This window comes from Apium graveolens, chromosome 2 (genome assembly GCF_009905375.1).
Source record: "Apium graveolens cultivar Ventura chromosome 2, ASM990537v1, whole genome shotgun sequence".
In the NCBI taxonomy this organism is placed as follows: domain Eukaryota; kingdom Viridiplantae; phylum Streptophyta; class Magnoliopsida; order Apiales; family Apiaceae; genus Apium; species Apium graveolens.
The window spans coordinates 239,461,053-239,605,231 of record NC_133648.1 but is presented as its reverse complement, the minus strand read 5'-3'; the positions used below and the strand labels follow the sequence as shown (position 1 = coordinate 239,605,231).

Sequence of the window (144,179 nt, the reverse complement as noted above, 5' to 3'; positions counted from 1 at the left end):
TGGGGAGATTATTGTGCAAGACATGCCTGTACTTTAACAAGACTAAGTCAAATTGACAACCCTAAGTAAGTTGTATTGTAATCTTAGTTTGTATTTCGTATTGTAACATTTAAAGTCTGTAAAAATGATCAAGAGCAGACTGAAGTCTTTTTCTGTAAACAATATCAAGCCTAAGAATTATATCTGGAAGAAGATCAAGAAGATCATGCCTCAGAAAAATTATGAAGAAGCTTGGAGTTGAATAAATCTGATTTGAGAAAAATGTTCTAAGTCAAGGTCTCTACAAGTCACAGATTTGGTGTTATAAAGAAGTCATTCGAGAACTCCAGAATGACTTATAGAGAACTAGAGAACTCAGAGATATCGACAAACCAAGTTGAAGACATAAAGATTGGAGATATCGACAAGTCATTTCTTCACTAGAGAACTCTTATCGACAAGTCAAATATCATTAGAAAACTCTGAGTTATCGACAAGTCAAATATCATTAGAGAACTCTGAATTATCGATAAGTCAATTATCACTAGAGAACTCTGAGATATCGACAAGTCAAATATCACTAGAGAACTCTGAGTTATCGACAAGTCAGTTAGTCAATAAAGAACTCAGAGATGTCTATAAGCCAAAGTGAAGACATGAAGTAGAGAGATCTCGACAAGCTTAATTCTCTTATAGAGAACTCAGAGACCTCTACAAGTCAAATCAACTTTAGAGTAATGAGAGATCTTGATAAGCCAATATACTTATCGAGATGTCAAGTTCTCTATATACCAAACTGGAGATCTCGAGGTAAAACTCAAAGTACAAAGTGCAGACCAGTTCAATATCCAAGATTAACAATCAACAAACAATCCAACTAGTTGGATTGACAAGTCTATAAAAAGTAGCTTGAAGAGTATGCAAGATCAAGGGTGAAGATTAACTGACAAAGAAAGATCAAAGTTAACACAATATGCAAAGATATGCTAAGCCAGAAATGGGAGATATACTTTTCCTAAAATGGAATTATTAGTGAAAGTTTACTAAAGTGAATAACATCTCTTATTACACACTGTGTAAACCAGTGGTTAACTATCATATAAAGTTAACACTGGTCCTTTGTTAGATGTAACAATTAGATCAGAAAATTCTAGTATTCTCTCAAAAAAGAAGCTAAGCTCTTTATCAACAAGAGCCTGGAAATTTCGTAGCAAAACCTTCTTAATTTTAATATAAAATTAATTGAGTTTTGAAAGATCTGTGTTCTTTACTGTTATTGTTCAAGTTCAGTCTTAACATATTTTACTACAAGATTTGATTTACCTTGTTCACAACCATAAACACTTCAAGAAAAGCAGAAAAACATAAAAACACATTCTATTCTTCCTAAAATAATTCTGCTTACAAGATAATCGTTAATTGATATGGAATATAATTCTGCTTCCTAAAATATATCAATCAGATATCTTTTCTTCCAAGTATTCTATTCTTCATAGAATTCCTTCTTCATGCATATCTCTTCTTATGTTTGTCTCGATCTTTTTTCCTGTAATCAGCTGCGGTCCTTATCTGAACGTCCTGCAGTACTTAAGTTCTGACATCCATCTTTTGATGATTATCTCCTGATAATATAAGTACTGATATCCTTAAGTCTTGACTTCCAGTAAGTACTGATTTATCCTGTTTAAGTAAGATCTGAAAACTAAACATAAATCATATTAGCCATGACATTATCAAATATATCTAACAATCTCCCACAACTTGTAAATTAGCATAATATACAAGTTTAACGGATATTTGATGATGTCAAAAACATTAAGTACAAATGCATGAGAATTAGACTAGATAACTACAACTTACAGTCCTTAAAGCTTTACCAATCTTTAACTTCTGATAACAACTTCAATCTGTACAAATATCAGAATTTAAGCAGTTGTAGATCTTGACTTGGCTTCATCTTCTGATCTTTCTGATGTCAGGAATTGTTCTGAGATAGTTCTTCAACAAACATCTCTCAGCATATCTAAGTTCATCAATCATCCTCCTTTTTGCATCTTTAAGATCTGCAGTATCTTCACCAATTTGAAAGATTGCAGCCCTGAGATCATTAATCTTAGCTTTTCTTATATCCTGATCCAGTCTGATCAGATAAGCTTTATCAGACTCAAGATTGAATTCCACAGCCCTATAACCCAGAAAGGTAGTTATAATCTTAGCATTGTTGGGCTTCATTTCAACTATATCACCCTTGTGACCTCTGTACTTTGGAACATATGTGCTGCCAGATTTAACAGAATAAAGTCTTTTCTGTCTCTGAATCTGATCCTTCAAATAGTTTGCAGCACTTCCTGTCAATCTGTCATTCACTTGAAGTAAGAATAGTACATGCTCCAATTCTTCAAAATACTTCAATGGAATGGCATTTTGCCTTATATGATAAACCCTACCATCTGTCATGAAGTACAACAAGATGTGTTCTTTCAAGTAGGTATGGTAAACCATTTGTACAGATTCTAGTTGATTCAATCTCTCAGGAGTTGCTCCAATACCTGGTTCACTCAAGGAAGTTGGATCATTGGTAGTGTTCTGTATTCTTCTTTCATCAGCACTTCCCAATCCAGTTTTATCTCTTGCTTCCTTTCCAGTAACTACTCTTGCTTCAAAACCACTTGCAGCAGTCTTCAAAGGTTGAGTCTGTTTTGCTTTAGTGAATCCTGGTAGGAGTTTCTTTGATTTATCTTCTGATATCAAGTTTATTTGAGCTATGTCAGAGGTTACTTGTTTCTTCAAAATATCAGAACTTACTGTCTCTTGACTCTGAACAACTTGAGCTATGTCAGAGGTTGTCTTAAGAACTTTTCTTGAAGTCAGAGCAAGATCAGCATCTTCATCAATAATTTCTTCATTCTCAGGAGGCACATAAACCTTGATAGGTTCACCAACTTTTTCTTTACCCTTGGATCTTGGATCTATCTGCGGTTGTGATTTAGCCAATGTTGCTTCAGTATTTGTCCTTTCTTTTATCACAATACCTTTGAGTTTTAGAAGTGTCTTCTTACCAGAAGCTTCAGATTTAGACTTGACTTTTTCTGATTTAAGTCTGGCTTCTTCTTCCACTAAAGTCTCCAAGTCCATTCCTGGATTTTCCTGAAGAAATAACTGTCTTGACATTTCTTCATCAAGATCTAAAAGTTCATCAGAACTTATCCTTTTACCAGTAGCAGAACTAATCCTTTTTCCAGTATCAGAACTTGTCCTGTGACTTGTGATTTCAGCTTTTCTTGATGAGAAACCTCTACCTTGACTATGACCTCTACCCATTCCAGTGTTTCCTTGGTCATCCCTTTCATCATCCTTCCCCTTCAGTGTCTTATCAGTCTTGCATTTGGACTTAATTACTTTCTCCCCCTTTTTGGCATCAGCAGGTAAAAGAAGAGAGACAAGCAATTCCACTGAGGCTTGGATTTCATCAAGTTGAGATTGCTGAGAAGCTTGATTTTTCAGAATATCATCAATCTGAGCTTGTTGTTTCTCTTGAGTCTTCTCAATATAAGCAACTCGATCAAAGGTAGGTTGGAAGAATTTTTTCTTATCAATTTTCTGAATTTGTTCCTGTTTGATGAATTCTTCCTGAATCTTGTGTAGCTCTGCATGAGTAGTTGAATGGAGACCTTGTAGAAGTTTAGTACTCAATGCAGTGACTCTAAGCTATGTTTTGAAATCATCAGTATTTAACATCTCATCAGCTTTTGTCAAGTGCTCAGCCAGATTCTTTGCAGATGGAACACAAGTAATTGAGTTCCATTCCTTAGTCCACTCCTGACCAGCAGGAGTTTCACTCCAAGGCACTGGTGTTTCTCTGGTAATAAACTTCTTAACAATTTCAGATTTAAGAACAGTTTGTTGAGGAACATGTCCAGAAGGACCTGCTTCATCAGAATCTACTTGTAGAGCAGCATCACCAGTATCTCCAGCATTTGCAACATCAGAACTTATAGAATCAGCATCTTCTAACAAAACAACAGTATACGAAGCAATTGAGGCTTCAGCATCATCTTCTAAGTGCTGATCTGGATCCAAGTTCTGATCAACAGCCATATCCTGATGCTCACCTATATTCTGATCATCAGCATCTAGATGCAGAGAAGGTGTAGTAGATAATTCTGGAGTTTGAGCAGCATCAGTAACAGGTGTTGTTGATGGATTAGTTGATGTTGGAGCTTCTAAGTAAAGTACTTCAGGCACAACTAAGTTCTGGATATCAATATCAGCACTTTTGCCTGAATTAACAGGAGATACAGTCTTAGGAGACACAGATGGTGTGTTGGCCTTATCAGTGGCAGCTTCCTTAGTTGGAGTTGATGGAGAAACAGTGGCTTTAGCAGATTCTGGTTCTTGTGAGATCAGAGATTCCTGATCTCCTTCTTTAGTTGCTGCTTCCTCATCATCTGAAACTGGCCTTTTTGCCCTTTATTTCTTGTATCTCTTTGAAGATATGGATTCCTTGGGAGTTTCATCAATAGTCATTTGTCTAAGCCTTTTGAGAAGCCTAGATCCCCCAATTGCAGAATCCTTCTAAGAAGGAACTTTCTCAGTTTCTTTGACAACAGGTTCTGATGTAGAAACCTGTTCCTCACTGTCAGATTCATCTCTCAAAACAATCCTCCTCTTCTGAGGTGTTTGAGGAACAGTCTTTATCCTCTTAGGCTTGGAAGATGAAGGCTTCACAGTAGGTGCTGAGGATGAGGGTTGAGCTTTCTGTGAAGTAGAGAGATATGATTTGAGATATGTTCTGAGGGATGGATGAGTAGTATGAGTGGTATGTTCTGTTGGTTGCTGTGGTGTTTGAGATGTGGTGGTAGGTTGGATATCAGGATAAACAGATCTATAGGTGTGAGGATCAGCATCTACCAAGATATGTTTTACAGACTGAGGAATCTGTAAAGGTCTAACCACTGTTTTCTTAAGATCAGCATTTACCAAATCATTAAAGGCTCGTTTTGCAATTTTGAAAGGTGCAGTTAAGTCAGTGGTAGGTTGGGGTTCATCAGCACAACAAAAATTATATATAAGCTGACAAAATCTAGAAAAGTAAACAACATTCTTATCTTCTGTCATCCTATCCCCAATAAAACCTATCACAGAATTTGCAAAATCGAAATGAGTTTGGTTAATGAGTGCATACTCGATGTGCTGACTCATTATAGGGATTGCATCAAAGTTGGAACACTTATTTCCAAAACCTTTAGTGATGCAGTCGAAGAAGAAACTCCATTCCTTTCTGATATGAGCCCGTTTCAACTGCCCAAGCTTTGCCAAACTCTGCTCATACCCCAAACTAGCCATTAATTCTTTAAGAGCTGATTCCTCCGGGGTTGAAAAAGTACATCCTTCTGGTAAATGTAGAGCCTTTCGAATTGTACCCAGAGTTACCAAATGTGTAGAATCATCCACTTTGAAAACAATACTGGGAGTACCATGTGTACCACCATTATCAAAGTGCCCAGTCCGCCAAAACGTCAGAACTTGTTGGCCAGAAAAGACTGAAGGTTGGGTCAAGGCATACCCGATTTCACTGTGTGCAAGAAGATCTTGCACAAAATGCAACTCAGATGGAGCTTCAGCATGATCGAGAATTGCAGCATAGTTGTTTGGAACAAATTTAGCTCCATCAATGATCAAATCCTTAGGTGCCATGAGAAAAATTGAGATTTAAGAGTGCCTGTTAGGTGTTTGATAAAATATCTGTATGAAAAACCAACGTCAGGAGATGAAAGAGAGTAAAAGCAAAGAGAGAGATAAAGTTGAAAAAGTAAATAAAAGATTGTATAATCTTCTCTCTCTCTTACTTATACTTGGTAAAAAAAATATAACCGTTGGACACCTGTCAGACATGCAGCAATAATGAATATTTAATGGGCACGGGAAAACAGTAATCATTACTTACCCACTTGCAGTTTTTCAAGGAAAAACCGTTCCACTTACCTAGTAATTCCATTAATCAAGGTAAATCAGTTTTAATTCAAAATTGAAACTGTTTCCACTTATTCAATTATTTGTCACTGCAACACCAATATTCTGAAAAAAATTCGAGTGAGAATGACCAAAATAAATCAAGGGAACAAGTATTGATAACATAAAATCAGAACTTAATTTAAATTTAAATTGTAATGGTCATCAGAATATGAATATTTATCAGGATTTATCAATGCATTTCAGAACATCTCAGAGACAAGAACTTGCAAAAAAAGAAATTTCATTAATATATTAAGAGAATACATTCATGAAATTTAAATTACATTAGAACTTTTACAAGATTGTCCTAAGCTTCTAAACCTAACATCAACAGCCTTAGTCCTAGCTCAAAAAGCAGGGCAAGGCTGACGATGAAGAAAAACAGGAAGAAGAAAATAAATCATTTCTTCTTCCTACTCTCGATAAACAGAACAGCGAGTCGTATGATTCGCTCTTGCTGGCGGAGAGCTTCCCGCCTTTCCTCCTCCAATCGCTCCAGATGGCGATAGTAGTCCATGTAGAAGAATAGGAGGTGGGTGAGTACCTCCTGGGGAACTGAGTCCCATATCTCATCAGGAATGGCAGTGACGTGCCATTCCTGCTGCCAGGCTTCACAGCTCAGCTCCATGTTGAATGTTTCATAGTTCAAAAACATATTGTAATTGACCATAGTGTTTTTGATATAAAGAAAATGAAGGTGAGTTTGTGATAAAAGAGTTGATGTGAAGGCTGATGTGGAGTGGTTGTTTATATAGGCAAAATAATGCCAGGAGACGCAAGGGAATTTAATGCTGACAGGTAGAATTAATTTTACCTCGTCTCCCTAGACTTGGAAAAAAGAAAAAACAGTCATTGGAAAGGTAAAACATGGTTTAATGCGCACAAGAAGCAAGTAAAAATGACTGTGCATGTACGAGTACCACTATCCCTAAATATAGTGACTGTTAATCTTCCACTTCAACATATTCTGGTTTAAACTGAGACTCTGTTTAAATTTTATCCACAAATAAGTCAAGTAAAGAATCAGATTTTAATATCAGAACTTAGACTTATATCAGGACTAAACAGTTATCAGAACATAAATTCTTAACTCGAAAAATGAATGCCTATCTTAGTAAGTCTTCACACAAATTCTGATATAGATTCTTCAGAACTTAATCATTAGAACGTGCAATCAGAACTTGTCCTCAGAATTTGTGCAATGTGACAAAATAACTGTTCATCTAAAACAACATAGATCACCACAGTAATTTTCATCATTCATATGGAGTGTTTAGTATGTGCATTAAGCTAAATATCAGACAAAGAGTAAAGTCTGATTCACTTCAGTACATCTTGGAAATAAGGCATAACTAAAACTTTACTAAAAACCTGTCATTATTCTGAAACCTACTATTGAATGAGTTCATGCTAGAGTCCACCTCAACTATTTTGTGCTATTTTTGTGCATCTTTTTAAATTCCATTTTACAGTGGCTTCTCAGTGTAAGTGAGTCACGACTGCTTATCAGAATTTATGCTATTATCAAAGTATTTCTCCAGTAATCATAGAGTGTGAAAAGTCACCAAGAAAATATTTTGCTTTTCTGATGCATATTTACTTAATACCAGCAATGCACTTGGGTCGTCCCTTTCACATTTTTACTCTAGATCTCAAAGGAGTACCTGATTTTAATCCTTGATTCTTTTTCTTTTTCTTTTGATAAGTGAGGTTTATCAGCACTTAGTACATTCAACAGATTTATTAGCATCAGAACTTAACAGATGAGAAGCAATATTCTAGTTTGTGACTTAGTAATAAGATAGACAAAGTAAACTCAACTAGGCTCAATATCAGAAATTGCTTGTGTCAATGGATTTCCACATAAATAGTTACTTCTAACATGGGATCATTAGTATATTGAAGATTACTAGGTCAGCATCTAGCACAGGTATCCTCATAGGATTGAATAGTTACATAAAAAGACATATCACTATTAGAGTTTAGAAAGTTACATCAGACAACAGTCAGTACTTAAGAAAATTTTCAATTAAGCACAGAATACACAAAGAGAGTAATTTCTGTAAATACTGATCATAAATTCTGATGCATCAGAACAAAACGAAGCATATTTAGAGAAAGAACCTGAAACCATTCCAAGTTCATTTACCAATCTTGTAAAAGTAGCTTCACACAGTGGTTTTGTGAAGATATCTGCTAGTTGTTGATCTGTTGGAACAAAGTGCAATTCCACTGTACCTTCATCCACATGTTCCCTTATGAAGTGGTACCTAATGCTGATGTGCTTTATCATTGAGTGTTGAACTGGATTACCTGTCATAGCAATAGCAATTTGATTATCACAGTAAATAGGGATTTTGAAATATGTTAACCCATAATCCAGTAACTGATTCTTCATCCAAAGAATCTGTGCACAACAGCTTCCTGCAGCAATGTACTCTGCTTCTGCAGTTGATGTGGAAATTGACTTTTGTTTCTTGCTAAACCAAGAAACCAATCTGCCTCCAAGAAATTGGCAGCTTCCACTTGTGCTTTTCCTGTCAATTTTGCAACCTGCAAAATCTGCATCTGAGTAACCTATTAGTTTAAAATCTGATTCTCTGGGATACCACAATCCTAGATCAGCTGTTCCCTTAAGATACTTGAATATTCTTTTCACAGGTGTTAAGTGAGGTACTCTTGGATCTGCTTCAAATCTTGCACAAAGACAGGTAGCATACATGATATCAGGTCTACTAGCAGTTAGATAGAGTAGAGAGTCAATCATACCTCTGTAATCAGTAATATCTACTGATTTACCAGTATCCTTGTCCAGTTTTGTTGCAGTGGCCATGGGAGTGGATGCACTTGAACAATCTTGCATTCCAAATTTCTTCAGCAAGTTTCTGGTGTACTTAATTTGACAAATAAAAGTGTCTTCTTCATTCTGCTTGACTTGAAGGCCCAGAAAATAGCTAAGTTCCCCCATCATACTCATCTGATACCTTGACTGCATCAGTTTGGCAAACTTCTTGCAAAGTCTGTCATTTGTAGACCCAAAAATGATATCATCAACATAAATCTGGACCAGAAGTAAGTCCTTTCCATGGTTGAGGTAGAACAGTGTTTTGTCTATAGTTCCTCTGTTAAATCCACTTTCCAGAAGAAACTGAGCTAAAGTCTCATACCATGATCTAGGAGCTTGCTTAAGTCCATAAAGTGCTTTATCAAGCCTGAAAGGAATATGTCCTAAGTCCAATCATGTATTAGGATTTAGGAATAACTTTTTATGTAATCTGTTTTGATTTCATTGATATTAATAAAAGACTTGTTTTGTTTTTATTACGCGCTCTATCTATTTAAGTGTTTAAATAAGATATACCATAATTTAGAGTAAAGCTTTTTATGGATTATGATGAGATCATAATAGTGAGACCTAAAAGATGATAACTCTAAACTTAAATAGTTCCTGATCATAGGATTACTAACTGGTAATTAATAATCCGCAAAGATCGGTACATACTATGCTTACTTCATTATGAAGGATGTCTGTTCTCATAGACATTTGTGTGGTGACACTATAGCTAGTATATAGGTGCTTATTATAGAATAAGTTCACTGAACATGACTCGCACAGCTGAACAACTGATGGAGTTCACTCACGTGTCAGCAGTTGTTCACATAGTGATAGTTGTACAAGTATCTTTAGATTTGAGGTCATCATAGTCATCTTGTGTACACTGAACTATGCTTTGGTTTAGTTCTTAGTCTCCAGGGACAATTATTAGGGCTCTACTGGGTATAGGAATTTATACACGAAGATAGTGTATGATTAATAAAGGATCTACCCCTTCCAGTGAAGGAAGCGAATGTTCAAGGCTGATCTACTTATGCTAGTTCAGGAATCTCTGGCCAGAGTGAATGAAATTAGAAAGGAGTTTCTAATTTACATAGAACTGAGCATAGTAAATGGTAAGCAAGTGATTAAATTAGATAGGCTTGACACGAGATCCATGCCTTGTATTTAATCGGGACATTGTAGGGTAGAAGGAGTTTATTGTACGGTAACTATTCACTGAATAGGTTCTAGGTATTCTAAGCAGTGAATTCATATTATCCGGATAGTCGCGATATGCTGAAAAGTATCACTCACGATGTAGAATAAATGTGATTAATTAATTAATCATATTTAATAAATTAGAGAATTTATATAAATAATGATAAAATAGTTTTATTATTATTTATTTCTACTACCGGCTTAATATTGAACCTACAGGGTCACACCATAAAAAGAGAATGATTTAATGGTGGAGGAATTAATTAATAATGGCTAATAATTATTTATTTGTGAAATAAATAATTAATTGGCAAATTTAATAATTGATTAAATGAGATTTAATTGATTATAAATTAATTAAGAAAAGTTCTTAATATTATTAATTAAGGATTTAATTTTTTGGAAATTAAATCAAGAGAGAGAATTATTTCTAAAGTGTTTAGAAAAAGGATTAATAATTAAAAGGTGTTTTAATTATTAATGAGAATAATAAATGGGATAATAATAATAATATTTATGGGAAAATTTCAGCTGAAAATTTTGCCTATAAATATACTATTATAAACCCTATTTTTATTCTAACCCCAAAATTTTATAAAACCTAATTTTCTCCACCTCCTCCTCCTCCTTAACGTCGTTTTCTTGGTGGATACCGGTGGAGTGCTTCACGTTTGAGGAGCAGCTGCTAAGGATCTCCGATCGTTGCTTTTGGATCGTATATTAAAGGTTAGTAATCGATCCCTATGTTTTAATCACGATTTATATGCTTTTATTTGGATTTTATATGTGTAAAAGTGTTTTTACCATGCCTCCGCTGTGATTAAAATCCAACAATGGTATCAGAGCTTAGGTTGTATGCATATAGATCTGTGGTAAAAATTTCAGGATTTTATGTGCTTGTATGAATTAATTATGATTTTTACAAGTTATATCAAGGATTAATTATGACTGATGAGAAATCGTTTCTCAGAATAATTTTGAATGTTGATCTGGGTTCTACAAGTGTTGTAGATCGTCTGGGTATTTTTCTTATAATTTTATGATGTATAGATTATTTATTATGAATTTTTGAAGTTCTTACAATTAAATTCATAATTTAATAAGTATAAATATATGTATATATAGTATATATATATATATATGTTTGTATTGTCTGTGTGCTGTGTTGAATGCATGGAGAAAGAAGACAGAGCACAGTACGGCAGCACAACAATCGAGGAGAGAAAAAACGGTGACTGACTGAAAAAGGAGGGAGGACCGCGCGTCGACCACGCGCGCGTGGGGCTCACGCGCTGGCGTGCCACGTGCGGCGCGTGGTAGACACGCGCTGATGACGTCAGCATAGGTGTTAGGGTGCGTGGGGCACGTGAAGCGCGTGGTTGGTTGTCAGACACGCGCTGTCAGACGCGTGTGCGCGTGGCCGCGCGTGAGGGAACTTGTTTCGGCGCGTGCGGGCGCGTGGCAGCTCAGAATTGGGCGATTTTGGTGCCGTTGGATTCGTCTTTTCGAGATGCTTCTAATGGTATATTATATGATATTTTATGAAATTGTTTCGAACTGTTTATAGCTAATAGAAGTGTTTTAAAGCTGTTTTTGATCGTTTGAATTGATTTTAAATGCTTCATGTGATACATAGAGATGTATAATGCTTAGACTAATGTGCTAGATTATATAACATGCCTACCTAGATGTTTATTCATGTTTATATATGTGATATATGCTTAGTTTATCATGCGATGATAGATTTAGGTGAACTTAAATGAACATAAGGCGTTTGTTAGACAACCTAGTATAGTGAAATTGTTTCATAACCTTAATAATAATATTATGAATACAATCATGAGATTCTTGTGTTTATGAAACACGTAATTGAATATGAATTTTCAATATGAGAGAAAGGATGATTCTGTCAACAACAGATTTCTATCTGTAAGAAAGGGTTATTAAGTGACGCCTCTTGACAATGCTCCACCCGATCTGGGAATCATCTGATTATTGATTATTGATTTGAAATATTTAATTTAAAAGGAAGAATCTCTTTATAATATGATTATGATTGTAACGTAATATAATCCCTCTAAAATTAAATAATATCAAGTAGAAATTGGCCAATGACACAACGGGCTTGTGTCAGTCATAGCCTTCCAACATGATAGAAAAGTAGTTCTTATTTTTGAATCATTGTCGTTTCGTGCTACAGCCGAGGGCTTTGATTTCGAAATAAGAAATACTTGTCTATTACATAGAGATGTGTACATTGAATAAGAATCTAAAGGTCCTTACGTACCACAGCCGTGGGCCTTTGGGGACTGATTCAATTGTACGGAATGTTGGGTTAGACTTGACTTAGAATATTGAGTTTGTCGTGCCACAGCCGTGACTCAATTATTCAAGAGGCTAAAGTTTGATTAGGGAATAACATTAGATGTAATTGACAAGAGTTATCTGCCTATTGAACATTACATGGTTGTTCGTGCTACAGCCGGGGTTGTGTAATGGAATGTAGGATCCCTATTCCCACTAGCATTATGAATGCTTAATTTTTCACGTAGGGGGTTGAATAAATTAGATAAACTAGTGGGAGCCACTTATGAATAAAGACCCGATTCATATAGTATTTTAAAATGAAATCGAATATTTGCTGAGTGTTGTTATATGTTTATCATTTACAGATTTACTATATTATGTCTTCTGCACTATCACTCAGGAGCATACTAGATGCTCACAAGTTGACTGATCCTAATTTAGCTGTATGCTTTCACTGTAACAAGTTAGGGCACTGGAAGAGAAACTGCAAGGTTTACCTTGCAGAATTGAAGAAGAGGAAGGGTAGTAAGACTACCGCTTCTGATTCAGGCATGTTCATGATCGAAGTTAATATGTCACTAGGTCAAATTTCTACTTGGGTATTAGATACCGCCTGTGGTTCTCATATTTGCAATTCGTTGCGAGGACTAAAGGGAAGTAGGAATCTTGAAAAAGATGAGGTGATTCTACGTATGGGCAATGGAGCAAGGGTTGCGGCCATAGCTGTAGGATCATTTAGTTTATATATGCCTACGGGCAAGACTATTATTTTGAATAATTGTTATTACGTTCCCTCTATTGTGAGGAATATTGTTTCTATCCCTATGTTGGGTTTGGATGGTTTTCATTTATTATTAAGAATAATGAATGTTCTATCCTTAGAGATAATGTTCTTTATGGATGTGGAATACTAAATAATGGTCTGTATGTATGTGACGTAGAGCATGATTTACTTCAGATTGAACAAACTAATAAAAGAAAATGAGATGATGAAAATCTGACCTATTTATGGCACTGTAGGCTAGGTCATATTAGTGAAAATAGACTTCGGACATTGCATAAGGAAGGGTTAGTAGACCCCTTTGATTTTGAATCATATCCTACGTGCGAGTCTTGTCTATTGGGTAAAATGACCAAATCTCCATTTAGTGGACATGGAGAGAGGGCTGCAGATTTGCTAGGATTGGTACACACAGATGTATGTGGACCAATGTCTACGCAAGCCATGGGAGGATTTTCGTACTTCATTACTTTCATAGATGATAGATCTAGATTCGGATATGTGTACTTGATGAAACACAAGTCTGAAGCCTTTGAAAAGTTCAAGGAATATAAACATGAAGTGGAGAAACAAACCAAACACAGTATTATAACTCTTCGATCAGATTGAGGTGGTGAATACTTGAATGGAGAGTTTCTAGATTATCTCAAAGAAAATGGTATAGTCTCCCAGTGGACTCCTCCATATACTCCACAGTTGAATGGGGTATCTGAAAGGAGAAATCGAACTCTGTTAGACATGGTTCGGTCCATGATAAGCTATGCAAATCTTCCAGTATTCCTATGGGGTTACGCATTGGAAACCTCAGCATATTTACTGAATAAGGTACCTTCCAAATCTGTTCCTCAAACTCCATATGAGATATGGAAAGAAAGGAAACCGAGTCTTAAACACGTTAAGATTTGGGGATGTCCAGCTTATGTCAAGAAAGTTGACCCAAATAAGCTGGAATCTCGATTCGTAAAATGTAGTTTTGTGGGATATCCTAAAGAGACTTTAGGGTATTACTTTTACACCGATCATCGGGTGTTTGTCTCCAGACATGTTACCTTCTTGGAAAAGCAGTTTATCCTTGAAGGAAACAGTGGGAGCAAAATTGAACTTGATGAAGTTTAAGAAGCACAAACTACTACGGTTCAAGTGGAAACACCTGTTCAGACTGAACAACCTTCTGTGGAACAGCCCATTCGTAGGTCAGAGAGAGTGTCTCGCCAACCTGAGAGGTATTATGGCCTTGTCATTGAGAATGACAATGAGTTGTCAATCATTGATGTAGATGACCCTAAGACCTATAATGAGGCTATGAGTAGTGTTGACTCAGAGAAATGGCATAGTGCCATGAAATCCGAAATGGAATCTATGTATACCAACCAAGTATGGACTCTGGTTGAAGCGCCTAAAGGTGTTAAGCCTATTGGGTGCAAGTGGGTATATAAGAGAAAGATTGGAGCAGATGGCCAGGTGGAGACCTATAAGGCTAGGCTAGTGGCAAAAGGATTTAATCAAAGACAAGGGATTGACTTTGATGAAACCTATTCGCCTGTAGCCCTGTTAAAATCTATTCGGATTTTGCTTGCGATTGCTGCTTACTACGACTATGAAATCTGGCAAATGGACGTGAAAACAGCCTTCCTCAATGGGGAACTTGAGGAGGAAGTGTATATGTCACAGCCGGAAGGGTTTCTTTCCAAGGGAAATGAACACCTAGTGTGTAAGCTGCTGTGAACCATATATGGTTTAAGGCAAGCTTCTCGTAGATGGAACACCCGTTTTGATGAGATAATCAAAGAGTTTGATTTTATCAAAAACATGGATGAACCATGTGTCTACAAGAAGGTTAGTGGGAGCGCGGTAACATTTCTTGTATTGTATGTGGATGACATACTTCTTATAGGAAATGATATACCGATGCTGCAATCAGTCAAAGTATGGCTATCAAAGAACTTCACCATGAAGGACTTGGGAGAAGCATCCTACATTCTCGGTATGAAGATCTATAGAGATAGATCTAGAAGAATGATAGGTCTTACCGAGGGTACATACATCCAGAAAGTGCTTAAGAGGTTTAGCATGGAAAACTCCAAAAGAGGTCTCATACCGATGAGTCATGGAGTGTCCCTTTCCGAAAAAATGTCTCCTAAGACACCTGAGGAAAGAGAGCGTATGAGTAAGATTCCTTATGCTTCAGAAATAGGATCTATCATGTACGCGATGTTGTGTATGAGGCCTAATGTTGCTTATTCAATTAGTGTGACGAGCAGATATCAGTCCAATCCAGGTGAAGACCACTGGAAAGCAGTGAAAAACATCCTTAAGTACTTGCGAAGGACTCAGGACATTTTTCTTGTTTTTGGCGGTGAATCTGAGTTGAAAATAGAGGGTTATACTGACTCTAGTTTTCAATCAGAGAGTGATAGCAAATCCATGTCAGGGTACGTGTTTACTCTAAACGGTGGTGCGATAAGTTGGAAAAGTTCCAAACAGTCGACAACGGCTGCAAGTGAGGCTGCAAAAGAAGCTGTTTGGATGAGGAAATTTGTTTCTGAGTTGGGAGTTGTTCCTAGCGTCGAAGAGCCTATTGTGTTGTATTGTGATAACAACGCAGCAATAGCACAAGCCAAGGAACCTAGGTCTCATAAAAATTCCAAACATGTCCTGCGGCGCTTTCATCTGATTAGGGAGATTGTTGAAAGAGGGGATGTCAACATCTAGAGAGTTGACACACATAACAACGTAGCAGACCCACTCACAAAGCCATTTTCTCAGAGTCACTTTGATCGTCATAAAGACAAGATGGGTATTAGATACCAAAGTGATTGGCTTTAGTACAAGTGGGAGATTGAAAGGAATATGTCCTAAGTCCAATCATGTATTAGGATTTAGGAATAACTTTTTATGTAATCTGTTTTGATTTCATTGATATTAATAAAAGACTTGTTTTGTTTTTATTACGGGCTCTATCTATTTAAGTGTTTAAATAAGATATACCATAATTTAGAGTAAAGCTTTTTATGGATTATGATGAGATCATAATAGTGAGACCTAAAAGATGATAACTCTAAACTTAAATAGTTCCTGATCATAGGATTACTAACTGGTAATTAATAATCCGTAAAGATCGGTACATACTATGCTTGCTTCATTATGAAGGATGTCTGTTCTCATAGACATTTGTGTGGTGACACTATAGCAAATATGTAGGTGCTTATTATAGAATAAGTTCACTGAACATGACTCGCACAGCTGAACAACTGATGGAGTTCACTCACGTGTCAGCAGTTGTTCATATAGTGATAGTTGTACAAGTATCTTTAGACTTGAGGTCATCATAGTCATCTTGTGTACACTGAACTATGCTTTGGTTTAGTTCTTAGTCTCCAGGGACAATTATTAGGGCTCTACTGGGTATAGGAATTTATACACGAAGATAGTGTATGATCAATAAAGGATCTACCCCTTCCAGTGAAGGAAGCGAATGTTCAAGGCTGATCCACTTATGCTAGTTCAGGAATCTCTGGCCAGAGTGAATGAAATTAGAAAGGAGTTTCTAATTTACATAGAACTGAGCATAGTAAATGGTAAGCAAGTGATTAAATTAGATAGGCTTGACACGAGATCCATGCCTTGTATTTAATCGGGACATTGTAGGGTGGAAGGAGTTTATTGTACGGTAGCTATTCACTGAATAGGTTCTAGGTATTCTAAGCAGTGAATTCATATTATCCGGATAGTCGCGATATGCTGAGAAGTATCCCTCACGATGTAGAATAAATGTGATTAATTAATTAATCATATTTAATAAATTAGAGAATTTATATAAATAATGATAAAATAGTTTTATTATTATTTATTTCTACTACCGGCTTAATATTGAACCTACAGGGTCACACCATAAAAAGAGAATGATTTAATGGTGGAGGAATTAATTAATAATGGCTTATAATTATTTATTTGTGAAATAAATAATTAATTGGCAAATTTAATAATTGATTAAATAAGATTTAATTGATTATAAATTAATTAAGAAAAGTTCTTAATATTATTAATTAAGGATTTAATTTTTTGGAAATTAAATCAAGAGAGAGAATTATTTCTAAAGTGTTTAGAAAAAGGATTAATAATTAAAAGGTGTTTTAATTATTAATGAGAATAATAAATGGGATAATAATAATAATATTTATGGGAAAATTTCAGCTGAAAATTTTGCCTATAAATATACTATTATAAACCCTATTTTTATTCTAACCCCAAAATTTTATAAAACCTAATTCTCTCCACCTCCTCCTCCTCCTTAACGTCGTTTTCTTGGTGGATACCGGTGGAGTGCTTCACGTTTGAGGAGCAGCTGCTAAGGATCTCCGATCGTTGCTTTTGGATCGCATATTAAAGGTTAGTAATCGATCCCTATATTTTAATCACGATTTATATGCTTTTATTTGGATTTTATATGTGTAAAAGTGTTTTTACCATGCCTCCGCTGCGATTAAAATCCAACAAAGCCTGTAGACATAATCTGGATATTTGGAATCTACAAAGCCTGGAGGTTGTTCAACATATACTTCTTCCTCCAATTCTCCATTGAGAAAAGCACTTTTCACATCCATTTGAATGACAGTAAACTTTTTGTGAGCAGCATAAGCCAAAAATATCCTTATGGCTTCCAATCTAGCAACTGGTGCAAATATTTCATCATAATCAATTCCCTCCTGTTGAGAATATCCTTTTGCAACCAGCCTTGCCTTATTCCTTGTAATTATGCCATCACTATCAGTTTTGTTTCTGAATACCCATTTCGTACCAACAACAGATCTGTTCTTTGGTCTTGGCACTAGGGTCCAGACTTTGTTTCTTTCAAATTCATTTAACTCTTCCTGCATTGCTTGCACCCAATCAGCATCTTGAAGAGCTTCTTCCATTTTCTTTGGCTCAGTCTGAGAAAGAAAAGAATTGTAAAGACATTCGTTTGAAGTACCTGTTCTAGTTCTGACACCGGCATCAGGATTTCCAATTATCAAATCAGGTGTATGTGATTTAGTCCACTTCCTTGCAGATGGAATGTTTTCTCTAGAACTGGATGCTCTCCCATGATCCATGTTGTCTTCAATTTCATTTTCTGATGCTCCCCCTGAAACTATGCTCTCTGAGTTGGATTCTTCAGAATTTAGATTTTCAGAACTATCAGAACTTGACGAATCAGAACTTGAAGAGCCAGATGTATGTTCTGATACTTCTTGAGATGTGGTAATATCTTGAGTATGCTCCCCCTGCATAGGTGCATCTTCCTTTGGCGTAGTCACCACAGTTTCAATAACATCAGAGTTTAATCCATCAGAGTTTGCAGTATCAGGACTTATATTGTCAGGATTTTTAGTATCAGAATTTGAGTCTTCGTTTTCAAATCTCAGCTGATCATGATCAATAAAATCTTCAAGTCCAGTAATCTTCTTATCATCAAAAGAGACATTGATAGATTCCATGACCACTCTTGTTCTCAAGTTATAGACTCTGAAGACTTTTGTGGAAAGTGAATATCCAACAAAGATTCCTTCATCAGCTTTTAGATCAAATTTGGATAGCTGTTCAGGATGAGTCTTAAGAACAAAACACTTTCATCCAAATACATGAAAATACTTCAGATTTGGCTTCTTTTTCTTCACCATCTCATATGGTGTCTTTCCTTTCTTGTTAATGAGTGTTGCATTTTGAGTAAAACAAGCAGTTTGCACAGCTTCAGCCCATAAATAGGTTGGAAGCTTTGCTTCTTCAAGCATTGTACGTGCAGCTTCAATGAGAGTTCTATTCTTCCTTTCAACAACTCCATTTTGCTGTGGAGTTCCAGGAGCAGAGTATTCCTGCTTAATTCCATGGTTTTTGCAGAACTCTTCCATTATCAAATTCTTGAACTCAGTGCCATTATCATTCCTTATGGTTTTCACAGAGTCTTTGACCAATTTATCCAGTTGTTTGACATGATCAATCAAGATAGATGCAGTTTCACTTTGTGTGTGCAAGAAATACACCCATGTGTATCTGGTGAACTCATCCACTATGACCAACGCATATTTCTTCTTTGTAATAGACATGACATTCATTGGACCAAATAGATCAACATGTAGTAGGTGATAAGGCTCAAGAATTGATGATTCAGTCTTGCTCTTGAATGAGGATTTTCTTTGTTCAACCTTCTGACAAGAATCACAAAGGCCATCAGGAGCAAATACTGACTTTGGCAGTCCTCTCACAAGATCTTTCTTGACTAATTCATTTATATTGTTGAAATTTAAATGAGAGAGTTTCTTGTGCCAATTCCAGCTTTCTTCATTTGATGCTCTACTCATCAGACAGATTGTAGAACCATCAGTACTTGTTGAAAGCTTAGCTTCATAAATATTACCACGCCTGTATCCTTTCAGAACAACTTTGCCTTTAGATTTACTCACAACTTCACAGTGTTCTTCAAAGAAATCAACATGATAACCTCTGTCACAGATTTGACTTATACTCAACAGATTGTGTTTAAGTCCTGAGACCAGAGCTACTTCTTTAATTATGACATTCCCAAGATTGATATTGCCATATCCCAATGTTTTTCCAATGTTGTCATCTCCATATGAAACACTTGGGCCAGTTTTCTCCACAAAGTCTGATAGCAGGGCTTTAATTCCAGTCATATGTCCTGAACATCCACTGTCCAGAACCAGGATGTTTTTCCTGTTGCCCTACAATCACAAAGACCACTAATGATTAGTTTTAAGGACCCAGACTTGCTTGGATCCTTTGGCCTTATCAAGTTTGTTAACATTTGCAGCGGATTTAGCATCAGAGTTTGTGTTAACAATTTTCTTACTTACACTATCAAACTTTGAATCAGAATTTACACTAGAAGGAACAATGGAAACTTTCTTTAAAAAAAGGTTTTATTTGATAATAATCATAGTACAAACTATGATATTCCTTACAAGTATAAATGGAATGCCATAAACTGCCACAATGAAAACAAGGATTCTGTGGCTTATATCTAACAGACTGACTCTTAACTCCTGACTTTGAAGGTAAGGAGTTTATGTTCTTATTTTTCCTGCAAAAAGAGGCCAGATGGTTAGAACTTCCACAGTTATGACACGTTTTCCTAGGAGCTTTAGGAACAGGCTTATAATCATTGCTTTTATTCACACCTTCCTTTCCATTCCTATTTTTCCTAGGTGATTTTACCTTGTTTGCATTCTTAACATCTTTCAGCTTATGCTTAAGCTGCTTCTTAGTCATTAAACCTGTGTTTACTTCAGTTGTCTTTTCCTGTTTAAGTTTGTCAGAAGTTAATCCCTCTTTAACTTCTGATTTCTCATTATCAGACTTTACAGTTACAAACTTAACAGGTTTTAACTTTGGCTTTTGCTTAACAACAGGCTTAATTTCTACAGTTCCTTTATCATTCTTATCCTCTCCATAACCTAAGCCCTCTTTCCAATTTTCACTACTTAGCAAATTTTGAGTTGTTCTGCCAGAGTTAGTCCAAGTCCTGATAATCTCTCTTTCCTTTTCTAACTCAGTTTTTAGAGATTCATTCATTTTTATTACTTCATCCCTAACATAAAAAGCATCATCTCTATCCTTCTGAGTTTGATGGAACATAACTAGCTCTTTTTCTAATAAATCATTTTTTTTCTTAAAAGCAAGATTTTCAGAGGTTAATCTTTCACATGTTAAAGTTTGATCTCTATAACTAACAAACATGGTTTTAAGATATCTTCTCAACTCATTAATATCATCAGTATGAAAAGCATAAGTAGTCTGAGGTACCTTTGATTCAGCAGTTTCAGAACTGCTTTCAACACTTGCTTTATCAGCATTTGCCATCAAAGTATAATTCTCCTCACTTTCAGAGTATGAGGTGTCTGTCCAGCTTTTCTTCTTTGTGACAAGAGCCTTGCCTTTGTCACTCTTCACTTTCTTGCAATCAGGAGATATGTGGTCTTTCTCACCACAGTTATAGCATTTGACATTGGTATAATCTCCTCTGTCAGACTTTCCTCCTCTGCCCTCAGATCTTCTGAAATTCTTCTTATCAGAATTTGTGCCTTTCCTGGAAAACTTCTTTCCCTTCCTAAACTTCCTGTATGCAATCTTTGTGATCCCTTTCACCATAAGAGCACACAGCTTCATCATCTCCTCATCAGCATCAGTCTCACGCAAGCTTTCAGAATCTGAGTCATCATCACTTTCAGAACATGATGACTCAGTATCAGACTTTGTGAAAAGAGCTTTACCCTTGTCTTTCCTTGAGGTAGCTGCCTTGGGGGATTCTTCTTCAGCCTTAAGAGCAACTGTCCTTGACTTTCCTCCTTTCCTCTTGCTTCTTTGTTCCATCTCAAGTTCGTGAGTCTTGAGCATTCCATAAATTTCATCAAGAGTTGTTTCATCAAGATTGTAGTTGTCTCTTATTGTTGTTGCCTTCAAATCCCAGCATTCAGGAAGAGCTAACAGGAATTTAAGGTTTGAATCTTCAAGATCATACTCCTTATTAACCAGTGACAAATCATTCAAGAGTTTGACAAATCTATCATATAAATCAGTCAATGACTCATTAGCCTTTGAGTCAAAGTGTTCATACTCTTGAGTGAGTATTGTCTTCCTGTTCTTTTTAATTGTATCAGTTCCCTGACACCTCGTTTCCAGAGCATCCCATATCTCATTTGCAGTCTTGCAGTTAATTACCCTGTTTGACATTACATTATCAATGACACTATGCAGTAAGTGTCGTACCTTAGCATCCTTAGCAATTGATGCGATATCTTCAGCAGTATAATCACTCTTCTCCTTTGGTACAGTCTTTGCTGCTTCACCTGCAACTGCAACAGCGAGCTTGGTTGGTTTGTGAGGTCCTTCCTTAATTCTATCAAGATATTCTGGATCTGTGGCTTCCAGAAATATGGTCATCCTCACCTTCCATATGGCATGTTCAGATAGTCTCAGTATGGGAACTCTGATAGTCTCATGCCGACTTTGAATTTGTGTCTTTGGAGGTTCTTCAGTTTTGGTAGGCTTAGTTGGAGTTTCTGCGTCAGACATGATTGTGTTTGGATCTTAAACTATTTGTGCGTTAACAGATAGGCTCTGATACCACTTGTTAGGTCACACACACACTGTAGAGGGGGTGAATACAGTATAAAGTACAATCAAATCGAACTTTAATAACTCAAGTAATAGAAAACAAACTTTATTGAAACAATAAACTCTGTTACAGTATGGAATTGTTACCTCTCAGTGATGAACAAATATCACGAGAGCTGCTAGGGTTACAATGAATAATCTTCTCGTATATGATAACACTTATAATGTAAACCCTATGTCTATGTTTATATACTACACAGTTACAAGATAATCGTTAATTGATATGGAATATAATTCTGCTTCCTAAAATATATCAATCAGATATCTTTTCTTCCAAGTATTCTATTCTTCATAAAATTCCTTCTTCATACATATCTCTTCTTATGTTTGTCTCGATCTTCTTTCCTATAATCAGCTGTTGTCCTTATCTGAACGTCCTTCAGTACTTAAGTTCTGATATCCATCTTCTGATGATTATCTCCTGATAATATAAGTACTGATATCCTTAAGTCCTGACTTCCAGTAAGTACTGATTTATCCTGTTTAAGTAAGATCTGAAAACTAAACATAAATCATATTAGCCATGACATTATCAAATATATCTAACAATCTCATTAGAAAAGAAGCGGAAGCAAAAACAGTCTTTACCTGATGCTTGTAACTATTTAAACTCTGTAAATCTCCTAATGTATAAAAGTTGTAATTGTGTCAATTTTTATGTATTAATTTTATTTTCCATTAAAACTTGGGGTTAGTCTTGTTAACAGACATGAATTTGTGTTAAACAATCTTCTCACAAATTTGGGGAGATTGTTGTGCAAGACATGCCTGTACTTTAACAAGACTAAGTCAAATTGACAACCCTAAGTAAGTTGTATTGTAATCTTAGTTTGTATTTCGTATTGTAACATTTAAAGTCTGTAAAAATGATCAAGAGCGGACTGGAGTCTTTTTCTGTAAACAATATCAAGCCTAAGAATTATATCTGGAAGAAGATCAAGAAGATCATGCCTCAGAAAAATTATGAAGAAGCTTGGAGTTGAATAAATCTGATTTGAGAAAAATGTTCTAAGTCAAGGTCTCTACAAGTCACAGATTTGGTGTTATAAAGAAGTCATTCGAGAACTCCAGAATGACTTATAGAGAACTAGAGAACTCAGAGATATCGACAAGTCAAGTTGAAGACATAAAGATTGGAGATATCGACAAGTCATTTCTTCACTAGAGAACTCTTATCGACAAGTCAAATATCATTAGAAAACTCTGAGTTATCGACAAGTCAAATATCATTAGAGAACTCTGAAATATCGATAAGTCAATTATCACTAGAGAACTCTGAGATATCGACAAGTCAAATATTACTAGAGAACTCTGAGTTATCGACAAGTCAGTTAGTCAATAAAGAACTCAGAGATGTCTATAAGCCAAAGTGAAGACATGAAGTAGAGAGATCTCGACAAGCTTAATTCTCTTATAGAGAACTCAGAGACCTCTACAAGTCAAATCAACTTTAGAGTAATGAGAGATCTTGATAAGCCAATATACTTATCGAGATGTCAAGTTCTCTATATACCAAACTGGAGATCTCGAGGTAAAACTCAAAGTACAAAGTGCAGACCAGTTCAATATCCAAGATTAACAATCAACAAACAATCCAACTAGTTGGATTGACAAGTCTACAAAAAGCAGTTTGAAGAGTATGCAAGATCAAGGGTGAAGATTAACTGACAAAGAAAGATCAAAGTTAACACAATATGCAAAGATATGCTAAGCCAGAAATGGGAGATATATTTTTCCTAAAATGGAATTATTAGTGAAAGTTTACTAAAGTGAATAACATCTCTTATTACACACTGTGTAAACCAGTGGTTAACTATCATATAAAGTTAACACTGGTCCTTTGTTAGATGTAACAATTAGATCAGAAAATTCTAGTATTCTCTCAAAAAAGAAGCTAAGCTCTTTATCAACAAGAGCCTGGAAATTTCGTAGCAAAACCTTCTTAATTTTAATATAAAATTAATTGAGTTTTGAAAGATATGTGTTCTTTACTGTTATTGTTCAAGTTCAGTCTTAACATATTTTACTACAAGATTTGATTTACCTTGTTCACAACCATAAACACTTCAAGAAAAGCAGAAAAACATAAAAACACATTCACCCCCCCCCCCCCCTCTATGTGTAATTCATTACCTAACATTGAATCCTTGAAACCCTAAGTCAGAGAGATAATCTTATTACTCTTGAGTTACTTCCATGTTTTATTGTTAGAATTGTTCTTATAGTTACTTGATGAGCTGTTTCGCTAATATTATTTTGTGTTGATCTAACATTGGTAGTTGAGTAAGAAGATGGCCCGAATTAGGCGCACTGTTCGTAAGAGTGTCTATAACGGTCCCTTCTGTACCGTTAGGTTTCAGGTGTCAGATCAGGTAACTGTTGAATGTAAGAAATCGTTGAATATTTTTGGCAATGAAATCTTTGAGTTCAGATATAATGGGGTTATCTGGAAATTTCAAGTTGGAATTGTAATTCTAATATTTTCAAAAGGGTTGTAATAATATTTATAATTCTTGTTGTTAGTTATAATCTTGTCTTATACTTTATTATTTATCGGTCCTTATAGGTTTTCGGGGTGTTAATTATCATTATTGCATAGTTTAATTATTGTAAATGTGTCGTTGGTCCTCAGTCTTAACGGACTATGAGTGTGAGGGCGTCACAATAACGATTGCAATGGATTTGAAATGATATTATTTTAGTTGTTTGAGCGATTTAAGAAATTTGAAATATGAAAAAAAATGCTTAGTTCTCTGCTATAACAAGTTACGCCGAAGAAAGGAGGTTTAGTTGTTATGCCCCGTTTTGACATAGCTAAATGTTTCGTCATATCTAATATTATCTTTTTATATTATTTTTTTATTAATTCATATTAATAGAAATTACTTAATTGCCAAGACACATCTTTTTCTGAAAGGAGTGAAGAATCAATATTAGTTAATTAGTATGATTTTTTTTTTGAATGATATCTTTTAAATCATGAAAATACCACAATACCAAGATTAAATCAAATTCAATTAATAATTATTCACATTAACAAAATTTATCCTTAAAATCTCTTGAATTTAAGCATTTTACAAAAAAAAAATTGATACATCAATATAAATTGATAAACTTTCCAAATCTTGCACCTTTATTTTCATATACCCTAATCCCAAAAACAATCATATTCGCACAAAAATCGCCATAATATGTCGAACAACAAATCCAAAAGTATTTGAAATCTCTTTTCTTAATAGAACATCTTTATTTGTAAACTAAAAAAAATGTCAAAATAACATTAATTCCGAAGTAAAGATTGATTTATTTCAAAAGCCAAACAACCCCTAGTCTTTCATCAAAACGACGTCAGATACTTCCTGCCTGGCTTTTGTGTGCTAATCAGCAGTGCTTTCAAGCTTGAGGATAAATTTATTGTACCTACAACTACAAGCGCAATAAACTTGAGAAGCCGTTAATCCTGTTATTTGCTGACGTAAGAAGACCACCTCCTCTTATTCTCACTTCTATATTATTTAATTGTTCTGCAAAGGTTTCACTTCTTGTATTTGTAGCTAATTGAATCCGTCGATTATATATTAGGATTTGATCTTTAACAACACCAATTTACATATTATAATTTATGTGTTTAGTTTTCTAATTATACATTTTTTTTTATTTTTTGATGATTGGATCGACAATTGTGTATCTTGTTATTAGGTAATTGGTTCCTTTTGTTCCAGTACAAAGACGAGTCTTTTTTTAGTAATGGATATTCTGATTGTTTGTGCATTATTTTAATTGTTATCATTTTTAGCTTGAAATGTTATATAGTATCACAGTTCCCTTTTGATTTTCTCGCGTGTATTCTTGTTTCGAGTTGTAGCATCCTGATCTAATGCTGTTATTGAAAGACTAAAAGTAGACCATTTAAAGCTTGTACATTTAGTTGATATTAAAGTGTGATTCTTGCTGATAAAGGACTGATGTGTAATGAAATGTTAATTTATGGACAAAGTTTAAGGCATAATACATGAACTAAGCGTAAAAATATGAAAGAGTACAAATTAAGTGTATAATGATGTTTCTGAAGAATATGAATAGGCTTTAGGAATCAATTGGCCAGGTTGAGATTACTTTACATTGGTATGAATGCAATGAAGGAAGGAATGAAAATTATGTTTACTCGCAAAATAGTATAATTAGAATTCATCATCTTTTACATTCGTTGGTTCCCACCGAGTGACGTGTTAGCTGAATGAGGACTTGTACATTAAACACCTGTCTTTGTAATGGTTAGGGTTTTGAATAATATGATACTCTATGCTGGTCCTGTTTGGTTAGAAGCTTATTGTTGTGCAAACATGGGTGTGATAGTTGATTGTTAGTACATGGTTGAAAAATTAATAAATATATTCACTTTTTGGTACTCTGTTTAAATTTGTGTGCAGGGGGAACCTATCTGAGACAGTTTGTTTCCTGTTCTTGCGGTGGACAATCAGTCAGTAGATTTTTGCGCAGTGATATGGTAGCTCGACTGCTATTATTTTTTTGTTGTCTGTTTAGAAGAGAGTCTGCCTCCTTAACAAGTTAGTAGTGTTCTTTTGCTTATTTATTACAGGACCCCAATAATTTTATGGGCGAGAATTGTGAAAGCAGACTTTACGTTGGGAATCTTGATTTTAGGATAACAGAGTAAGGGCAATATGTGTTTGAGTCACATTCCTTCATGATTTTTCCGATTTTTAATTGGTTTTCCTTGATACCGTTTCATGAATATATTCTCATATCTTCAGGGCTGCGCTAATTAAAATGTTTTCACCATATGGAACTATTATATGTGAGGACTTCCTATGGCATAAGCGGGGTCCAAAACGCGGAGAGCCTCGTGGCTATGCTTTTGTCCAGTATCGCACGGTAGAGGTAAGTTTCTCATTCTCCTCTCATTTTTTGTAAGCAGTGCCTGAAGTTCAATTTTAAAGTGAGCATGCAGGAAGCTAAATTAGCTAAGGAAAAGGTGCATGGAAAGTTGGTGTATGGCCGTCCTTTGGTTGTTCGTCTTGCTAGTGAGAAATACTTGGTAGAAGGTGCAGAAAGTTCAGACAAAGCCATCGACACAAAGAAACCAGGCGTTGCTGGAAACTCTTCAGCACAAATGATCCGAAGTGCTAAAATTGCTGCAATCAAGAACAAATTAAAAGACATGGGAGAAAAGAGCCACGAGTCGAAGAGGCTAAAAAAAGATGAAGCTGGTCCTGTGAACAAGACTTGATTCTTCAGCTAATAATGAGTTGAGAATACAAAAAGAAAATGCTTGTGTACCTTTAACTTGGAAGTTAAGTACTTACTCTTATGTATTACGGAAAATCGACGAAAGAATTTGCTGTAAGCTTTTTCTCAAAGATTAATAACATTTGATATATTGTGGCACAACACCAATTTTAGTACCAAGTTTTTTTTATACAACTGCAGTTGATTGCTTGAATACTAAACATGAGGACAACCAATGAGGACAACCAATGTTTCTATCCTTTTTGTCTGTGTTCCTTTTTTCAAATCAAATTCATTCATCATATCAAATCCGGGCAGCACTGTTAATTCTCTTGTAACAAAAAAAACTAAAAGAAAAGTACAGATTTTTCCATTGTAAAAATTTCTGGCCTGCAGAAAAATTATTGGAAAGCTCCAAAACATTGCACATTTTTTAATTGATAATTTGATATTATTCAGCAAATAAACGAAGAAACATACTCCCTCCGTCCCTCCCATTTGTTTACACTTTCCTTTTTTGGATGTCCCATCCAATTGTTTACATTTCAAAACTTTCCAAAAATAGTAAGGTTTTTATAATTTTTAAAATAACTACATCCACTACTTCTTTCCACTATACTCACTTTATATATATAATATTAATCGATCCCACTACTTTACTCACTTTTTTAACTTTCCTCCATTATTTTATCATTTTTCTTAAACTCCGCGCCCCTCCCAAATGTAAACATTCGGGAGGGACGGAGGGAGTACATTTTTTGCAATAGTGATACAATGTGCCGTAAAATACTTATGTTAGACGAAATTTGAATTTTTTCATTTGTTAATTGTTACTAATACGTACGAAGTTTGACTTTTTTCGTTTGTTAATTGTTACTAAAAATAGAGCGACTAATTTTGTGCATTTAGTACTAATCGTATAATTAAGCTACTTCCTGGTTCCTAATTTAACCTGAACCCAACGCATCACTCGTGAGTGCCTACAAAATTGCAATTTCGGTGCCGGAGCGCTGGTAATGGCGACCAATCATTTGTATTTACAGCAAGTAATTACAGCTTCGCAGCAACCTCAAACAACTAGAATTTCCAATTTGTCAAACAGAGCATTTTTTCAAACCCATTCTAAAAATGCTTTTATTTTGCGACCTCACACATACCCTTTAAACATCAATTCAAATCGGTGTTTTAAAGTAAGATCTCAATTGAGATTGCCTCTCATTTCTTCGACTGATCAATGGGGCAACTGGACTTCTCTCTTTGCTATCGGCGCTTTCGGTATCTGGTAACTTACTCAACAACTCTTTAAGCTCACTTCAAGTACCTATGTACTTTATCGGATAGGCGGATTTTATTCATTTATAAGGCTAAAAATAGACTGCCCGTATTATGTTTGGACCGAAAAATTTATTTATTTGACGAGGTTATTTATTTATTGAGGTTTGCTGAATGTTTGTGTATTTTATAAGTATGATAGGTTTTTTGTGTATGTTAATTTTGTTAATTGATGAAGGTCGGAGAAGACCAAGATTGGAAGCTCATTAAGTGGTGCATTGGTGAGCACATTAGTTGGACTTGCTGCTAGTAACTTGGGGATTGTTTCTTGTGAAGCGCCTGCTTATAACGTTGTTTTGGAGTATCTACTCCCTTTAGCTGTTCCATTGCTGTTATATAGAGCAGATTTACGTCGAGTTATACAGTCCACGGGGACACTGCTTTTGGCGTTCTTGATCGGGTCAGGTAACTCTTGTGAAATTCCCCAGGGTTTCTATTATGAAATTATGAACAATATAGTGTTAAGAGACTAGCTTGTTTGTTAACGTGCGGTTGAGACTAAAGAGATCTGCCAAATACAGTGATACATTTTCTCTTTCGTGGAAACTCAGATATTCTGATTCATGAATATGTGTTAAAAGTTTATTACACTATCTTGTTGATCAGGAACAACAAGTTAGCTAATTTGTATTGTGTAGTAGTAACACTTCAGTATGTAATGAGTATTATATATTGATGATCATTCTCATAGTATAAAGTTTTTTTCTGGGTTTGTGTCCCCGCAATTTTAGTGATGTGCTAATGTGTCTTCTTTCTGTTCTTATATTACAGTTGCAACAACTGTTGGGACTATTTTAGCTTTTCTAATAGTGCCAATGCGAGGGCTTGGTCAGGATGGTTGGAAGATAGCAGCTGCATTGATGGGTAGACACATTGGGGGAGGTAATGTGTGAAAAACTATCTCTTTTAGGTTTCTTATAAAATGTTGCAAATATGTACTGTATTTTGCTTTACTTGTATATTAATCCTTTGTTTGTGCCAAGCCTTGCACTGAATTGTGTTAAAATGTCTGATTTTTTTGTAGCTGTAAATTATGTTGCGATTGCTGAAGCCCTCGGGGTCTCTCGGTCAGTTTTAGCTGCTGGACTAGCTGCTGATAATGTTATCTGTGCAGTATACTTTACAACATTGTTTGCTCTAGCTACTAATATTCCTCCTGAGGCGGCATCATCAACTGGTGTGTGGTAATCTATTTTAATCCAATTAGGCTTCTATTAAACCAACATTTGTCTCATAGCAAAACCTTCAAATCAAACTACTCCATAAAGAGGAGGCTTGTGAAGAATGCTTTTAAAACAGTTTGCAGCTCTAACTAATTGTAGAACTGTTTGATAGATGTTGGAAATGGTAACGAATCAAAATCCAACAACCAGCTTCCTGTACTCAAGAGTGCTACAGCTCTTGCAGTATCCTTCGCCATCTGCAAAACTGCCAATTTTCTCACTAATTATTTCAGAATTCAAGGAGGTAGTCTGCCAGCCATTACAGCAATTGTCGTGATTCTAGCAACTGCATTACCAAAGCAGTTTGCCCAGCTTGCACCTTCTGGGGAGGCTATGGCAATGATTCTTATGCAGGTGAAGTTTCTGTTTTGTTTCTTCTACATTTCTATACAACTCTAGCTTGATAAAATTATGAGTGGCATGTCTTGTTTTCCTTACAAATGATAGAACTTTTAAAAGAAAGTGGTTTCAGTTGGGAATTTCAATTAAACAAGAACATTATATGTCGGATGTCTAATGAATGTCTAGAGCAGCTTATAACTGCAATACCTGTAATGCTAATTAGTATTTATAAACATGTATAGATAACTGTACATCTATGGATCACAACCTCCACACTTTGAATTTCTATGCCAAATAAACACTTGGTTTTGGCCAAGTGCTGCAAAGCTAAATCTTTACGGTCTACATATCTATCTTCATGTTTTCAAGTCCAGTAGGCGGTAATGCCACGCGGAGCTAGTAGAGCCATTTTTTAATTTGCTTCGACCGAGATCTCATTCTTTTTTAACAAATGTACAACACTTCTGCACTTTGTTGTAATTGTTTTCAAGAAAAACCTAAACAAGTTACCTATATCATATATTTCTTACTCTATGCTTGCTCTTTTTTACTTGGTTATGTTGGTGTATTTTTTTGTTGGAGAAACTCTTCATTCTGGATCGATGCATTCATCATCAGGGTTTATAAGTTGAGCCCACTGTCTCTCTGTTGTTCTATATCAGGTATTCTTTGCTGTGGTGGGCACAAGTGGGAGCATATGGAATGTCATTAATACTGCTCCCAGTATCTTCCTATTTGCTCTTATCCAAGTATCAGTCCATTTAGCTGTGATCCTCGGGGTTGGAAAATTTCTTCGGTTAGACTTGAAGCTACTTCTTTTAGCATCCAATGCTAATGTAGGAGGCCCTACAACAGCTTGTGGAATGGCGACAGCCAAAGGGTGGAACACTTTGGTCGTGCCAAGTATTCTTGCTGGGATTTTTGGCATTGCAATTGCAACATTCCTTGGCATTGGTTTAGGAGTTGCAGTGCTTAAATACATGTAAAATAGGATTCTGTATTGTTTGAAATCTAATTTGTTTTGTAAAATGTTGCTAGGTGTGGCGGTGGGGGTGTTTTTTTTTAAATAGTTAGGGCTTATATGCCTTATAAATAAGTATATGTTCCGGAACATTAGATGAGACGACAAGAGATAACCTCTTATCAGTTGAGTTCTCCCATCGAGCTCGGCGGGTAGGTAATATGGCTGCATGTAACATTGTAATCTAGAAGTATTTCTTTGTACTTTGTAGTATGTATGAGTTGCCTTAAGCATTTTGGCTGATGTCTGACCTCCGAGGCTATTTATATAGTATATACCATCACTCAGTTTTACGTTTTATGCAGAAAAAAGAGTCAAAAACATGATCAAGTGATATAAAAAATAGTCTGTATACTAAAGAATGATTTGCAGGTATATGGTGGCGAGGAAAATCCTTCTAGCACTTGGAGCGACTCTGGATCTGGCATCAATAAATAGCTGATCCTGTCTGATCAGAGCACCGGTTCCGGCATTCTTTTTTTCTTTTTGACAAACGGAAGGAAAAGACTGACCTATTTGGTGTAATCAAAGGTGGAATGAGAATAAAACATAAATTTAGGCAAGTAGATGCAGAACACACATATGAGATATACAATAAACACATAAGCGTTCTTTGGAGCGAAGTTTCTGCTAATTGATTGGTGTATCTGTCCTGTCTAGATCGGGGCTTTCTTTCATAACCTTGCCTCCCAACTGCTGTTGCTGCCTGACGGGGGAAGGGGGGATATGACTTGGAAGCTGCCTTTTCTTGTCAGCCCAATGAAGATGGCATGAATAGTTGGAGTTGGTGCTTCTCCGTTCAAGTGCTTTATGGGTTGTCTAAGTCCTTACGATTTATGTTTATCCCCTTACGATTTATGTTTATCCCCGGCAATTTTCGCGAAGGACTCTCTTTAACAGAATATATTATTTCTTGCTACTCGAAGCTTTGCCTTCATCTCTTGCCAAGTAGCTATTGGTGGTTGTCCCAATTTTCTTATATCACCTTCAAAACCGTTCCACCGCAACTCAATGCCTATATTGCATTTGCGGGTAAAAGAGTAATTGAACAAACATTGAATAAAACAGTGCCTGAGGGTTCATAGGCGGCTGAATATTTATTCCAGAAGAGCTTATTCGATCTAATTGTACCACGTAATCTTTTAAAAAGCCAAATGAGTGAGTTATTTTAGCTCCACGCTTTCTTTCATTTGAGATGGGATTGCACATGTTTATGGATTGAACGATATTCAAATTGGTGAAATGGTTGAATTTGCTAGCATGAGCTTCTTCGGATCAAAGCCCGTATTCTTCCACTATCGTATTCTCTTTCGAACTACAATTAGGTATTCAAGATAGAAGAACATGCATTAAAAGCCAATAAAAAGCTTATGGGGGCTTTTCACCTGAACTGAGACCCCGAGATGCCGATTGAGACTCGGAGATGCCCATTTCACTGCCCGAAAATAAAGAAAAAGGCGAACATTCTCTGGCGCAAATGATGTTACTAAAAGAGGGCATAGCTTCTTTTCTCCTCATAAGGACATGAGGAACTACAACAGGCAAGATCAACACAAGCTCCTAGCTCATTAAAACAGCAGGAAATCCTAAGGATGACTGATATGAAAAATGATGTAGATGGAGAAGGCAGCAATTGATTGTTTGAAGCGGAGACCATGAAATTCTTTCATAGGTGGTATAAACGGGTCGTCGTTGGTTTCTCGATAAAAACTCTCTGACTAAAGGGACAAGGCTTGCGCTAGGCGCTCACGTTTTTTGGCTTCCCTAAAATCGACGGTTTTTAAGTTGGTAAAGACCCGCCCCTTGTTTTAGTCAGAATGAGTCTTCGGATCTTTCTTATCAGTGAACCGGAACATAGTGCATAGGTACTCTTCGATGCAGCGGGGACGAGACGACGTGACATACTACGATGACGTATAAAAGTGCTGCCCTTCGGCTCGAAACACCTTTCCTAGCGACCATCTTTTCATCCACCACATGTTGCATCTTGTTGGGCAATCTACCGACCACCCTAATTGTGTTTAGGATTCCAGTCGACCGAGTGCCCAAAGCTATTGCTCTTCTATTTTTCTATCTCCCATTTATTTATTTTCATCAGTTTTCACTGACTTTATCATATGATATCGCTACGCTCCAATTTATGTCGTACACGAAGTGGGGGGAGAATGAACTCCTTCTTTTATATGTCCGAATGTTGAGCCGATATACCTTGTAAATGGAATACAGCTTAAAGTGTCGTTATTTTCCCCTTCCATCCTACTCCTTCTCCTTTAGGATCGTCGTTGGTAAATAAAGTAGGGATCATCAAAACACCGAACCATCCAATGTAAAGACGGTTTTCCTTTTCGGGCGACTGTAGGACATTTTGATATTGAAAATCATATTTTTGAGTCAGAAACTTACTTAAAAAAATTTCAAAATAAATTAATTTCAACGGCTTGACCTTCGAGGAAGAGGCCTGCGGGACCCCTCCTTCTAGGGCTCCTAGATATTAAAATCTTCATAACCAATCTTCTCACTTATGCTCAACGTCTTCTGGAACCCTTCTTGGCGAAGTAAACAATTCCATCTTCCAACAATAGCTGCTAGTTCTCGACTCCAACAAAATAAAGTATTCAATTTCGTTGAAATTACAAATGATAATAACGAAAGTTTATTTTATTGAACTCTCATCCAAAGGCCGACCTTTGTGGGGATACTATATACTCAAGTGACCATGTGTAGGCCGACCTTTGTGGGATCACTATATACTCAAGTGACCATGTTACGTGTAATTGACCCAATTTTTTTTTTTTATCATTTTCACCAAATTTTCAACTTTTTTTTTATATTTAAATGCTAAAAATTAGTAATTTAATCATTTAATCTACAATTAATTACCATATCACTATAAGCAAAACTAAATCTGGCTCAAATTATGAAAAATTTACTAGAATTATAGTGGCACTTGACCTTTTTTAATGGGAACATTTTATAAAATATAAATATTTATATCTTAAAATTTTTATAAAAAATTATTAATTTTTGAATATATGGGGGCACGTGCTGCTCCTAAATGAATTTGCAGTTATATAAGGTTAACCGAAAATTCCGCCGTTAACAGGATAAATAACTTAACTCAAGTAAAAGAAGTTATAGGATAAAAAATATATTTTTTGTGACAGTGTGTGTTTGTGTTACTTGCGGACTATATATATTTTTTACTGCGTTGAGACATCTCTTCATAAATAATCTTTCATTCTTAAAACTAGGGACCTATACCCGCGATACGTACGATCCTTAACTTATGTAGCATGATTTCTTTTTCATTATTATGTCTAAATATATATTTTCAGAAAATATATTATATTGGTGTATATTAATAATTGTATTTGAATCAATCACGCAAATTTTTGATATATTTTTTTGTTAATGCTAAGGCCTTACTTCCGAAATTTTTATTGGGAAAAGAAGTAAGTGATAAGTAGGTAATTATATTCATCCCAAAACTGGGATCAAAGTTTTCAAGCGAAAGTATGTAAAATTTACATCTATAACCACTTACTTTCGTTCATTTAAAAAATTCGGGAGCACAATTAGGATTGAAAGTGCAACTATTTTACTTACGTTACAATTATTTTCCACCCTTTTTAAAACTCAGGGAGTAAGGGGTAAGATTATTATCGTGATCAATGTTGCTGGCAAAAAGCAAAATACACAATCGACTTGGTAAAAAAAATTCTACATCAAAATTTTATACAATGAAATCCTAAAATGATTCAGGGACACCGGGATTTCTTAGTTTCTACAAAAATAATATAAATTACTGCAATTTTATTTCCTACTCGCTCTTTTTCACAATATTCATGTCGTAGAAGTAAAATCTTCCACTTGTATTTTGAAATAATTTTGGTTGCTTATACTTTATACTAATGCCTTATTATTCTTGATTTGTAGTAAAATATAACTTCGTTTATATTCAATCATAATGTTATATTTTTTATTTGTAATTTGTAATAAAAATTACAATAGTACGTAGCGACGGGTTTAAGATATGTATTAGTATTGTATACTCTGCATGTGGAATAGAGGATTAAAAGTCAATTGTATATATTGTTAATGAAGTAGTGATTTGGATGCAAAACTTCTGGTAAAATATTCCGATTTGATCTTTTCGTGAATAAAAAGTAAGGATTGTAGATCATATATTTATGTCCTATCTTGTAATGTATTTATGATATTTGACTAATCTATTTAAGGTGGGAAAGATATTGAACAAAGATTGGGAGGATGTTGACAACGGTGGAAGGAAGAAACTTTCAGGTTTAATAACAGCGAATATCAGATCAAAAATATTCGGAAGCCTTGTATGACCAAAAAATATTTAATTTATATTATTGCTAAATTGTAATTTAGTTGGATTATGCTTGTTAATAAGACTTATATTTTTTTTGTACAATACATGAGATACCAAAATCTATTTTTTCTGAGTTTGGCCAGCAGTAGTCTCCGACAACAACTCTTCGATGTGGCGATAGTATGTGGCAATGTACTTACAATAGTACTGATAACACAATAAATGGGTTAAGCAGTTTTATGAGGTACCACGAAATTACTTTATATGAACTGGTGCAATTCGATTATTGTAGTGACGGAATGTTCGATGTCAAAATATTCAAAGCAACAACAACGGAGTGTGACCAACCAAAACAAAATGTGACTGATTACTTGAAGATTGAAAAAGAAAAAGAATGGGATGCTGCTGAGTTTGTTTTGGATACCTCGACTATTGAATTTGAAAGGAGTATGGGTTTATGGGGCTTCTAACGCATACAGGAATTTTAGTGATTATTATGCAATGAAAATTTATGGATTTGACATAATTTCAATAAAATTTGATCTGGTATATAGTTCTAATTTTGTGAAAATTGTTAAATTAATTTATCGCACATTTACTTATTATTGACAAATATAATTTTTATAATGTATTTTCAGAGGTTACGAACCGAAATGGAAGGTATTTACCGCAACTGGAGGAATCTAAGCTCTGTTTCGCTTCTGCTTGCGCGTACAAAATTTGAAATAGATCTCAAATGGGAGGGAGATAAATGTTTCTTTGGTAAAGGGTGGTTAGAATTTTTTAAAGCAACAAAAATTGAGAGCGGAGATACATTGGTACTATTTGGATGTCATGCACTGGAAGCAGGCACAGTGTGTTCGGTTATCCTCAAGGGACGTGATGACTTGGATTTGCACCAATCTGGTAATTGACTCTAAATAAATTTATTTTATGGACTTGTTAGTAATTAGAATTCTATGTTTACTTTATAATAGTTAACTAATAAAATTTGGACGATATCGTTGTAAAGTTGAGGTTGCAGTGTCAATAAATATATGAACCATAATGCCTTGTTGCATTTTTATCTATCTTATAAACCAATTATATCACTGTAAAAGTAGCATATATAGAAATGACATTCTAATATCAATTTATAAATATATTGATATGGTAAATTTAGTTTAATATTAGACAAAATAAGGCCGAGCTCTGCTACTGTGCATATATTGGGAGCTTTTGATTTTCCAAAGTTATGAGTAATTTCAATAATTAGAGTTCTATAATTTTTTCTTAATTTTGATATTTGCAGATAATAAAGCAGCTTTTAAGCGGTCATTTTTTAAGATTGTATCATTGACCTTACTCGAAAAAGGGCATCTGGTATAAACTCTTCCTTTCAATTAATACATTGAATTAAATACAATTTATTAATTCGATTTCTGAAAAAAGTAGTAAACAATTTCCTCCTACATTAAGGTTGTTCCGAAAATGAGTAAAGATGGTTATGGAGAAAAGTTACTTTTAGTTAACAAAATCGAAGTGTATGGGAAGCAGTGGAGCATATACTATAATTACATGGAAGGTTATGTGAGCCATCTAAGTGAAATGCTGCAGTGCTTCAAAGTAGTTGAAGACGAAACAATAATTATGACAGTTGATGAGGGCAGTGTGCTTCACTGTCGGATATACCAAAATGATGGAAAGGAGATTGATTATAGTAGTCGGATTACTAGCGATGCAGGAAAGAAATATGGAAAATGGATATGGGCTTTATGGCCTGCATCATCAGGTAGATGAAGTATAGAATTACAGTTTTTATTTATATTTCTCAGTTGGGTCTTGGAACATAATCTCATGTGAGCAATGTAATAGTAATATCAAGAAGCTCAGAAACAACATAAACAAATAAGGAAATTGATAAGGACATCATCGATATAAGTGATGATGATACTAAGTCTGGAGGTAAATAAAAGATCGTATTTTATTAATTTACTATAAAAATTTTGTAAAAGAATGTTAGTGTTAACACAGTTATATATTTGTTTAAATGTCAGAAAATGATGGTGGACCTGAAACTGAAGTGCCAAATCCAATGGTTGATGCAAAAATGGCGGTGAAATCAGGTTTTAATATCTAATAAAATTTTATTCCGATTTAGTTTAATGGCTTATAATGTTAAACTGATTTGGACTATACTAAGTAATGGCAAATTGCTTATATATATATATCAATTGGATTACATGATCATTTAAGTTCAAGAAGAACAGAGAACGCTAGTACGTGATCATGAGTATACTGATATAATCGATATGGGTACTTAATTTAATGATAATAATTGTAAATCTAGGAATCTTATACTGGTCAGTTTTTATTAGTATAATATAATTATTGATTTATATTTACTATGATTATTATTTTGAATGGTAGAGAACAAAAGTCATATGGAGCATGGAAATCATGATCTGATGGAGGAGGATGTAGTTGAAGATTATGAACTGGATGTGATACAGTTTTCTACAAAACTGAAACCATCAAATACTGATAAATCTACACATGGAGTGGTATTGTTCATTGTATGTATTTTAAAATGGTAATTTTGATTGTATTCATTTTAGTATTGATATATTTTACTTGCTAAATGCAGCGTATTTCAAAAGATATTAAACCTAGAGGACGTGATTCCATATGATCGGACTGGTATGATGCAATAGTTCTATAATATTCGTTCCATGCTTAATTCCAGTTGTAGATTGATGATCTCGTTTAAGAGGGATGTGAAATCGAGAATGCGCTGTTCTTCCTCCAGGTAGCAATGTGGCGGCAATTTCGGATGATGCTACATGTAGTACTCTTTTATTCTCCGAACGCAAACGACAACATATAGTTTGCCAAAGAAAAGTTTTGCCACAACCCCCTGAGCCATAAACAAAGAACAGACCCCCCTTTTCAGTCTCGATATTATTAAGAACAAAATGATAAACTTGCTTCTGCTCCACGTTCAGTTTATCATAGTTAATATCATGTTGCTCTTTCATCTCAACTTTATTATTAGATGTTTCCTCAATAATGAGTCAATTGGTACGTACATCTAAATAAATCGGGCGGGAATGACATTGTTGTGTAATCCTTCAAAGATCTGTCTACATCATTCAATAGCTTCTCTATTTCTGCATATATTTTAAATTAAAATTAGAATTCTAGTTCGTTACTTATAACTAAATTGATAGATAGTTATATACATTCTGCAACTAAATACATTAAAAAATGTATTATTTGTAATTTCTGACATATCAATTTGCTCCAATTTGAAGTATTACAACACTACCTCGGATATAATATAATGTAAGTTTTTGAAATCTAAGAATATAGCGTTTGAGTTATTACGTACCTGCAAGAGCATAATTTCTTTTATCTGATTCAGAGAGACGTATGTTGTTGTCTTGCATGACCCGTCTTCGATTATGTTCAATATCATCTGACATACATCTCCAATGATCATTCCATAAAGAAAGTGGAACAGTTACAGAACAATAGGCCAGTATATTGACAAACATTTCACGTAATTGGTTGGGAAAAGATGATTCAGAATTCTCTACCATTGCCTCATGCCATTGGCGGTCATCCTGGAGCAATCCAAGAGCTGCACATGTTTCTTTAAAACTGTCATAAACATGACCATTGACACTTCGAATATCTTCAAATGTCAAACAGCCTTTCCTGCGCATTAGCAACATTCGAAGATATAGCAAGTCCCCTGCAGTTGCGTGCACCTCTGATAGTCTCCCTACAACATCACCTCTTTGTCTTTCTTTCCATTTGCATTCTCTAGAAAGCCAAGTAAACTGGCTTGGGAACTCCGAATATGTAAATTCTCGGGCACGGGGTATTTCTTTGTTTGCTACAAACCAAGCCTCCAACTTAGTACGCTTTGTAGTAGCATGATCACAAACTTTATGCAAAGATTCTCCAGTCTTTAAACTAACATATTTTTGATCTGAAAGGTGGACTGGCAAACGGTCAATAGAAGGCCATCGTGAATGGATGTCAAAGCCAAAAAATTTCCAAGATGCTTCAGAAGCGCATACATATTATCTGCTAAGATAATGTTGCACCTTATCAAGAGATTTACCTAATGTACGTGTACCAGCTGAAGTAGTTGCCTTATTTTTCTTAAGCATCATTTTTGTATGATCATGTCCTTTTAAACAGTACTTAAATAAGTACTTCAAAGACCTGGGGTTGTTGCATATCTTTAAATTTATATGGCACTGGAACATAACTAATAAATCTCTATTAAATGGCATGACATACTGATTGTCTAGATCTGTTCCTTTCACATTAACACGTGTAGCAGTCCTGCGTCGCCGATAAACTAGAAATCCACAGTCGTCGAAACATGTATTCGAATTGTACCTAATTAAATTAATTACTTATCACATGAATTAATAATAATTCAAATACCAAGAAAATAAGTGAAAAAATAAAAAAAATTAAGTGTGAAATTTATCTACTCTGCAAATAAATGATCTACATCTTGGGAAAATGGCGCATACACTTCCCTTTTACCATACACGGAGAATTTGTATAATCTTGTCTACACGGTCCATGTATCATATAGTTCTTAACAACTGCATATCCCACAGGATCTTTATTTTTGTCAGGAATCTCAGCGGACACCAACGCATCAATCTGGTCTGTATTCTTTGGTCTGTCATCTGGATGCAACTATATCAGCATGTGGCAATGTGGTAAACCCCTATTCTAAAACTCAATGACATGCACTACTGAAAATTAATAAATCGGAAAATTATTAGGATACACATGGTAAAGGTTGCAGTTTTGGAATAACAATGATGTGACCAAATGTTAACGAAAATATGATTTGTAATGAAGTTGAGGTACGTAAATTTTACTCACTTCCTATACACCTGCCAAAATAAATTTTCTTCTTGATCATTTCAATTAGTTGTTCAAACTTTAGCTTAAATACCCTGGTAACAATATCAGGGGCATCGCAAATGTCGACTTCGGGCAAGTGCTTCATCATTTCTTTAATTTCAGACGACTTGGAGTTACATGTCATTGTTAAAAATAGTGTCGGATGTCCAATAACACGACAAAGTGCTAAAGAATCCTTAAAGTATTGGGACACGTACCGAGGAGATCCGGTAAATGATGCAGAAAGGATTATACATTTCCCAACATGATCTGGATCGTTGTCTCCTCTACGGAGTGCATCACGAATAGAGGAATAAAGGTCAGATCTAATTGTTGTTTGGTTTCTGCTAATCCAATCTAGCATGTATTGTTCAACAGCAGTAAAAGCATCAACAATATACCGCTGCCACAACCTTCTGCCAAGATGAGGAGTAAGTCCTTCCAAATAAATGTTTAATACATTACATATGGAGATAAATAATCAATAACATAACCTTTAATCAATATATGAATTTTCCACGGGCATAATTTACACGAATATGAATTTTGAACTGACATTGTACACGGCGAAAAATGAAAATAACTATACCTTCCAAAGGACGTATTATTAGCTTGTAGTTATAATATTCCTTCGTTGAAACATATTCTCTATTCTTTCGCTCATGATCATCACTCTCATTCTCTGTAAAACCTTATTTCTTGCCTTAGTCTTCTTCAATGGAATTTTGGTATGAAAACCATCATCTCCCCACGGAAAAAGTACCGGATACTGAAGTTGCATAAAAAATAAATCGGTCTCCCACACTCGTTGTAATTTGTGATCTCGTGTGTGTACAATTATTTCTCTAAAACCCAATGTGTCCGGATTTGTGTTCATTATCAGTCCACCTACTTCATCTGAAGGTCCGATAATATTTGGTCTTTCATTGGCTGCCTCAGAAGAAATAAGAACTAAATTATATTCATCCAAGGTGTCATCTTTATAACGCTCACGCACTGTCAAAAACTGGTGAACTACTTTGTTATGTTCATGAAACATCTGCATTAACGCTTCCACAATTTTCTGGTCCAAATGATACCTGGCTTCCCCAAATACATTCATCCTATTAGAGAGCTTGTTCTTCGTGTCATAATGTACAAATGACAGTATTTTGGATTATCACCATCCTCTCGAAGTAAGCTTCTAATAAAATGCAAATTTTGACCACGAACTTTAAAGCAGTATGGTGCTCTGCCTCTATTTATGATATGGTCAACTCTTCCTCCACTGGAGCACATTGCAAACACAACATTGTACACTCTAATTATGAGTCTGAAGTGTCTTGAAAAATGGAGAAGAGAGGTGAGTGGTTCTGAAGGCTGTCTCTCTTGAGGTAGCTCAACTTGTCCATTTTTACAACACATAGAGAAGGTTGGTTGTGCATTTTTGTTTGACTTATTGTTACGTTCCCTATTCCACATAACCGTTCCACAATGAGTGCATATGCAATCAGGAGATCCTATATTAAGATAGCCTTCCCAAGAATCAGTAGCCGACTCAGCAACACCCTCCAGATTATCATATGCGCAAATGATATGAGAACATTTATAATAATATATTATGTATCCAGATTAACAAATGAAAACTTATAGTTCAGCAAAATTCATAAAACAATATTCTTTATCTGCACTGACTTACCGATGTCAAAATATATTTCTTCATACTGGAAGTGGTCACCAGCTTTGTTAAAGTTGTGATACAAATTACGTGCCCCAGAAGATGAACCGGCTTCACATTGCTCTGTAGTATAATGTTTTTGGTGAACGTTATTTGTATCACTTTTATCATTAACTCCAAATGTATCCATCTTTTTATCTGTTAATTACACATGAAACATGCATTTAAATGATAAATATACCCTAATTTTATCTTATTGCAAGAGTAATGTAGAACAGTAATATTAACCTGATTTGATGATACTCTCCTGGACAATTGAAGATATAACGTTGGATTTTCTACCTCTTCTACCTGGGCCTATAGAGTGTGAAGTATATAGACATAAATATTAGTTTAAGAATCACAGTGAATTGCTAGATTAAAGTGCAATTTAAACCTGAAAATATACTTTTTTTTCCCGGGAACAACAGGTGATTCAATTCTTATAGATTAATTTACATGGGACTGATTGTGTGAATCAGTTGAGAGATCATTTGTTATAGGTCTCTTTCCTGTTATTAAAAATTCATTCAAAGTCAAATATATACAAACTTGTAACTACATGAAAATGAAGTGCTACCATTAAAAATGATTCTGGAAATATACCTTTATTCGTTGAAATATAAGAACTTTGGGTTGTTGTCGCATTGTTGTCATATGGCGCTGAAATATCACGAATTTCTGATGGAAAATGGAGAATTAACATTCAATGTATTAACTCTAAAATGCATAATTTATAATAATTGAATAACCAATTACCATATGGATGTTCAAATAACTGGCCATGAGAATACACGTAGTTTCGGGAATGTGTTTGTGCTTGACTTCTGGTACTCTCTATATGTCCAGGTTCAGGTGGAATTATATTAACAATATAAGAAGGATAATTTTATAACTTCCAAGTTTAAAAGTCCGTATTAAGATTACTCTTGGACATATTATTTCTACAGTGGTAACTGTCATTCACATACACAAAATTGGAAACTGGAGTTCGCCTGTACACTCAACGAAATATTGCATTTCAATAAAATCATTGAAAAAGTAATTAAATCTAATTAAATTAAAACTACATAGTACCTAGTGTCATCAATTTGAAATGACTATGTAATAACTTACAGTTCGAGCTATAGGGCACTGGAATACCGTGTGTATCCATGTTTTGGTTAACAATGTGTGTACTCGGTCCACGACCTCGACGCTTTGTTTTTGGTGATTGGTCAACACATGTAGTGACACCACTGACAGGTGTTTCAAGCACAGGTTTAGCAATCATAGGGGTAGGAGTCGAAGACATCGACACACGTCCTCCTATAACATAGTAAAATTAAGAAATGACATTCAGCATCCATGTTATTTTTGTGAGGTGTAGACAAAGTTACAAGATCAATAAGATTTTATAAAATAAATATGTATGTGCTATAAAAAATAGGATTGAGGTAATATGTGCAATAATAAAATAACATATTCCATTTTAAACATATACTATTAGGATTAGGTAATTAGAAGGCCCACACACGTCCTCCCATAACATAGTAAAATGAAGAAATGACATTCAGCATCCATGTTATTTTTGTGAGTTGCAGACAAAGTTACAGGATCAATAAGATTTTTATAAAATAAATATGTATGTGATATAAAAAACAGGATTGAGGAAATATGTGCAATAATAAAATAACATGTTCCATTTTAAACATATACTATTAGGATTAGGTAACTAAAAGGCACACACCTGGTCTATTATAATGGATTCCAGTTTGGAACGACAATCCTAGGTTATTATTGTTAGAACATTGCATTGCCTGGTCAATATTCCATAATGGAGTTCTTGCTGAAAGTAATTCAAATATGCAATGAAGTAGATTCTAATGCAGTCCTTACATAGCTATATTAAACACAATTATACATAATCACAATTCAGACCACCAAACAAATAAAATCATACTGAGTAGGTTGTAGAAGTAATTAAAATTAAAAATGTATATTGTAAATTTTTAATTTTAATTACTATATTAAACACAATTATACATAATCACAATTCACACCACCAAACAAATAAAATCATACTGAGTAGGTTGTAGAAGTAATTAAAATTTAAAATTTATAATAATTCTCAACTAACCCCGACCGATATGTCGATATATGAATTTGCGGGAGTAGAGTGCCCCGTGGAAGGGATAATCAAGTTGCCAACAACCATAGGTCAGGAACCAAGGTAAGCAACACAGATGTTGGACTTTGTGGTGGTGAAGGCTAGTTCAACTTACAACGCTATAATGGGAAGAACAAGAATACATACCTTTAAGGTAGTCCCTTCTTCCTACCATTCGGTAATGAAGTTTCCCACTCGGAATGGGATTGGAGAAGAAAGAGGAGATCAAAAAATGTCTAGAAGTTATTATGTGGCCTCAAATCCATATATCGGCATATCAGTCGGGGTTAGTTGAGAATTATTATAAATTTTTAATTTTAATTACTTCTACAACCTACTCAGTATGATTTTATTTGTTTGATGGTGTGAATTGTGATTTTATTTGTTTGGTGGTGTGAATTGCGATTATGTATAATTGTGATTAATATAGCTATGTAAGCCCACTAACAAAGTGACTTAGCCCAATTCAGTATCGAACCCAGCCCAACAAATGTAATAATAATAATAATACAGTCCCTGATAAATAAATTTGAATTAAAATTAATTCTCAAATAAATAAAATCCTCGCCCAGGTCGCCTCGCGTACGCGAGACGCCGAGACATTCGCTCAAATCGCCCTTCGACCCGGTCCGGTCCGGTGCGGTGCGGTGCGGGGCGGTGACGGCGCACGCGTGTGTGTGTGCGCGCGTGAAGCACACAACAACACAATGGACCATCACACACCTTAGTAGTTGTATACTACTCATGTGTGTGATACCATATAAAGCACACAACCCCCTTTATTTATTTCAATGTGGGACAAAACAGTCTCAAAAATTCCAAGCTTTTTCAAGCTACTTTCAACTCTCATTTCATATGGATTTCATTAAGAAAATTCTTAAAACCATACATGAAAATTTATATTCAAATATCATTGAACAATTTCCAATCATTAGATTTTAGGATTAACATTAAGAACATAATTAAATTAAGCTATAAAATCCTAATTTTCTAACAATCCCCCACAAATCCATACAGAAATGCGATTAATTTTCCATCATGAATTGTTTTTCAGAGTCGGTACCCTTCCGAGTTTGAACCCTCCTAAATCCTCTACTTCAATGGCTATCGGATTCAGATGAAATGTTTCACCTTGAATCTTAATCCGTTTTGTATAACCATATTCCATAGACGACGACAAGTCAAAGGCTATGGCGCCAATCTACGGCTTTGAGACATTAATGGTCATGTCTCGATCCTGTTCGTCGAATGCTTCAAGGATTAACCCTATCCTATAATTGCGACCATACAATTATATTCACTTAGCTGGGCATCTCCAGAGATATACTGCCTCTATCTCGTCAAATGACTTGACCCCATTCAGAGTTTTAACACTCTTGCTTTTTTAGCAGTGTCAGTACCTTCTAGGTTTACAGGGGAAAGACTCAAATACTATAGTATCATCTATGTAGCAAAGGTACTACCAATTCATCCTTACAGCTTGTTATTACCCATTGAATACACTTCGAAGGATCTCCTCTCAAGTGTATTGGGTTCCCACTATTGATGAATTATGATGGGTTGACAGTCCCATCCCCAACCTTGACTTCAGGACCACTGCAGGTTCCAGTCCTTTAGTAAGAGGATCAGCTATATTATTCTGAGTTCCTATGAACTCTATAGCTATGATCCTATCAGTCACTAAACCCCTTATAGACTTGAGTCTAATTTGGATGTGTCTCTTAGTTTTAGCATTATACTTGCTACTGCTAATCTTGTCGATAGTTGTTCGACTATCACAGTGAATAACAATAGCAGGAAGCGGTCTGCTTACTACAGGTATCGCAGACATAAGTCCGTGTAACCATTCAGCCTCCGTCCCTGTGACATCAAGTGCACACAACTCAGCCTCAAATGTAGACCAAGTCACTATAGTCTGTCTGCTTGACTTCCAGGATATTGCTCCACCTGCCAAGGTGAACATATATCCAGTCACTCCATTGGAACCAGACTTCTTAGCTATCCAACTTGCATCACTGTACCCTTCAAGCACACCAGGAAATCTCTATAGTGTAAACTAAGGTATATTGTGCCTTTTAGATATCTAAGTACTCTATCAAGAGCATCCCAATGAGTTCTGTTTGGACAGCTTGTATATCTAGCCAACTTAGACACATAATATGAAATATCTGGTCTAGTATAGTTAGCTAGATACTGCAAACTCCCAATAATCTGAGAATACCTTAACTGAGACACAGGCATTCCTGAAGTATTCTTGACAAGGGCAACTTTCAAATCATAGGGTGTACTAGCGATTCTATACTGTGAATAACCATATTTCTCAAGTATAGATTTCTATATATAACGAGATTGAGTCAAGGTTATTCCTTCAGTGGACTGAATCAGCTTGATTCCAAGAATCACACTTGCCTCACCCATATCCTTCATTTCAAAATGGCTTTTCAAGAATTCTTTAGTCTCGTTAATAATCTCAATATTGGTTCCAAACAGTAAAATGTAATCCACATATAGGCACAAAATAACACACTCATTACCTTTAACTTTAGTGTAGACACACTTATCACTTTCATTAATCTTATAACTGAAAGATAATACAGTTTCATCAAACTTTTTATGCCAATCTCTGGGAGCTTGTTTCAAGCCATAGATGGACTTGATCAATTTACATACTTTCCTTTCATTTCCAGATGCAACAAATCCCTCAGACTGATCCATATAAATCTCTTCTTCAAGTTCACCATGAAGAAAAGCCGTCTTTACATCCATCTGATGGATGATAAGACCATGGACTGAAGCCAATGTGAAAGGCATATGTCATAGCCTACTCGTTTATTCGAGTATTTAACTCAACTCAAATAAGAATGTAATAAGTAAATAGTGGATCAAGCATCAGAGAGATCTCACAAAGTAACATCTGTCAAAGAATAAAGAAACATTGTTCATCTGCAGTCTTGAAGATTCACTGGAAGAAGTTCAAGAAGTTGATCATGCCTCAGTGATATAAATCAAGATCGTGGAATTAATCAAGTGACAGAGATCTCGTCAAGGTATCATTTATTACAAGGATTCAATCAGAACAACAAAGTCAAGACATGAAGAAACGTCACAAAAGTTAGTCACTCATGAACCAGACAGTACATCGAGTGTCAGCATTGAAGTGACGGAATTGATTCATAAGTCTCGAAGATTGTCTGAAGAATGGATGCTGCTCAGAGATAGTATTAATTCTCTATTAATTTAATTAAGTCATATAATTTAATTAAGAAAATAAATTCTATCTGCAAGGATTAATTTATTGATTAATTGAATTAAAGTGATTAATTAATTTAGAATTAATATTAAGGATTTTCAGAATATTAATTGATTAAAATCTGTGATAATTCTAAAAAGACAACTGATTGAACTAGCATGACAATCGGTATGACAATTGATAGTCATACCGAATGTCTTGCTAATTCAGTTAATTGAATTGATAGAATTTTCAATTAGAATAAAATCAATTAAGTATTCAGAAAAACAATTTCATTTGAACTAATATGACAATCGGTATGACAATCAATAGTCATACCGAAAGTCTTGCTAGTTCATTTTAATTGTCTTCCTAGCTCTAATAAGATTGTCTCACCGAAAGTCATTCAAGCTTAAAAAGATTGTCACTGCAGTTCAACAACTTCGACTGTTTTGATAAATAGAAGCAGAAGACATCATCTCAAAAAAAACAGCAAAAACAGAGCAGCCAAAAACACAGAACAAGAAAAAGCAGAGAACAAAGACAAAATATTTCATCTTCCATCTGCTTATTCAAGATCAAATATTCTAGCTTGTTAATGTTAAATCCAAACCACTAGAATTACTTATCTTGTTCTTGTATATCAATCTAGCGGATTAAAATCCCTAGAACTTAATCTCAAATCGCTTTTAGCATTTGATCTTTTAATTACAAAAATAGAAAAAGTTCATGTCGAATTTATTCTAATTTTGTAATAATTGATTTGAGATTAAACCCTTGTAATCGATACCGTAGTTGTAACACCTTTCAAGTTTAATAAAAGTTTTATTTAACTTGAATTTTGTTTCACAATTTTATTCCGCATTTTATTCGACGAAACGGTATTGTTTGCATTCAACCCCCCTTCTACAAACAAATTGGGACCTAACAATTGGTATCAGAGCCTTCTGATTAACGTACAAATCTAGATCCTAGACTTTTGTGTTTCTTTCACTTCTTGAATTTTTATTCACTCAAAAATTCATAATGACTACACAAAAAGTTGGAACCGTTAAAATTCCACTTTTCGATAAAGAAAATTATGTGATGTGGAAGAAGAAGATGCTACTGTTTTTACAGGTTGCTAATCCCAAATATTTGCAAGTGTTGAAGAAGGGTCCAAAAATACCTATGGTTATTGAACCAGAGGTAATAGAGAATGATGTGGTGATCACCCAAGCGAGAACTTATGTGAAGGATCCTGAGGACTTCTCTCCTGCTGAAATAGAAGAATCTTCCCTGGATGCTAGCCTTCAATTAATCTTAGTAGATTCCCTTAATCCCCTAATGAATAGACATGTGATGAATTGTAAAGATTCCAAACATATCTGGGAAACTATTGAGATTATTAATGAAGGCACAGAGGAAGTTAGGGAGAACAAACTAGAAATCCTAACCTCTGAGTATGAATACTTTAAATCCAATCCAGGAGAAGGAATCACTGAAGTGTTTGAGAGGTACAATGCATTGATCAATAACCTGAATATTAATGGTAAATACTATTCCATCAGGGAGGTCAACAAAAAGTTCCTTTTGACACTGCCAACTCATCTCGAACATAGAATCACTGCCATAAGAGAAGCAAGAGATCTGAGTGAGATTTCTTTGGAAAGGCTCTATGGTGTGTTAAAGACTTATGAGTTGGAGCAGATTCAGCAGAAGGAGGTTTACGGGAAAGGAAGGGTGGTCAGCACGTCTACTGCTCTGGTAGCTGATGAACAACAACAACAACAACCACTATATCAACAACAATCTCAACAGTCAGACAGAATGGTACAGTCTTCCAAGGTTGAAGACAATGTTATAGTAGCAGAATTTGATTCTCCTACTACCAATCAATCAGGAGATGATTATTATTCCTTGGAAGAACTGGAGCAATTGGAGGATGAGTCAATGGCCCTGATTGTCAAGAGATTCTCAAATATCAGATTCAAAAGGAATCCCAAGTTCAAGTACAAGTCCAACTACAACAGATTCCAGAAAGGTGGATCTTCATCCTCTAACACCAGCAGTGGTGGGTATAAAACAGGGATGGTTGATCGAAGCACCATCCGATGCTTCAACTGTAATGAGTTGGGACACTTTGCCACAGAATGCAGAAAGCCAAAACAGGCAAGGAAGAACTCTTATGATTCTAATCAGAAGAGTAAATCTGAAAGGGTGTACCTGGCAAAGGGAAGAAGTTGGGATGATACTGACAGTGAAGATGAAGAAGTTGGGAATCTTGCTCTCATGGCTAGTGATGCAAGCACCTCATCGTCAAGAAAAGAGGTAAAACTTTCTGATGCTGAAATGGTTTATCATCTAAGAGGTAACTTAGATTGTGCTCGTCGTGATAATGAATTGTTAAATCAACAAATCAAAGACCTTGAGAAAGAGGTCAATGAATTAAGACTTGTGCACATTAGTCAAGATAAACTTAAAGACCAAGTATCTTTTCTAGAGAATAGAGTTGACTGTTATAGACAACTCGAAACTATTCTCAAAGACAAGATCACTGGTCTTGAGGCTAAGGTTAAAGCTTACTTTAATTCTTGTTCGAAGTCCAAAGAGTTTTACAATAAGCAAGCTGTTAATCAAACACATGGAATAGGTTATGATTACAATGCTGCTATTGGAAAATTAGGCATAAACTCCCCTCCTCATGTATGTGCTAAAGGCAGGGAAGTACCACATGTGCTTAAGGGTGTTGATGAACCCCTCTATAAGGAATCAATTGCTGAACCATTTGATGAGACCTCTTTTATTATTCAAGAAGAAATTCGTGCTGAAGATAATGCTAATGGGAAAACTGTCTCCAAGTCAAGTGTGTCAAAAGTTCCAGTCAAGGTTGTGAAAGCAACTGAGACTAACTCAGACACACATGAGTTGGATAGCACAAATGCCATGTCTACCATGCATAAGTTGCCTATTGTTAATCCTTCTCATAAAGCATGTGGTGTTCCTGATTGTATGTCTTGTGCTTTTAATCTGTTGTTTGCTTATTTTAATGGTAAGCATGCTTCTAATGATAAGACTACTCCTCGTCAGCATGTGAATAATAGAAAGCATGATAGGTCTAAGACTGTTAGTCCTCCTAAAGTTAGAAAGGAGACATTTGTGCCTAAGCCTAAACATAAATCTGATAAGGCTGTTTTAAAGGTCAAATGTTCAGTCATTGAGAATGTTGAGAATAGTGAAATTAAGAATGTTGTTTTGCCTGATAAAGGCCAATTTTACAAGTATGCCGGACCCAGCCAAGCTTGGGTTCCGAAGAAGTTCTAATCCATTTGTATTGCAGGGCATTAAACAGGTACAACCGGTAGTGTGGATTCTTGACAGTGGATCGTCAAGACATATGACCGGAGATAGAGCCCTGCTATCAAATGTGGTTGAGAAAGCTGGCCCAGTGGTTACCTTTGGAGATAACAGCAAAGGTTTAACGGAGGGATATGGCTGTTTGCAAGCTGGAAATGTTATCATTGAAAATGTATATCTTGTGCAAGGACTTGAACACAATCTGCTTAGCATTAGTCAGTTCTGTGACAACGGCTACAATGTTTTATTCGACAAGCTGAAGTGTCAGATTCTGCACAAGAAAAGTGAAAAACCCTCTTTAATGGGAATACGGAAAGGAAATCTGTTCGTAGCTGACATGAACTCTGGAAGCAATCTTGAAGTTAATTGTTTCTATGCAAAAGCATCGTCAAATGAGAGTTGGCTATGGCACAAGAGACTTTCCCATCTCAATTTCAAAACAATGAATTCTCTTGTCAAAAGAGAACTGGTAAGAGGTCTGCCTCAGCTGGAATTCTCTCCAGAAGGACTATGTGAGGCTTGCCAGAAAGGAAAGTCAAAGAAAGCAAGTCACAAAGGCACTGACACATCTTCCATAACTGGTGTTCTGCAATTATTGCACATGGATTTATTTGGACCAGTTAATATCCTTTCTATGTCAAAGAAGTGTTACTGTCTTGTGATAGTTGATGACTATTCCAAGTATACGTGGGTTTTATTTCTTCACTCAAAGGATGAAACACCACAAGTTGTGATTGATCATATCAAGATGATTGAGTTAGATTCTAACGTCCCTGTTAGAGCAATAAGGTCAGATAATGGAACAGAATTCAAGAATGCACTTCTAACTGGATTCTGTACAGACAAAGGGATTACCAGACAATTTTCAGCTCCTAGAACCCCTCAGCAAAATGGAGTGGTAGAAAGGAAGAATCGTACATTGATTGAAGCTTCAAGAACGATGTTAAATGAATCAGGTCTTCCAATGTACTTTTGGGCTGAAGCTGTCAATACTGCATGTTATACTCAGAATCGAACTCTAATCAACAAAGACTTCATGAAAACTCCTTATGAGATTTTGAATGAACCGAAACCTTCTATCAAATACTTTCATGTATTTGGTGCCAGATGCTTCGTGCTCAAGGATGGAGATGATCGTCGTGGTAAGTTCGAGGCAAAGGCATATGAGGGTATTTTTGTTGGATATGGAAGAAGATCATATAGAGTGTATATCATTGATCAACACAAAGTAACTGAAAGTGTCAATGTTACTTTTGATGACACTAAACTCCCTAGTATCCAAACTGAAGATCCTTCTGAGAAACTGAAGTTTGATGATATGTCAGATTCAGAGTCAGAACATGGTCAAGAACCTGAGGTTGTTGCTGTTGAAGAACCTGTTAATCCTGATAATACTCAAGGTAATAGTGATGGAAACTCTGGAAACAATGGAGATACCACTGCTACTGACGGAGAATCTTCAAGTCAACATGGCAACAACTCAGGGGGAGATGCTGAAGGATCATCTAGTAGGACACAACATCACAATGAATTTCAAGGCGAATCATCAAGATCAAATCTTCCAAGACAGACAGTCTGGAATAAAGCTCACCCTTTTGAGTTGATTATTGGTGATCCAGATGTTGGAGTCAGAACTAGACGTGCTACTCAAAATGAGTGTCTGTTCTCAGGATTTCTTTCTGAGATAGAACCTAAGAAAATTGAAGAAGCACTAACTGATCCAGATTGGGTGATTGCTATGCAAGATGAACTCAATCAGTTTGAAAGTCAACAAGTCTGGAAACTGGTACCTAGGCCTGTACACAAGAAAGCTGTTGGTACAAGGTGGGTATTCAGGAATAAACTAGATGAAGATGGTGTGGTTACAAGAAACAAGGCAAGACTGGTAGCTAAAGGGTATTCTCAAGCTGAAGGTATTGATTATGATGAAACCTATGCTCCAGTGGCTAGACTTGAGGCCATAAGGATATTTCTGGCATTCGCAGCATTTTCAAACTTTAAAGTTTATCAAATGGATGTCAAGAGCGCCTTTCTGAATGGAAAGTTGGATGAAGAGGTATATGTAGAGCAACCTCCTGGTTTTGAAGATCCAGATCATATGGATTTTGTCTTCTTTCTTTTCAAGGCTATCTATGGGCTAAAACAGTCACCAAGAAAATGGTATGACACTCTCTCTGAATTTCTTATTGAAAATAGCTTTATTAGAGGTGTCATAGACAAAACTCTCTTTTCTAAAAAACATAAGAATGATACTATATTAGTCCAAGTCTATGTGGATGATATAATATTTGGGTCTACTAATGATAATCTCTGTAAGAGATTTGCTAAGTTAATGCACAGCAAGTTTGAAATGAGCATGATGGGAGAGCTGAAGTTCTTTCTTGGATTACAAGTAAATCAAAGGTTAGATGGAACATTTATTTGTCAATCCAAGTATCTCAAGGAACTCCTCAAAAAGTACAATCTAGAGGATTCTGCATCAGCAAGGACTCCATCAACTACAGCTGTCAAGCTTGGACCATGTGAAAACTCCATTAAGGTAGATGTCACAAGCTACAGAGGTATGATTGGCTCGTTACTCTATCTTACTGCAAGTAGACCAGATATTATGTATGCTACATGCCTATGTGCAAGGTTCCAAGCGGATCCTAGAGATATTCATCTCGTTGCTGTTAAAAGAATCTTAAGATATCTTAAGGGAACACCAAATCTAGGTATTTGGTACCCTAAAGAATCTGGTTTTAACCTTGTTGGATATACAGATTCAGATTACGCAGGAAGTGTTGTTGATAGGAAAAGCACCTCAGGAAGTTGTCAATTCCTAGGAAGCAGGCTAGTCTCATGGTACAGCAAGAAACAGCAAACAGTTTCCAACTCAACGGCCGAGGCTGAATATATTGCTGCTGGAAGCTGCTGTGCTCAGATCTTGTGGATTAGGAATCAACTACGAGACTATGGCTCTGTATTGAACAAGATTCCTATTTTATGTGACAATACAAGTGCAATAGCCATCACCAACAACCCTGTGCAGCACTCGAGGACAAAGCACATTGACATCAGGTATCATTTTATTAGAGAGCACGTCATGAATGGTACTGTTGAACTATTTTTTGTTCCAACAGAAGAACAAATAGCAGATATTTTCACTAAACCACTTGACGAATCCACATTTACCAGATTAGTTGGTAAATTGGGCATGTTAAATAGTTTTAGTGATTAACTTAATTAATATCTGGAATCTGTTCTTGAATGAATTTACAAATAAATTTTTCATAAATGAAAAATTCATTTGCAAATTTACTTTATCATTTTATCATATTTCTTGCTTATTTCTATGTAATATATATTATCTTATCTATGGTTATTTACTCTACTTGTTAATTGAAAATATCTCAGAATATTTTATTTCCTCTAAAAATATTTTTCTATGTATTTTATTTGCTAAAATTCAACAGAAATCTATTTTTTGGAATAAAAATAATTAATTCTGATATATTATCTTTGTTTCTGTAAAAATTATAAGTTTTACTATTTCAGTTTTACTATTTCAGTTTTACTATTTTTGAAATGAAGGTTCAGTACTTAATTAGATGTCTGTACATATTCATTTTATTTTAATACTGCAAAGACTATCGGCAAGACAATTGAAATTGTCTTGCTGAAAATCATTTTAGTATATAATTATTGCTTATTTTAAAATATCAGATTAATTTTATAACTGGCAAGACAATCGGTAGGACTATTGATTGTCATGCCAGTAATAAAATTAATATCAGAATTATTTTGTACTGGTATGACAATCGGTATGACTATCAGATTGTCATACCAGTTATATTTTTAATACTCTTTTTATTTGTTTTATTTTTCTTCTTTTGCCTGGTATGACAATCGGTATGACAATCCCGGATTGTCATACCAGCTGTTATATAAGGGTGTTGCTGTATTGTTTTGAATCACTTTCAACCTAGCAGTTCATTTCTTAAAAATTCTAACAGTTTTACTCTCTTCTCTCTCCTCGAACAAGACAAACCAAATCAAAAAAAAAAAAAAAAATCTGATTCATTTCTTTGCTCGAGTTTTTACTCAGCACACTTAATCATCACTTTGTGATATATACATACAAGTATATACATAAAGAAGTGCTGCTGAAATTTTCTTAAAAAAAAAAAAAATAAAAAAAATAAATAAAAATTATTATAAAAAAACGCAAAATCATATTAAAATCAAGTTGCCCCTTCAAATTCCATTTTAATTTTAATTTCTTACTTGTGTCTTTTGGTGTATCAAAATTGTGCTTGTGAGTTAAGAATTTTAACGAGATACATTTCGGTCTAAATTTTTCGATTATAATTAATTTAATTCGAATTATTAAATTAATTTAATTAATTCGAATTTTCTTAATATTATTCTTAAAATTCTGAAAAGCTTGTGTCTTATTATTTTTCTTTTAAAAAAAAAAAAATGGCTCTCAATTTCCAAATTGTCGCGCATAATCAAGTTGGTTATTTTAATCCGGAAAAATGTGATGTTGAAAAATTTAAGCCGTGGATTAGATTTTTAAATGATCATTCGATTGTTAGCTCTGCTATTAAATCAAATGTGATTTTAAACGTCGATCTTCTTAGACTGATTTGCACAACTTCTACTGTGGCCGATGATTCAAAATCTTTTTCATTCACCATCGCAAACACACAGTATGCAGTTGATGAAACAGTCGTCAATCGTGCTTTAAATTTTCCACTAGACAATTTCTGTAATTTACCCTCTGAAAATGATATCACAAATTTTTTCAATGCCATTCACTATCAGGGGGTGATCAATTTAACCAAACTTTCTAAATCAAATTTGGTGTCTGAATGGGATATTTTCTTCGATACACTTTCCAAAGTGTTTGCCAACTGCACAAAATCTAATTTTCATAACATTACTTCCACCCTGCAGTATATTGGTCTTGCGGTTGTTTTCAATCAAAGGATCAATTTTGGCAAACTACTTTTTCCCATTCTCCTGAGACGTCTAACTTCTGCTTTACGTGATCATTCTACAAATCGTAGGGTATCATGTTACTATGCTCGTTTTCTTATGCTCATAGCAGATCATCTACTCACCCCTGAACACAAATCACTTTTTGCTAACTCTGCTGTAACTGAACCCCCACCAGTTAGCAAAAAGATTTACACTCGCCAAGACACAACCTTCAAATTTATGCAAGTACCAGTACTTGTATCTGCTTTCATGGCCAATTATATTCCTTTACCTATTTTTAATCTACCCGGCCATGAACAGCAACCTCAACCTCCAGTGGTACAAGCCACCCAGACTCTTCCATTACAGGTAGTAATTCCTCTCTCTCACTCTCTTCCTACTTCTGTTAACAGACCCTCAGTGGTTGATAGGGCTGACCATGAAGTTGTAGAACCACAGCTTCAATCCCAGGTCATAGAGCCAAACACAGAGTCTCATTCTATCTCACCCTCTCCCCCACTGTCAAAAATGTTACCCAGAAGATTATTAGGAAGTAGTAAAATGTCAAATTTGAGTGAACCCTCAGCTCTGCCTCCTCCTAAGAAAAGAAAAACCTATTCTGAGGCATCTGAAAGCCCATCCTTGTCCTCCCAACAGGACATGGACTTTGAAATGGCCAATGAACAGTTACTAGAGGCATCCTCTCAACAGGATGCATCTATTGAAATTCGCCATCGGGCCATGGCATCCTGTACTGAGTCAAGCACAATTCCATTACTCACAATGGAACCATACACTTCCCCAGATAATACTCAGGACACCCAGCGAGGAGTGCACGTCGAGTCGGTTACAGTGCCTGCCATAGTTACGGCAGAAGAGCATTCACATGCTTCAGAGGGAAAATCTGACTCTCCGCCATCTTTAATAGAGTCATTTTCTCCCCTCCCAGATCAAACACCTCTGGCTCCCTTATGGGATTCTCCACTCGCAGATTTATCTGGAGAAAGTGGAGGGCAACTCGGTCAATCTATCCCTGAAGCAATTCAGACATCTATTCCAAAAGATTTGATAGCATTGACTGAGGATCGGGACTCGCGAATTCCCATTGCACCACCACTGACCTCTCTTGAAGAGGCTAGGGTGATTTTTTATGCAGGTACACAAGAACAGCAATTGGAAGACTCCTCACGAGCAATCATATTGAGAGAAACACATGCACGTGAGATGAGTGAACCAAATATGAGTGAAATTCAGGTGAGAGCACACACAGACACTGATACTGTCAACCTGTTAGCTCAGATTGCTGCCCTGAAAGAAGAACTTGCCAAAAGTCAAGCTGAAGCTCAAGCATTCAAAGCACAAGTGGTTGAACGGTCTTCTTCTTCCACCTCTGTCGACAATCAGCTTGCAATCATAAGGAATGACATCTCAGATTTAAAGACTGCTGTAATACCAAAGCTCAATTCTATTCAGGACACTCCAAACTTATCAGCTGATGACATATCCAACTTCTGCTCCCTACATACAAGAATGACTTCTCTTGAAGACCTTGTTGAGATGAATCATTCACTAGACAACTCAAGATTTCTAAAGATAGAGACGGGCATGGAACATCTGAATGAAGGCATGAAGCACTTATATTACATGATCAAGAATTCTCATTGCCCTAATGAAGAACAAAGAGCTTATTTTGAAGGACCGTCTGGTGGAGGATCAGGCTCTGGAAGTGGTGGAGGTTTCAAAGGAAAGTCTGTAGAGGATCCCTCAACTAAGGGGGAGAAGAAAGGAGGGAGTTCCAAAGGGAAAGAAAAAGATACTTCTGCTGGAGATAAAGGAAAGGCTGATGATGCCTACTACAGTGGAGAACAGGATGACTTCGATATTTTTGACATTCCCACTGAACCAGCTCAGGAAGATAAAGATGGGTTATTTGAAGCTGAATAAGAAAGTGATTTTGAAGATTGGGAAGAAGAAGATACAGTGGATCCTAGGTTTGAGAAAGAATTTCAGAAAGAAAAGTCAGAGATGCAAAGAAAAGAAGCTGAACTTAAGAAGGTCTCACAGATCATTGACAGGAGAAAAGACATTCAAAGAACAGAAACTCTTCAAAAGCAACGTCTTCATGACATTAAAGCTCAAGAAAGGAGAAGAGATGTCAAACTGAAGATTGGTGAAAAGTGGGATGAAGCTAGGAGAGTACTCGATATGCCTCAGCTATGCACTAACAATGATAGGCAGTTCTTACATCTTCTGGACAAGCTGGAAATCTCAAATCCTAACAATGACATGTACATGAATGCTATCAAGACTGAAGTCTCAAGGATCACAGCTGCTTTTGATAGATCCCTAAATGAGATGAGCATTTTTGTATATTGTCAGAGTGAAGGATCATTCAAGGTGTCACTTCATCTATTCGAGAATCGTTCGTTGTCAGAGATTTGGGTTCTTTTAAACAAAGTGAAAAGAAGCTCAGAGTTGAATGAAGTTCTTCGGGAAAGACTTAAAGAGTTTGCCAGCAGGGCTAGTCCTCAAGTGGTCAACAATCCTCATCAAGTGAGATTCTTTAAGTCTGATTGTCTTCAAATCTGTCAGCTAGATGTACAATCTCTTAAAGACTACTCAGCTAAGCATCTGGTCTGGATGGAACATCATTTGAGAACAGCTGGATATTCATCCATGTTGAAGACTCAAGCTGCTGACTTGATTCAAGCTTATTGTGAGAAGAATGTTAAAAGGTACAATCAACTCAAGAATAAGTTGAAGACAGTTGGAGTTCAACCAGTTAGACCTGCAAGCTTCACTTCAGAAAAGGATCGTGTTTTTGACAAGGAATTGCTTCAAGATTTAGAAGAAGGTGAAGTCAGAAGAGAAGACAACTAAAGTCAATTAGCTCAAAACTCAATGTAACATGATTAGAGCGTTATGAATCAAGATAGTCTAATGTAGTTATATGTTCAGGCTAGAGGAACATCTATCTTGTATTCACTTGTAAATTTCATTTGGAATCTGGAAAATGTTAAATATAATCCAGAACTTTTCTGCTATTTACTTTACATTACTGTTCATATCTTTTTCTTATTTGTTAGTTGAGTTATCCTCTAGGTATTTGTTGTTATTGTCTAACAAGCAAATAGGGGGAGATTGAAAGGCATATGTCATAGCCTACTCGTTTATTCGAGTATTTAACTCAACTCAAATAAGAATGTAATAAGTAAATAGTGGATCAAGCATCAGAGAGATCTCACAAAGTAACATCTGTCAAAGAATAAAGAAACATTGTTCATCTGCAGTCTTGAAGATTCACTGGAAGAAGTTCAAGAAGTTGATCATGTCTCAGTGATATAAATCAAGATCGTGGAATTAATCAAGTGACAGAGATCTCGTCAAGGTATCATTTATTACAAGGATTCAATCAGAACAACAAAGTCAAGACATGAAGAAACGTCACAAAAGTTAGTCACTCATGAACCAGACAGTACATCGAGTGTCAGCATTGAAGTGACGGAATTGATTCATAAGTCTCGAAGATTGTCTGAAGAATGGATGCTGCTCAGAGATAGTATTAATTCTCTATTAATTTAATTAAGTCATATAATTTAATTAAGAAAATAAATTCTATCTGCAAGGATTAATTTATTGATTAATTGAATTAAAGTGATTAATTAATTTAGAATTAATATTAAGGATTTTCAGAATATTAATTGATTAAAATCTGTGATAATTCTAAAAAGACAACTGATTGAACTAGCATGACAATCGGTATGACAATTGATAGTCATACCGAATGTCTTGCTAATTCAGTTAATTGAATTGATAGAATTTTCAATTAGAATAAAATCAATTAAGTATTCAGAAAAACAATTTCATTTGAACTAATATGACAATCGGTATGACAATCAATAGTCATACCGAAAGTCTTGCTAGTTCATTTTAATTGTCTTCCTAGCTCTAATAAGATTGTCTCACCGAAAGTCATTCAAGCTTAAAAAGATTGTCACTGCAGTTCAACAACTTCGACTGTTTTGATAAATAGAAGCAGAAGACATCATCTCAAAAAAAACAGCAAAAACAGAGCAGCCAAAAACACAGAACAAGAAAAAGCAGAGAACAAAGACAAAATATTTCATCTTCCATCTGCTTATTCAAGATCAAATATTCTAGCTTGTTAATGTTAAATCCAAACCACTAGAATTACTTATCTTGTTCTTGTATATCAATCTAGCGGATTAAAATCCCTAGAACTTAATCTCAAATCGCTTTTAGCATTTGATCTTTTAATTACAAAAATAGAAAAAGTTCATGTCGAATTTATTCTAATTTTGTAATAATTGATTTGAGATTAAACCCTTGTAATCGATACCGTAGTTGTAACACCTTTCAAGTTTAATAAAAGTTTTATTTAACTTGAATTTTGTTTCACAATTTTATTCCGCATTTTATTCGACGAAACGGTATTGTTTGCATTCAACCCCCCTTCTACAAACAAATTGGGACCTAACACAATGCTATAAGCATTCGGATTGTTACCATTCTTGCAATCGGAGAGTATGTATCAAAGTAATCAATTCCTTCATTTTGCTTAAAACCCTTAGCTACCAGTCTAGACTTTGTACTTGTGTATTGAGCCGTCAGGGTTCAACTTCCTTTTAAAGACCTATTTGCACCCAATAGTAGAACACCCAGGAGGGAGATCAACCAACTCCCATGTTCCATTAGAAATAATAGAGTCAATTTCACTCTTCACAGCGCCCTTCCAGTGCCTTGACTCAGAAGAATCCATAGCTTGTCGGAAAGTTAAAGGTTCATCCTCGATATTGTAAGTGATGAAATCACCTCCAAAATCTTTGACTACCTTTGCACGCTTACTTCTCCTTGGTCCCTCTACTTCCTTAGGAATAGAGTTACTACTAGGTTCCGCCCTGACATTTGTAATCTTTTCCATATGATCAAGAATAGAACTTGATGTGTGAGTAGGATCTTCCTCAGAAGTCATTTCAGGTATTCCAGTCTTCATAAGGTAGACATCCTCAAATAATGTCGCATCTCAAAATTCAACTATCGTGTTTGCCACTATACCATCTATGTCAGATTTTAACACTAAAAATCTCATAGCTGTAGTGGTATCAAGATAGCCCAGAAAGATACAGTCAACAGTCTTTGGACCTAGTTTCTTTCTCTTGTGTTCAGGAACAAGCACCTTAGCAAGGCACCCCTACACACGAAGATACTTAAGACTCGTCATCCTGCCTTTCCATAACTCCAAGGGTGTCTTATCCATGTGTTTCAGAGGGACTCTATTCAAAATATGGCAAGCCGTATTTAGAGCCTTTCCCCATATGTATTTAGGCAACCCAGAGTTAATAAGCATACTATTAATCTTATCTTTAAATGTTCAGTTCTTTCGCTCAGCAACCCCATTAGACTCAGATGTGTATGGTGGAGTAACTTCATGAACTATATTATTGTTTGCACAAAATTCATTAAAAGCATTACTCGTATACTCACCACCTCTATCAGATCTCAACCTTTTAAGTAACTTACTAGTTTGTTTTTTTACTTCAGTTTTATATATAATGAATTTACTAAGTGCTTCATCCTTATGTCTAAGTAAATAAACATAACAGTATCTATACTATCATCTATAAAAGTAATGAAGTGTCTAAACCGGTCATTGGTTAACACACCACCAAATTCACAAATATCAGTGTGTACTAAATCTAACAAGTCTGAATCCCTAACAATGTTATGAAAAGGTTTCCTTATTTGTTTAGCAGACACACATACTTGACATTTAGAATTCTTTTCTATGGTATGTTTCAGAATCAACTCTAAGTTCATCATGTTCTTAAGAGCACCAAAGTTTAAATGACCTAGTCTAGTATGCCATATATTTGAGGATTCAATACAGTTAACAGAAGGAATAACATTATTATTCAAATTTCCTAAAACGGGATCCGCATTAATAAAAAATAAACCATTTGACAAGTAACCCTTGCCTAAGAATGTACCAGTGTGAATAAGAACTACTTTATTACATTTGAACGAAATTTCAAAACCACTAGAAACTAAACAGCTTCCACTTATTATATTTCTACGCATGTCGGGAACATGATGCACTCTCGTCAAAGATAGAATATGTCCTGAAGGGAATTTCAGGTCCATGTTTCCAACTCCATGTACTTGAGCAGCACTAGTGTTCCTCATCTTCACAGTCAGGCTATGACTCTGTTGATAAGATACAAATAAACTAATATCAGCACAAATATGTACATTAGCTCCAGTATCCATCAACCATTCATTTGACAGATAGGTTATAATATTACAGGGTTGTAGGATATATATCGGTCAACGTCGGTTTCAGAAGCCGTAGCCTCACCAGCGACCATGTTTACTACAGGCCCACTTGCAGTTCCAAGCACAGCATTCGCTTGGGCTACCTTAGTTTTCTTCGCTTTTTTCGTAGGTCAGTCCTTACTCCAGTGCCCAACCTGCCCACAAGATCAGCATGGTTTGTTTGCGTTGGGTTTCTTGGCCTTGTCCTTGTCACTCTTAGGTTTATTACTATTAGCTTTCTTAGCAAAAGCCTTCCTCTTCTGTCCTACCGTTGCTATGTTTACCTTCGAGGTACCGTGTTCAGTTGGCATCACATGTCCCTGTTTGGACTTGTGTTGTTCTTGCACTGAGTTGTCCAGCATAAGGTTGGTCAAGGTGATCTCTCCTTTATGTCTTTTCAGGGAGAGAGAGAACTCTTCCCAAGACTTCGGGAGCTTTTCAATCACACTCATTACCTTGAACTTCTCCGGGAGGTCCATTCCAGACTCCTTCAAAGCATGCACTATCATCTCGAACTCATGCACCTGCTCAGTCATGGACTTATTATCCACTAGCTTGAACTCGAGGAACCTTGCCACATAATACTTTTCTTGACCTTGTGAGTCAGTATTATGTGTCTGGTCCAGCTTCTCCCATAAGAGTTTTGTGGAGTAGGCATGAGAAGAATAGACATCAAACAAAGTGTTTGTTAGTGCCGCCGGAATGGCCCCCTAGCCACTCCATCCTTCTCATCCTGCTTCGCAAAAGCCTTAACTGTGTCATCCTTCTCTTAATCCACTACTGGTTTCTCATATTCCACAACCGGCCACAGACCCTTTATAGTCAGCCACAACTTCATCCTTTTCTGCCAGCGAGAAAAGCCAATGCCACCGTCGAATTTCTCCGATAAATTGGTTAGTTCAACAGCTTGTGGGAAACTATAGGTGGTCCAATCAATGGCCCCGGCAGTTGCACCCGAACTGCTACCACCACCAACGATAACCTCACTTTCGTTAACCATTATGCTAAATTCTAAATAACTATTATTCTCTTCAAGAATGTTATAAATCTCACTAACAAATATAGCAACATAGAGGCAAGTATATAAAAAATTTAGCAAGTCCAGGCCAAGACCACAGTTAAGAAAACAAAACATACATGTAAACAAAATCAGTAACTGAAATAACAAAGAGAAAAATGAAGATGTACTCGAAACCATAGCTTTCAACAGTGACTGAAAATAATGAGTGTGCACAAATACAGAACGCCAAGAAAGAAGATCACAGCTGAGTCACCAGGCCTTGCTCGAAGCCCTGGCTGCCTTAAAGAGAATATTGCCCCCTACCTGCTGCGTTTGGGATGAGTACAATATCTCCACAGGATAAAACAGCTCGGAGTTTATGTTAACAGCAGCAACAAAACCTCAACCTCGACCAGCACCTCAGTCGCCGGAAAACTAACTAACAGCACTTCGAACTTGTGTTTTTGGGAGAGAAATGCAGAGAGGGAGAAGAGAAGAGAATGTTGTGTGTTGTGTAAAATACATTCACTTTAGCCTCTATTTATAGGAGAGGAAAAGTGAAACTGTCCACACACTTAATGTATGAATTAAACTTCTCCATTAATAAATAAAATCAAAACTGATCAGATTTTGAATTTAAATTATTTGTAACAACTTTTCACTTAACACCCATATTATTATCAGATTTAAATTTTAATTCAATATATCAGTTACATATCAGATTATATATTCATGTCCAGGTTCAATGAATTAGACTAAGCCCACTAACAAAGTGACTTAGCCCAATTCAGTATCGAACCCAGCCCAACAAATGTAATAATAATAATAATAATCCAGTCATTGATAAATAAATTTGAATTAAAATTAATTCTCAAATAAATAAAATCCTCGCCCAGGTCGCCTCGCGTACGCGAGACGCCGAGACATTCGCCCATATCGCCCTTCGACCCGGTCCGGTGTGGTGCAGGGCGGTGGTGGCGCGCGTGTGTGTGCGTGCGTGAAGCACACAACAACACAATGGACGATCATACACCTTAGTAGTTGTATACTAATCATGTGTGTAATACCATATAAAGCACACAACACCCTTTATTTATTTTAATGTGGGACAAAACATTTTCAAAAATTCCAAGCTTTTTCAAGCTACTTTCAACTCTCATTTTATATGGATTTCATTAAGAAAATTCTTAAAACCATACATGAAAATTTAAATTCAAATATCATTGAACAATTTCCAATCATTAGATTTTAGGATTAACATCAAGAACATAATTAAATTAAGCTCTAAAATCCTAATTTTGTAACATATATTACCATCCACAACCCGTCTAGTAGTAGGCATCTGACTATTTAGTCGAGATAAATTTTCGTTGCATTCAGACAGGACATCATGAGTTTGTTCTCCAGACCTTTGCATACTATCCATCCTGTTTTGTAAAAAGGTGTCCAACGCATTCCCTGTACCTCAGTGCTTGACTACTATGCAACAAAAGAAACTTGTTTAAATATAAGAATCAAATATCAACTATCAACTATTTGAAAAACAAAAGCATAAAAGATTTATTATAAGTTCAGAGATACACCACATGATGCCCCCGTGCCGGATTCAATCATATTCCTTTTCCGACCTGAAGTAAATTGAAATATGGTAGCAAATGCCAGTACATCTCAAGGTTTAAATATTAAGATATAAACACAATAGGATACATACCTTTCTTGGACTTTGACGGTGGAGGTTCTCCATATTCCATGTTTGAAATAATTTGACCACAACAGCGGTAACAATCAAAGATTAGTCATGTGGGAGGAGTAAAATGAAAATTGAAATTTTGAAACAACATGAAAAAAAGGAAAGTGTAATCTTCTCCTCCATAGAATTTGCTAATTTGCTTGATCATTGCATTACAGTTGAATTAGAGAGAGAGGGAGGGAGGTAATTCAAAATCTTTCCTTATCGAAGATAGCTAGAGAATGAATTAAGATTAGAAATGGGTTATGACTGGGTCTATGTTGGTTTTTTATTATTTAGTAAATTACCTTAATACCGTTATCTATGTAAAAATTGTATACCTTCACTAGCGTGCATCAAGAATATATTGATATGGTACATCATCCGTATTTATTTTATTCTCAAATTTTATCTTATGAGTCAAGACATAAATTACATTATATTTACACACTTTTATTAAGTTCTCAAATTTTATCTTACATGCCGATAGACTATCAACATCAAAACGATAATAATAATAATAATAATAATAATAATAATAATAATAATAATAATAATAATAATAATAATAATAATAAGGAATATATCTCATCATAATAAGGCTGGATTTAGTGATTGATTGTTATAGTCATACGTATGCATAATTTTTTGTAAATGGACTTAAGTTTACTACTACTAATAAATTTTGTGAATCTGGGAACTCACATTATTTATCAGCGCTTATACATCTCTAATTAAGAAAGATGTGGCTGGGTCGCTTAACTTAAGTAAAATTAGGCTCCCCTGTAATAACCCGAACACCGTTAAAGTACACAACATGCCGATTTAGGAAATTTGAAAATAGGTAATTTATTATTTTAAATAAATAAGGGATTTATAAGTAATATATAGATAAATATTTATAAGTTAAATAAGTGTTTGATTAAATGTTATAATTTTTTTTACTAAAATGAATTAAAATAAATAAATTTTAAATACAATTATCTTAATTCATAAATTTTAAATTCGAAATACACGTAAAACATAAATTTTTAAAACAAAAATTTAATAAAAAAGCAAAAAATCAAAATAAATTATGAAAAAATACGTCGTTGTTAACATTCAAATTAACAACTTATAAGTTGTAAATTTGGCTAGTAAACTGAGTCGACAGACACTAATCAATATATATTTACGGACTTATAAACGAATAAATAATAAATTTTGTAGAACGAAGTATAGCTATATTTGTGAAGTTGCATTGACCCATCAAACACAGGACATTGTACATAGTATAACTCACTTGATGTTAAAAAAAAGGGGAACGGTCTACAACAACCGTTTGTTGTAGACCGTTTTATAACAAACACATTTGTAGCTGTTGGATGGGGGAATAAAGGGCTGAGATCACAGACGGACCGCGGAAAATTTCCGCGGTTGGCAGAAGGAACCGCTGAAATTTTCCGCGGTTGGTAAGCTTGCCCCTTATCCCCAGCAACCCAACAGCCCCCCTATACCACACAAAAAAAAACAGTTTTTTTCACAACAAAAATTATACTCTCCAAGTGACCAAATTAGGTGATTTTGGGGCATTTTCATCAAGAAATTCAAGTACTTTTATCAATTCAAGGTATATTTCTTGTCTTAAATTTCACATTTTCATGGCGGATAAATTATTTGCTCGTATATTTCGTCATAAACGTCAAAATAAAAAAAAAGAGGCTATTGATCATAGTTTACATCTTGATGATTTAAATACTAGTGAAGAACCTAAAACCCTATATATGTTGAAGATGATGATTTTGTAGATAGAAATGAGAAATTTATTAATTTAGATGACGATTTGGTTGATGTTGAAGATGAAAATGATGAAAATGAGGTTGAAAATGATAGTGATAATGTTGAGGGTGAGGATAAAGATGATAGTGATAATTTTGAATCAAAATTTTTAAAGTATGGATGAGGCCGGTCATTTTTTTAGGGCTTATGCTTTACGAAATGGATTTGCTATTAAAATTCAGGCGAGTCATCGTAATAAAGACAACAAGATATATGGTCGTTTATATGTTTGTAGGCTTTATGGAAAAAGTGTCATCGCCGAGAGTAGTCAAAATAAACTGCGTAGAGAGGTTCTTCCTAAAAGTGAGTGCAAGGTGAGGATGTATGTCAATTATCAAAAGAAAAAACGTCTTTGGGAGGTAACTAGCCTTGAATTGGCACACAACCACGGTCTTGTTTCCCCTAGTAAGATGAATTTGGTACAACACGAAAGACATGTCAACACCGTGACCCGTAGTTTGATTAAAATGCTTTATGGTTCGGGGGTTCGTAATTGTCAAGTGATGAATGTGATTGGTAATATTTATGGATGTAATGATAAAGTTGGTTTCAATGTTCAACATGTTAGGAATGTGTTAAGAGACGAGAGGAAGAAAAGGTTTGAGATTAGTGACGCCCAAGCGGGGTTGGACTTGTTGCATAGGTTGAATGAAGAAAGTGGTTCTAAATATTTTATTAGGACCGAAGTTGATGAAGAAAATCTTTTGAAGTGTCTAGTATGGATTGATCCGAGATGTATAACGGCCTACCAAAATTTTGGCGATGTTGTGGCTTTTGATACCACTTATCGGACAAATAGATATGCAATGCCATTTGTCCCATTTATCGGAGTCAATCATCATTATCAATCGGTTATTTTCGGGTTTGTATTGATGCGAGATGAATACACGACGACTTTTGAGTGGATTCTTCATACTTGACTTGAAGATGTGGGGAATAAGCCTCCATTGACTATAATCACAGATCAAGATCAAGCCATGGCAAGCGCTATTGCGGTTGTACTCCCGAATACTACCCATTTATTGTGTTCTTGGTACATTAGTAAAAAATTCCCCGAGAAATTAGCTCATTATTATTCAGCTTTTCCGGAATTCAAGACAGACTTCAACCATTGTATTTATAAATCTCTCACCGAATGTATTTTTAAGGCTAGATGGGCGTCGTTTGTGGAAAAGTATCACTTGCAAGAGCATAAATGGTTAAATGGGTTATATGAGTTGAAGCGCAAGTGGATTCTTGCATATACTAGAAACACATTTTCGGCATTTCAAAATAGTATATCGAGGAGTGAGGGGATGAATTCTTTCTTTGATAAGTATGTGAGTTCGGCAACGGGTTTGAAGGAATTCATTGAAAATGTCCAAAAAGCATTGGCAAAGCAATTCATGAGGGAGAAGGAAGAAGATTATGTCTCCATTAATCTAAAACATCCCATAAAATTGCATACGACATTGGAGTATCATGCTTCTTGTATTTACATTAAGGAAATGTTTAGAAGATTTCAAGATGAATTGGTTGAGTCTTCAAAATACTTTGTTGAAAAAGACTGACGAGCTAGTGAAGAAGGGGAGAGAATGGGGGATGTTTATATGTACTATAGTTGTTATAGGCCCATGTCTGAGCCTACGAGAATAAATGTTTATTTTGTGGCATTCGAGAAAGCAAGCTTTTTGGGAATGTGTACGTGTATAATGCTTGAACATTCGGGGCTACCTTGTAGACACATATTGGCGGTCTTCACTAAGAAACGGGTTTCGGAAATTCCCCCGTATTACATAAACTCGAGGTGGACAATGCATGCCAATAGAGTTGATGGTTTGTTGCCTTACGATTTGGATGTTGGACAAAGTCATGAGATGACCTCAACCGATTGATTTAATAGCATGACAATGTTAACCATGATTTTTTGTCAAAGTATCATTGTATCCAAGGAACGGTATAATTATGCCGTTGGAGTGATGAATCGAGAAATACCAATTCTCGAAAGAATGAACGTTGATGGAATTAAATCTTTTGAAAGCAATTCTCATGCTCTAAATGCAAGTGCTCATGAAGAACTAATTCTTGACCCTATTATGTCCCAAACTAAAGGGAGGAAAAAGGATGTTCGTTTCAAAAGTCCCATAGAATCGATTGGTAAAAAGGAGAAGCCACCAAGAAAGTGCACTTATTGTCAAATGGAAGGCCATGATAAAAGAAAGCGTGCTAGTAGACTAGAAGATCTTAAAAATGCTCAAGAATTGTAATATAATTAGTAATGTAGCATTTGTAACCGAATGTTGTAATCATTTAATGAATTTGAATTTTTAGTATTTAACATTTCTTTCTTTTTTATTATGTTTTATTGTCATATAATTTCCAATTATTATCATATAATTGTGTTTTATTGTGATAGGTAACATGACTAGCGAGTATAGTGGTGACAACAACTCCGATCATAGTTGTGATTCGGTTTCCCACGTTAGCAACACATTCTCGGACTCCCTACCAAATGAATCGTGGTATGAGGACAATGACGAGGAAGATGTGGTCTCACTAACTTTTAGTGAGATGGAAGATGTATGTGCCGAGTTGATTCCCTTTGTGGACAATGACGAGCCACCCCATGTGGAGGAAGAGGAAACAGACTTATACCCACCCGATCAGGAGGCTTATAGGGCCAAAAATTGGATCGAGGCATACAATTGGATGGAGGGTATTGAACCGTGGAGATTGGTGAATTCTCATCCGGATCCGTACTTCCTTCCGATCTTGAATTTGGGCAACAACACGCCCGATGGAAAATGGAAAAAATCCGGATGGAATGGCGGTAAGCTTGTTAAATGTGATCAGATTGTCGATATTGTAAACTTGAGGCCTCGTGAGGGTTGTAATATGGACCAAATGCTCATTGAATATGTGAAGGGTTGGGTTTCACACCTAACGAGAGGGACGGAGAGGGAACGTGGGACATGATTTGCAAGATTTCGTCTCTACGATGGCTCGAATACGATTTCCTTTACCATTTGGAACGACTCCAACCCTTACCCGTTGTGACGCCCTCCAAACCCAGGGCCTAGATTTGGGGGTCACTAACCAATAAACCATAATATAATAAACACAACGGAATAAAATAGTAAATATGACCCCTTGCATGCAACTGGATCGATCACAGGTTATAGTATGGAACAGGCACTAATATAAACCAAGTCTTTATTACAAACCGTAAGTCTAATTAGTTTTACAAACTTTCTAAATTTTATTACAAACCTCTAGACTATTCAACGTCCCAAACAGTCTACCTGAAAAACATACCACACTATTTACAAGCACTCGAATTTTGATCAAACTTGGTACTCAAGCCTGCTCTGGCCTAGATGAAAGAATCAGAATAATAAACAAGTATGAGCGAAAGAAATGCTCAGCAAGCAGTATATAGCTTATAATTTAAAACAACAACAACAAAAATATATCTGATGAACAGAACCAAACAACAGTACCTGAACAATATCAAAACTGATATAAATTTTGATAATAAACAATTTTTTTATATATATCTTTTTGTTTTGGATTAGAATCCTCGAACGATGGTGTGTTGCCACCGGTGATAAGCCGCGGAGCAACACCGATATGCCGAAGTATATCCAACTAAACAAAGGGTACCCAAGGCACATATCGGCCTAGCAAGGTATTATATCTTGTATAATACATAGCTCAAACTGAACCGCCGCCACGGCCTCTTACGCAACCATCAAATCCATAAAAACAATTTTTAATCAAAGGAGTCAAATCAAACGACATCCTTAACAACATAACTCTCTGTTTCTCATGGTCCAGGGTTATCTCAACAACCGATGGAGAAATAACTAGAACAATTAGTCATTCGCTAATCTCAACTCAAAGTTTCACTGTATAGAGTAATTTGTAGCAAAATATAAAACGTTTAACTATTCTGAACTTAGAATAGTATAGAAACTTGTATATTAGAGTTCAGAGTAAGTATCACTTGAACAATAAGTGAATGTATATGTATTTGCAATTACACCATAAGAAAACTGAGGAATATTTGTAAAATAGGATTTATGATAATATCACTTGAACGATAAGTGAAGTAAAGGATACTTTCCTGGTATGCTTGAAAACCTTTCACTAAAACCCTGGCTTATAATTATTGGCTATTGACTCCGTCTAATACTGGACTGCACCTCTTGCAACTCGATTCTATAAACAAAAGGACTATCTTTATTGACAAAACCAAACTCAATCGACGTAACGATACGTCTTGGCATCTACCCGATCGTTTATAACTAATCATGGCATTTCAAAACTGTAAACATATATCATGCATATCACGTAACACGTACTCATGTTATTCATATAGCACGAAATCACATATTTCATATAACACATAAGTTATATTGTCAAAACATAGGTCTCAGTACGTTCAGAACTGAATTCAGGTCAATAACAGTGTTTACCGATCAGATACCGACTCAGAAGGACTAACAAATCAAATGACATTGCAATACAAAAGAAATTAGGTCTCAAAAGTATTTTTATTGAAAGCGTAATATTTTTCTGAGTCTGTACGCGTTCGTTCCGTATTAAACGGACGAACGGTTCATTTATTATGAATAAAATAAGATTAAATGGAAATAAATCAATTAATAATAACATTAATTGATTTATAAATACCAAAATATAATTTTTAAAAGCTTAAAAACAATTTTTAGGAATCATTTGAATTAAATATAAATAATTATATTTTATTTAACTATTTATAAATAAAATTAATTGATTAAATAAATTAACCGATTAATTAAATCTATAAATAATTAATTGAAACAAATTATAGATAATTAAAATAAATATGGATTTTTTAAAATAATTAAAGAAATAATTTTTGGAATTTAAAATGATAAAAAAAATTGGAACTATAAATAATTAGTAAATGATTTTTGAAAATAAAATAAATAATTTTTAAAAACAGAAATGAATTTTGATTTAATATTAAAACAGAAAATACAGAAACATAAAAATTAGAACAGGCATAACGGAATTCAGATCAAACGGGGGAGGCGGTTGGTGGGGATGCCCGGATAATGGTTGAAGGTGGCCGGAATCTGGGGATGAACCCAGAAACCGGCGACCCTCGCCGTTTCCGGTCAGCCACCATCCCATCCCAAATTTCGGTCAATCGACTTCGTTTCTGAAGCCAATCAACTCCCAACAACTCCCACAGTCCAGACTCACAGCAACGACATCATACCCCCACCTGAACACCATTCCCGGCGAAACAATCAACCCAGAAACGAAGAACAGCGGTGTTCTTTGCGGTTTTCCGACGAAAACAAGAAACAACTCGTTTCTTACCCAAATTCAACAAACAATATCTCAAATCAAGGCTGAGAATCATACAAACACGTTTATATATTCATAATCAACAATCACAACACGTATCACTTGGAGAAATTAAAAATAAAAAGAGTAAAAACCAAAAACTCGAATATATGCTTTCAGGAATCGATTGATACAAGCAAATACATGATTCCACTCCAAATTCAATAGGAAAGCTTATTCTAACATCAAAACAATCAAGGTAACACATAATAATGAATTCGAAATTCATCGATTCCGACGAACAAAGTTCGAATCAGAAAACTCAACCTTAATATATGATTCTGGTATCGATTTGTTTATCTCTGACATAACTTTAATCCGGTATCAATATCAATACAAACAGGTATGTAATCCGATCAAAAATTTCTTCCCTTGAAATATACTTTCGAGACTATCAGATAAGGAAGAAGACTGTGTTTATCTGTTTTGGTTTCTGATTTTTATTAAATCATATAGATAAACACTGAGGATATTTATGCTCAGTAACTTATCCCGATAAATCATAAATCAATACTAGATCTCACATTTTAAAATAAAAGCACAAAATTAATAATTTACGGGGAATAACTTTAAAAACACTTAAATATAAAATTTATATCAAAATTCCCCAAAAATTTCGAATAATTCAAAAATGCAAAAATTATGGGTATTTGAAATACATATGATTTTATAATAAATGAAAATACGAATTTTGTGGGCTTTGACGTCCCGGTGGGGGACCGGTCCGTTAATTTTTGAAAAACAGAAACGACTCCTAAATTATTAGAGAACCACGAAAACACGTAAAATACATTCAACTGCACATAAAACCAGATAAAACGAGTACCTCAATAAAAACGCAAATTAATACGAGTCCAGATTGCAGATCGATTCATATAAATGCAATTTGAACACATATTAACCAATCAAAAAGTTTTCTGGTCCACACGGGGACACAAACAACAGTTATAACACATAACATCATGGAAATAATCATTTTAACTTTTATAAACACACAATATTTATTTAATTAGCATAAAATATTCACATAATTTTCCCGGATATTACACCCGTGGAAACTTACGGAAGGGCATATCTGTGATGGTTGTGTACTTGTTCTCCACCATATTGCATGCTTCGTGGATACTACGCAAGGAGTTGCTCAACACCGGTTATCCGGTGGTCTTTCTAATATACTAGGTATTTTTTTTAGGATCAATATATTTCGTAAAATTTAGTGGATTGTATTGATCGTGTAAATTTCATTCGAACCTATGTATTTTATAATTTTCATTGAATTTGAGCGGCAATTATGTATTTTCTATGAATTCAAGTATGAAATTTGAGATTGAAAGTGTACCTATAAATTTGAGATTGAAAATTAAAATTTACAAGTCGAACTATACATTAGAAATTGTTATGAAATGTATTAAAAAAAATTTTTTAACATTTGGACAAAATGTTGACTTTTGTTGACTTTTTAAGGAATTTTCAATTTAATGTAAAAATTGATTTTTTTTAAATCACTCATTACCATATTTTAAGACTTTTGAGAGTGGTTTAGATTTTTGGAAGTTAGTTTAGGACCAACTTCCAAAATTTAAGAAATTTCAACAGAAGCTTTGCAAGCATTACTATGTTTATGCTCTGTTTTTTGTGGAAAAAACCAAAGGGACAGACCGTGGAAGGCTGAAGAGGGACCGCGGAAATTTTCCGCGGTTGGGCGGGGAATTTTTTTTCCGCAGACTGTATACAGACAACCAACCTGCACAAATTGCCAACAAAATCCCACACTTACAATCCTCCAAAATTCAGCATAATTCACCAAAAATTATTAACAACAATCCTCCAAAATCCAAAACAATCCAAAATCCACCAAAATCCACCTAAATTAAACAAAAAAAACCCAAATAAAACCGGACAATATAAAATCAAATGAAATCCAAGTACGTAATCCGACCACCTAAAATCAAATGAAATCCAAGTACGTAATCCGACAACCTAAAATCAAATGAAATCCAAGTGCGTAATCCGACAACCTAAAATCAAATGAAATCCAACTACATACGAAATGAAATCCAACCACATAAGTACTATGAAGCTTCGTGACGTCTACGCATACGAATACCGGGAATCCCCCTTGCCTTCCCTAGCAGAAGCTCCCTGCTATTTGATACCTAAAGGTATCCACCTCCTCTTGCGACCAATTCGGTACCTCGGCTAAGTCATATCCTTGTGTGAAGTAGTCCATATATTTCATCATATAAACACCGCAATCATTGGAGTTTCGTTGCTTTGGTCTGGACGGTAGAGCTAGGTACTCAGCTGAAGTAGGGTCACGCCTATCGACTGGATGTATCATATGCAATAACCTCGACAACAACCATGACTGCAATGAAATTATGATCCAAGAATGAATACAATATACAATTGACAAGGACTATATATAAGACAGTAATAGTAGACAAGTAAAAGAACATACCACCACTTGTATATCCTCACGATAATCCGGCTCATCATTCATTGAATCTATGATAAGACCTTCAAATCATCTAGTACCGAACATGAACAAAACCCAATGCATATCTCTGACACAACAGGGGATGAATATGTAGTCTGCCTCGAGAATAGGAGGACCAACAGTAGCAGTGGCAAAATCAGTAAAACTACGTAATGCTTTATTCCATGCCCTCTGCAATGTATCTCCACCGATCCTTGATGCTTTTCTGAATTTCTTCACATGTCCTTTCCCAAGTACCATGAAGTAGGGATCCATGAAGTAATAGACGGGTTTCCTCTCCCATATACCTCCAGTGTGAATCTGTTATTCCCAGTGGACTAACAATGAGATTTACAGAAGGGGGGGTTGAATGTAAATCTCAAAACTTTTTCAAGTTTTGAGCAGTTTGTAAGGCTAAGTGTTTGAGTGATCAAATATGTGTGAATTTCTTGGAGCTGATGCAGACAGATATATATTCAAACATAAATGTAATGAACACAAAGAACTTAAAAACTTTTCTGGTGGATTTGTTGTTCCACCAGAGATGTGTTATTTCAGAAAATCTGTGATTCAAAATTAAATCACAGCTGCTTCCTAGTACAAACTAGATGATTTTCTCTCTTGATATTTCTAAACAGCTCAGGGAAAATTCACATCTAATTACTAGCTACTACTTGGTTTATATATCACCAAGTTTACAAGTGAAGACAAAGATAAAGTATAATAAGAAAATAGTTCTCCACTTGTTTCTATTCCATTTTTATCCAGTGTAATATGGAATTATCTGTTGACTTTCCATTTTGAACCAGACTAAAACGACTGCTTTTTCTGCTGTTCCTGAAATAGGCTACCACATCTCTGTCAATCCATGTGCCTCTGTCAGCTTTGTTAACTGTCACTATCAACTGCTATGAGACTGAGCATCCGTTGAAGCTTTCATCCGTTGATGGCTTTATCCGTTGATGTTCTAGCAGTTGAAGCTTTATCCGTTGAAGCACTTATCCGTTGATGGATATTATCCGTTGAAGCATTAGAGACATCCGTTGAAGCTTTGTTTCTTATCCGTTGAAGGTCTTCAATATCCGTTGACACTTCTTCACTTATACAAAATTACAAGGCATGAAATATTTACAATTAGCCCTCCTATTTGTACATCCATTAGTAGTCAACATGACTGATTATTTCCTAACAACATCTAAGAATTACAGCTTGAAACCAGAGAGTGAAATGTGCTACAATAACAAACTTATTGCTAAGTAAGGTTACTCCTTCAACGGATAGCCAAGATGGTCTTATCCGTTGAGGCTACAAACACTAGATTTCTACTTAAGTGTTTTGCTTAACTTATCATCAAACTAATACACATATTCCTAACAATCTCCCCCTATTTATGTCTACTAGAACTGTAGGCATAAATTTGGGTTTAACTTGATAATAACAAAACACTTAACAAATATATAAACTGTAACAAAGCAGAAATTCAAAAGTGCTACAAAAGTGTATATGCTGAGATGAAATTGAAGAAATACATTGTTTCCAAGGGTGCTCCTTTAGCCTGAGCAAATTACTTTCTTTTCCTTTGATCCCTGGTTTTCTTTCCTAGCCTCCTGTCATTCTCCTCTATTTGAAGTTGAAGTTGTCTGTAGAATTCAACTTCATCTTCTTCATTGATATCTAACTTAGACTGCATATCCTTGAGAGTTTCATTACTGGCAATCTTTAGCTGATCTTCAATTCTGAAAAATCTTCTGACTCCTTTATTGTCTCTGAACTCCATCAACCAATGAGGTGATTTGTGAATTGTAATACCTCTCTCTTGAATGAGTAAAGTTCTAGGCAAGGCATTGGGCTCCCTCCAAGTTTTCCTTATGTTGGCAATCTTGTTGAGAATCTCAGTCCTGGCAGTCCTGGTAAAGCCAGAATCCTTTTGTATGGCTGAGTAGACTCTAATCAAGGTAGAGTAGCCTTCATTCAGAATTCTGTGAAGAGGCCATGTTCTTTCCCCAGCTCCTTTGTATTTGAACACTAGTCTTTCTGGTAGCTATCTGTAGGCAGCTATTCCCCTTACATCCTCCAGCTCATCCAGATAGAGTTCAATGTCTGAAAATTCTTTTATGTCACAGATGTGAACATAATCATCTTTGGAGGTTTGAGGTTTAGGCTTCTGTGTGAATTTGATTGAGGCTTTAGAGGGTGTTGATTTGATTCTTCTTTTCTGCTTCTTTGATGGTGTAAAAGAGGTTAGGAAGGTGGGCAATTTGATGGTGTCCCAATCAATTGGTTCCTCCTTAGGAATGATTGGTTCACCATGAATGTTTATGAAGGGGTCAGACACAATGGGTTCAGGAATAGTGGGTAGTGGTTTGGATATTGATTGGTTTTCTTCAGTCTCATCTACCATCTTTCTCTTTGCATTGACCTTCTTTCTATTCCCTTTCTACCATTCTTCCTTACTTTTTTCCTCCATCTCAGTACCAACCATGTCCCCCATAGCTCTATCTTTACCTTTGTCTTCAATTTCTTTCTGTTCTTCAGCCTGACTTAACTTTAGCTGTTTTTCAAGCTTTGCTTGTGCTCTTTTGTTAGCCTTTAGCTATTTGGCTTCTTCCTTCAACCTCTTGGTTTCTTCCCTCTTGGCTATTGAGAATTTGGGATGTCCTTGCATCACATAGATGCTCTTTCCCTCTCTAAAGATAACAGCCATGTTCCTTCTTACAGCCTCATCCATGTTCTCTTTGAGCTTTATGATACTTCTACCCAAAAGCTTGTCTTCATCAGGCTTTGGAAGAGGAAAATCCACTCCTTTAATTTGAGCAAGGCTTAGAGGGTTCTTTGTAGAGTCCTTGTTGAAGCTGTTGTTGGGCTTGAGAACCATAGGTTGCAGATCTTTGGAAGAAGTTTCTCCATCCTTATGCCTCCCTACTGGCTTGAGTTCCATAATAATTGATTCCACTTTTGTGCTATGCTTCACAGATTATGATTGAGAAGTTGTAGAACCAAATATTAGTTGCATCTTTTCATCAATCTTCTTCCTTTGCTCTTTGACTTGCAATTCAGCTGCTGCTATCTGGATTAGATCAATTCCATCTAGCTTTCTTTTGACTTGAATTGGTGGAGAAGTTGTGATGACAGGAACTAGCACTTGAGAAATCTGAACTGTTGTAGATGGCTCTCCTTCCCCTTCCCCTTTATTCTCCCCCTTTTGTTATCATCAAGGGTAGGGGTCAAGCCTTGTGCTTTTGCCAGCTGCATGAGTAGATTTGTTTGAGTTTGTTGATTCTGAAGAATGGTGACCATAGAGTCTTCAATGATTTGAACCCTATCTTCCAATCTGGCCAGCCTCTTGTCAGCATCAGATGCTTTCCTCAGTCTCCCCAACAAATCTTGCATAGTACCATAGGGTATAACTGAATCCAATTTCTCAGCATTGTAGGATTTCAGATCAGCAATGTCCTGCTTGAGCTCATCCACACTTAGATTTTGCTGGTAATGCTGCAACTGCAAGAGATGCAGAGATTCCAGATGAGCTTGAAGAATTGCCTTGGTACCAGCATCTTGAGTCTCCTGAAAGGCCTTCTGAATTGTCATGACTTGTCTGACCAAAGTGACACCAAATTCTCCTGGTGTTGGTGATTTGGCCAGTGCCCATTCAGGAAGAGCAGGAGCAGAACTTGGGCCTTCTACTCCCCCTAAGTTCATGCTCTCATTCAAAGAATTAGAGTCATCATCATTAGAATTTACTCCAAATTCTTCAGATGGCTCACCAGCTTGAGAAGGCAGCCTGTTGACAGCAGCTTTGTCTCTGAGAAGAGATTCTGAAGTGTGTACAATGTGTAGTGTCTGTTCTGCCTCCACATTGCCCTGAGCAGCCAAAAATTGAAAGGCTGAAACAGGGTGAGTAAAAGTGTCAGCATCCAAGGAAATGTTATCAATGACAGCTTTGTAATGTTGCTGAAATTGTCTTTCCTTATCTGCATCATCCACTTTCATTAACTCACTAGCAATGGCTGGATCCACCCTTATAGCTTCTGTACCTGCCTTTCTCTAAATTTCTCTCTGTTCTTGCATCAGGGGCTCCCCCTGGCTCACACACACCCTCACACCCTCACCTTCACCTTCTAAGGTGGCACTCCTCTTACTTACTTTTGCCATGCTGGAAGAAATAGCATGCATTTGGTGACTCTCAACCTCTCCTTTTGCCTGGGAGCAACCCAGCCTCTCACTCAAAACATCACTCCCTTCCCTCAAGCCTAAAAGTGATTGTACAGTTGCCATGTCCTCTACAGTTGGAATTGTTTCTGTTAAGTGTGTAGAGGCCATCAACGGATAGGGAGTATCCGTTGAAGTGGAAACTGATGGTATCAACGGATAACTGCTGTTAAGCTTATCCGTTGAAGAACAACCACTTGTCAACGGATGAGAGATATCCGTTGAAGAAGGAAAAGATGTAGATATAGAAAGTGACATAATTGTTGAATCTGTGTGGATTGATTTTAAGTATGGTGACACAGATTCTGCAACTACATCTGAAAGAATTGGCTGATGATCCAACAAATCATCTAAAAGATGATGATCACCAGGTTTTGAGTGAGGCTCCTCCCTGAGTTTTAATGAGGGAGAATCAGGAATTGATGTGAATATCATATCCACATCCAGAGAGGGTGTTGGAGAGTTTGATGAATGGTGTGTTTCTATATTGAGAGAATGGGGCTGTGATTCCACATTTGCTGGAATCACATCAAGCTGAATTTGAGAAGGCACAGATATTGGTGGATGTATCTGTGCTGTGTGTGTCCCTTGTGTGGAAACTAGGGTCTTGGCCTTCTTCTTCCTTGAAAAGGCTTTAAATGGTGAATGTGTGGCTTCAGTGTCCCTCCCTCTTTTGTTCTGTGTCCCTGGTTGGGGACTATTTTCAATAGTTACAACCTTTTGGGAGGATGCAACTAGGGATGTGCTGGACTCCTTTTGAACCACCACAGTCTTTTGAGAGACTGTGGCTTGGCTGGTTTGGGTACCACTCACCTCTCCCACCTTATCCTGGGGGGCTTTTTGATGTTCACCCCTCCCCTCACCACTCACACCCTGTTCACTCCCTTCAGGGTTTATGGTAGTTGTTACAACTGTTGTCTTTTGAGAAACAACAGAGGTAGGTTTCTTTGACTTGACTTTGGAAACTTTAGATTTGGTGGCTTTGGTAGGAGCCTGTTTGGACAAAGACACAGGTTTCATAGCCATACTAGAAGGCAAAGAAACATTGGGGTTGGAAATAGTAGGAGTTATAGAAACATTTACCTCACTTACCTGTGGTGCATTCATGATTGGCAAGTATACCAATGGCACCTGGCTGTTGAGGTTCATTCTCAAAAGGTCTGCAAGGACCCTTTTCTCTTGTGCCCAGCATTTGAGTTTATTATTCTCATTGGATATAACCAAACCTTCAGCAACATGGTTAGCCAATAACATAAAGAATCTAGCAAAGTAGATGTTATGTGGTCTATTAGCTTTGTTGCCTAATCTGGAACCTAATTCTAGCATAACACAGTTGCTAAAATTAAAGTACCTATCAGAAACTAGCATATAGAGCATATTAACAAGAGATGAAGTGATAGCATCAAAATTGCTAATCTTCCCAGAGAAAACCTTAATAAAGGCATCTCCAAGAAAGCTCCATTCTTTCCTAAGGCCTTTCTTTTGAATACTACCTAAACTAGCAGAATCAAAAGCATAGCCTATGGAATCTAGCATTGCCGAGACATCTTTATCAGTATGTGGTGTCATGGCATTATTCTCAGGCAACTTAAAGCAAGATTGTATATCATCACAATTAATGCAATAGTCCTTACCTTTGAGAGAGAAGGCAATAGTCATATCTGTGGAGTTGAACTCTGCAGTTGTCCAAATTTCCTCAATCACTTCACAGTAGATGGTTGGGGCTTTCAGCATTGCATAGCTCAGTTTGCAGTTCTTGATGAAGTCCATCATCTTGTGATAATCAGAATGGGCTTCATTCTTTTCAACCAAGACTATGAAATTATTCTTTTCATAAACAAATCCTGTTTGAGACATAATTTTGACTACTGGTGCCATTGTTGTGAGTAGAGGTTGCAGAGAAAAACTTGAGAATTGAGAGAGAAAAAGAATGATAATTGCAAGAAAGCGTAAAGTGAAAATAAGAATTCAATTGGGCTTTTATACTTTCTTGAATTAAAACATAAATAAAATAATTAAATGATACTTTTAAGTAAGTGACAGCCGTTCAGGAATAAATAAAACTGTAGAAATTCTGAAAACTACCGTAAAAACAAATACATACAACACTGTATATCTGTATCAACGGTTGAGTAAAAGAATCAACGATTGTGACTCACTGACGTGACACATCAACGGATAAGGTAAATAGTTATCCGTTGATGAGCAACACCATTTTATCCGTTGAAGGATAAAATTACCAGAAATGTATTTGTCTTTCAACGGATAATGAATATCCGTTGATAGAACAATTTTGGCTTTCAACGGATAGGGAATATCCGTTGATAGGATAAATCTTGATTAAAGCCAACTTTGTTCTTGCAGCAAATTCATTTCAGGCTACAAGATAGATTATATAGATGACATAGATTATGAATAGTTGAGCATACCTAACTCACTTACTAATCTTGTGAATGTTGATTCATCAAGTGGCTTGGTAAATATGTCTGCAATCTGTTTTTCACTTGGAACAAAATGAAGTTCCACTGTACCTTTCATCACATGTTCCCTAATGAAGTGGTACTTGATATCAATGTGCTTGGTTCTTGAGTGTTGCACTGGATTTTCAGTAATGGCAATGGCACTCGTGTTGTCACAAAATATTGGAATTTTGTCAACAGTCATACCATAGTCAAATAATTGGTTCCTCATCCATAGTATTTGTGCACAACAACTACCAACAGCAATGTACTCAGCTTCAGCTGTTGATGTGGAAACAGAATTTTGCTTCTTGCTGAACCATGATACAAGCTTGTTCCCTAGAAATTGACAGGTGCCTGTTGTGCTTTTCCTGTCTATTTTGCAACCTGCATAATCTGCATCTGAGTAGCCAGTTAGATCAAAACCAGACTCTCTAGGGTACCAAATTCCTAGATTTGGAGTCCCCTTGAGATATCTGAAAATTCTTTTAATAGCCACTAAGTGAGATTCTTTAGGGTCAGCTTGAAATCTAGCACAGAGACAAGTAGAAAACATAATATCAGGTCTACTAGCAGTTAAATATAAAAGTGAGCCAACCATGCCTCTATAACTTGTAATATCCACAGACTTTTCAGCCTGGTTTAATTCAAGCTTAGTGGCAGTGGCCATGGGAGTTTTTGCAGGTGAACAATCCATTAAGTCAAACTTCTTTAAAAGATCATAAATATATTTAGTTTGACTAATGAAAATTCCACCACTAACTTGTTTAACTTGTAAACCAAGAAAGTAAGTTAGCTCTCCCATCATGCTCATTTCATATTTACTTTGCATTAATTTAGCAAACTTTTTACAAAGTTTATCATCTGTAGATCCAAATATAATAGCATCTACATAAATTTGTACAAGTATCTTAGAGCCATTAACATTTCTAAAGAAGAGAGTTTTGTCAACAATACCTCTTGTGAAGTGATTATCTAGAAGGAACTTTGATAAAGTCTCATACCAGGCTCTAGGTGCTTGCTTTAGTCCATAGAGTGCTTTCAACAAATAATACACATGGTCTGGAAAATTTGGATCTTCAAAACCTGGAGGTTGGCTTACATAAACTTCTTCCTCCAATTCCCCATTTAGAAATGCACACTTGACAACCATCTGATAGACTTTGAAATTGGCATTAGCTGCATAGGCTAGAAAGATTCTGATGGCTTCAAGTCTGGCAACTGGAGCAAATGTTTCATCAAAATCTATTCCCTCTTGTTGAGAGTAGCCTTTAGCAACCAATCTGGCTTTATTCCTTATGACAATGCCATTTTCATCCATCTTGTTTCTGAATACCCATTTTGTGTCAATAGAACTCTTGTTCTTTGGCTTGGGTACCAGCTTCCATACTTTGTTCCTCTTAAATTGGTTTAGCTCCTCTTGCATTGCTAAAATCCAATCTGGATCCAAAAGAGCTTCTTCCACTCGCTTAGGTTCCTCCTGTGATAGAAAGCTACTATACAGACATTCATTTTGAGTAGCCCTTCTAGTTTGTACTTTTGATGTAGCATCACCAATGATCAGTTCAAAAGGGTGATTCTTGGTCCATTTCCTTTGAGGTGGTAGATTAGCCCTTGATGAGGTTGCCTCAGTATTGTCATGATGTGAGATAGAATGTTGATTTGTTGAAACTCCCCCTGAGTTGCTGATCCTTTGAAAGGAATTGGGAGTTCTATCAACTGATGAGGTGAATTGATTATCCGTTGACAGATTGTGATCAACGGATGCTTCGTTATGAACTTCAACGGATGATGCACTTTGTCTTTCAACGGATGCTGCATTGCTTCTTTCAACGGAAGCTGAATTATGACTTTCAACGGATGCAACATTCTGTGCATTATCCAAAGGCAGACTCTGGTTTCTTCTTGAGATGCCTTCTTCATCATTCTCATCTTCACTATCATCACAATATATCTCAATATTGTCAAATTTGAGTCCTTCATGATGTCCCTCATCTGTTAGTCCATCAATCTTTTTATCATCAAACACAACATGTACAGATTCCATGACAATGTTGGTTCTTAGATTGTAGACCCTATATGATTTTCCAGCAGAATAACCAACAAATATTCCTTCATCAGCCTTTGCATCAAACTTTCCTTTGTGATCAGATTGATTCCTTAAGATGTAGCATTTGCAACCAAAGACATGTAGAAAGTTTAAAGTTGGTTTTCTTCTCTTGAATAATTGATAGGGAGTCATGCATTTTGCTTGATTGATTAGAGAAATATTCTGAGTGTAACATGCACAGTTAACAGCCTCAGCCCAAAAATAAGTTGGGAGTTTTGACTCCTCAAGCATTGTCCTTGCAGCTTCAATTAGTGATCTGTTCTTCCTTTCCACCACACCATTTTGTTGTGGAGTTCTTGGAGCTGAGAACTCATGCATGATCCCATTTTCTTCACAGAACATCTTCATGGTTGAATTCTTGAATTCAGTTCCATTGTCACTCCTAATATTCCTTACTTTGAAATCAGGATGATTGTTGACTTGCTTGATATGATTGATGATGATTTCACTAGCTTCATCCTTTGATCCAAGAAAATAAACCCATGAAAACTTTGAGAAATCATCTACAATCACTAGGCAGTATCTTTTCCTTGAAATTGACAATACATTGACTGGTCCAAAAAGATCCATGTGTAGAAGTTGTAGAGGTTCATCAATTGCAGATTCAAGCTTCTTACTGAATGATACTTTCTTTTGCTTTCCTTTCTGACAAGCATCACACAGTCCATCCCTTGTGAATTCCACTAGAGGCATTCCTTTAACTAAGTCCTTTTTGACTAGATCATTCATTGTCTTGAAATTCAAATGGGACAGCTTCTTGTGTCATAGCCAACTTTCAACTGGGCTTGCTTTGCTGAGAAGACAAGTAATGGATTCTGCATCTGTAGAGTTGAAATCAGCTAAGTACACATTCCCTTTTCTAACTCCAGTTAGAACCACTTTATTGTCCTTTTTACTTATGGCAATACAGGTTTCAGAATTGAAGGAAACAGTATTCCCTCTGTCACATAGTTGACTGATGCTCAATAAATTGTGTTTGAGACCATCAACCAATGCAACTTCATCAATAATGACATTTTCTCTTGAAATCAAGCCATATCCCATAGTGAATCCTTTGCTGTCATCTCCAAAGGTTATGCTAGGGCCAGCTTTCTCCTTAAACTCTGTGAGCAGGGTGAAATCTCCTGTCATGTGTCTTGAACAACCACTGTCCAAGTACCATAAATTCCTTCCTTGTCCCTGCACACAACAAAATCAATCAAGTTGATTTTGGTACCCAAGTTTCCTTGGGTCCACCCTTGTTAGTCTTTTTCCTAGACTTCATTCCTCCTGCATCTTTTGACTTAGGTAACTTTGGGTCAACCTTGGTCTCAGATGTGGTTGGTTGAAGTGTAGGGTTAGTCACAGAATCATTTAACACATTTGATTGAATTTGATAAGGCATATGTTGTGCAAGCATGTTATTCCAAATAGGCATACTGTATGGCATTTGAGGCATACTAAATGCAGTAAAATAAGGATTGTTAATGTATGGCATGTTTGCAAAATGTGCATGGGGATTCTGGTGAGACACAACAGGCATAGCATGCAGAGATGACATAGACATGTTAGGTATGGAGGGATTTGAAGGCATGGGAGTATTTTTAACAGATTTGCAATTATCAGATAGATGATTAACACTTTTACAATGCACACAGCTTTTTCTAGGAGCATACCTATCAGGTGTGTAATTGTTGTGTTTATTAATCCCTACCTTCCCATTTTTTTTAAATTTTCTTTTAGTTTTCTTCTTATCCTCAACCAACTTAAGTCGATCTTTTAGCTGATCTAAAGTCATATGTCCTATATTCACCTTACTAACATCTCTGGATGTGCTAGCTCCTTCTTTGACAAAGTTCTTGAGAGTTGAATCATTCTTTTTATTTAGATTTTTATTTTTAAAAGAACTTGCCTGTTTTAATTGATGAGCCTTCAGCGGATGCTCCTTTTCTTCCTTCAACGGATAACTTTCATCATCCGTTGATTCTACATCCGTTGACAATCCATCAATTAATTCTAACTTCTTTTTGTTTTTCATCCAGACATCCTCACATAATGATTCAATTCCCTGGACCTTTGCAATCTGAACACTGACATCCCTAGATGTTTTCCAGGCCTTGATTACCTCTTGCTCACTTTCTAACTGTTTAGAAAGAATTTCCACTTTCTTAACAGCTTCTGCTAGTTCACTCTCAACAGTCAAGCATTTAAGTTTTATCTTTTCAAGCTCAATTACCTGATCCTCTAACACAACATTCCTATCACTTAAAAACACATTATTCTCCTTGATCCTAGTGTTTTCTTTTGCTAGAGATTTAAGGGAAACACGCAAATGATATAATTCATTGATCATATCATTTATGGCTTCATTGCATTCATGTTTAGAGAGCTGAGAGAGATCAGTAGTAATTACTTGGTTGCTTGATGAACTAGTTTCATTTTCATCAGAATTAGCCATCAGGGCTAGGTTGACATATTCCACATCATCATCTTCGTTTGCCCCATCTGCTGCCCAATCATCTTAAGTGAGAAATGCCCTTTCCTTTTGTTTGAGCAAATCAAAATACTTCTTTTTGTAATCAACTTGCTCAAATTTCTTTTTCTCAGAATTTGGCTTCCTACACTCACTTGCAAAGTGTCCACTAATGCCACAGTTGTAACATTTGAACTTTGATTTGTCCACCATGTTTTTGTTTGGCTTAGTGAACTTTGTGTTTTTCCTGAACTTCATCTTTACAAACCTCCTGGACAGAAAGGCCAAATGTTCTTCAATATCATCAGATTCATCCTGACTGGAATTGTTTTCATCCTCAGCAACTTGCTCTTTACCCTTGCTTGATTCTGATTTGCTTGTGCCAACTTTGAGACTTGGCATTGTCTTCTCCTCATTCCTGGCTTCCATCTTCTCACAGTCAGCTACAAGAGCAACTGTTCCTCCTTTTCTCTTTCCCTTTTACAACAGCTCATCCTGCTCCATTTCAAGTTCATAAGTCTTCAAAATTCCATATAATCTTTCAAGTGTGAAGTTCTTATAATCTTGAGAGTTTCTCAAAGAGACAGTCATGGGCTTCCATTCCTTTGGCAGAGACCTAAGAAATTTTAAGTTTAAATCCTTGACTTGGTACACTCTACCATACAGCTTCAATCCATTCAACAGTTTCTGAAACCTGTTGAAGGTATCATTTAATGATTCACCTTCTTCAAAGTGAAAATATTCATACTGTTGAATAAGAAGCTGCATTTTGTTCTCTCTGACCTGCTCAGTACCTTCACAGATGATTTGTACAGTGTCCCAAACTTCCTTTGCAGTTTGGCAATTGATGACATTGTCAAACATATCTTGATCTAAGCCATTAAACAAAATATTCATGGCTCTCTTATCCTTGCGGATTTCTTCCATGTCTTCAATAGTCCATTCTGCTCTTGGCTTGGGAATAGACTGTCCAACAGCAACTGTTGTAGTAGCAGCTGTGGCTACCTTGTGAGGGATGTGAGGACCATTTTCAATACAGTTGATGTAGCTTTCATCTTGAGAAAGAAGATGTAAATGCATCTTCACTTTCCAGTGATGATAATTATCCTTTTCCAGGACTGGAATCTTTACACCAATATCCTTCCTATTCATGATGGTAACAGGAGAGTTCTTCTGTGCACTCATGATGTTAGCAGAATAGATCTTTAAACTCTTTATATGTTAAGAGCTTGCTCTGATACCAATTGTTATTCCCAGTGGACTAACAATGAGATTTACAGAAGGGGGGGTTGAATGTAAATCTCAAAACTTTTTCAAGTTTTGAGCAGTTTGTAAGGCTAAGTGTTTGAGTGATCAAATGTGTGTGAATTGCTTGGAGCTGATGCAGACAGATATATATTCAAACACAAATGTAATGAACACAAAGAACTTAAAAACTTTTCTGGTGGATTTGTTGTTCCACCAGAGATGTGTTATTTCAGAAAATCTGTGATTCAAAATTAAATCACAGCTGCTTCCTAGTACAAACTAGATGATTTTCTCTCTTGATATTTCTAAACAGCTCAGGGAAAATTCACATCTAATTACTAGCTACTACTTGGTTTATATATCACCAAGTTTACAAGTGAAGACAAAGATAAAGTATAATAAGAAAATAGTTCTCCACTTGTTTCTATTCCATTTTTATTCAGTGTAATATGGAATTATCTGTTGACTTTCCATTTTGAACCAGACTAAAAATGGCTGCTTTTTCTGCTGTTCCTGAAATAGGCTACCACATCTTGTTATTTCTAGAGAACTAACAATGAGATTTACAGAAGGGGGGTTGAATGTAAATCTCAAAACTTTTTCAAGTTTTGAGCAGTTTATAAAGACTGTGTGTTCAAGATGAACAAGTGTGTGAATTGCTTTAAGCTGATACAGACAGATATATATTCAAACACAAATGTAAAGAACACAATAAACCTTTAAAAACTTTTCTGGTGGATTTGTTGTTCCACCAGAGATGGTATTTCAGAAATTCTGTGATCTAAGAATTTGATCACAGCTGCATCGTAGTACAAACTAGATAATTTTTCTCTCAAGATTTTTCTAAACAGCTCTGGAAAAATTCTTATCTAATTACTAGCTACTACTTGGTTTATATATTACCAAGTTTACAAGTGAAGACAAGGATATATAAAATAATAAAGTAAGATCTCCACTTGTTTCTTCTCCAGTTCACTCCAGTACTTTGTTGACTTAATGTCTCTTTATACTAGAGTAGAACGGCTGCTTTTTCTGATGTTCCTGAAATTAGGATGCCACATTTCAGTTATCTCTGTTCACCCACGTGCCTCTGTTTGTAGGTACAACTACCACTTATCAACGGTTAATCAACAGAACATCCGTTGAAGCTTTCATCCGTTGATGCACTCATCCGTTGAAGGATGTTATCCGTTCAAGCTTTAGAGACATCCGTTGAAGCTTAGCTTCTCATCCGTTGAAGGTCTTTAAGTCATCCGTTGATACCACTTCATTTATACAAAATTACAAGGCATGAAATATTTACAATTGGCCTTCCTATCTGCATATCTTCTAGTAGTCAAGATGACACATAGTTTCTCTCAACTTCTAAGAATTACATCTTAAATACAGAAACTGAAATATGCTACAACACTAGACTTATTTCTAAGTAAAGCTACACCATCAACGGATAGCCAAAGTGGTCTTATCCGTTGAGGCTACAGACACTGAATTTCTACTTAAGTGTTTTGTTAAACATATCATCAAACTAATGCACATATATTCCTAACAATCTCCCCCTATTTATGTCTATAAGAATTGTAGGCATAAATTCAGGGTTAACTTGATGATAACAAAACACTTAACAGATATATGAATTGAAACTAAGTAGAAATTTGAAAATGCTGCAAAAATGTATGTACTAGGAGGAAATTGAAGATTTACAGTATTTCCAAGGATACTCCTTTAGCCTGAGCAAATCATCTTTTTCTTCTTTGTTCCCTGGTTTTCTTTCCTAGCCCTTTGTCATTTTCCTCAATTTGGAGTTGGAGTTGTCTGAAGAATTCAGCTTCATCTTCAACACTGATATCCAACTTAGATTGCATTTCCTTGAGAGTTTCATTGCTGGCAATCTTGAGTTGGTCTTCAAGTCTGAAAAATCTTCTGACTCCTTTATCATCTCTAAATTCCATCAACCAATGAGGTGATTTGTGAATTGTAATTCCCCTTTCTTGAATGAGTAAAGTCCTGGGTAAAGCATTGGGCTCCCTCCAAGTTTTCCTTATATTGGCAATCTTGTTGAGAATTTCAGTCTTGGCAGTTCTGGTAAAGCCAGAATCCTTTTGTATAGCTGAAAAGACTCTAATCAAGGTAGAGTAGCCTTCATTCAGAATCCTGTGGAGAGGCCATGTTCTTTCCCCAGCTCCTTTGTATCTGAACACTAATCTCTCTGGTAGCTGTCTGTAAGCAGCTATTCCTCTTACATCCTCCAGCTCATCCAGATAGAGTTCAATGTCTGAAATTTCTTTTATGTCATAGATGTGAACATAATCATCTTTAGAAATGGATGGCTTAGGCTTAGGCTTTTGTTTTTGAGTGAATTTCTTAGAGGTTATGGGAGGTGTAGATTTGGGTTTTCTTTTCTGTTTCTTTGGTAGTGGAAGAGTGGTTAGAAAGGTAGGCAATTTGATGGTGTCCCAATCAATAGGTTCCTCTTTTGGAATGATTGGTTCACCATGGATGTTTATAGTGGGATTAGCAACAAGAGGTTCAGGTATGGAAGGTAGTGGTTTAGATATAGATTTGGTTACTTCAGTATTATCTTCACTCCTTCTATGTGCCTTGGCCTTTCTTCTGTTTCCCTTCTGCCATTCCTCTCTTTCTTCCATACTCTCACCAAATATACTCCCAAAAACCTCATCTAGGTTTGCAATCTTGTCTTCACCCCTGACTTCAATTCCTTTCTCTTCTTCAACTTGACTTGACTTTAGCTGTTGTTCAAGCTTTGCTTGTGCTCTTTTGTCAGCCTTTAGTTGCTTGACTTCTTCCTTCTTGGCTATTGAGAATTTGGGATGTCCTTGCATCACACATATGCTATTTCCCTCTCTAGAGATAATAGCCCTATTTCTCCTTACAGCCTCATCCATGGTCTCTTTGAGATAAGCAATACTCCTACCTAAAAGCTTGTTCTCATCAGCTTTTGGAGGAGGAAAGTCCACTTCTTTTAAAGGATTCTTTGTAGAGTCCTTATTGGATCTTTTATTGGGCTTGAGAATTATAGCTTGTAGTTCTTTGGAAGAAGCTTCTCCATCCTTATGTCTCCCTACTGGCTTGAGCTCCATGTTGATTGGTTCAATCTTTGTGCTATATTTCGCAGATGTTGATTTATCTTGTGTAGATCCAAACAACAGTTGCAACCTTTCATCAATTCTCCTCCTTTGCTCTTTCACTTGAATTTCAGCTGCTGCTAGCTGAATCAAATCAATTCCATCATGCTTTCCTTTGATTTGAATGATTGGAGAAGTAGTGATGGCAGGAACTAGCACTTTAGATATTTTGATTTTTGTAGATGGCTCTCCTTCCCTTTCCCTTTTACTCTCCCCCTTTTTGTTATCATCAAGGAGAGGGGTCAAGCCTTGTGCTTTTGCCAGCTGCATTAGGAGACTGGTTTGAGATTGTTGGTTGTGAAGAATGGTGGCCACAGAATCTTCAATAACTTGAACTCTGTCTTCCAACTTGGCCAGCCTTTTCTCAGTAACTGATTCCTTTTTCAATCTCAAAACCAAGTCCTGCAATGTACCATAGGGCATGACTGAATCCAATTTTTCAGAACTGTAGGATTTCAAGTCAGCAATATCCTTCCTGAGATCATCCATACTCAGATTCTGCTTTACTTGCTGCAACTTCATGAGATGCAGTGAGTCCAGGTGAGCTTGAAGGATAGCCTTGATACTTGCATGTGAAGTGTTCTGAATGGCCTGTTGAATAGTGTTGATTTGTTTGACTAAGGAGACATTGAATTCCCCTGATCTATACTCCTTTGTCAAAGCCCATTCAGGTAGATTTGGAATTGAACTAGGGCCTTCATCTCCCCCTAAGTTCATGCTTCCATCAAAAGAAACAGAGTCATCATCATCAGAATTTACTCCAAATTCCTCAGATGGCTCACCAGCTGTAGAAGGCATCTTGTTAATAGCAGCTTTATCCCTTTGAAGAGATTCTGTTGTGTGTACTAGATGTAGTGTCTTTTCTGCCTCCTCATTGCCCTGAGCAGCCAACATTTGATAGGCTGACACAGGATGAGTAAAAGTGTCAGCATCCAAGGAAATGTTATCAATTACAGCTTTGTAATGTTGCTGAAATTGTCTTTCCTTTTCAGCATCATCCACAATCATTGACTCACTAGCAATGGCTGGTTCCACCCTTATATCTACTATACCTGCCTTTCTCTCTTTTTCTCTATTTTCTTGCATCAGGGGCTCCCCCTGGCTCACACAACTCACTCCCTCACCTTCACCTGCTAAGGTGGTACTCCTCTCACTTACTTTTGCAATGCTGGAAGAAATAGCATGTATTTTTGAGCTCTCAATCTCTCCTTTTGCCTGGGAGCAACCCAGCCTCTCACTCAAATTTTCACTCCCTTCCCTCAATCCTAAGAGTGATTGCACAGTATTCATGTCTTCTACACTTGGAATTGATTCAGTTATGTGTGGAGAGACTATCAACGGATGTGGAATATCCGTTGAAGATGAAACTGATGTTATCAACGGATAACTGCTGTTAAGCTTATCCGTTGAAGAGCAACCACTTGTCAACGGATGAGTGATATCCGTTGAAGAAGGAAAAGAAGTTGAAATTGAAAGTGATATAACTGTTGAATCTGTGTAGATTGATTTGAGATGTGGTGACACAGATCCTTCAATTATATCTGAAAGAATTTGTGGGTGATCCAACAAATCATCTAAGAGATGATGATCACCTGTATTTGAGTGGGGCTCCTCCCTGAGTTGTAAAGAGGGAGAATCAGGAATTGATGGGAATAACATATCCACATCCAGAGATGGTGATGAAGTGTTTGGTGATTGATGTGTGATTATTGTGAGAGAATGGGGCTGTGACTCCACATTTATTGGAGCCACATCAAACTGAGTTTGAGAAGGCATAGATACAGATGGATGTATCTGTGCAGTGTGTGCACCCTGTGTAGAAGATTGGGTTCTAGCCTTCTTTCTTCTAATAAAAGCTTTTGTTGGTGAGTGTTTGGCTTCAGTGTCCCTCCCTCGTTTGTTCTGTGTTCCTGGTTGGGAACTATTTTCAATAGTAACATCCTTTTGGGAGGATGCAACTAGGGATGTGCTAGATACCTTTTCAACCACCACAGCTTTTTGAGAAACTGTGGCTTGGCTAGCTTGGGAAGCACTTAACTCTCCTTCCTTATCCTGGGGGTTTCTTTGATGTTCACCCCTCCCCTCACCACTCACACCCTGTTCACTCCCCTCAGGGTTAATGGTTGGTGTTACAACTGTTGTCTTTTGAGAAACAACAGAGGTGGTTTTCTTTGTCTTTGATTTTGAAAGTTTAGTTTTGGTGACCTTGGTAGAAATCTGTTGGGGCATTGTCACAGATTTCATGGCCACACTAGAAGATAAAGAAATAGAGGGGTTGGAAGAAGTAGGAGTTGTAGAAGCAATTACCTCACCTACCTGAGGTGCATTCATGATTGGTAAATATACCAATGGCACACTGCTGTTGAGATCCATTCTCAATAAATCTGCAAGAACTCTTTTCTCTTGTGCCCAGCACTTGAGTTTATTATTCTCATTGATTATGACCAAACCTTCAGCAACATGGTTAGCCAATAACATAAAGAATCTAGCATAATAGATGTTATTAGGTCTATTAGCTTTGTTACCTAATCTAGTACCCAATTCTAGCATCACATAGTTGCTAAAGTTAAAATACCTATCAGAAACAAGCATATAGAGCATATTAACAAGAGATGAAGTTATGGCATCAAAATTACTAATTTTCCCAGAGAAAACCTTTATAAAGGCATCCCCAAGAAAACTTCATTCTTTCCTAAGGCCTTTTCTTCTAATACTCCCTAAACTAGCAGAGTTAAGAGAATAACCTCTGGAATCTAACATGCTGGATACATCATTATCAGTGTGTGGTGTCATGGCATTGTTCTCAGGTAATTTAAAACATGCTTGTAAATCATCACAGTTAATACAGTGATTTTTACCTTTTAGAGTGAAGGAGATAGTCATATCTTTGGAGTTGAACTCAGCAGTTGTCCAAATCTCCTCAACTACTTCACAGTAAATCATTGGGGCTTCCAGCATTGCATAGCTAAGTTTACAGTTTTTGATGAAGTCCATCATTTTGTGATAGTCTGAATGGGCTTCATTCTTTTCTACCAAAGCTATGAAATTGTTCTTCTCATAGATGAACCCAGATTGAGACATAATTTTCACGACTGGTGCCATTGTTGTGAGTAGAAATTGCAGAGAATAACTTGAAGGTTTTGCAGAGAGAAAATGGTAAATGCTTGAAATTTTAAGAAAGCGTAAAGTAAAAATGAAAAATCAGAAGGGCTTATATGCTTTCAAAAAAAAAAAAATTAGTAAAAGATTAATCAATAAGTATATGTTAGTGAATTTCAGCCGTTTAAGAATAAACTGTAAGTATTCTAACAACTACCTTTAAAACCAATACATACAAATGTATGTATGAGTATCAACGGTTAAGAAATTAGAATCAACGGCTGTGAAACACCTGAATCGACTGATGTGACATTTCAACGGATAAGGCAAATTGTCATCCGTTGAAAGGTACTTCAGTTTTATCCGTTGACGGATAAAAATTCCAGAAATGTATTTGTCTTTCAACGGATAATGAATATCCGTTGATAGAGCAATTTTGACTTTCAACGGATAGGAAACATCCGTTGATGGTATAAACTTTGTTAAAAGTCAAATTTGTTCTAGCAACTAATATATTTCAGGCTTCAATTCAAATTGCAATAAGGACATGAATTTTAAGAGTAATTAAGCATACCTAGCTCACTTACTAATCTTGTGAATGTTGATTCATCAAGTGGCTTGGTAAATATGTCTGCAATTTGTTGTTCACTTGGAACAAAATGTAGTTCCACTGTACCATTCATGACATGCTCCCTAATGAAGTGGTACTTTATATCAATGTGCTTGGTTCTTGAGTGTTGTACAGGATTCTCTGTTATGGCTATGGCACTTGTGTTGTCACAAAAGATAGGAATTCTATCAACATGAAGTCCATAGTCAAGGAGTTGATTTCTCATCCATAACACTTGAGAGCAGCAACTTCCAGCAGCAATGTATTCAGCCTCAGCTGTAGAAGTAGAGACTGAATTTTGCTTTTTGCTAAACCATGATACAAGCTTGTTTCCCAGGAATTGGCAGGAGCCTGTTGTACTTTTCCTGTCTATTTTGCAACCTGCATAGTCTGCATCTGAATAACCAATTAGATCAAAGCCAGATTCTCTAGGATACCAAATACCTAAATTTGTTGTACCCTTGAGATATCTGAAAATCCTTTTGATAGCTATTAATTGAGACTCCCTAGGATCAGCTTGAAATCTAGCACACAGACATGTAGCAAACATTATATCTGGTCTGCTAGCAGTTAAATATAAAAGTGAACCAACCATGCCTCTATAACTTGTAATGTCCACAGACCTTTCAGTCTTATTTAATTCAAGTTTGGTGGCAGTGGCCATGGGAGTTTTTGCAGATGAACATTCCATTAAGTCAAACTTCTTTAAAAGATCATGAATATATTTAGTTTGACTAATGAAAATTCCATTACTAACTTGTTTAATTTGTAAACCAAGAAAATAGGTTAGTTCTCCCATAAGGCTCATTTCATAATTACTTTGCATTAGCTTAGCAAACTTTTTACAAAGTTTATCATCTTTAGAACCAAATATTATGTCGTCTACATAAATTTGAACAAGTATACTAGAGCCATTAACATTCCTAAAGAAGAGAGTTTTATCAACAGTACCTCTAGTGAAGTGATTCTCCAAAAGAAATTTTGATAAGGTTTCATACCAGGCTCTAGGTGCTTGCTTCAGTCCATAGAGTGCTTTCAACAGATAATATACATAGTCTGGAAAATTTGGATCTTCAAATCCTGGAGGTTGACTTACATAGACTTCTTCCTCTAATTTCCCATTTAGAAATGCACTCTTGACATCCATTTGATAGACTTTGAAATTGGCATGAGCTGCATAGGCTAGAAAAATTCTGATGGCTTCAAGTCTTGCAACAGGAGCATATGTCTCATCAAAATCTATTCCCTCTTGCTGAGAATAGCCTTTAGCAACCAATCTGGCTTTATTCCTTATGATAATGCCATTTTCATCCATCTTGTTTCTGAATACCCATTTTGTGTCAATAGGACTCTTGTTCTTTGGTTTGGGTACCAGCTTCCAAACTTGGTTTCTCTCAAATTGGTTTAGCTCTTCCTGCATAGCTAATATCCAATCTGGATCCAATAAGGCTTCTTCCACTTTCTTAGGTTCCTCCTGAGATAGAAAACTACTATACAGACATTCATCTTGAGTAGCTCTTCTTGTTTGCACTTTAGATGATGCATCACCAATGATCAGTTCAAAGGGATGATTCTTGGTCCATTTCCTTTGAAGTGGAAGATGTGCTCTAGATGAGGTGGCCTCAGTATTGTCATGATGTGAGACAGAGTGTTGACTAGTTGAAACTCCCCCTGAGTTGTTGGTCCTTTGCAGGGAACTTGGAGTTCTATCAACTGATGATGTAAATCGATTATCCGTTGATAAACTATGATCAACGGATGCTTCATTTAGTACTTCAACGGATGATACACCATGTCTTTCAACGGATACTGCATTGCCTCTATCAACGGATGCAGAATTCTGACTTTCAACGGATGCAGTATTTTGTGCATTATCCAAGGGCATGTTTTGAATCCCTTTTGAAGTGTTATCTCCATCAGTCTCCTCTTCACTATCATCACAATATATCTCAATGTTGTCAAATTTGAGTCTCTCATATTGTCCCTCATCTGTTAGTCCATCAATCTTTTTATCATCAAACACAACATGCACAGATTCCATAACAATGTTGGTTCTTAGATTGTAGACCCTATAAGATTTTCCAGCTGAATAACCAACAAATATCCCTTCATCAGCCTTTGCATCAAACTTCCCTTTATGGTCAGATTGATTCCTTAGTATAAAGCATTTACATCCAAAGACATGAAGAAAGTTTAGAGTTGGTTTTCTTCTCTTGAACAACTGATAAGGAGTCATGCCTTTAGCTTGATTGATCAAAGAGATATTTTGAGTGAAACATGCACAATTAACAGCTTCAGCCCAGAAATATGTTGGCAACTTTGATTCTTCAAGCATTGTTCTGGCAGCCTCAATTAAAGATCTGTTCTTTCTTTCAACTACCCCATTTTGCTGAGGTGTTCTTGGAGCTGAGAACTCATGCATGATTCCATTTTCTTCACAGAACACCCTCATTGATAAATTCTTGAACTCAGTTCCATTGTCACTCCTGATATTCCTAACCTTCAGGTCAGGATGATTATTGACTTGCCTGATGTGATTGATAATGATTTCACTTGCTTCATTCTTTGATCCAAGAAAATAGACCCATGAAAACTTTGAGAAATCATCTACAATCACTAAGCAATATCTTTTTCTTGCAATTGACAATACATTGACTGGTCCAAACAAATCCATATGTAGCAGCTGTAATGGTTCATCAATTGTTGTTTCAAGCTTCTTTTTGAATGATGCTTTCCTTTGTTTGCCTTTCTGACAAGCATCACACAAACCATCCCTTGAGAATTCAACAAGAGGAATTCCTCTTACTAGGTCCTTTTTGACTAGATCATTCATTGTCTTGAAATTCAAATGGGATAGCTTCTTGTGCCATAGCCAACTCTCAACTGAACTTGCTTTGCTGAAGAGACAAGTAATAGATTCTGCATTTGCAGAGTTGAAGTCAGCTAAGTACACATTTCCTTTTCTAACTCCAGTTAGAACCACTTTGTTGTCTTTCTTACTAGTGACAACACAGGCTTCAGAATTGAAGGAAACTGTATTCCCTTTATCACATAGTTGACTGATGCTCAGTAAGTTATGTTTGAGACCATCAACTAATGCAACTTCATCAATGATGACATTCCTTGTTAAAATCAAGCCATATCCCATAGTAAACCCTTTGCTGTCATCTCCAAAGGTTATGCTAGGGCCAGCTCTTTCCTTAAACTCTGTGAGCAGGGAGAAATCTCCTGTCATGTGTCTCGAACAGCCACTGTCCAAGTACCATAGATTTCTTCTATTTCCCTGCACACCATAAAATCAATCAATTTGATTTTGGTACCCAAGTTTCCTTGGGTCCATTCTTGTTAGCCTTTCTCCTAGACTTCATTCCTCCTGCATCTCTAGACTTAGGTAACTTTGAGTCAACCTTGGTCTTGGATGTAGTTGGTTGAGGTGTAGGGTTAGTCACAGAATTATTTAGCACATTTGGAATATGATAAGGCATGGATTGTGCATACATGTTATTCCACATAGGCATATTGTATGGCATTTGAGGCATACTAAATGCAGCAAGATAAGGATTGTTAAAATATGGCATGTTTGCAAAATGTGCATAAGGATTCTGTTGAGACATAGTAGGCATAGCATGTAGAGATGATGCAGACATGTTAGGCATGGAAGAGGGTACAATTATGGGGGTTTTCTTAATAGATTTGCAATTAGCAGATAGATGATTAACACTACTACAATGCACACAGCTTTTTCTAGGAGCATACCTATCAGGTGTGTAATTGTTATGTTTGTTAACACCTACCTTCCCATTTCTGTTAGATTTTCTTTTAGTTTCCTTTTTATCCTCAACCATCTTGAGCCTATTATTTAACTATTCTAAGGTCATGTGCCCTATATTCACCTTACTGACATCTTTGGATGTGCTTGCTTCTTCTTTAACAAAGTTCTTGGAAGTTGAACTAAACTTTTTGTTGAGTTTCTTTAGATTTTCACTATTAGAAACATCTGCCTGTTTTAATTGAGGAACCTTCAACGGATGCTCATTTTCTTCCTTCAACGGATAACCTTCATCATCCGTTGATTCCACATCCGTTGACAGCCCATCAATTAATTCCAGTTTCTTTTTGTTTTTATCCCAGGCAGTTTCACAGAATGATTCAATTCCTTGGACCTTGGCAATTTGAGCACTAACATCCCTAGATGTTTTCCAGGCTTTAATCACCTCTTGTTCTCTCTTTAATTGATTAGAAAGTATTTCTACTTTCTTAATAGATTCAGCTAGTTCATTCTCAACAGATATACAATGCAGCTTGGTTTTCTCTAGGTCAATCAACTTATCTTCTAACATAGCATTTCTATTACTTAAAAACAGATTGTTCTCTTTAATCCTACTATTTTCTTTAGCAAGAGATTTAAGAGACACACGCAAATGATACAATTCAGTAGACATGTCATTAAAAGCATCATTGCACTCTTCTTTAGTAAGTTGTGTTACATCAGTAGTGATTACCTGAGTTGTTACCTGATTGCTTGATGAACTAACTTCATTTTCCTCAGAATCAGCCATGAGAGCTAAGTTGACATACTCCACATCTTCATTCTCTTCCTCTTCATCAGCTGCCCAATCTTTTTCTTGAGTAATGAAAGCCCTTTCCTTTTGCTTGAGCAGATCAAAATATTTCTTCTTGTAATCTACTTGGTCAAATTTCTTCTTTTCAGAAGTTGGCTTTCTGCACTCACTTGCAAAGTGTCCACTTATACCACAATTGAAACACTTGAACTTTGATTTGTCCACCATGTTCTTATGAGGTTTAGTGGCTCTAGTGTTTTTCTTAAACTTCATCTTTGCAAATCTCCTGGACAGAAATGCAAGATGCTCATCAACACTATCAGAGTCATCTTGACTGGAGTTGTCTTCATTCTCAGCAACTTGCTCTTTTCCTTTGCTTGATTCCTGATATCTTGTACCATCTTTGGAGTTTGATGTAGATCTCACAGTTTCTTGTCTGCATTCCCTCTCATTTTCAGCTACCAATGCAACTGAACTTCCTTTCTTTCTCCCCTTCTCCAATACCTCATCCTGTTCCAACTCTAGTTCATAAGTCTTCAAGATTCCATATAATCTTTCAAGAGTGAAGTCCTTATAATCCTGAGAGTTTCTTAAGGAGACAGTCATGGGTTTCCATTCCTTTGGCAAGGATCTTAAGAATTTAAGATTTGAATCCTTCACCTGGTACACTCTACCATACAGCTTCAATCCATTCAACAGCTTTTGGAATCTGTTAAATGTGTCATTTAAAGATTCATTTTCTTCAAAATGAAAATACTCATACTGTTGAATGAGAAGCTGCATCTTGTTCTCTTTTACTTGTTCTGTACCTTCACACAGCAGCTGAACTGTGTCCCAAACCTCTTTGGCAGTTGAGCAATTTATCACATTATCAAACATATCCTTGTCAAGACCATTAAACAAAATGTTCATAGCCTTCTTATCCTTGTGGACTTCTTCTGTGTCTTCCATTGTCCATTCTGCTCTAGGTTTTGGAATGGATTGACCAACAGCAATTGTGGCCGTAGCAACTGTGGCTACTTTGTGGGGAATGTGAGGACCATTCTCAATACAGTTTACATAACCTTCATCTTGGGAGAGTAGATGAAGGTGCATTTTCACCTTCCAGTGGTGATAACTGTCTCTGTCAAGAACTGGGATTTTTACTCCAATATCCTTTTTACTCATCTTTGTTAGATTCCAAGATCTTTAAACTCTTTGTTTGTCAAGAGCCTACTCTGATACCAATTGTTATTTCTAGAGAACTAACAATGAGATTTACAGAAGGGGGGTTGAATGTAAATCTCAAAACTTTTTCAAGTTTTGAGCAGTTTATAAAGACTGTGTGTTCAAGATGAACAAGTGTGTGAATTGCTTTAAGCTGATACAGACAGATATATATTCAAACACAAATGTAAAGAACACAATAAACCTTTAAAAACTTTTCTGGTGGATTTGTTGTTCCACCAGAGATGGTATTTCAGAAATTCTGTGATCTAAGAATTTGATCACAGCTGCATCCTAGTACAAACTAGATAATTTTTCTCTCAAGATTTTTCTAAACAGCTCTGGAAAAATTCTTATCTAATTACTAGCTACTACTTGGTTTATATATTACCAAGTTTACAAGTGAAGACAAGGATATATAAAATAATAAAGTAAGATCTCCACTTGTTTCTTCTCCAGTTCACTCCAGTACTTTGTTGACTTAATGTCTCTTTATACTAGAGTAGAACGGCTGCTTTTTCTGATGTTCCTGAAATTAGGCTGCCACATTTCAGTTATCTCTGTTCACCCACGTGCCTCTGTTTGTAGGTACAACTACCACTTATCAGCGGTTAATCAACAGAACATCCGTTGAAGCTTTCATCCGTTGATGCACTCATCCGTTGAAGGATGTTATCCGTTGAAGCTTTAGAGACATCCGTTGAAGCTTAGCTTCTCATCCGTTGAAGGTCTTTAAGTCATCCGTTGATACCACTTCATTTATACAAAATTACAAGGCATGAAATATTTACAATTGGCCTTCCTATCTGCATATCTTCTAGTAGTCAACATGACACATAGTTTCTCTCAACTTCTAAGAATTACATCTTAAATACAGAAACTGAAATATGCTACAACACTAGACTTATTTCTAAGTAAAGCTACACCATCAACGGATAGCCAAAGTGGTCTTATCCGTTGAGGCTACAGACACTGAATTTCTACTTAAGTGTTTTGTTAAACATATCATCAAACTAATGCACATATATTCCTAACACATCTCTGTCAATCCATGTGCCTCTGTCAGCTTTGTTAACTGTCACTATCAACTGCTATGAGACTGAGCATCCGTTGAAGCTTTCATCCGTTGATGGCTTTATCCGTTGATGCTCTAGCAGTTGAAGCTTTATCCGTTGAAGCACTTATCCGTTGATGGATATTATCCGTTGAAGCATTAGAGACATCCGTTGAAGCTTTGTTTCTTATCCGTTGAAGGTCTTCAATATCCGTTGACACTTCTTCACTTATACAAAATTACAAGGCATGAAATATTTACAATTAGCCCTCCTATTTGTACATCCATTAGTAGTCAACATGACTGATTATTTCCTAACAACATCTAAGAATTACAGCTTGAAACCAGAGAGTGAAATGTGCTACAATACCAAACTTATTGCTAAGTAAGGTTACTCCTTCAACGGATAGCCAAGATGGTCTTATCCGTTGAGGCTACAAACACAAGATTTCTACTTAAGTGTTTTGCTTAACTTATCATCAAACTAATACACATATTCCTAACAGAATCTCCTCCTCCCGACTCCTTATCAATCCCTGAAAATAAATATGAATGCAACAAGTAAAATGAATGCAACAACTAAAATGAATGCAACAACTAAAATGTACTAGACAACTAAAATATATTAGCAACGAGTAACGAACAATACCATATAAGTGTATATGATCCAGTCATCAAACCATGTTACTGGAGCTAGACTCTGCATAGATGATGCATGAACGTGATAGTCCTGAACAGTAAGACCACCGGGAATCCTCGACTCCATCCCAAAGCCCCATCCCCAATATGAATATACAACATTCTTTTTTGTCATGCTGAGACTCTTATGTTGTGCTCCAGAGTTTGAAAATGGAGAGAATAGAAGAGAAGAGAAAAGATAATTTTAAAATTTTCCTTCCAAGGCGTGCTCCCGAGTTTTTTGGTGAGAGGAGAGAAATGATCCGGAGAGAAAATTCCTTACAATTTTCCCCCAAAACTTTCTTCCCAAAAATGGGAAGATTTAGAAAGATCCTCTCACATTATCTTCTTCTTTTTATCACTTCCTCTCCTTTTTTACACAAACTCGGGAGCACAAGACAAATTTATTTTCTTCTACTATTTCTCTTCTCTTCTCTTCTCCTCCTATCTATTCTCTTCTCTTCTCTCCCAAAAAATCTCGGGAGCACAGTGTTAGTGATACTTCATTTCTCTTCTTTCATCCTGCGGGATGCAAGCTTCGCGGGCCTATTAGATGAGGCAATAGTCTGGGGTGGCTGAGACACATGCTGGGATGACTGTGTCATGTCAACGACATCCTGGGCAGGAATGACTGGAATGTCAAAGTCGTCAGTCGAAGGTGCAATGAAATCTGGTTTTATGTTCTGAAATGTGGGAGATCTATGGGCGGGTCCTTTGATCTTCTTCATCAACCGAGAGAATGGTGTGAGGAAGGTACCAAAAATCCTCCCAAACTCCTCCACAAACTCAGGAGGAACCCTATCATCCAGCTGCTTCAACATATTAAGCCCGACAACCATCTACAAATAAAAACAAGCAAACATTTTTTTATTAATTCCACAAAGATATCATATGTGCAAGATGAAATACGTGTGAATGCAAATTTGGTAGTGTGTGGTGTAATGTGAAATATGCATATTTGTAAAATACTTACAACTTCATATCCCTCGAGGCTATCATACAACTCCCTCGTCTTGTACTGCTGCTGAGGCTATGGATCCGGCTTCCCTATTCGCATACGAGATATATCAGCATACCACGCCATGTAATTAGCCTCGGAAGCAATGTCAACCGAGTCATCAACAAGTCCATCCAAATCTGAACAAAACCTGACCCATTTTCCAATATCAATGAACCACCGTACAAGCCAATCCTCCCCTGCAAATATGGCCTCCTTAGCCCCTATAGCCAACCATGTTCACCGGTGCCCGTGGAATCTGGGGACTAGCACCAAACTATCTGTTCACCCTGTTCGGATGATGTCACTCGACCACATCATAACATACAAGGGAAACTCGACCGCACCCAGCTAACTGTGTCTGTATCATCTCACTGTCCATAACATCGTCGAATCTAGCATACGGCCTCCAAACCACCTCATCACCAGCAACACCATCAAACTCACCCCTATAGAACGATAAGTTGTGATGATGACCTGTCTTCCTGCGCTTCTTTGAAACCCCCACATGAGTATCACCAGAATAGTCCCATCCCTCAACAACCGAATAATCCTCCTGACCAGGAGTCCGTAAAGGCACGCTAATACGAGGAAATCTCTTATAAGACCAAACATGTAACTCCCAGACACAACAAGCAATGCTCTTACTACCCTTCTTTGCAGCAATCTCCAAACCCCGGTATATATGAGCTAACACAGCTGCACCCCAAGTATAGTAAGGAATCTCTCGCATATTAATCAATGGGTGCATATAACGAACATGAACAAAAGACCGGTTGATGCTAGGGAAGAGGATACAACCCATCAAGAATAGCAGATACGCCTTAGTATGTACAACCGTGACCCTCATATTATTCTTCTCAGGCTTTTGTGCACCATATCTCTCAAACAACCACCCTAGCTTGATGCTATTCCGATACAAAGCCTCCTTCACCTTCTCCTCGGTCAAAGGTTCAAACCAGTTATTAACAAAATACGCAGCCTTGTTCTCTATCACCCCACAAGTTAGTGCATCCCCCTGAACTGGCAACCCTAGAATAAACCCTACATCCTCCAAGGTAACAGTCATCTCCCCTACCTCGTGAAAAAAGTGTTGGTCTCCGGTCTCCAACGCTCTACCAAAGCAGATATCAACCGAGTGTTAGTAGCCAAGACAACAGCAGGGTCTGCAAAAATCCCAAACCCAAGCATGTATAACAATTCCCGCTCTGGTCTCCTTAACTTCCAATCATGCAATGACTTGTTCCCAGAATAGCTCTGCAACTCCTCTCTCCCTGCACCATCCCAAACATCCTCACTAACGTGATACCGATTATCCCAAATAACATTATGCGCGTTCAGACCCTGTAACATATTCCCGAAATCACCAAAATTATCCATACCTGAAAATATTGTCAACATAATTCATCAATCACCACAATAAAAACACCACCACGTACACAATAAAAATAATTACCACATATATAATCATCAAGTACACAATACATTAACCCCTATATTCGCAATTCGTAATTATACACCCATTTGTTCGAATAATTGTAAAATTCATCCCAAAATTCATATGTTAATTACAACCCAAAAATTAAGTAGCGAAATTTAACCCCTAAATTAACCCTAAATTCATAATTATAAATTCTTAATTTAATTCGAATTTCACACTAATTTTTTCATTAAATTCAATTTATACACTAAATTAATTTAAAATTAACACTAATTTAATTCGAATTTCACACTAATTTAATCCGAATTTCACACTAATTTTTTCATTAAATTCGATTTGTACACTTAATTAATTCGAAATTGACACTAATTTAATTCGAATTTCACACTAATTTTTTCATTAAATTCGATTTATATACTAAATTAATTCGAAATTAACACTAATTTAATTCAAATTTAACACTAATATTATCATTAAATTCGATTTTACATTAAATTAATTCGAAATTAACACTAACACTAATTTAGTTCGAATCTAACACTAATATTATTATTAAATTCGATTTTACACTAAATTAATTCGAAATTAACACTAATTTATCCTAAAAATCTAATTAAATTAATCCTAAAAAACGAATTAAATTTTCATACTACAACACTAATATTTTTTGAATTAAATCAATTCCAAATTATGAACCCTAGAAATTCTAAAAATTCGAATTTAATCATGCTACGATTCATATGTTAATTCATTACAAGGATTTATACATTAATTAACCCTAAAAATTTGAATTACATACATAAAATCAGATCTACACCAAGAAAAAAACATAAATTTATATCAATAAAACTGTAAATAACAAAAAGATATCGAATATATACCTTAATGACGAAAAATGAGAATGATTTAAGCTTTCAGGGATCTTGGGTTGCTGGGTTTTTTGCTTCTGCTGGGATTTTTTTCTTCTGCGGCTGTTTATATGCGACTGTGTTTGTGTTTGTGTATATTTGAGAGTCTGTGTTTGCTAAACATTAGGCAAACACCAACCGCGGAAATTTTCCACGGCCCGTGGGCTAGGGGTATTTTAGTAATTTCTCCAGATCGCTGAAATTTTTCACGACCCGTCTGTGATCTCAGCCCTTCATTCCCCCATCCAACAGCTAGAAAATGTGTTTGTTGTGAACCGATCTACAAGACCGGCCCCTTAAAAAAAAAGAAAAAGAAAAGAGGTGCCAGATAGGTCAAAGTCAAACAAAACAAAATAGAACGCGTAGGCCAAAATATCACAAGAGACGACAAAGCAAGCAGTCGTTTTTACAACCACTAATAATCGTGTGTCATGTCAGTCATGGCATGTGTGGTGTTGAATAACAAAGAAATAGCAAGTTTACTCAAATACCCCTTGTGTCTATCTTTCACAATTATTTCATTGATTGCCCCTTTCAATTCGTCCCCTATATATATTATATATACAACAACAATACCCTCTTCAACAAATCTTCTTCTCTTCGCCTTTCCTACAGATCTACAAACATTAGTTTCTGTATCTATATCCTCCCCATCTACCCCTTTTCTTTAGGTATTTTCATTCTTAATTGTTTCCTTTTATCTCAATTTGTTTTTTTGTGTATTTTTATTAATCTTGCAGCTTTATTGTTTTCTTTTTTGTTATTGATGATTCATAAAATCTTCATCTTTATTTGCTTAAATATTGGTCCTTTTTTTATGTATATGTGTTTTTTTTGTAAGTAGTGTTTGACCTTTTAAAGTGGTGTTGAGATGTGTTTGCAGACAAGGGCTTGTCTGAATTGTTGTTTATGTGACCTAGTTTGTGTGGTCCTCTTCTCTCTGTTTAATTATCTGTTTGTTCTTATGAGTTTTATTTAAAGTTTGAAGCTTTAGTAATGTTTAAGAGCTAATTATATGCCTTGCTGCTATTAATGGAGAGTATGTTTAAGAGCTAATTAAACTCCTGTATCAGTTTTCTTTAATTTATATATAAGGATTTTCATTGCATATGGTTATTTGTTATCTTAAGCTCAATCGTTTCTTTGGGCATGCTGGTTTGTTGATCTATTTTATTTCTATCGTAGGCTGTCTGCATTGAATTGAATAGCAAAAAGTGTGAGAAGGTTGTCATAACTGGATAAAGTTGCTGGCTTTACGGAGTAATTTCTTTTAAGGAAAGGTCGGGGCTATTGGAACTTGAAATTGCTTCACAAGTGTGTTTGAAGGATAAATTTATCCAATTGATCGAGATAAAGAGTGATGTCTGTTTCGGGGAATGAAGAGGTATCTAGCTTTATTTTTATGTTTGTTACTGGTTTAGTTTTTAAATCGATCTTTTCTTAATTGCTTTTACTATAAATGACAGATGACTAACTATTATGCGACTATACCTATCAAGAAAAGGAAGTTTCCGATGTTTCAATATTCTCCACCCCCGCCGGATGAACAATCTTCGCTTCCTGTCGAAGGTGTTCAAAATTGTTTAGTAGACGATAAAAGTTCTAGCATTTGTCAGGAGTCATCTGTTTTGAGTGCTGATATTGAAACAGTCCCCAATGAGGATAAGAAGTCGGTGTTGGAAACTAAAAGGGAAATTCCCACCAATACGAACGTTAAGTTGGTTGGAGTGAGTCAGGAGTCATCTGTTTTGAGTGCTGATATTGGAACAGGCCCCAATAAGGATAAAAAGTCGGTGTCGGAAACTAAAAGGGAAATTCCCACCAATATGAACGTTAACTTGGTTGGAGCAAATCAGGAGTCATCTGTTTTGAGTGCGGATATTGGAACAGGCCTCTATGAGGAGAAAAAGTCGGTGTCAGAAACTGAAAGGGAAATTCCTACCAATACGAATGTTAACTTGGTTGGAGCAAATGCAGATCTTTTTAATGGTAAAGCTAATGCGCCTACATTTCACTTTGACTCTTTGTACACTATAAACAGAGAAGAGAATGTTTTACTATCCAGGGACCCGAAAACAGTAGGAGTTGTTAAGGTTGATTTGCCTCCTAATGAAGCCCCTGCCACACTTGTGATAAAAAAGGAAGTGGATAATATAATGGATTACAGTTGTACAACTGAACTTCTTAGGATGCCAGAGACTGTCCAAATGTTTTTAGGGACTAGAGAACTCATTGTTTCTATGCCAATGCTTGGTCTGAATGGTAGTGACTTAAAGCAGAACCTTGATAAATCATATAATACTTCATTAGGCTTGTCTATAAATCAGGATAAGTGCCTTGAGGAATGCAAAAGTAGTGATGTTAAGTCCCAAGTTTCCAGCCCCTTTGTTCAAACCGATAGGTTGAAATGGGATCTCAATACCACAATGGACGATTGGGAAGGTCCTGGTGCTGATGGGGATGCTCCAGAACCGGTGTTTAGTAGGGAAACAAAGATGGGTGATATTAATTGTACAGAACCTTTAATAAGCTCAAGTGGAGTACTTGGTGATATTTCTGATGCTGGGCAACAGTTTCATGGAGAAACTGACACCATTTGCGTGCCATTTTTACAGACTAGTGGGCAAAATATATCTGACAACTCCCTTCAACCAGGCTTGTCTACGTTACTGATTTCAAATTCTAAAGTAGAACCCTTAGCTTCTTCACTAGGTACATTAAATTCTTGCGGGGTCCCAGTCCACTCAGATACGGCTGAAGTTTTGGTTTCCGTTGAAAACTCTAGTTCTGCTGGTAATGACGCAATGAAATCTGAACCATATTTTGAAAACATCAAACTTGATTCTCCTGGGAATAAATGCAAATCCATGGGATTACCGGAATTAGTAAACAAGGAATTGCTACAGAGATGCAGTTTAAAAGCTGGCGATCTTGTAACTGGTAAACCTGATGACGTAATTGAACCTAGATCAATAAAATCTGAACCAGTTCTGGGTATTCAAGGAGCAGATGTAATACCATGCATGTCAGTTGAAAAGGTTGTTCAGCTTCCGGTTAATGTTTCTTCCACAAGTCCTTCAGGTTTACTAACTTGTCCAGTACCGTTGAAAAGTGGGGTTGCAACAGGTCAGTTTGAAATTTCTATCCGTAAAGAAGTGCCGTTGGGAACTAAAACAACTCAGGAAACCTCTAACATGGTTGAACATGTTACTGAAAATATGGATTTTTCGTCACATGGAAATGAGAAAAATGAACCAAGGGCAGATGAAGATATGCAATATTCCAATGGTCCAGAGTGTGCAAAGAGTTATCGTCCTCTCGATTTCGGCGGGGATATTATAAGCGATAAGAAAGTCAAAAATGTTTCAGCTGATGTGTTGGAAGAGGATTTTATTGAGTTCGATTGCAAGGCAGAGAATAAAAATAATATCGCTGTTCACACGTACTTAATTGGTAGACATGATATCAGTAAAGATAACAAGCATGGAGATTGTGAGCATACAGCAGCAGACGTGTTGACACAAAACAGGAAGGAAGAAGAAATTATCTTGAATGATTATGATGGTAAACTTTCATCAGCTTTTTCTCATGATGATGGCAACACTGATGGAATCCCTTATTGGAGTGATGGTTATGTTGAGGATCAGGGGGAAACTAGTGATGATCATATCAAAGAATGTGTAGATTCTATCCAACAAAGTGGGCAGATTACAAGTAGAGGTATTTATTTGCAGGGTGATCAGTTTATTGATAGAGACAGTTCTTTTCAGGATTCATCAACAATTGAGGAGTCTGAAGCCATCAAGATGGCAATAAATGTTACACAGAACAGATTATATGATCTTCCAATGAGTGATGTTCAAATGGGTTATGATACAAAAGAATTATCTAATGAGAGAATTAATGGAGATCAAGAGAATAAAACTAACGTCAGTCAGATGAAAGATGTAAAGTTGAAGGGAATAAAAAAGTTGGAGGAAGTGGATCCAACTTTATTAAAGCCAGATTCGTCTATTACTGTTAATGATGCTGCAACTGCGTCTAACAGTGGTGGTAATCAGAGCCGGATTATAACCTTGCCTCAAGGTTCTAATTTGATGTCCCCTTGTACGCCTAGATTTGTAACAGATAGATCATTGATATCAACAAGAAGGGAAAGATATGCTGATGAAGATGAGACAATATTTCTACAAAGAAATAGGTACCTGCTGCATACTTTGTGTTCCTATTACCACTAACCACCTTCTGTCGACAACCACTTCATCTTTTAGATTGTATGTAGACTTATGAGGTTTAACATTAATTTTTATGGCATTTTCCCAGGGTTGAGAATTATGCTGATGGCCCACGTAGATTTGAAAGAGGCAGGTTTCAAAGTCAGCCATACAGAATTTCTAGAGTTGGTCAAATACGTGGAAGAGGAAGAGGGAGAGGTTTCAGGCAACGTGATGAATGGGATTTTGACCATAACTCTAGTGCTGACATTTTTGACGGCCCGCCTAATTATCGAGTTCCCAGACATAAACATGCATCTACTGGCGGTAATGCACTGGTTGAAGATGATAGTTATCATATCAATCAAAGCAGGGGTTTAGGCATGGGTAGGGGAGGAATCAGACCAAACAGAGATGTTTTACCTTCTTTCGGTCATCCATCATCGAGGAGGTTCTCTACTAGAGTTGGGGATGTTACTAGAACAAGGGGTATTCAAATGGTGCGAAGATATCCGGGGAATGCCTTCTCAAGTAGATGTACGGATGAAAATGAATTTAGGCATGATGAGAAGTTCACCAGGGACTTCTCTGAAGATCATACAGGACCCATCTTTAATTCTTCTCGGCCTACATATCAAAGATTTGATAATCGGTTTGCCCGAGGAAACAGAAATTTATCTAACATTCCGAGAAGGGGTCTTCCTCGAGCTAGATCAAAATCCCCAGTAAGATATGAAGGACATCAAAATGGTTCCTGGTCATCCCCTGAAAGAGGATCTCCTGATGGTCGTCGTCTTTCCAGAAGGTGTGGCTCTCCTTATGTGGCCCGGACTTCTCACGATTTCTTGGATGTAGAACCTGAAAGGATTGACCAGCCTAGGTCTGCTAACCCTGATTTGAGAAGCCCATCTAACCGGATTGTACCAAGAAATAATAGGACACTTGATATTGTAGATACTCGAGAAAGGACAGACAGTGATGAATTTGGTGGCCCAATTCATTCTGGTAGGTATCAAGACCTTAGTGCTAATAGAAAGGGTGATGAGAGAAGAAAGGGAGGTGATAGATGTGGTAACATTAGTTCTTTTTGTCCACCTTATAATGCTGATGGTGGAAATCTGCAGTTTAACTCAGACGAGAGACCCAGGCCTGTCAGGTTCTGTACTGAAGATGGTTCAGAGTTCAACGAAAGAGGTAACGTAAGGAAAAGGGACTTTGAAAGGAGGATTAAGAATAGACCTGGAATTGCACAAAGTATAATGAGAAACCTGGAGGAGGGAACAAATTACCGAGAAAATAAGCAGGTCTGGCATGATGATGCTTTTGACGATACCTCTAGAATGAAAAGAAGATATTAATTTATTTCTCTCTGCTGCTGTGAATCTGCATCGAGTAACTCTACGAGAAAAGCCGTCAGTTGATGGAATTGATATTGTATCATCAGGTTTGCATCAAAGTGCCTAATAGTGTAAACGATGATGTTAGGAATTTGTTGCTTGACCTATAGTTAAAGGTATGAAGTACGCAAAAATGTTGGAACTTCAATTGGGCACATTGTCATATTAAATTGTGCAAGTTGTTATTTACATGGGTGGTTGAATGTATTTCCAATGTGATCTCTTGACAGCCATTTTTTCAAGCATAGTATGCCTTGTGTACTAGTAAACTTGGCCTAGTATATGCAGCCAGCTGCTTTTTTTTGACAGGAGTATGTTTCTCACTTCTAGAAGCTCACAACCAGGACTATGATTTTAGCGAGTTTTGTAGTGTCATTTAAGATCATATACTTTCTGGAGACGGATTGCCATAATCTGCTAAAATCCCTGGTTATGCATTAAACTTAAATCTAATGTATGATGTTGGCTGATGTTCCACTCTTCTCTGCAAATTTCCAGAAAAGTCTCCCTTCAGTCAAGAAATGGGCATGTTGGGGAAATCACTCATTTTGGTTTGCCAATGGACTATTTATAGATTGCAAATGTGAAATTTGATATAGTCTTGCCTCAGAATGTTACGTTCGAGGTTACATAAACAGCTTCTTGCATCATGCTTTGGCAGCTGCGGCTGTAATCTGTGGAATTTTACTCGGGGGACAATTTAATGTGCTATAAATCTTTAATGTGCTGGAAAATATAACTAAATTGTTTAGTATCCAGTAGTGTTCGGCAACTAGCCTTGGGGAGGCAGATATTAACTGAAGGAGTGCTAATGGGAAGGGTATGTACAGTATAAATGTCTGTTTATCAGTAGTGTTCTGCGTTGATAAAAATGTGGAAATCGACTCTTAGTTGATTGATCTACATGGTTTTCACAGCATTGACTAGTACTAGCAAAGCCGCAAGAAGGCTTGTAGTTGTATCCTGAACCCGTCTTCCTTTCCATGCACAAGTGCTGCATAGTTCTAGAAAGGATGAAGAATGAGTCAGTAAACCTTCTGCAGTTAGGTTTTAACAGTTGACTACAATAGCCATCTTTGTTGGCCGAAGTAGTTTTTATTCGGCAATCAGGTCCGCAATGGTTAATTACTTCCCTTCACTTTCTGAAGAGTTTAGATGAACCTGCACTCCAGCAGTTTCATGTGGTTGATTCTTATGATGTGGGAGTTGAAATCACATGCCATAATTTCTGATTTCATCTCGCAACAGCAAGTGAAATAAGAGAAGATTGCTGAATTCAAAGTCAAGATATAATCAAAAGTACTACTGATGAAAAGAAAATCCAAAGACATGTAAATTCAAAACCAGTCATAAATTGAGTATGAAGTACAACCAAGAGCAAGGGCTAACACGCCAATCTTTCTGTTTTGAAAGTTGAAAGAAAGAACAGAGAGTACTTTTTGCATAAAATTTTGACTTGTAAGTCTGATAAAATCTTAGGCAACCGGCACCTAAATTCTGCCCACAAAAATAAACTTCCAGATGGTACAGATACATTCTCCTGCATAAGGAAAAACCTGCAAATAGTACAGGGTATAGGAACTCCACTGACAGTTGCTTTCATCTCCTCTTCCCCGGGGCATTTCTAGCAAAATCACTCTTTTCAAAACTACATTCCCTACCTTTAGCAGCCACCTCCACCTGTGAGTTTCTTTCGTGCCTTGCAAAGGAACGAGAGTTTCCATCTGACTTCAATCTTCTAGGAAACTCTACACGGCTGCCCAGCCTTTGGATGTGTGTGGACACTCCTCCGCCAGAAGATGTTTGGTCCTGTTTATTCAATACATGGGTAGGAGAGCATAAAGAAGATTCTGACTGTGACTTCCAGTCGTGTTTGCTAATATGATCATCTTGATTGAAACCCGTAAAGGTTGAATGGTCTCTCCTACTCGAGTACTTCTCAGGCAAGCGCTCATTATAATTTTCCTTAGGTGCTCCCATTCCATGTTGCTGGTAATAGTTGGACTTTTTCTTTTTATTACGTTTCTTTTTGCTTCTTAAGGGAGGGGATCTCCAGTAGGTACCATTGGAATCATCTCTATCAGCTGGTAATCTCTTTTTAGTGGAGGGCCTATAAATGTCATTCGGGAAATTATCTGAAAATTGCCTGTTATCATAAGAGCTAATGTCGCTTGCCCTAGAGAGTGGGCCAGAATTCATGTCTCTTTCCCTAGCAGGTGGGCCAGAATTCACACGTCTTAGCCTGGAATGGTCTTGATCCTTTGAATAACGATGACTATGAGGATTATAGCCTCTTGATTCCTGGTAAGTGATCGGAAAGCCAACCTCGCAACCTTTGTTCTTATTTATCCTACACAATGGAAAGAAGTGAGGTTGTTGATGTTTCCGTAATCGGGGTAAAATGGTGCAAGGAATAAAGGTAACATGAAAGGGAAATGATATCAGATCTGAAACACAAAGAAATTATAGCTATCAAAAGTAACAAGGTGCTATGGAAGTCATAAGGATTACCTTTGGCGCTGCCTAAATGGAAAATTAGTTCTCTGTATGGGACCATTATATGGAGATTCATCATGTGATGATAGCTTTTTTCTGTATTTCCCTGCTCCGAATTCCCTTGTTTGTGAACCGTTGTCATTAAGCTCGCTATCTTCTTCTTTTGCATTGGCATCATCCTGATGATTCCATAACTGATTTCTGTTCTTGTAATTGTTTTCAAAAGCATCAATATAATCTGCACCAACCTTTTCATTGTCCCGTTGTCCAGTTTCTAAGCAGTCGACTTTACTATTCTTCCAGACATATGTATCAGGCTCTCTTAGTTCCCCATCTTCAATGGGAGAATCATAACCTGATTGTAGGTTGCTCATGCATTCAACACTAATCACATGACCCATATTGTTCCCAGAAAAATTCGAGTCCCTGCAACCAGATGAAAGATCTTCAGAAGTTAGCTTAGGGTCCTTCCCTGAATATTTTTGAAGATCTTTACTGCTTTCATCTTTCAGACTATCTACATAGCATGCAGGTTCGCCTATAGTTGGTTTGCCATTCTGTGTTCCATCATTAGTTAAAGATTCTGCATTTGGTTCTTTCCAGTCATCCATCATAAGGTTAAGATCCCAGTGTAACCTATCAGTTTTTTGAGGGATCGACTTGTCTAATGCTCCATCATTTGTTGCTGCAAAGGAACATTAGTAATATACTAATATTAGACTACCAGTAACATACACCACTAGTACAGGAAATAACATCAAGAACTTCTATATTCAATACATGAACCAACTCGTCTCACCATTTTCTACCTCAGTAGAACCAGCTGCAGAATTGTACAAGAATCTCCTCTTTTTGAATGGTACCTGCATTGGATTGGCAATTAGATTCCTATACATACTCTGCAAGCAACCATGAAAATGAATCAAATCTTCACGCTTGTATAACAAAACACTTTGTCATATCATCATGCACATATAGAATTGATTGCATCAATAACTTGCGTGATAAGAAAATGGCTCTTTATGATATATATGAAGGCCAACACCAAGTAACGCGCACATACACTCTGCATTGCCGGGCAGAGGAACAGAGAGGGCTAACCTAAGCCCTACCCTGGAAGATTTCTTAATTTTTTTTGAAAAGGTAAAAAAAACACAAAGACCGGACCGTTCTTTACACCGACCGGGTCACATAATTATCGATAATTTTTTTTGGATACGAATCTTTCTAAATCTCAAGTCTGGAATATTTTTTATAATTATCAATAAAAATTTTAAATACGAATCTTTCTAAATCTCGAATCCGAATTTTTTTTAATTTTATGAAAAAGTAAAAGAAATCACCGAGACCGGATCGTCCGAATCACATAACCATTGATAAAAAAAATTAAACGAATCTCTCAAAATTCCAGTTCCGTCACCGCTATTGGCCATACTAACAAGCAACATTTTGTCGAAAATCAGGACAGAATATAAAAAAAAAACATCAACTAATGCAAATGGTTCTATTCAGCAAATCATCACCACAATCCAATAAAGAAAACCTTGATAAACCAAGAACAAATGCCCCTTACATTCATATAAACAATGAAAAGAAACATACCAAAACAAAACAATAGCATGATTGCATGAAATAAATCAAACATCTAAGAAATGATATACCTGATCAGAAGAACTCATGGCGTTGATGCAGACAGCACGACTACTAACAAATGAGCTGATACGTATGTCTGTGTACTTCTGTCTGTCTAAATGTATTTTTGTATGGGAATGGATTGTAAACTGGCTTAGATGTACGTTTAGATTAAGATAAGATAATAATAATAGTAAACAAAAGAGGCTGTGAAAATATTTTGAAACAAAGCACTCGAGCTGCATAACTACTATAAGCTATATTTTACAGCCTATTGACTTCTTCTCCCACTTATATAGTCAGCACTCTTCCCCCTTGTTAGTAGATCCGGATTTAATTTAGATATTTCTGCTTTGAATTATAAAATTAAATCTGAAAAAGTTTAGATAATTTTATATTCAATACATTTATTTTATGAAATTAATATTCATGATAATTGGAAAAGGTACATTTTTGTACATAATTCTAATTCTTTTTCATTTGAAAAAGTCGGTTAATATCGAATCGAATTAAGTAGGTCATAATTATTATCTTTAAAAAATTCAATATTTTTTCGTCCATAAGTAGCGGATCCGGTGCAGAACCGTATTATTTATGACGGTAATTTTTTAAACTTTTGGATATCATAATAATTGGATACGGTATACTTTCGTACATAATTTTAACTCATTCTTATATAAAAATTTAGTATGATAATATATTATTATGACATCTAAATACAACACATTTGTATTTATAATATAATTTTTTTGAAGAAAAGTTAAATAATTGTTGTACTTATTCAATATATAAAAGCTAGAAAAGAAATAAGTAAATTTATTATAAGTATACCATTTTTTTCAAATCCTGACCTCTTCTAATAAATATAATGGGTATTACCATGCAAATTTAAGAATTAACTAAAAAATTGGGAATGGAATGAAAACTAAAAACAAAAACAAAGTTTGTCCAAGTTACATTTAATATGTTTTGTTGGAACAAAAGTAGGTTGTGATATGAAGTTTGGAATCTTTCTAGCAAGAATGACAAAAAGTTGAAAATGTTGTGCCTTATAGACTTTCATTCATGAATTGAGTTGTGATTACGTGAATATTAATTATCAAGGATCCAGGTTGAAAACAAACCCACTTACACACATATTCTTTCTTCTCAACTTAGGACTAAGTTTCTAGGAATCTGTCTATTATTACAAGCCTGGCTAAAAAATTGTAATGAGGCTAATAGTAGCAGAAATATATAAACAGGTGTTAATTGTAAGTGCTACTTAAGTAGGAGCTTACTACATATCCATCTAATTACTAGTAACTTTTGTTACCCAAGGCCATGGTTTTGGAATACTAAAACACCTAATTTGGTTATGTTATTGTTATCGGTAATCATTTTAGATTACTTAAAACCCATGCATCATCTAAATGAATCAGTCATCTTACCATTAAAATATATTTTTAACCCCAATTCAGTCTAGCGCTTTTGTAAGTTTTGTTATTTGTAACATATAATATAGTACTATATCAAATTATTTTAAAATATCTAATTTAAAATATGTTTTACTTATAAATTTTATAAATATGTACATAATGTTTGTTAATTTATTTTTTCCATTTTCAAATATGTTATTATATTTATAATTATAATAATTATTTATTTTTATTTTATAAGACTAACATAAATATAAAAATATTATTATTAAATCTTATTTTATTAAATATAAATCTTATTTTTACTTATAGTAATATAAAATAATTAAATTAATGTTAGTTATATATTTGAATTAGTAATAAAAAGTATTTTGACTATCATCAATGGAACATAAATCCTCAAAACATCTCTAATAGTTTAAAGCCGGAAAAAAGTATGTAAACATTTCATAAAAAAATATTATAGAAGTTATATAAAAATTTAGTTCATTCTGGGTATTTTTTTTTGTCAACATATTTGACACGTATTTTAATACTATTATTAATTATAGTTTTATAATTTATTTTTAAGATTTGCTTTTTCTTTATAAAAGTTTAAAAATTATATTTTTATTTAAAAGAAAAAATAAAATTATTAAGGAAAGCATGTTTTACGGAGTTTTAAAATGCGTGTCAATCTCCTGTCACCCAATGTAAAGAATTCAGTGGGACGCGGGGAGTAGTTGGTAATTACGTACCTTTTTTAACTTATTTTAATTTTTAATTTTTTAATTTTTAATTTCTAATAATTATGTTTTTAGTACTTTTTTTAATTCAAAATTATAAAATAAGATAATTATATTGAGTAATTATTTATTTCCATCTAATTTAGTAAAAAAAATTCACTGACTTGTAATTAAATTTATCCAAACACGTAATTTTTACTAATGAATTTTCATATACTTATCACCTAAATTACACTTATTCACTTAAAATTGATCATGATAATAACATGACAATCATATTTAACAAATTTTACATAATCATTATTTTATATTATTTTAACTAATCACCTTAACAAATATCATCAAATATCATCGAATATAAACTCTAACATTTTCCAAATAAAAATAATAATTATGTTTTAGCTAATTTGCTTAACTATTATTCTCGGAAATGCTCTAAGTCATAAGCCTAATCAGCTTAATACGTTGATCGAGAATTGTTGTGTCCAAAATTTTAGATGGGCTCGATTTGAGACCCATAAGAATATTAAGAATATTGGGCTCAACTGGCATCAATGTAAGGCAATTCAGGTGTGATTTGGGCCTAAGTGAATGAATAATTGGAAGATGTTCGAGGAAGAGTTTAGGTTCTCATAGGTGCATGGGCCCATGAGGTCAGGTTCCACTGGTTGTCGAGGTATTCAGACGAAGCTGCAGCTCCTTCGTAGGGTCCAGCTGATAATGGACAAATGGACATGGTCATGGTAAGTGCAACTATGCACTACAAGAAGCCCCAGAGAGGTAGGAGAGGTGCTAAGAGCACCATGGTATGGTATATGGTCATGTAGGCGGGGTATATGGCTGTAATTCTAGTCGGATAGCTCGTGAGCTCATGCGGCTCAAACTCTTTTAAGTACGCTCGACTTGACTCGTTTAATTAAATGAGCTAAGTTCGGATAGAGTTTCTGGCTCATTTAACTAAACGACCCGGCTCGACTCGCAAAATTAAACGAGCCGGGTTCGGGTAAAGTTTTAGGCTTGATAAAGTATAAAATTAAATGAGCCCGCTCACCCAACTCGTTAAAACGTCTCGTTTAGCTAAACTGTAACACCCCCAAATCCGGGGTCGGGGATCCGGGTTGTCACGAGTTCCATTTCCCCTAAAAACATTTAATCTTAATACACAACCAACTACTGTGTACTGTGACCCTATAATATACACACACACACCACAAGTTATAGTCTCAGAGATGAATATCAAAAATAGCACAAGTCAATTTATTCCACAATTATAAGTCATTACACCTCAAAAGGGTTTCTGAATAGATTTACATATTTTTTGCCATTATTACAATTCATAAATATACATAAATCTGGTACATCAAAAGTTGAAAGTCTGGCCTATTGGTAGTTCCTACCTCAGCTACAGCGGCATCAACGCCTACCGGAAACTGCGGAACATTTCCTATCCGCTCGCAAATTGGGAGCTTGGTCATGTTCATCTTGTCTAGCTATTGTTGTGCGATGAAAGAATAAGGCAAGGGTGAGCAACAAGCCCACCAAAATAATATGTATAATAATTAACAATATATGAGCATTCTCATAGTTCTCATAAAAGTCTTGGTCAAGCAGAAATGAACCAAGTTTGATATCTTAACGCGACGAAGTCGCAAAATATTCAGTATACATATACTTTTCAAAATCTTTGAAATCCTCTGCCATGCATAATATACACAGAGTTCCAGTTTATAACTGTATAAAATTATCGTTGCAAGGTGATCTCATTTATCTAACCTTGTCTCAACATTTTTCTGAAAATCTTTGTCATGCATAAGATAACCAATTAATAGATATAAGTTGAAAAGATGAAGTTACAAGATACTCCAATATACTTATATCTTTGCCGAATACTACTTGAACTACCACCGTTCAAGGTATAATCAGTTTCAAAAGTTCATCACATAGATGAGACTACAAGATAAGACTTGAATAGAATCAATCTTTGAAATATTGTTCAAAAGAAATGAAGTTACGAGATACTTCATTAAGTCCTAGTATATATATATACACGCCTATATATATTGTTAGGCCCTTAATCAATTGTAGAGGGGGGGGTGAATATAGTTAATTCAATCAATTCGATAAAGTTTCAACAGAATCAACAGTTTTTATATTAACTGATTAAAAACTTATTACAATTGTACTCTCTCGAAAGGATGAACAAATATCCTTGAGAACTGCTAGGTTATGCGAAAGATATAACAATATCGCAATACATATAGCATGAACCTAATATGTACTTTATATAGAGCACAACTACCAATGTATAAGGAATCATATTCTATTAACAACAAGGAAACCTATACAATTGCTTCTGAGATAAAGTCCTTCACCGACTTGAGTTCCTATTTCCTTTTCCTCCTCAAAGATCAACTGATGTGATAAATACTGATTTCATCATCCGTTGAAATCATCATCCGTTGATATCATTATCCGTCGATTATCAACATCCGTCGATGCAGTCATCATTCGTCGATGCTTGTAGTCATCATCCGCCGATGCTTCTGATAGTTTCTATTTGATATCATCAATTGCTCCTAACAATCTCCCCAACTTGTTCATTATGAAAATATAGACAAGTTCCAATTGATGATGTCAAAACTATTTTAATGTAGGAATCAAATATACATATTCAATTTTGCTTCACTGAATATCAGACTTTACTCTTCATCTTAAACTGCTTCTTTAACTTGAGCAATGTCAGAGGTTAATTACACTTCCTCAGCTCAGAATGCTTCAATAAAAAAAATCTTCCTTCTTCTTCTTTCCAACAGCTTTGGCTTTAGACTTTGAAATCTTTGACTTCTCTCATATCTTATATTTTCCTTTAAGCTTCAAGTCAGCAGTTACTATAACTTGTGATCTGAGATCTTCTACTTGAATGATTTTCCTTATAACTACACCTCTGGTTGGTCTGTTAAAAGGATCATCTTCATAAATTACTTGAGAAATAACAACAATATCATCATTTGTTGTTTTCATGGAATTCTTGAAGTCTTCCTCCATTTTCCTTAGTTGTTCAAGATCAACTCTAGAATTTTCTTTTACAAATATTCTTCTACTCTTCTCAGAGTCAAATAATCGAATCTTCGGATCCTTGTAGAACAGAGTTATTTGTCTTTCAGAGATTGAAGAAATTGATTTGCTTCAGCACCAGCTTCTATCTCCAGAATACCTTGGTCTTCATCAGCAATGTTAATCCTTCAATTTTTCTTTTTCTTCTTTTATTTTCTCCTTTTTCTATCCTTCCGTCCCCCCTTATTTCCTCCATCAGAATTTTTAGCATCAGTATTTGTCAATGACAGCTGTTTGCATTTAGATTTAATAATATTCTTCCCCTTTTTGGCATCATCACCAAGCAGTAGAGAAAGAATCAGCTCCATTGAATTTTATACTTCTGTAAGTTGAGCAGACATTTGATCTTGTTTAGCTTCCAATCTAGCTTGATTGGCTTCAATTGTAGTTTGTCTGACAACTATTGGTGAAATTTGTTTCTGAATTTCCTGATGAGTTGTCATCTTTGAAGCAATCAAAGATTCTTTAATCTGATTGATTTGAGTAGTAGTAGCTTTATGAGCTGTGTGTAAGGATCTAACAACTAAAGTTGATATTTTCAGATGATTCAGCATATCAGGATTTGTAATCTTCTGTTCTTCTATTTCCAGATATGCAACAACTTGTGTTTTGGAAATAGGATATGTATTATCTTTCCAATGAACATTCCTGAGATTATCAGAATAATCCTTTTCTTTTGTAGCATCTAACTCTTTCAGTTTCTGTTCTCTCACATGCATAGGCATATCTTCAAGGAAGAATATATCATCCTTAGGATCTATAATAACATTAGAATCATTAGGTTCTTCACCATCATTAGATTCTTCAACAACAACCGGATTTTGCATTAATTGTTGAACTTTATCACTAGCTTCAGCATGAAGATTTGAATGAGAAATTGGTGCAATATGTGATCTAGTAGTTTCAGAAGTTTCCACACCTTTTGCAGTTAACTTCACATCTTCAAGTATTGTAGAGAAATGAATTGGAGCTTCGAGATTAACTTACAGAACTTTAGTTCCTGTAACATGTTGTGATGATTCTGAAATGGATGAAACTTTATGAATGGATTGTTGTGCTACTACATCTTCAGCAACAACATGAATTTCCTCATATGATGGTAATTTAGAATAAATGGACTATTTTTCAACAAAAATAGGGATTATACTATTTGGTGGAATAGAAAAATGTATGGACTACAAGAAAGTATCAGTACTTAGACTTATAGGGAAATTAATAGCCTTTGGTGTATCAGAGTGTTCTTGATGTTCAACAGAATGCTGTTCAGCATCTGTTTCTTTAGAACTCTGAGCACCTGCAAATATATAGCAAATAAACCTTAATCTCTCTATTCTTTTAAAATAGTCTCACTACTCCTCACACCACACATCTAATGACATTTAATAGTCGGAGCTTCCTCACAAGGATTACTAAATCCTATCTCTCATCTACCTCTCCTTTTTCCAGGAAGGATCCTGCCTCTCTTAATTTTTTTTTCTCTCAATCTTTTCACGCATCTCACAGAAAAAGGCTCAGAAAGATTGTCCTACAGAAATAAGAGGTGGCTAAAGAAGGGTGATATGTGGTCATACAACTAGAGGTAGTTCTTAAATAAGATCTAGTAGTAATCATGCCAACAAGATTTATATCATGAAAAATGTAATAAATGTTGAAAGAACTAGATCAGTATTTAGAATAAATGCTGATAAAGTAATAACAGTATATATACCTTGTGAATACATAATTTAGCTCACAGTTGATACTGTGGTTATGACAGTTGTTGTTCATCAATAATGAGAACCTCCATTTGAATTGGAGAGGATTTAATCAGGTTACTGTCATGTACCATGATCTCAAACCTTGTTCTTCTTACAAAGAACTAACACTTGAATGTCTTTATTGAAAGCTATCATAGAGTCTTCAGTAAAAACTGATGAAACCTCTATGTCTCTGTTAGTGTAATAACCCCAATTTTTGGAAATTTTTGAAACCCTTATGAATAGTGTTTTTGCTGAATGGGAAAACTTTTCATGCCACACTATGTAGGGGTTCTGGTATGGATATTTTGAGATTTTATTAGTACTTTATATGGGATATAAATGTATGTAAAGATCGTCAGAATCCAAATTCCGAACACTTTGATTTTTCCGGAAATCCACTAGATACGGAAAGAATTGAGTATAAGGTAACAGGATAAAAAGGATTTAAATTAAAGGATTATAAGAGAGGATCATAAAAGGAATATAATATATTGAGAAAGGTTAAGGGAACCTAAGTAATAAAATCCCGGGTATGATCCCTCAAGCGATAAACGAAAACGAAAGTTAAGCAAACCGTATAACAGATCAGCGATCATTAGAAAAACAATTAGGAAGTTAATCAAGGGGATTAGAGAGGATGATGTCACCCAACCAATGAGAAGAGGACAAAGAGGGAAAGATGACATCATAGCATGACATAAGCATGACATGGGAAGGAAGGAGGTGTGGTTGAATTAGAACCACACAAAGTCCAAGGTTAAATAGGTAATTAACTAACACAAAAACAAAACCAAATCAACCAAGCCAAACAAATCATTTTTCACCAAAACAAAATTCTATTTTCTCATCACCAAGAACATTGCTCTCGGCTTTTTACTATTTCAAAAGGAAATTTTTTCAAAATCCAAGATCCAAGCTTCCTAAATTGGTAAGATAATTCCCTAGTGTTCCTTATGCATAGTTATGGTTATATTATGAGTTTAAGCCACCAATTCATTCTCTATCTTCTCCAATAAATCAATGAAGAAGACAATGAATAGTGATTTCAAGGTTTTAACTTTATTTTTCTTGATTTTCCTTTAAGATTCAAGCTTTCCTAATACTCCTCAAGGCTTCTTAAGGCTTCCTAGCTACTCACACCACTTCAAGGAAGGTATATCATCTCCAAACCCTAGCTTTAATTTGTATACTAGGTTGATTTTGCTTGTTAGGGTAAATAGTAGCTTGAAGCATGTTTGTTTAAGATTTTGGGTTGGAATGGTGGTGATTGAATTGTTGAAATCTAAAGATTGGTTAAAGAATGTAGTATAGTTTAAATTCAAGTTTTAGGAGTAAGTAAATGGATTATAATGAGTTGGTTTGGGGCTGTTATAATGTATTTTTGATGGAGTTTGGATTGAATTGTGAATTGGGGTTGAATTGTGGTTGTTTTGAGTTGGTTTAAATTTGGGAAATCGCGTAAACATAGCCGTCGTAATGCCCGATTTACCGTAGACTGTTTTTGTTCTTAACATCAGAACCCTTGAACTCACTGCTAGGTTTTTACCATTGCCATGTTTAGATAGTTCATGTTACGAGCTTCGTTTTGATATGTGGTTCGTTTGATTCCGATGAACGGTTTAGGAGAAACGGCTGTTTTAAGTAACGATGTTTCGCGAACGAACCCTTACCCCTCACCTTACTTTGAAACATAAGTTAAAGACCTTAAAAGACTAATTGAAGTATGAAACATTTATGTAAGGTGTAATAGGCAGTTGGTAAGACACCCGCGAAGGAATCGCCTTAAAACTCGTAATGGTTAAATTATTAAAATTGGTGGAGCCGAGGGTACTCGAGTGACTTAAGAGAATCAGTAAGCGCAAAGCGAGCGTTAGAGTCTAAGTTGGTTAATGTATATATTTACAAGTGACTTTGGTTTAATTCCAACTTACTTGTTGTTTATAGGTTACCAGACTCGTCCCGAGCCATTCGTAACCCCCAGTCGCTCAGGCAAGTTTTCTATCCGTTATACTGTTGTTGTGATGTATATGTGTATATGCATTATCTTGCGATAGATGCATGTTGGTTAATTAGCAAATGTTGCGATATATTGAAGCATGCTGATATGGTATATATATGCATGCCTGTTTCGTATTCTTGCCATATATATCTGTTGGTTCAGTTGATAATACCTATGCTAGAGAATAGCGGTAATTTGCATATACCCTTAGTATAGGGACCCAAAGGTGAAAACATTTTCTAAAACCGGGAGTCGAGGATCCCGAGTAGATTTTATATATAGATATTTATATATATATATATGGTTATAGTTTTCAAAACTATTAATCGAATAAGGTTTATTCGATAACTTTATTTTATTATTGAATATTATTTCGAATATTCATCCGAGGACTTATGACTCCTTTATTTTATTATTGAATATTATTTCGAATATTCATCCGAGGACTTATGACTCCTTTATTTTATTATTGAATATTATTTCGAATATTCATCCGAGGACTTATGACTCCTTTATTTTATTATTGAATATTATTTTGAATATTCATTCGAGGGCTTATGACTCAGCTTAATTTATTTATTGAATATTATTTGAATATTCATTTGAAAATCTATGACTCCGATTATTTGCTGAGATATATTCTTTATTTTATTAAAGAATAATGTTTCGATAATCAAACTTATTTTCGATTATTCAAATAAAGATAGTACTTTTGTATAAGTATATCTTTGATTATTTAATTTTCATTCAAGTAAGAGTTTTAAAACTTCTACTTCAATTATTTTTATAAAGATTATTCTTTATGAAAATATTATTTAAATAATAATATTCAGATATTTTCTAATATATGGGGACTGATTTATTTTGTTAAATCAGCATCACTCCAAACATTCTTAAAAATGTTTTGCGAGTCTTCAAAATGATTTTTAAAAGTTAGAGCGGATCCCAAAACTCATTTTTATATTTAAGATCCTCCTTTCGAAGGGGATTTAAATACTTGCTCAAAACCTGAGGGATCCGGCTCTGTGGTGTGTTTTATATTCGCAACAAGGTTGCTGTTTTGTTAAATGAACTGATTACTTACCCAACACTCGGGAAGTAAAATTCTTGGAACAAGTTAATCCATTAACAGGCATCGCCTGGGAAATATCGGTGAGTTCTCCTTTCAAACTAGATACGACTTCTTGGTGGAGCCGTATCAACAAGTTTCTACTTGGGGAAAGGGGGAACGAGCTTTACGTTTCAGAGTCATGGATTTCATCTGAACTAGGAGTGGCGTAAGTGGTCGAGTGGCGCCGGCCCAGCCTTATTATATTGGCCCAAATGGCCTGGAAGTTCCGCTAAGGCGGTCCATTCCTTAGGAGTTCAGTGTTCGGTTGACAAGTAAATCCGACAGGTTCTCCTCTACATGTAGAAAATGGTGGGGTTGCACTACTACGACTGATCATCGTAAGTGGTCTTCCTGGCGCGGCAAACTCCCGTAATGAGTTCATCATCCAATTGGATATTTCTGCAACACTACCCAGAGTACTTCGATAGAAAGGCTACGGTTGGGCGATTGTTGAGTGTTGGCAGGGTCGAGTTTTCAAAATGATGTTTGCATCAAATGAAGTATCTCGTAACTTCATTTTATTTTGGTGATATTTTAAAGATTGATTCTATACAAGTTTTATCTTGTAGTCTCATCTATGTGATGAACTTTTAAACTAATTATAACTTGAACGGTGGTAGTTCAAGTAGTATTTGGAAAAGATATAAGTATATTGGAGTATCTTGTAACTTCATCTTTTAAACTTATATCTAGTAAATGATTATCTTATGCATGACAAAGATTTTCAGAAAAACGTTGAGACAAGGTTAGATATATGAGATCACCTTGCAACGGTATTTTTATACAGTTATACACTGGAACTCTGTGTGTATTATGCATGGAAGAGGACTTCCAATATTTTGAAAAGTACCGTATTTTGATGTTTGCATCAAATACTTACCCAACACATTTTGATGATATTTTAAAGGTTGAATCTATTCAAGTATTATCTTGTAGTCTCATCTATGTGATGAACTTTTGAACTAATTATAACTTGAACGGTGGTAGTTCAAGTAGTATTTGGAAAAGATATAAGTATATTGGAGTATCTTGTAACTTCATCTTTTAAACTTATATCTAGTAAATGATTATCTTATGCATGACAAAGATTTTCAGAAAAACGTTGAGACAAGGTTAGATATATGAGATCACCTTGCAACGGTATTTTTATACAGTTATACACTGGAACTCTGTTTGTATTATGCATGGAAGAGGACTTTCAATATTTTGAAAAGTATATATATATATACTGAATATTTTGCGACTTCATCGCATTAAGATATCAACTTGGTTCATTTCTTCTTAACCAAGACTTTCTTGAGTACTATGAGAATGCTCATATATTGTAAATTATTATATATATTATTTCGGTGGGCTTGTTGCTCACCCTTGCTTTCTTTTTTTCATCACACAACATCAGATAGATAAGATGAACAGGACCAAGCTCCCAATTCGCAAGCGGATAGGAAACGTTCCATAGCTTTCGGGAAGCGTTGAGGCCGCTGTAGCTGAGATAGAAATTACCAATAGGCTAGGCTTTCAACTTTTGATGTACCGGATTATGTATATTTATGAATTGTAATAATGGCAAAGAAATGTAAATTTATTCAGAAACCTTTTTAAGGTGTATTGGCATATAATGGTGGAATAAAACGACTTGTGATTATTTTTGGATATTCATCTCTGAGACTATAACTTGTGGTGTGTGTGTTTATTGTGGGGTCACAGTACAGAGTAGTTGATAATTTATTAAGATTGGGTGTTATTAAGGGAAATGGAACTCGTGACAACCCGGATCCCCGACCCCGGATTGGGGGTGCTACAGTTAGTATCATTATGATCTACTCAGCAAGTAGTCTCTAACCAATTTAATGTTGTTTCCGAGTGGTGAGCACAATTCAAGAATTATATCACTTTATTTTTGGCAACATTTGAGAAAAGAATTCAAGTGTTTCAGTTGCGAGAAGAAATTTAAGATGTAATATGTGTAATTTTTAAAAAGTGAGTGTGAACAACTTTCTTGATGAGAAAAAGAAAGTTTCAAAGAATTCTAATAGAATGCAACACTCAAAGATAATAATCCTTAATGACTAAGAATTAAATCTTCCATAAATTTCTTCATTAACAATTGTTACCTCCTGTAGTGTGCTCAATCTGTAATGAAGTGATCACGTAAACTTAAATAGAGATTAGTTTATTCACATGCACTATTATAAACACTTGAAGTTTAGCATACAGTAATGATTTGGATATATCATGTAAAAGCATTTAAGTACACACGAGAAGAAAGTAAACAAGTAATCACTTAAGATAACAGAGAAGATAGAATATTTTATTTATCATTAAGAACTAGAGTACAAGATTTTTATAGAATTTTAAAAATAAAACCCTAAACAATCTAATTACTCGTCCTTCTTCTTCTTCTCTTCTTCCAACTTCTTCTGTGTCCTCCGATGAAAGATTCGAGACATATAACCTGCAAGAGAAATGATATTCTCCTGCAAAACCAACCTCATGAGCTGACATTTTTCTTCCTCAAGACGCAGTTGTGCAGCCACATCAGCTTGTCTCATTTCTTCAAACTGAATATCTAGTCTAAAGAGATGAAGAGTGTTGGATATATTTGAGATGTCATGTCTAATATGTTTCATGTTTAGTTTTCAGATCTTAACTAACAGGAAATATTAGTTCTTACTGGAATCAGGACTTACTGGAAGTCAGGACTTAAGGATATGAGGACTTAGATTATCAGAAGATAATATCAGAAGTTGGATATCAGAACTTAAGTACTGGAGGAGTAACAATTAAGAAAAGAAGTTGATTTACAGGAAAGAAGATCGAGACTAATACAGGAAAAATATATGCATGAAAAGAGTTAGAGGACTAGAAGAATTATATAAGATATCTGATTGATATATTTTAGGAGACAAAGTTATATTTAATATCAATTATAAGTTATCTTGTAACTGTGTGTCTATATAAATACAAACATAGGTTTACACTATATGTGTTACGATCATCGAGAAGATCATACATTGTAACGTAGCAGCTCTCGTGATATTTATTCATCACTGAGAGAGAACAGTTCCATTGTAACAGAGTCTATTATATCGAATACATCTGTTTTCTGTTACTTGTGTTTTAAATCGATTTGATTGTATTCTACACTGTATTCAACCCCCTTCTACAACATTGTGTGACCTAACAAGTGGTATCAGAGCCTATTTGTTAACACACATACAGTAAAGATCCAAAACAATCATGTCTGCAGAAGCAAAAAATCCAACCAAGCCCGCCAAATCTGAAGAAACTCCAAAGACTCAAACCCACAGTCGATATGAGACTATCAGGGTTCCCATACTGAGACCTTCTGAGTATCCCATATGGAAAGTAAAGATGGCTATGTTTCTGGAAGTTACAGATCCAAAATACCTTGATAGAATTTATGAAGGACCACATAAGCCAACCAAGCTCTCTGTTGTGGTTGCAGAACAGCAGCAAAGACCATACCAAAGGAGAAAAGTGAATACACAGCTGAAGATATCTCATAATTGCCAAGGATGTAAAGGTAAGGCATTTGATGCATAGTGCCATTGATGATGTCATGTCAAACAGGGTAATTCAATGCAAGACTGCAAAGGAGATATGGGATGCTTTGGAAACAAGGTGTCAGGGAACTGATGCAATCAAGAAGAACAAGAGGACTATACTCACTCAAGAGTATGAACACTTTGACTCAAAAACTGATGAGTCATTTACTAGTTTATATGACAGATTTGTCAAACACTTGAATGATCTATCACTGGTGGACAAGGAATATGATCTTGAAGATTCAAATCTTAAATTCCTTTTAGCTCTTCCTGAAAGTTTAGATTTGAAGTCAATTACTATAAGAGACAACTATGCTCTTGATGAAACTACTCTTGATGAAATTTATGGTATGCTCAAGACTCATGAACTTGAGATGGATCAAAGAAGCAAGAGACATGGAAGAAAGTCAAGGACAGTTGCTCTTAAAGCTGAGGAGGAATCCCTTAAAGTGGTTTCCTCAAAGAAAGGCAAAGGAAAGGCTCTCATCATAAAGTCTGATTCAGATTCATCAAGTTCTGATGATGATGATGACTCAAAAACTGAAAGTTTACCTGAAGTAGATGCTGATGAAGAGATGATGAAATTATGCGCTCTTATGGTGAAGAGTATCACAAAGATAGCCTACTGAAAATTCAGAAAGGGAAAGAAGTTTTCCAGGAAAGGAAGAAGTTCTGATAAGAAGGGTTTCAGAAAATCTGAAGGCAAAGGAGGAAAGTCTGACAGAGGAGATTACTCAAATGTCAAATGCTACAACTGTGGTGAGAAAGGCCACATATCTCCTAACTGCAAGAAAGGAAAGAGTGACAAAGGCAAGGCTCTTGTCACAAAAAAGAAAAACTGGACAGACACTTCAGATTCTAAAGATGATGAGAACTATGCCTTGATGGCAAATGCTGATAACAGTTCTGATGCTGCTGAGTTAAAGGTACCTCAAACAACTTATGCCTTTCATACTGATGATATTACTGAGTTAAGATTATATCTTAAAACCATGTTTATTAGTTACAGAGATCAAACTTTAACATGTGAGAGATTAACTTCTGAAAATCTTGCTTTTAAAAAGAGGAATGATTATTTAGAAAAAGAGTTAGTCAAGTTCCATCAAACTCAGAAAGAAAGAGATGATGCCTTTTATATTAGAGATGAAGTGCTAAAAATGAATAAATCTCTAAAAACTGAGTTAGAAAAGGAGAGAGAGATTATCAGGACTTGGACTAACTCTAGAAGAGCAACTCAGGATATACTAAGTAGTGGAAACTGGAAAGAGGGCTTAGGTTATGGAGATGATAAAAGTAAAAAAAGGAACTGAACAAGTTAAGTTAATTATTGTTAAACAGACTACTAAGCCAAAGGTAAATCCTGTTAAGTTTGTAGCCAAAAATGTAAAGTCTGATTCTGAAAAGATGAAAGATATTGAGACAGAAGTGATAGCAGAGTCAACTTCTGACAAATTAGAACAGGATAAACCAACTGAAGTTAACATAGGCTTAATGACTAAGAAGCAGCTTAAACATAAGCTTAAAGAGATTACCAGTATAAACAAGGTAAAGGTAGCTAGGAAAAATAGGAATGGAAAGGAAGGTGTGAATAAAAGAAACAATTATATGCTTATTCCTAATGCTCCTAGAAAGAAATGATATAACTGTGGAAACTCTAATCATCTGGCTTCTTTTTACAGGAAGAATAAGAATATAAACTCCTTACCTTGTAAGTCAGGAGTTAAGAGTCAGTCTGTTAGGTTTAAGCCACAAAATCCTTGTTTTCATTGTGGTAGTATATGGCATTCCATTTATACTTGTAAGGAATATCATAGTTTGTACTATGATTATTATCAGATAAAACCTTCTTTGAAGAAAGTTGCTTTAATTCCTTCTAGTGTAAAGTATGATGCAAAGTCTGATACTGTTAATACTGATAAGAAAATTGTTAGCATAAACTCTGATGTTAAATCCGCTGCAAATGTTAACAAAGTTAAAAAGGCCAAAGGATCCAAGCAAGTCTGGGTCCTTAAAACTAACCATTAGTGGTCTTTGTGATTGCAGGGCAACATGAAGAATATCCTAGTTATGGATAGTGGATGTTCAGGACATATGACTGAAAATAAAGCCCTGCTATCAGATTTTGTGGAGAAAGCTGGCCCAGGAGTTTCTTATGGAGATGTCAACATTGGAAAAACTCTGGGATATGGCAAGATCAATCTTGGGAATGTCATCATTGAAACAGTACCTCTAGTCTCAGGACTTAAACATAATCTGTTGAGTATAAGTCAAATCTGTGACAGAGGTTATCATGTGGATTTCTTTGAAGAACACTATGAAGTTATAAGTAATTCTACAGGCAAAGTGGTTCTGAAAGGATACAGACATGGTAACATTTATGAAGCCAGACTTTCAACAAGTACTGATGGTTCTGCAATCTGTCTGTTGAGTAGAGCATTAATTGAAAAAAGCTGGAATTGGCACAAGAAACTCTCTCATTTAAATTTCAACAATATAAATGAGCTTGTAAAGAAAGATCTTGTGAGAGTACTGCCAAAAACAGTATTTGCTCCTGATGGCCTTTGTGATTCATGTCAGAAGGCAAAACAAAGAAAATCTTTTTTCAAGAGCAAAACTGAGTCATCAATTCTTGAGCCATATCACCTACTGCATGTTGATCTATTTGGTCCAGTCAATGTCATGTCTATTGCAAAGAAGAAATATGCTATGGTTATAGTGGATGAGTTCACAAGATACACTTGGGTGTATTTCTTGCACAAGAAGACTGAAACAACATCTACTCTAACTGATCATGTCAAACAGTTGGATAAATTGATCAAAATTTCTGTTAAAATCATAAGGAGTGATAATGGCGTTGAGTTCAAGAATTCAGTCATGGAAGAGTTCTGCAAAGATCATGGAATCAAACAGGAATTTTCTGCACCTGGAACTCCACAACAAAATAAAGTTATAGAAAGAAAGAACAGGACTCTCATTGAAGCTGCTTGTTTTACACAAAATGCTACACTCATAAACAAGCATGGAAAAACACCATATGAAATGGTGAAGAAAAATAAACCAAATCTGAAATACTTTCATGTATTTGGTTGCAAGTGTTTTGTTCTTAAGACTCATCCTGAGCAGCTGTCAAAATTTGATCTAAAAGCTGATGAAGGAATTTTTGTTGGATATCCACTTTCCACAAAAGCCTTCAGAGTCTACAATTTAAGAACAAGAGTTGTCATGGAATCTATCAATGTCTCTTTTGATGATAAGAGGATTACCGTGTTAGGTCACACACACTGTAGAATGGGGGTTGAATACAGTGTATAACATAATCAAATCGAATTCAAAGAACACAAGTAACAGAAAACAAACTTTATTAAAATCTGTTACAATGTAGAACTGTCCTCTCTCAGTGATGAACAAATATCACTATAGCTGTTAGGGTTACAATGACTATTATTCTCGATAATGATAACACATATAGTGTAAACCCTATGTCTGTGTTTATATTCTACACAGTTACAAGATAATTGCTAATTGATATGGAATATAATTCTGCTTCCTAAAATATATCAACCAGATATCTTTCCTTCCAAGTATACCATTCTTCATAGAATTCCTTCTTCATGCATATCTCTTCTTGCGTTTGTCTTGATCTTCTTTCCTTTCAATCAGCCGCCTTCCTTATCTGAAAGTTTCCTTTAAGTCATGATATTATCTCCTGATAAATATCTCCTGAACCTTAAGTACTGATAACTTAAGTTCTGTCTTCAGTATAAGTGTTGATATCCAGTTAAGTACTGATTTGTCCTGTTTAAATAAGATCTGAAAACTAAACACAAATCATATTAGACATGACATTATCAAATATATCTAACAATCTCCCCTAACTTGTAAATTAGCATAATATACAAGTTTAACAGATATTTGATGATGTCAAAAATATTAAGTACAAATGCATGATAATTTGACTAGATAACTACAACTTATAGTCCTTAAAGCTTTACCAACTTTAACTTCTGATAACAACTTTAATCTGTACACACATCAGAATTTGAGCAGTTGTAGATCTTGACTTGGCTTCACTTTCTGATCTCTTCGATGTCAGGAGTTGTTCTGAGATAGTTCTTTAACAAACATCTCTCAGCATATCTGAGTTCATCAATCATCCTCCTTTTAGCATCTTTAAGCTCTGCAGTATCTTCACCAGTTTGGAAGATAGCATATCTGAGATCATTAATTTTTGCTTTTCTCAACTCCTGATCTAGTCTGATGACATAGGCTTTGTCAGACTCTAGATTGAATTCAAGTCCCTTAATACCAAGATATGTTCAGATCTTTGCAGTATTAGACTTCATCTCAACAATATCACCCTTGTGATCTCTGTACTTAGGACATTATGTGCTGTGAGACTTCACAGAATAAAGCTTCTTCTGTCTCTGAATTTGAGTCTTCAAATAATTTACAGCACTTTCTGTTAATCTGTCCTTCACTTGAAGTAAGAATAAAACATGTTCTAGTTCCTCAAAATACTTCAGTGGTATAGCATTTTCCCTTATATGGTAAACCCTTCCATCTGTCATGAAATATAACAAGATGTGTTCTTTCAAGAAGGTATGGTAAACCATCTGTACAGATTCAAGTTGATTCAATCTTTCAGGAGTTGCTCCAACACCTGATTCACTTAAGGAAGTTGGATCATTGGTTGTGTTTTGCACTCTTCTTTCATTAGCACTACCCAATCCAGATTTATCTCTTGATTCCTTTCCAGTAACCACTCTTGCTTCAAAACCACTTGCTGCAGTCTTCAAAGGTTGAGTCTGTTTGGCTTTAGTGAATCCTGGTAGGAGTAACTTTGAGGATTTAACATGAGCAATGTCAGAGGTTTCCTTTGACTTATCTTCTGATATCAAGCCAACTTGAGCTATGTCAGAGGTTGCTTGCTTCATAGTTATATCAGAACTAACTATATCTTGACTCTGAACAACTTGAGCCATGTCAGAGGTTGTCTTAGAAATCTTCCTTGAAGTCAGAGTAATATTAACATCTTCATCAGAAATTTCTTCATCCATAGGAGGCACATAAACCTTTACAGGTTCACCAACTTTTTCTTTGCCCTTGGACCTTGGATCTATCTGCAATTGTGATTTAGCCTTAGTTGCCACAAGATTTGTCCTTTCTTTTATCACAATGCCTTTAGCCGTAGGAAGTTTCTTTTCAACAACAGAAGCTTCAGATTTGGAGATAACTTTTTCTAACTTAAGTCTAGCTTCTTCTTCCTTTAGACTCTCAAAGTCCATTCCTGGATTTTCTTTTAGAAATAACTGTCTTGAAATTTCTTCATCAAGTTCCAAAAGTTCATCAGAACTTATCCTTTTACCAGTATCAGAAGTTATTCTTCTCCCAGTATCAGAACTTGTTCTATGACTTGTAGTTCCGGCTTTACTTGATGAATGATCTTTACCTTGACCATGACCTCCACCCATTCCAGAGTTTCTCGGGTCATTACCATCATCCTTTTTCTTCAGTGTCTTAACAGGTTTGCATTTGGACTTAATTACCTTCTCCCCCTTTTTGGCATCAGCAGGTAAAAGAAGAGAGACAAGCAATTCCACTGAGGATTGGATCTCATTGAGTTGATCTTGCTGAGAAGCTTAATTTTTCAAAATTTTATCAATTTGAGATTGTTGCTTCTCTTGGGTTTTCTCAATGTTGGTAATTTTGTCAAAGGAAGGTTGGAAAAACCTTTTCTTGTCCAACTTGACAACTGTATCTTGCTGAATTAAGGTTTCTTGAATCTTGTCCACCTTGGCCTGAGTTACAGATTGTTGACCTTGAAGGTGCCTTGTACTTAGTGCAGTAACTCTTAGCTGTGTTTTGAAATCATCATTAACTAGCATTTCATCAGCTTTTGCCAAGTGATCAGCAAGAATCTTTTCAGTAGGAACAAAGGCAACTGTGTTCCACTCCTTAGTCCACTCCTGTCCTCTAGGAGTTTCACTCCAAGGTACTGGTGCTTCCCCTGTAACAAACTTTTGGACAATCTCAGCTTTTGAAGGAGCTTGTAGAGGTGCATGTCCAGAAGGACCAGCTGCATCAGCATCTATATTTGTAGCAGCATCAACATTTACAGCATAAGAACTTATAGAGTCAACATCTTTAGCATCCTCTGATAAAAGAACAGTATGAGAGGCTATGAAGGCTTCAACATCATCCTCTAAGTGCTGATCTCCAACTATGTTCTGATCAACAGCCATATTCTGATGCTCACCTAAAATCTGATCTTCAGTATCTAGATGCAGAGAAGGTGTTGTAGGCAATTCTGGATTAAAATTAGCATCAGGAATTGGTGTTGTTGATGGAGTGACATGAGTTGGTGGAGCTTCTAGTTACAGAACCTGAGACACTTCCAAGTTATGAATGTCAATTTCATCACTTGCCCCCTGGTTATCAGCAGTTACTGGAGATACTGGAGGTGTAGGAATTTGAGTAATTTATGGCTCATATAATGGAGAGTGATGAGTTGCATGAAGGTCTGGATCAGCACTAGGAGAATTGTGAGCTTCAATAGGGTCTTGTGAGATCAGAGATTCATGACCCCCTTCCTTAGCTGCTACTTCCATTCCTTTACCAGAATCTTCAGGCCTTTTTGCCAATGTTTTGAATCTTTTAGCTTTTAAGGAGACTTTTGGAGCTGTATCATCAGAATTACGCTTTCTAAGCCTTTTTAGGGGCCTAGAACTCCCAATACCAACATCCTCCTGAGAAGAGACCTTCTCAGCTTCTAGAACAACAGGTTCTAATACAGGAACATGTTCATCAGCATCTGATTCATCTCGCAGAATGAATCTCCTTCTCTTCTGTTGTGTCTGAGGTACTTTCTTAGTCCTCTTAGGTTTGGAAGATGAAGGTTGCACCGTAGGATCTGAAGGTTGAGGTTGAAAAGTTTGAGGTGGTTGATTAGAGGTGGTATGTGCTGATGGATAAGGTGCAGACGGTTGGACATCAGGATATAGTGCAGTGTATTTAACGGGATCATAGGTTATTAAGGCTTATTTGACAGATAAAGGAATTAAGAGGGGTCTTAACACAGGCTTCTTATTATCAGTAGATAATAAGTCAGTAAAAGCTCTTTTAGCTATTCTGAATGATGAAATTAATTCACTAGCATTTCGGGGCTTATTATCACAACAGAAACCATAGATAAGCTGACAGAATCTAGCAAAATAAACAGTAGATCTATCTTCATTCATTCTGTCCCCAATGAAACCTAAGACAGCACTTGCATAGTCAAAATCAGTTTGATTTATGAGAGCATACCCGATTTGTTGGCTGTGTATGGGAATTGCATTAAAATTGGAACATTTGTTTGCAAAAGCCTTGGTTATACAATCAAAGAAGAAACTCCATTCCCTCCTTATGAAAGATCTCTTCAACTGGCCCAACTTTGCCAATGTCCTCTCATATCCCAGACTGGCCATCATGTTTTGAAGAACTGGCTCGTCAACAGTAGAATAAACACAGTTCTCAGGTAGCTGCAGTGCTTGTCGAACAGTAGACAATGTCACAACATACTCATCCTCCCCTGATGAAAAAATAATACTTGGGGACCCTTGAGCACCACCATCATCATATACACCGCTTCTCCAGAACTCCAGGACTTGAGTACCAGAGACTGCTTCGGGTTCAGTCAGAGCATACCCAATATCAGAACTAGCAAGAAAGTCCTGAATGAAGTGAAGTTCAGATGGTGCTTCTGACTTGCTAAGAATAGCGGAGAAGTTATTAGGAACAAACGTAGCTCCATCGAAAATGATGTCCTTGGGTGCCATGAGAATTCGTGAGAAAGAAAATTGCCTGTAAGGTGTTTGATAGAATGTCTGTATGAAAAATCTTCAGTAGATGAGAGAGAATAAAAGTAAAAAGAGAGAGATAAAATATGAAAGTAAATAAAAGATTTTATAATCTTTTCTCTCTTTGACTTATACACGGTAGAAAAAGTAACCGTTGAGACACCTGTCAGACATGCATCAGTAAAAGATAATTAATGGGCACGGGTATTCAGTAATCATTACTTATCACATGCAGTTTTTCAAGGAAAAACCGTTCCACTTACCAAGTAATCCCATTAATCAAGGTCGTTCAGTTTTATTTTAAATTTTAAAATTGTTCCCACTTAATAAATTATTATTATTGCTTTACCAATATTCTGTAAAAATATGACCAATGAGAGAATGATCATAAATAAACCAAGTAAACAAATACTGCCACGTCAGAATCAGAACTTGATTTGCATCAGAGCTAAAAAAGTCATCAGAATATGGTTAGTATCAGGATTAGTAATATTATCAGAATATCAAATGACTCAGAGACAAAATCTTGCACAAATATAAAATTTCATTAATATATTGAGCAAATACATTTCATGAAATTTAAATTACATGCTTAAAATTACAAGATTGTCCTAAGCTACAAATCCTAACATCAATAGCTTTAGTCATAAGCTAAGAAGCCAGACAAAGCTGACGGTGAAGAGAAACAGATAGCTGCAATTATTTCTTCTTCCTACTCTCAACAAAGAGAACATCAAGATGAATGATTCGCTCCTGCTGTCGGAGAGCTTCTCTCCTTTCTTCTTCCAGACGCTCAAGATGGCGATGATAGTCCATAGAGAAGAACAAGAGGTCTGTGAGAACCTCTTGGGGAACTGAGTCCCAGATATTATCAGTAATGGCAGTGACATGCCACTCCTGCCTCCACTCAGCACAGCTCAACTCTATATTAAAAGTGTCATAGTTCAGAACTAAGTTGAAACGAACCATGTTTTGATGAGAGAAAAAAAATGAGTTTGAGAGAAAATGAGAGATGTGTTGGCTGGAATGAGGTGTTGGTTTATATAACCAATAGAATACCAAGAGACGCAAGTAAAATTGAATGGTTACAGGTAGATATAATTATACCTCGTCTCCCTAGACTGATGAGAATAATGACAGCCATTGAAAGCTTAAAACATGATTTTATGTGCACACGAAACAAGTAAAAATTACTGTGCATAGACGAGTACCACTAACCCAAATTATGTTGACTGTTAATATCTCACCCAAACATATTCTGATTTTAAATAAGACTGTTTCAGATTTTAGCCACAAATAAGTCAAGTAAAGAAGCAAGATTTTAATATTAGAACTTAGACTTATATCAGAACTTAGCAGTCATTAGAACATGATTCCTTAACTCGAAAAGTGAAGGCCTATTTCTGTAATTCTTCACACAAATTCTGATTTCGTTTCTTCAGAACTTAATCATCAGAACTTCCATCATTACTTGTCCTTAGAATTTATGCAACTGACACTTAAACTATTCATCTAAAAGAACATTTATCACCACAGTAATTTTCATCATTCATATGGAGTGTATGTGTGTGCAGTAAGCTAAATATCAGATAAAGATTAAAGTCTGATTCACTTCAGTACATCTTAGAAATAAGGCATAACTAAGAACTTTGCTCAAAATCTGTCATGATTCTGAAGTCTACTTTAGAATAAGTTCATGCATGAGTCCACCTCAACTGTTTTGTGCTCATTTTATGTATCTTTTGAAATTCCATTTTAAAATGGCTTCTCAGTGTAACTGAGTCACAAATGTTTATCAGAATTTATGCTATTATCAGAGTATTTCTCTAGTAATCATAGAGTGTGAAAAGTCACCAAGAAAATATTTAGTTGCTTTTCTGATGCATATAACTTAATACCAGCAATGCACTTGGGTCGTCCCTTCCACATTTTTACTCTAGACCTCAAAGGAGTACCTAATTTTTATTTCTTTTTCTTTTTCTTTTCTTTTGATAAGTGAGGCTTATCAACACTTAGTACATTCACCAGATTTACTGACATCAGAACTTAACTGATAAGAAGCATTATTTTAGTTTTTGACTTAGTAATAAGATAGACAAAGTAAACTTAACTAAGCTCAATATCAGAATTTGCTTGTGTTAACAGAGCTCCACATAAACAATTACTTCAAACATGGGATCTTTAGTATATTAAAGATTACTAGGTCAGCATCTAGCATAGTTATCCTCATTGGATTGAATAGTCACAGAAACATTCATATCACTATCAGTGTGTAGAAATTCACATCAGACAACAATCAGTACTTAAGCAATTTTCAATTAAGCACAAAATACATAAAGATAGTAATATCTGTAAATACTGATCATAAAGTCTAATGAAACAGAATCATAAACTAAGCAGACTTAGAGAAAGAACCTGAAACCATTCCAAGTTCATTTACCAATCTTGTAAAAGTAGCTTCACACAGTGGTTTTGTGAAGATATCTGCTAGTTGTTGATCTGTTGGAACAAAGTGCAATTCCACTGTACCTTCATCCATATGTTCCCTTATGAAGTGGTACCTAATGCTGATATGCTTTGTCATTGAGTGTTGAACTGGATTACCTGTCATAGCAATAGCACTTTGATTGTCACAGTAAATAGGGATTTTAAAGTATGTTAACCCATAATCCAGTAACTGATTCTTCATCCAAAGAATCTGTGCACAACAGCTCCCTGCAGCAATATACTCTGCTTCTGCAGTTGATGTGGAAATTGACTTTTGTTTCTTGCTAAACCAAGAAACCAATCTGCCTTCAAGAAATTGGCAGCTTCCACTTGTGCTTTTCCTGTCAATTTTGCATCCTGCAAAATATGCATCTGAGTAACCTATTAGCTTAAAGTCTGATTCCCTGGGATACCACAATCCCAGATCAGCTGTTCCCTTAAGATACTTGAAAATTCTTTTCATAGCTGTTAAGTGAGGTTCTCTTGGATCTGCTTGAAATCTTGCATAAAGACAGGTAGCATACATGATATCAGGTCTACTAGCAGTTAGATAGAGTAGTGAGCCAATCATACCTCTGTAATCAGTAATATCTACTAATATACCAGTATCCTTATCCAATTTTGTTGCAGTGGCCATGGGAGTGGATGCACTTGAACAATCTTGCATTCCAATTTTCTTCAGCAAATTTCTGGTGTACTTGGATTGACAAATAAAAGTACCTTCTTCATTCTGCTTGACTTGAAGGCCCAGAAAATAGCTAAGTTCCCCCATCATACTCATTTGATATCTTGACTGCATCAGTTTGGCAAACTTCTTGCAAAGTCTGTCATTTGTAGAACCAAAAATGATATCATCAATATATATCTGCACCAAAAGTAAGTCCTTTCCATGGTTGAGGTAGAACAGAGTTTTGTCAATAGTTCCTCTGTTAAATCCACTTTCTCGAAGAAACTGAGCTAAAGTCTCATACCATGCTCTTGGAGCTTTCTTAAGGCCATAAAGTGCTTTATCAAGCCTGTAGACATGATTTGGAAATTTGGAATCTACAAAGCCTGGAGGTTGTTCAACATATACTTCCTCTTCCAATTCTCCATTGAGAAAAACACTTTTCACATCCATTTTAAAGACAATAAACTTTTTGTGAGCAGCATAAGCCAAAAATATCCTTATGGCTTCCAATCTAGCAACTGGTGCAAATGTTTCATCATAATCAATTCCCTCATGTTGAGAATATCCTTTTGCAACCAGCCTTGCTTTATTTCTTGTAATTATGCCATCACTATCAGTTTTGTTTCTGAACACCCACTTTGTACCAACAACAGATCTGTTCTTTGGTCTTGGCACTAGGGTCCAGACTTTGTTTCTTTCAAATTCATTTAACTCTTTCTGCATTGCTTGCACCCAATCAGCATCTTGAAGAGCTTCTTCCACTTTCTTTGGTTCAGTCTGAGAAAGAAAAGAATTATAGACACATTCATTTGAAGTAGTTGTTCTAGTTCTGACACCTGCATCAGGATTTCCAATAATTAAGTCAGGTGTATGTGATTTAGTCCACTTCCTTGCAGATGGAAGGTTTTCTCTAGATTTGGATGCTCCCCCATGATCCATGTTGTCTTCATCAACATTTTCTGATGCTCCCCCTGAAATTATGCTCTCTGAGTTGGATCCTTCAGAATTTGAGTTTCCAGAATTATCAGAACTTGGCTCATCAGAACTTGATGAATCAGAACTTGAAGAGCCAGTTGTAGGTTCTGATGCTTCTTGAGATGTGGTTGTATCTTCAGTATGCCCCCTGCACAGGTGCATCTTTCTTTGGCGTAGTCACCACAGTTTCAATAACATCAGAGTTTAATCCATCAGAGTTTGCAGTATCATGATTTAGACTGTTAGGATTTTCAGTATCAGAATTTAAGTCTTCATTTTCAAATCTCAGTTGATTATGATCATTGAAATCTTCAAGTCCAGTAATCTTCTTGTCATCAAAGGAGACATTGATAGATTCCATGACAACCCTTGTTCTTAAATTGTAGACTCTGAAGGCTTTTGTGGAAAGTGGATATCCAACAAAAATTCCTTCATCAGCTTTTAAATCAAATTTGGATAGCTGTTCAGGATGGTGTCTTTCCATGCTTGTTAATGAGTGTAGCATTCTGAGTAAAACAAGCAGTCTGCACAGCTTCGGCCCAAAAATAGGTTGGTAGTTTTGCTTCATCAAGCATTGTTCGTGTAGCTTTAATAAGAGTTCTATTCTTTCTTTCAACAACTCCATTTTGCTGTGGAGTTCTAGGAGCAGAAAATTCCTGCTTGATTCCATGGTCTTTGCATAACTCTTCCATGATCAAATTCTTGAACTCAGTGCCATTATCACTTCATATGATCTTCACAGAATCTTTGATCAATTTATCCAGTTGCTTGACATGATCAATCAAGATAGATGCAGTTTCACTTTTTGTGTGCAAGAAATACACCCATGTGTATCTGGTGAACTCATCCACTATGACCATAGCATATTTCTTCTTTGCAATAGACATGACATTCACTGGACCAAATAGATCTACATGTTGTAGGTGATAAGGCTCAAGAATTGATGATTCAGTCTTGCTCTTGAATGAAGATTTTCTTTGTTTAGCCTTCTGACATGAATCACAAAGGCCATCAGGAGCAAATACTGATTTTGGCAGTCCTCTCACCAGCTCTTTCTTGACTAGTTCATTTATATTGTTGAAATTTAAATGAGAGAGTTTCTTGTGCCAATTCCAGCTTTCTTCAATTGATGCTCTACTCAACAGACAGATTGCAGAACCATCAGTACTTGTTGAAAGCTTGGCTTCATAAATTTTACCATGCCTGTATCCTTTTAGAACAACTTTGCATGTAGATTTGCTTACAACTTCACAGTGTTCTTCAAAGAAATCCACATGATAACCTCTGTCACAGATTTGACTAACACTCAGCAGATTGTGTTTAAGTCCTGAAACCAGAGCTACTTCCTTAATGATGACATTCCCAAAATTGATATTGCCATATCCCAGTGTTCTTCCAATGTTGCCATCTCCATAAGAAACACTTGGGCCAGCTTTTTCCACAAAGTCTGATAGCAGGGCTTTATTTCCAGTCATATGTCCTGAGCATCCACTGTCCAGAACTAGGATATTTTTCTTGTTGCCCTGCAATCACAAAGACCACTAATGATTAGTTTTAAGGACCTAGACTAGCTTGGATCCTTTGGCCTTATTAAGTTTGTTAACATTTGCAGCGGATTTAGCATCAGAGTTTATGTTAATATTTTTCTTATCAGCATTTACACTATCAGACTTTGTATCAGAACTTACACTAGAAGGAACAATGCTAACTTTCTTTAAAGAAGGTTTCATTTGATAATAGTCATAGTACAAACTATGATATTCCTTACAAGTATAAATGGAATGCCATAAACTACCACAATGAAAACAAGGATTTTGTGGCCTATATCTAACAGACTGACTCTTAACTCCTGACTTTGAAGGTAAGGAGTTTATGTTCTTACTCTTCCTGCAAAAAGAAGCCAGATGGTTAGAACTTCCACAATTATGACATGTTTTTCTAGGAGCATCAGGAACAGGCTTATAATCATTGCTTTTATTCACACCTTCCTTTCCATTCCTATTTTTCCTAGGTGACTTTACCTTATTTACATTCTTAACATCTTTCAGCTTATGCTTAAGCTGCTTCTTTGTCAGTAAGCCTACGTTAACTTCAGTTGGCTTTTCCTGTTTTAGTTTGTCAGAAGTTAATTCCTCTTTAACTTCTGATTTCTCAGTTTCAGACTTTACAGCTACAAACTTAGCAGGTTTTACCTTTGGCTTTTGTTTAACAACTATAGGCTTAATTTCTACAGTTCTTTTATCATTCTTATCATCTCCATAACCTCAGCCCTCTTTCCAGTTTCCACTACTTAACAAATTCTGAGTTGTTCTGCCAGAGTTAGTCCAAGTCCTGATAATCTCTCTTTCCTTTTCTAACTCAGTTTTTAGAGATTCATTCATTTTAAGTACTTCATCCCTAACATAGAAAGCATCATCTCTATCTTTTTGAGTTTGATGGAACATGACTAACTCTTTTTCTAAATAATCATTCCTCTTTTTACAGGCAATATTTTCAGAAGTTAATCCTTCACATGTTAAAGCTTGATCTCTATAACTAATGAACATGGTTTTAAGATATCTTCTCAACTCATTAATATCATCAGTATGAAATGCATAAGTAGTTTGAGGTACCTTTAACTCAGCAGCTTCAGAACTGCTATCAGCATTTGCCATCAAGGCATAGTTCACCTTACTTTCAGAATCTGAAGTGTCTGTCCAGCTTTTCTTCTTTGTGACAAGAGCCTTGCCTTTAACACTCTTCACTTTCTTGCAATCAGGAGATATGTGGCCTTTCTCACCACAGTTATAACATTTGACATTTGTGTTATCTCCTCTGTCAGACTTCCCTCCTTTGTCTTCAGATTTTCTGAAACTCTTCTTATCAGAACTTGCACCTTTCCTGGAAAATTTCTTTCCCTTCCTGAATTTTCTGTATGCAATCCTTGTGATTCCTTTCTCCATAAGACCACACAGCTTCATCATCTCTTCATCAGCATCCATCTCAGGCAAGCTTTCAGTTTCTGAGTCATCATCACTATTAGAACTTGATGACTCAGTATCAGACTTTGGATGAGCGCTTTTCCCTTGCCTTTCCTTGAGGTAGCTGCTTTGGGGATTTCTTCCTCAGCCTTAAGAGCAACTGTTCTTGACTTTCCTCCTTTCCTCTTGCTTCTTTGTTCCATCTCAAGTTCATGAGTCTTGAGCATCCCATAAATTTCATCAAGAGTTGTTTCTTCAAGATTATAGTTGTCTCTTATAATTGTGGCCTTCAAATCCCAACTTTCAGGAAGAGCTAACAGGAATTTAAGGTTTAAATCTTCAAGATCATACTCCTTATCAACTAGTGACAAATCATTCAAGAGTTTGACAAATCTGTCATATAAATCAGTCAATGACTCATTAGGCTTTGAGTCAAAGTGTTCATACTCTTGAGTGAGTATAGTCTTTCTGTTCTTCTTAATCGAATCAGTTCCCTGGCATCTTGTCTCCAAGGCATCCCATATCTCCTTTGCAGTCTTGCAGTTAATTACCCTGTTTGACATTACATTATCAATGGCACTATGCAGCAAGTGTCGTACCTTAGCATCCTTAGCAATTGATGCGATATCTTCAGCAGTGTAATCACTCTTCTCCTTTGGTACAGATTTTGTTACTTCACTTGCAACTGTAATAGCGAGTTTGGTTGGCTTGTGAGGTCCTTCATTGATTCTGTCAAGATATTCTGGATCTATAGCTTCTAGAAACATAGTCATCCTCACCTTCCATATGGGATATTCAGATGGTTTCAGTATGGGAACTCTAATAGTCTCATA

At 35.9% G+C, this 144,179-nt stretch overlaps 6 protein-coding genes across 8 annotated transcripts; 4 read left to right on the top strand and 2 right to left on the bottom strand.

Annotated features, from left to right (window-relative positions):
• The first annotated feature begins 25,590 nt into the window (after positions 1 to 25,590).
• Positions 25,591 to 27,701, top strand: LOC141708229 (uncharacterized). 2 transcript variants are annotated; one of them, XM_074511745.1, is made up of 5 exons: positions 25,591 to 25,764; positions 26,720 to 26,796; positions 26,866 to 26,963; positions 27,065 to 27,191; positions 27,262 to 27,701. In XM_074511745.1, the coding sequence occupies exons 2-5, from the start codon at positions 26,794 to 26,796 to the stop codon at positions 27,538 to 27,540; spliced, it is 507 nt and encodes a 168-aa protein (XP_074367846.1). In that variant the 5' UTR covers positions 25,591 to 25,764; positions 26,720 to 26,793; the 3' UTR covers positions 27,541 to 27,701. The 2 variants fall into 2 exon arrangements, with proteins under 2 accessions (XP_074367846.1, XP_074367847.1); XM_074511746.1 differs by having other exon boundaries at positions 25,594 to 25,764; positions 26,890 to 26,963.
• A 760-nt stretch (positions 27,702 to 28,461) lies between these two features.
• On the top strand, positions 28,462 to 31,700 carry LOC141708228 (uncharacterized). The gene is made up of 6 exons (XM_074511744.1): positions 28,462 to 28,821; positions 29,050 to 29,276; positions 29,643 to 29,753; positions 29,896 to 30,048; positions 30,207 to 30,448; positions 31,099 to 31,700. The coding sequence occupies exons 1-6, from the start codon at positions 28,556 to 28,558 to the stop codon at positions 31,420 to 31,422; spliced, it is 1,323 nt and encodes a 440-aa protein (XP_074367845.1). The 5' UTR covers positions 28,462 to 28,555; the 3' UTR covers positions 31,423 to 31,700.
• Positions 31,701 to 38,835: 7,135 nt separating this feature from the next.
• LOC141698198 (uncharacterized) lies at positions 38,836 to 64,847 on the bottom strand. Its single transcript, XM_074502850.1, has 9 exons — positions 64,736 to 64,847; positions 43,526 to 43,717; positions 42,659 to 42,727; positions 42,392 to 42,568; positions 40,766 to 41,151; positions 40,307 to 40,500; positions 39,905 to 40,188; positions 39,164 to 39,769; positions 38,836 to 38,942 (listed from the first exon to the last, which is right to left on the bottom strand). The coding sequence occupies exons 1-9, from the start codon at positions 64,845 to 64,847 to the stop codon at positions 38,836 to 38,838; spliced, it is 2,127 nt and encodes a 708-aa protein (XP_074358951.1).
• A 388-nt stretch (positions 64,848 to 65,235) lies between these two features.
• On the top strand, positions 65,236 to 68,518 carry LOC141698189 (protein FAR1-RELATED SEQUENCE 5-like). Its single transcript, XM_074502838.1, has 7 exons — positions 65,236 to 65,354; positions 65,501 to 65,525; positions 66,450 to 66,597; positions 66,938 to 67,082; positions 67,204 to 67,830; positions 67,932 to 68,001; positions 68,117 to 68,518. The coding sequence occupies exons 1-7, from the start codon at positions 65,236 to 65,238 to the stop codon at positions 68,516 to 68,518; spliced, it is 1,536 nt and encodes a 511-aa protein (XP_074358939.1).
• A 36,998-nt stretch (positions 68,519 to 105,516) lies between these two features.
• Positions 105,517 to 110,802, top strand: LOC141708225 (uncharacterized). Its single transcript, XM_074511741.1, has 4 exons — positions 105,517 to 105,673; positions 106,188 to 106,386; positions 106,469 to 109,203; positions 109,326 to 110,802. The coding sequence occupies exons 2-4, from the start codon at positions 106,363 to 106,365 to the stop codon at positions 110,572 to 110,574; spliced, it is 4,008 nt and encodes a 1,335-aa protein (XP_074367842.1). The 5' UTR covers positions 105,517 to 105,673; positions 106,188 to 106,362; the 3' UTR covers positions 110,575 to 110,802.
• Positions 110,803 to 113,120: 2,318 nt separating this feature from the next.
• On the bottom strand, positions 113,121 to 114,911 carry LOC141708226 (uncharacterized). 2 transcript variants are annotated; one of them, XM_074511742.1, is made up of 3 exons: positions 114,771 to 114,911; positions 113,909 to 114,008; positions 113,121 to 113,794 (listed from the first exon to the last, which is right to left on the bottom strand). In XM_074511742.1, the coding sequence occupies exons 1-3, from the start codon at positions 114,786 to 114,788 to the stop codon at positions 113,121 to 113,123; spliced, it is 792 nt and encodes a 263-aa protein (XP_074367843.1). In that variant the 5' UTR covers positions 114,789 to 114,911. The 2 variants fall into 2 exon arrangements, with proteins under 2 accessions (XP_074367843.1, XP_074367844.1); XM_074511743.1 differs by having other exon boundaries at positions 113,909 to 113,972; positions 114,771 to 114,906.
• Between the last annotated feature and the right edge of the window lie 29,268 nt (positions 114,912 to 144,179).

Excerpts from the sequence above, each read along its gene's own strand:
- LOC141708226 (XM_074511742.1), bottom strand. Across the intron at positions 113,795-113,908 it reads TTCTACTGAGGTAGAAAATG|CAACAAATGATGGAGCATTA; the intron begins GTGAGACGAGTT and ends GTTCCTTTGCAG.
- LOC141708228 (XM_074511744.1), top strand. The coding sequence starts at position 28,556 with ATGGCGACCAATCATTTGTATTTACAGCAAGTAATTACAGCTTCGCAG. Across the intron at positions 28,822-29,049 it reads ATCGGCGCTTTCGGTATCTG|GTCGGAGAAGACCAAGATTG; the intron begins GTAACTTACTCA and ends TAATTGATGAAG. Across the intron at positions 29,754-29,895 it reads GGGTAGACACATTGGGGGAG|CTGTAAATTATGTTGCGATT; the intron begins GTAATGTGTGAA and ends ATTTTTTTGTAG.
- LOC141708225 (XM_074511741.1), top strand. The coding sequence starts at position 106,363 with ATGTCTGTTTCGGGGAATGAAGAG. Across the intron at positions 106,387-106,468 it reads CTGTTTCGGGGAATGAAGAG|ATGACTAACTATTATGCGAC; the intron begins GTATCTAGCTTT and ends TATAAATGACAG. Across the intron at positions 109,204-109,325 it reads ATATTTCTACAAAGAAATAG|GGTTGAGAATTATGCTGATG; the intron begins GTACCTGCTGCA and ends GCATTTTCCCAG.
- LOC141698189 (XM_074502838.1), top strand. The coding sequence starts at position 65,236 with ATGAAAATTGAAATTTTGAAACAACATGAAAAAAAGGAAAGTGTAATC. Across the intron at positions 65,355-65,500 it reads TTAGAGAGAGAGGGAGGGAG|CGTGCATCAAGAATATATTG; the intron begins GTAATTCAAAAT and ends TACCTTCACTAG. Across the intron at positions 66,598-66,937 it reads AACCGCTGAAATTTTCCGCG|ATAGAAATGAGAAATTTATT; the intron begins GTTGGTAAGCTT and ends ATGATTTTGTAG.
- LOC141698198 (XM_074502850.1), bottom strand. The coding sequence starts at position 64,847 with ATGGATAGTATGCAAAGGTCTGGAGAACAAACTCATGATGTCCTGTCT. Across the intron at positions 43,718-64,735 it reads TACTAGACGGGTTGTGGATG|GAGGACGTGTGTCGATGTCT; the intron begins GTAATATATGTT and ends ACTATGTTATAG. Across the intron at positions 42,569-42,658 it reads GGAGAGTATCATCAAATCAG|ATAAAAAGATGGATACATTT; the intron begins GTTAATATTACT and ends TGTAATTAACAG.
- LOC141708229 (XM_074511745.1), top strand. Across the intron at positions 26,964-27,064 it reads CTTGATTTTAGGATAACAGA|GGCTGCGCTAATTAAAATGT; the intron begins GTAAGGGCAATA and ends TCATATCTTCAG. Across the intron at positions 27,192-27,261 it reads TCCAGTATCGCACGGTAGAG|GAAGCTAAATTAGCTAAGGA; the intron begins GTAAGTTTCTCA and ends GTGAGCATGCAG.